This window comes from Panthera pardus, unplaced genomic scaffold, assembly GCF_024362965.1.
Source record: "Panthera pardus isolate Hobbes unplaced genomic scaffold, ASM2436296v1 HiC_scaffold_17, whole genome shotgun sequence".
In the NCBI taxonomy this organism is placed as follows: Eukaryota; Metazoa; Chordata; class Mammalia; order Carnivora; family Felidae; genus Panthera; species Panthera pardus.
In genome coordinates, this window is record NW_026526732.1 from 115,049,656 (window position 1) to 115,193,834 (window position 144,179).

The window sequence follows — 144,179 nt, forward strand, 5'->3', positions numbered from 1 at the left end:
ATAAAAAAATCTTAGGGGTGCCTGGGTGACTCAGTCAGTTAAGCATCAGACTCTTAGTTTCTGCTCATGTCATGATCTTGCGACTGTTGGGGCAGGAAGACTAGAAGTCGTTGGAATTGGGTGTGTCCTTTTCCCCACATCATTTAGGCTCTGACCAAATCCATGTGGGTTAATATCTGGCAAAATCGTTTTCCTCGAGGGCAGGCCTTTGTTTAGGAGAACAAAACACTGTGGGCATATTTCAAAATAGCTAGTTTCCCCCTCCCCCTGCTAGAAGCATGAAGGAAATACTCTTAGATCTTCCCTCTGAGGACCTGATGGAGGTCCTGAAGGAAAAACTGGTGTACATGTGAGGGCTCCTCCTGAGACAGGGTCCTCGGGGGATTTTATCTTCAACGTTCAGACCCCAACAGTTAGTCAATTGCTTTCTAGACATGTTGCCTTTCACACAACATGGGGCACCTGGGTGGCTCAGTCGGTTAAGCGACCGATGTCTGCTCAAGTCATGATCTCACGGTTTGTGGGTCTGAGCCCCGCATCGGGCTCTGTGCTGACAGCTCAGAGCCTGGAGCCTGCTTTGGATTCTGTGTCTCCCTGTCTCTATGCCCCTCCCCTGCTCATGCTCTGTCTCTGTCTCTCAAAAATAAATAAACATTTTTTAAAAATTTAGACTTTCATACTACTTGCTGGTTCCAGGGGCCAGTTCTCCTCCAGACACGCTCTCGTTTTCCATATATACAGTTTTCAGGGGAGGGGTTTGTCCTGGATCTCAATTCTCTGACGAATCCAAGGAGAGTTGTTGATTTTCACATTGTTCAGCTTTTTTCTTGCTGCGAGGACAGGAGAGACAACTTGAACGCTATCCATGTTGGACCAGAAACCATCCACCACTTTTTTTTTATACAACTGTGAGCTAAAAACAATGTTTGCTTTATTTATGTATTTTAAATATTATTATTATTTTTTGAAGTGAACATAACCTCAAGAGTTTAGTGTCTTCAAAGTAAAACAAAATAGGAAGCCTAGAGCCGCATCACCTGGCCCTTTCTCTTATTGCCTCCTAGTCCAAAATGCTTGCATTTCTTAATAGCCAGCATTCTCTTAGATCTGCGGTCGGGCTCAACACACAATTTTTGCATTTTTTAAATGGCTGAAAAAGAAAAAAAGAAATGGCTGAAAAAAATCAAAAGAGAATAGTATTTGTGACTAGTAAAAATTACACGAATATCAAGCTTTAGAATCAATCACTATGTTTTGTTGGAATATACACATGCTCATTTATTTACATGCTGTTTAGGGGTGTTTTCATGCTGCACAGACAAGTTGAGTAGTTTTGACAGAGACCTTAAGATCCACAAGGCCAAAAAACATGTATTACCTGGCTCTTTACAGAAAAAAATAATCCAATCCCTCCTATCTTTTAATATATATACACACACACATATATATATAGATATATATAGATACATATATATGTATCTATATATAATATAGATCTATATATATAGATTAATGTATATATATTAAAGCTCATTTTGTCTCTGTGCTACATTCTTGGTAATTGTGTCAGATTTACTTTCCAGTTTGTAATGACCTCCTTAGCTTGATCATCTCTTATTGTTTACTCATGTTTTTGATATCTTTTATTTCTTTAAGCATTTCATGTATATTCATTTTATATTCGGTACCTTTGAGGTCTAAATCTGATCATTGCTGCTTCTGCTACTGATGCTGGTTAGTCTCCTTATGTATTCAATGATCTTTGACTGTGAGCTCCTGGTGGGAGCATCAAGTCTGTGGTCCTCCGTGAAAGACCCGTCCAGAGAGATTTTGCTCTGCTGAAAGCCAGGGAGATGACTATCACCTGAAGCATTAGAGCCTTCCTCCAATTTCTCTGGCTTAATCTGGCAGTCTGAGGTTCAATACTTCATTCTTTCTCTGTTGGCCCAAGACTTCTTGCCCTCATTTGCAGCACCAATATTGGCAATTAAAGCGCTGTCTGTCTTCAGGCACACCTGTCGTCCCCTGTGCGTGTTCTTCAATCTTTCTTTTCTGCTCAGTTTTCTTTTTTATTCTTCTGGCCATTGGGAATTTCCCGTAATCTCAGCAAAACAACAACATAATTTTTTTTTTTTCTATGCAATCTTGATGTTTTCTAACAGGAGGCTTTCCTGGCTATCTAGTCTGCCATATTGCCAGGGCAAAAGTCCTATCCAGTTTTTTGTTCTGCCCTTATGACTGATTTTTGCCCCCACTTGCTGGTTTATTTCCTCCCCAGGACCAGGTAATAGAATTATCTCCACACTGTCTACTTTCTCCTTTCCTTTGGTACAGCCCTGTGCCTGCCCTTGTCTTCAGCACTCATTTTATCCCCTTAACAGATACCCAATTGCAAAGTCAACAAAGATGGTCTTCTCTTTGACCAAAGGAACACCCATTCTTTGGTTTCTTGCCAAGGACAGAATTCAGCTCTGGCTCTTTCCAAGCATCTTGGGTGTCCTGCTTCCTTCCATTTCTGAATACACACAACCTCCATTCTCAGTCCTAATCCCCTTAAACATGATCTCTTTGCTGGCATGGTTTAATTTCTATTTACTAATGTCATTATTTCAGGTCACTCCTGTGGAACAACAGTATTCTTTCTTGCTCTTTGGGGCTCCAGAGTGTGGCTTACAGCTAAACGCTTTTCTTCCTCGCTTTCCATCACTGCCCGTATACTGTTCCGACATTTTTAGCTTGATAAGTGACTTCTGGAGTTGTTGGCATCAGTTACAAATGGCTTTAGACGAACAGACAAGGCATATGAAAATGCTTTGTAAACTACAAAGCCCTGTACAGTGCTGAGGACTATGCAGGGATGGAATACGTAGCATAATTTAGGCTTCAGCTGAGGCAAATGTCCCTGACTTTGCTTATGGGGAAAAAGCCATCTGAAAGCCTTCTGAAGCTGAAAAGCGGTCTGCACAGGAAGAGATGACTGAGTCTTTCCAGGGGGAAACGGAACCTCCTATGTAGAAGCGGCCGCCTCTGAAATGTGGTGTGGAAGAGTAGAAGAGATTACGCTGCTAGTGGACAGTCTGGATGGGGAACTTCTAGAAGCTATGTTAATTCAAAATGATGAATTAACCATGACAGCTGGGCTCCAGTTCCAGGGCTAAAACTAGGAAGAGGCAGATTTCCGTTGTGCGTGTCTGAGAACTGAGAAACCTTATGGATATAGCAGAGAGAGTGTTGGATTAGGATTCTGGAGACTTTTTTTTTTTTTTTTTTGATGATGAGAAAAGAATTGATCGCTAAACCGTCACATGATGAAAGCAGCTCCTTGCTATGGGGTGGCCTTCCAGCTCAAATTCTGTGATCTTATCATCACCAGTTGACGCGGCTTTGTCTGACTTGAAAAACACGGGCTCGATTAGTGGTTTGCTTTGTGCCTCTTAACTCCCTGGGTTCTAATACCCATGTTTCTGCGTTGCCGGCTTGTATGCAGGCAATCCCTGAAGGGGGTGTAGGAAAGAGAAGACACCGCCACGGTCTCCCCGAGAACTAGTTCCAACCGTCCAGTTACGCGGTATATACCCAAGTCCTAAAACCTCCCAAAGGAAGCACTGTTGGCGTTTCTAGTGTTTGTTCCTGAGCCACACTCCTGGTAACGCGGGACTTTGATCCCCCTGTTTTCCACAGCCCTTCGCAGACACTGCCACATAAGGCACTCCAGAACTTTTCGACAGTACTCTTCACAGACACGAAAAGCATAATTGTAATTTTTAGGGTTGCAGACATTTCAGAATAGTTTCATAAATCGCTGTCTTTCAGCCATCCCATCGTGGACTTAAAGGCACAATGAAAAGCCTTCTTTGTGCATTCTCTAGATCATCCCAACTGGCAGCTACACGTGCTACTTCTTTTAACTCCTCACGGACTCCTGGCGGACGCATTCTCAATAGCCAGCGCACGAGTTCTCACTAAAGGTCTCAGTACCCGACCTACCGTTTAAACTTGGCGTTTTCCTTCATGATATCGGGGTTGCAGTCCAGGTCTATGTGGAGGCTCCCCAGTTCCCGAGATCCTAGAAAATGAATCCATTGGTTTATTCACGTTTGAGTCATGCTTACCTGGGCAATCTTCTACAACCCCTCTTGCACCTACATGCACGGGCACGGGCCCGGGACTGGGGATTGGCTCCACACTACCCAGGTCAGAATCTTGTTTGATAAAGCTAGTGGGTAGGAAGGCTGCGGCCTCCCTCCATTTCTGTTTCTGCCTCTAATCACCTGCTGTTCCCAGTCTTTCAAATATGGCTTCAGAAAGAAACGTGGCTTGGGACGCCTGGGTGGCTCAGTCAGTTGAGCGTCTGACTTTGGCTCAGGTCATGATCTCACGGTCTTTGAGTTCGAGCCCCACATGGGGCTCTGTGCTGACAGCTCGGGGCCTGGAACCTGCTTCGGATTCTGTGTCTCCCTCTCTCTCTGCCCCTCCCCCATTCACGCTCCATCTCTCTCTCAAAAATAAATAAACATTAAAAAAGTTTTGAAAAAGAAGAAAGAAAAATTGCTTATTTAATATCTGGCCCCCACTGTTTACTTCCGGCTAAAACATGTTTCTTCCCCAACCAGACTCTAAGCTTCCTCTTGCGGATAGGAACTATGCCTTTTTCTATTTGGACTCCAGAAACTACAACAGCACCTGGCATCCTTTGTGACTAAATGAATCAATGAATGATTTCATGGACACACTGTATGAGGGAATGCAATGAGCTTTTCTGTTATTTTTTTATCTCTTAATATTGCCGAGACTGGCTTCTAAATTCTCTTGAGGACACTCCATTTCTAAAACAATATTCAGACAAGGTTGTGAATTATATTTACACATCCCAGCCCTATACTCACCATTTTATTTTATTCTATTCTATTCTTTTATTATTTTATTTCAGAGAGAGAGAGAGAGAGAGAGAGAGAGAGAGCACAAGTGGGGGAGAGGGGCAGAAAGAGGGAGAGAGAGAATCTTTTTTTTTTTTTAATTTTTTTTTTTAACGTTTATTTATTTTTGAGACAGAGAGACAGAACATGAACGGGGGAGGGTCAGAGAGAGGGAGACACAGAATCCGAAACAGGCTCCAGGCTCTGAGCCGTCAGCACAGAGCCCGACGTGGGGCTCGAACTCACGGACCGCGAGATCATGACCTGAGCCGAAGTCGGCTGCTTAACCGACTGAGCCACCCAGGTGCCCCGGGAGAGAGAGAATCTTAAGCAGTCTCCACATTCAGCACAGAGCCTGACATGGGGCTGGATCGCCCCACCCCACGATCATGACCTGAGCTGAAATCAAGGGTTGGACGCTCAACCAACTAACTGAGCCACCCAGGTGCCCCTATATTCACCTTTTAAAATGACATAGCCCTGGGCGCCTGGGTGGCTCAGTTGGTTGAGTGTCCAACTTCAGCTCAGGTCATGATCTCGTGGTCTGGGAGTTCGAGCCCCGCATCGGGTTCTATGCTGACAGCTCTGAGCCTGGAGCCTGTTTTGGATTCTGGGTCTCCCTGTCTCTCTGCCCTTCCCCTGTTCATGCTCTGTCTCTCTCTCTCTCTGTCAAAAATAAATAAACATTAAAGTAAAATAATTAAAAAAAAAAAAAAGGATGTAGCCCTACGCAATTGATTTAGTTGTATCTTGTCTACATTTTTTCAACTGCTTTTATGTACAGGCAATTCTTCTTTTATTCCCTAGATCCTCTACCCCTGCCTTCAACAGTTCACCCGGAGGAAGGACTATATCTCTGTATCATTTTGTTCAGCTTCTACCACTGGCTCGAGTACAGAGTAGCTGCTGAGCAAATGTGGAGGCGCTTGGGTAGGGTAGCAGCTATGGTGGATGACAGGTCAGACAACCAAACTGGGAAAATGGGACTCAAGAACTAAAGAAGATGAAATGCAAAAATGTGGGGGGAAAAAAGGAGTCCAGTACAAGGTACAAAATGAGGAAAAAGAGGACAGACAGCACAGATGAAAAGCTCACCACAACACTGCCTTGTCTTTGGGCTCTTCGTGTTTGTTTTGTTTGTATCATTTTTATTTCTTTAGATTAAAAAAAATTTAATGTTTTATTTATTTTTGACAGAGAGAGAGAGAGAGAGAGAGAGCATGAGCGGAGGAGGGGCAGAGAGAGAGAGGAAGACAGAATCCGAAGCAGGCTCCAGGCTCTGAGCCGTCAGCACAGAGCCGGACGCAGGGCTCGAACTCACAGACCTCGAGATCATGACCTGAGCCGAAGTCGGTCGCCCAACTGACTGAGCCACCCAGGCGCCCCTATTTCTTTAGATATTTTAAATGTTTATTTATTTTTGAGGGAGAGAGAGAAAGAGCACGAGAGCAGGGAAAGGGCAGAGAGCAGGGGTGGGGGTGCGGTGGGGGTGAGGGGTGGGTCAGAGGACCCTGGGTGGGGTCTGAACCAAGAGCAGCGAGCCTGATGCGGGGGCTCGAACTCACAAACCGTGAGATCATGACCTGAGCTGAAGTTGGATGCTCAACTGACTTGAGCCCCCAGGCGCCCCTGTGACATTTTTAAACCCCAGACTCATCTGCAAAATAGGAATAACTCACTCATATATGGTTTAGGTGCTTACTATATGTCAGTCGCTCTTCTAGGAACTGGGGGCACAGCAGAGAACAACATGAAGTTCCTCTCCTCACTGAGCTTACATTCTAGAAGTGGAGAAATAACAGATACATACTTTAGCTAGTGATGTATGCTTTGAGAAAACATAGAGCACTCATAGAAAGCACTTAAAATAGTATCTGGCATTCCAATAGCCAAAAGGTAGAAACAACCCAAATGTCCATTAACTGATGAATGGATAAACAAAATGTGGCATATCCACACGACGGAACATTACTCAAGCATAAAAGGAAAGTAACGACAAGGGCTTGAACACGGAGGAACCTTGAGGACATTGTGCTAAGTGAAAAAAGGCAGACCCGAAAGGTCATTTATTGTAGGATTCCATTTATAGGAAATATCCAGAACAGGCCAATGCGTGCAGACAGAAAGCAGATGAGAGGTTGCCGGGGGTTGGGAGTAGGGCTATGGGGTTTGGTAACGGGTATGGGGTTTCCTTTTGGGATGTTGAAAATGTTCTGGAACTCACTGCACAAGACTGTAAATGTACAAATGTCACCAATGTTAAATTTTGTGTTATGTGTATTTTACCACATTAAAAAAAATTGTACCTGGCATAATGTAAGTACTCAATAAAACTTACATGTTATTCTTTATAGCAAAATGAACACAAATCTCCCAAATAGAAAATTACCTAGGTGATTATGCTAAGTGAAATTAGTCAGAGAAAGACAAATCATATGACTTCACTCATATGTGGAATTTAAGATACAAAACAGATGAACATCGGGGAAAGAAAGCAAAAATAATACAAAACCAGGGAGGGGGACAAAACATAAGAGCCTCTTAAACACAGAGAATGCGCTGAGGGTTGCTAGAGGGGTGGGGGGATGGGCTAAATGGGTAAGGTGCATTAAGGACGCTTGTTGGGATGAGCCCTGGGTGTTCTATGTAGGGGATGAATCACCGGAATCTACCCCTGAAATCATTGTTGCAGTCATCATATGCACACTTGTGACTTTTAGCTTTTTCATGTGTGAGCATTAACAGCAGCAACTCCGTGGTACCAGAAAACCTGCAGACTTAACTTGGATGTCGATTTAAAAATAAATACACAAACAAACAAACAAACAAATGAAAATTTAAAAAATTACCTAGGTAAACAAAATTATTAAATACACTCTTAACCACTGGAATGCTATGCAGGCTTTGAAGAGAGCGAACGTGGTCTGTAAGTACAAACTTGGAAAGGTGGCTGAATTTACAGCAAGGACACGGCAGGAGCTGCAGATGAGGGTACGTGGCAGGATTTATGTTAAAATACACATGCACGTGCACACCCACGTATATCTGCCTGGGAAGCAACCGGAGGGATATGCATCAGAAAACTGAGAATTGTGGTTTCCTCTAGGGTGAATAGGTTGGGGGAAGGGGCAGGAATGGTTTTGTTTTTGAACTTTATACCCTTGTGTATTGATGGACTGATTGCATGTGTATATGTACCATACACAACAGTTTGGGAGTTTAGATGATAAGCTGAGCATGAAGAGTATGAGATGGGGCGCCTGGGTGTTTCAGTCAGTTAAGCGTCCGACATCGGCTCGGGTCTTGATCTCGCCGTTTGTGGGTCCAAGCCCCACGTCGGGCTCTGTGCTGACAGCTCAGAGCCCGGAGCCTGCTTCGGATTCTGGGTCTCCTTCTCTCTCTCAAAAATAAGTATTAAAAAAAAATAATAAGATGGCCATCCAAAATTCCTAACCTGCTCCTAGGCAGTATTACAAGAGATACAGAATCTTGGACAAGGGAGGTAATTATCCATCTTGAGAATTAAAATCTTTTGGCTTCATACTTGTTATGATGAATAAAACTGGACTTGTCCCATAGTGTAAAAATCCTTCAATATCTGGAAGTGGTTTTTGCAGGTGGCCAGAGGGACAGCATGTTCTAAGTGCTAAGCACACCACAGGTGCTCGAAAAGGATGTCCCGTGTTCCCCAAGTCCCAAATAAAGGGTAAGGCATGTGACGTTCTTCAGCTTCTGGGCAACCTTTCCCCTTGTTAAAGTGCATCCCCAAAAATGAAGTTAATATAGGAACATGAGATGGTATGAAGAAAAGCCATTTACAAGTCTGAACTCTTAAAAAAAAAATCATTTTATTGATCCTTTACCATACAAAATTTATTCAAATTACACCCATTTGAAGTGGTAAGATCACAGCTAGAGAACAGGTTTACCCTGTAACAAATCTATTTACAAAATCCGTCATAAAAGCTTTTTTTTTTTTTTACATTATATTACATATTTTCTTTTTTAAACTAGCATACAACACGAAGCTAAACTGATTAGTAGTTTGCCTACTCCCAATTGTGGGAGAGATACTTCCTTTCGACAAAATCACGTACCCCGTAGGAAAAGAAATTCCCACAATCGGACTTGCCATACCACTGCAAAGCCATCTTCCTTCAGACCCTTCCTCTCACACACAGACTGTCATGCACTCCTCGAGTTCTTACTCTCTTTTTCCTGAAAGATAAAGCTTTAAATACTGCAGTTTTATTTACAGATCTACACTGAAAACAACGAAAACGGAAACAGAAACCACGACGAAAAACGAAAACGCAATATGACACTCTTAAAAAATTACAAACCAGCTAGAAAATACTCTGGCAGTGTTTACAAATTAATTGCTATTTTTTTTTTGTACAAAATTGCTAGATAATGAAAATGTGAGTAGACTACATATCAACTTAAATAAAACGACCGCTATGCACAGATCTGTACATATGAACACACACCTAACACTGTTTGACAGCTCATGTGTTGCCCTTTATACACTTTATTTTGTAAGGCTCACGCAGTCATAATTTGCACACTTGTAACTTTCAGCCATTTCATGTGTGAGCGTTAATAGCAGCAACTCAATGGTACCAGAAAACCTGCAGACTTAGTACTTAAAGTAACACAAATACCGTAGTACTAACCCGCTGGGTACGCCAGATACTACCTCAGAAAGAAAAGGACTAATGCAAATGGAACACAGCACGGACATCTAATTAAGGTACACCAGTTAAGCCCACTAACTGGGGGAAAAAAAAAAATCTTACGCGTGAAGGAACTCTTTAAGACTTATTAGTATTCCTTTCTCTTTTAAAAACAATAAATACGGCATTATTACATCACGCAAAGGCTTCGCGAGAAAGTCAACAGAACACACAGCAACCTAGCCAGGTGAGCTCAGTCTTTAGACTTTGGAAAAAAATCAGCTTTGTGCAGCTGGCAAAGAGAATGAGACAAAGCTGGGAGCAGAGGCAGCTAACCAGATGAGATAAATATGGGAAATGGGGGAAAGCTTGGCATAAACGGTTTCCCATACAGGAAAACACCCCACAGTGCATTTCCAGTAGGCACTTGACACAAAGCTCCCCCTCCCTCCCCCACCCCAAGGCTTCATCACGGACCACACCGCTATTTGTACCAAATCCAGTGTGTGTGAGGGAGGAGGCTGGGGACGGAGGCCGAGGAAGAAAAAACGAGGATAATCTGCACCTTTGTTTGCCTTCCCAAACATACACCCACGCATACCCACACAAAGAGTTTAAAGTGCTGGTGTCATTTGTTTTGACCCCACCACCACTTTGCATATTGTGGAAATCTACCTAGAGTAAACTGGCTGGGGGCTTTCGTGGTTTTTTGTTTTGTTTTGTCTTGTTTTGTGTTTTTCCCAAGGGATGTTCTCGATTCGGTTCAACACAGGAATCGAGTGCTGCTGCGTCAGGCACAGAGCATTTCAATTTAACCGTTTGTTTCATCTTGAGGTTTTTGTTTTCTGTTTGTTTCTTATGTGACTCCCTCATTCCTGCAGTCTTCAGTATCCAAGGAATGGATCTGAGGTACCAGGCCACCTGCCCCGGGGGGGGGGGGGTGGGGTGGGGGGGGAGAAGGCTCGCTCCCGGGGCCCACGGGGAAAGCCATTCTTGGACGTACCTGGGAGGATGTGCGGCTGACACGAAGCCTCCAGCAACTGGGGGACACCATCCCCGAAGAGTAAAGTGGGAGGCGCCCCGGCATTCTATCGCTTCTTTTCCCACCTCCCGGCTTCCCTTGGTTCAACTTTACTCCTTCGTGGAGGAAGGGGACCGGGCTCTGGCCAGGACGACTGCAGCCCCCCTGGGCAGTGGGGGGGGGGGGGGGGTGCCCCGGTCTCGCCAGCGTTAAGTGAATGCCCACAGAATGCCACTCACACGGCGGGGATGTCTTTGTCCCCGGAGGCCTCTCCATCTGACCCCATCCTGAGAAGTGGTCTCCCTGAGTGCAGTGTAAGAGAGCCCTTGCCCCACTCTCGGGGCCCGGGGAGGTGGGGGGAAGGAGGGAAGCCCGAGGACGGAGGGATCCACACCTGCGGCTCCCTGGGACTTGCTCTGTCATCTGACCTGGTTCTCCTCTCGCATGGGCCACCGGTGTCCGCGAGCCCCAGGACCCCCTCGCTCCCAGGAAGGGAAGCAAGAAGGGGTTGGTGCTTCTTGCCAAAGCTGTTACACCTGCAGTCCCACGCGTCTAGATGCTCTGATCAGTAGAGGTTCTCTACCTCTGCTTAAATCATTCCAATGAGCAAAAAACCGTTTCAAAGTAAACAATTAAATTGAAATGGTGATGGGTGCCACAGGAATGCTTCAATGGCGGCTAAAAAAAAAATTTTTTTTTAAAAGCCTAAAACAATCCACAAAGGACTTCTAAGTGAGCATTTGCTACAAATCAACTTTAAACTGACAAATACGTTGGGGGCGGGGGACTGGGAGTGGTTAACGGAGTCAGGAAAATCCACAACAGCTTCGAGTGGCAGAACGCTATGGTTCTTCTGTATCTGCAACAGATAGTAGAAAACAGAGTTCTTCATCCGAAAGGCTGTGCGGGTTCTCTCGACCTCCTGGCGGGACACGCGGTCCATAGCTTACACTGAATTATGACAGTAATTTAAATATTCCTAAGAAGAGCTGAAGAAATCCATTTCATACTTTTTGCATGACTTCAAGTTTACAGTTCCTGCCGTTCCGTTCCATATTAGCAGACCCCAAAGACATGCATTCTGCGGAGAAGGCACGGCTTGAAATGCTATTAAGGAAGATTGCTGTTTTCGAGTGGGCCAGGTGGCCAGACCCCATTCGACAGCCCATCCATCAGGGACAGCAAGCCAATCCGGGAAGGGGGTGGGGGAAGAAAAATACGGGTGAGAGACACCTGATTGCACATTTTCTCACTTGCTGACTCATCCAGGAGATTTTGGAGCCTGGGGCAAAGCAGGGCTTTCCCAAGGGCGCCTGCGACTGTGCGTTTAGACAAATAAACGAAAAAAAAAAAAATTTTTTTTTTAAATTCATTAAAATGTCAGCTTTGTTCTGAAGTTTGTAGTTTACTTCATGATACTATCTCGGAGGAAGAAGGCAGGAAGGGACAACACTGCATGACAGATGTTCTGGTTCCATAATAAAAAAATATTGGTTTATAAGGGGAGTTCACACAATGCATAATCAACTACACATAAAATCTTCCACCAGTGGGAGCTTTTCCAAATCGTAAGCATCGAAGAGATCGCTGATGCCTTCTTCCTCCCCAAGGCTTAGGAGATAGTCTTCTTGGAGCAGGGGGGGCAGTAAGTTCACAAATGGTCCTTCCAGGTTGGAAGGAATTTGGTCCTCAGTCTGCTGTAAGAGGTTGGCTGGGGAGGCCAAAGGAGAAAGGTTCGCCATAGAAATTGAACAATCGCTATGTCCTGAGTTGGTTGAAGCCAAGTCTGAAAGGGGAAAAAAGAAATGGGGGAAACAGAAAAATAAATTAGGAGCAAATCGAATCGACTTTTTAGAAGAATATGCACGTCACTGTTATAAGAGCATGCGCCCTCTGCTAAGGTTGATCAGAACGACACTGCGGTCCAGACCATCTCGTGCTAACTGTTCACAGGGACGGGCTGCCTTTCTCTGTTCTGGTCTAACTCATTCATCTTTTGAAACGTCCACTGTTAGCAAACAAGACTACAAACCATTTCAAAGATTACAGGCTAACAAGTTCCAACACTTTGTTCTGCTATCAGTTAGTCACTATTTATTTATTGAGAGGGAGAGATCTTGAGTGGGTGAGAGGGGCAGAGGGAGAGAGACAGAATCTTAAGCAGACTCCACACGCATCATAGCATGAAGCCCGATGCAGGGCTTGATCCCACGACCCTGGGACCATGACCTGAACCAAAATCAAGAGTCATCGGATGCTCAACGGACTCAGCCACCCAGGTGCCCCCAGTTAGTCACTATTTAAAGGAAAAACAAAACAAAATATCAATAGTGAAACACTGGCTTCCTAGTAGGGCTCACTGATTTTAACTTAGCCTTTTTTCAACTACCTTTTAAAGATACCTCTAAAAACACATGTAATAAGACATATCCTCTTTGAAGGGGGGGGGGGTCTTTCGTTTTACCATCTGAGGGGCTGTGTTTTTTGTTTTTTGCTCAGTATTAGATCAGAACCTATTCACGTAAATCACTCCTATTCTTGCTGCTATACTGGGAAACGGTAGGAAGAAAAATTAAATACACGTCCCCCAGTCTGAAACTGAAAAGAGGGGAGCACTTAGACTCCCCCCGGGGTTATTCCTCCCATGTCTTGTCCCCATCACACTGGGGTCGGGGAGGGAGGGTGGAAATTCAGTTACAACTTCTGTCGACAAAAGGCTTTTCTCTCCAAACTTGTTGCCTTTCAGTGTCGCTGATGATTCACCCCAACAGCTCACAGCTTCACTCCGCACTTGAGTTGGTTTTCTAAAACACTAAGCAAATGGTTTCCGCTGATTGCAAAAGCCTGAGGGACTCCATCCGAGGGTGGAGGAGTCATTTGCTCAAGATCATTATTTTATTCTGTAACCAGTCCCAATGCCTTAAAAAAAAATTACCTTAATAACGTTTAATAACAAAAGTTTTCATTTCTTGCCTAGACGTGTGGTTCTGACACAGGATCCTTCCAACGACCTTCATTTTTAACATAGTTTCCAAATGAAAAAGCTGGATTTTTACCTTTGGAAGGGGGTTTCGGGATATTCCCATTGTGGTCTTGGTTGTTTGTTTTCATTGGACTGTGTGTTTCTGTCTCTTCTGGACACAAATATACCTCAATGGGCCCTTGGGTACTTGCCAAATGTATTTGTAGGCTCTATAAACAGAAGAAGTGAGAAAAGTCCAAACTGAAAAATGAAAGCTACAGTAATTATCATCTAAAAATGGAAAGTAAGGGTAATTTTCATTCTTTATTTTGCTTCTTCACTGGTAGCCCACTCCGATCAAAAGCAGGGGCCAGCAAACTGCAGCCCGAAGGCCAAATCCAGCCCATCAACTGGCTTTGTAAATAAAGTTTTATTGGCATAGAATCATGCCCATTCCCACGGTTTATGGATTGCCTCTGGCTTTTTTTTTTTTTTTTTCCCTCATACTATCATAATGGCAGAGTTGTGCAGTTGAGTTGTCCCAACAGAGACTTATGGCTCACAAGTCCAAAAATATTTACTGCCTGGTCCTTTAACCTTTTTTTTTTTTTTTAACGTTTACTCACTTTTGAGAAACAGAGACAGAGCATGAGTGCGGAAGGGGCGGGGGGGCGGGGGGGGCGGGGGTACACAGGCTCCAGGCTCTGAGCTGTCAGCACAAAGCCCAACGTGGGGCTCGAACTCACGAACTGTGAGATCATGACCTGAGCTGAAGTCGGACGCCCTACTGCCTGATCCTTTATAAAGAAAAAGTTTGCTGACCCCTGCCCTAGAGGAGGTGAACTGTGTTCTTTAAATATATTGCTTCTATGCAAACTATTAAAAGGTCTTTTAAATATTCCATAGACAGTATTTCCATGTTGTTTTTCCTATATGGCAGGGCTTTTTCTTTTTTTTAACGTTTATTTATTTTTGAGACAGAGAGAGACAGAGCATGAACGGGGCAGGGTCAGAGAGAGGGAGACACAGAATCTGAAACAGGCTCCAGGCTCTGAGTGGTCAGCACAGAGCCCGACGCGGGGCTCGAACTCACGGACCGCGAGATCATGACCTGAGCTGAAGTCGGACTCTTAACCGACTGAGCCACCCAGGCGCCCCTGGCAGGGCTTTTTCATGTGAACTTTAATAACCACTGGATGAATAGCATTCTTACGTGATAGGAGCAGAGTTTAATAAGAGAATACGGCACACTAATATCTAAAATTCTTCTTCATCTGGGTCACAGAGCTATTAATATCATTTAAGGTGAGAACTGTACCCTAGATGGGAGCTTGCAAATTTCATTCTCTTATTTTCTATGCATTTCCTTTTTGCTACATTTCTTTATCTTATAGTTACAGTCCAGGCCTATATTAGTGAAGATTATCTGAAACCAATCAGAAAAACATGCTCCCTACTTTCTTCTAATATTCTAGTCTATCAATTCAGCCACAGCCTTATGTGATTTCTTAAAAGTAAACATGTTATAAAAGATAAATTCTGAAAATGTGCTAAGATATGTTGGGGGGTTACTTTTTTTTTTTTAATTGGGGAGATACATTAAAGCATTTATGCCTCTACTCCTGGGGGTCCAGGGCAATCAACATAAAATTCCCCAATGGTTCAAATCAGTCAGAACCACCAGATGATAGAGAAACAAAAAGTACAAGAGGGACAGGGAGCCATACACCAAGTTCAGTGCTGCTATGTTAAATTTGATTTCTGGGGGACTCCATGCATAATGAACTGTTGAAATGTTTTTTATTTTTTTTTTATTTACATTTATTTATTTTTGAGAGACAGAATGAGACAGAGCATGAGTGGAGGAGGGGCAGACAGACAAGACACAGAATCCAAAGCAGTCTCCGGGCTCTGAGCTGTCAGCACAGAGCCCGACGCGGGGCTTGAACCCACGAGCTGTGAGATCGTGGCCTGAGCCGAAGTCAGACACTTAACCGACTAGCCACCCAAGTGCCCCTGAAATGTTTTTTAAAGTTCGGGCTAAGTAAAATAGATGGGAAAGAAGTATCCAGTTTTTCAGAGGATACACCCTTTGTCCATGACTCCACGATTCCTTAACTTCAAGCATTCCAGAAAGATCTCTGCAGATGAACAAAGATGTTATCTCCTTACCTCTATTGGGTCAGGCACTTCAAGTCTTGTTTCTGGAGGGGCTTTGACAACTATAACAGTTTGGTCTTTAAGGCCACTAATTTTTCGAATATCTTGATATGTAACGTAAGCTAACGTAGGGAGTGTTAAGGAAATCTTCCAGTGAATTGCCTCAGATGTAACCATTTAGAAGACAAAAGAACAGATGCAAGGAAAAATTTTATAAAGTATTTTTATGACTTGGAAGAATATATCAGCATCTCCGTCTAGATCTTTAAATATATGGGATCTCCTGTGAATCTTCTGGTTGATATTCTACACAAGACAAATACACAGCTTTTTCCTGCCCATTTCTAAAAAGCCCATGGCTACTTAAAATATCAAACACAGAAACGGAATAGTTAAACTATCCAAAGAAAACCAAAACCCAATTTGTTCAGGGATTTCCTAGCCAGGTTCCTCTGGAGCACAGACATTCTATACACTTCAGTGAAAAGTGTTCTGTCACTCAAACTGAGTGATGGCAGTTCCCAATTTACAGGGGGGAAAAAAAAAGTAAGTTCTAATACCCATATATTTTCTGAAACTCCAGTAACTTCTATCTGCTGCTTGACTATTAGCAAATGTCAGCAGCCACCCAAATGAATGAGTGAGTAGCAAACAGATCTTTTGGTGGAAGAATTCAGAAGACTGCTCAGGCAGACAGCCTGTATTCTTAAGGGCACCCGGGCTGTGGGTGATTATACACTGCCCATTGATAAGACTGTCATTATTTCTCTGTTACAAAAATCATCCTTTGTAGGATATTATTAACTGTCAATATTTCAGTGTTCACAAGGAGGAGAAAAGCAGCTTCCCAAGGCTCTGCCACTGAACAAACTTGAGAAACACTGCCGTTAGAAGACAGAGCAAACAGTATTTCAGTACCCTTGCTAATGACTTCTACTCACTGAACAATTCTTTTGAGTGCCCTGGCAGGCAAACCTGAGAAGATACCATGAAAGAATATGGTACTTACTACATGATAAAAGTATTCACGCAAGCTTGCCTAGAGAGACACGTTCTTACTCGGCAGTAAAAGAACTCACGTAGCTCTCTTCTACGAGGCACACGGAGTGACATAATTAATGTACAATGTCTTCTAGCCTGTTGCATTTTTTATGTTAGCCCACAAAAAATGCCTAGGATAAAACAGCAAATCACAACTCAATGAAGGCCTTTCTGCAGGTAATGTAATACAGCACATAGAGTCAATGATCTGACATGTTTAATACAGAAATAGGGTTGAGAGAGCCAGGAGGAAATGTCTCTTAGAACAGTGGACTTTTATTAGAAATTGAAGGAAGCTAAGGAACGTGCTGTGCAGAGTAAAGCACATTCACTTCATATCTGTATATACTTTCAGGGGCATCTTCATAGACTATCTTCTTTAAGTCTGAACGGTTCAGACAACGGCTAATTCGGTGCTGAGCTTGATGGGACAAGCTCACGTGGGAGTCCAGGTCTTAGGTCCCCATTTATTTCATCAAGGAAGCAAACTGACTGTTGTGAATTTTTACCGAGAACGCTGGGGGAACTGACAGCCAGGTACCTATTCCACAGCCCACTGTCAAAAAAAGCTGTGCGACAAGAACTTATTAAAAACTCATCTACAATTACTCAACATGCTGCAGGAAGGAAAGTTTCAACACATTTGTGAACAAGCTGTACCACATTCGGAACTGAGTGGCGAATTGAAATAAATTGTGCAAACACATTTTCTAATCTTACAAATTTAAAAGTACTTCCGCTGTGGCTCCCTCCTGAATTTGCTTTTTTGGGTTAGCAGCTCCCCGCAAGGAAGCTTTCAGTTTCCGGAACAATGGCCCCAGAGAAAGCTAATGTAGGGGACCATGCCGTAAGCTACACATTGCAGAGGGCTGTCAATCACGGACAACCACCCCGTCTCTTCCTCCACGGGGGTCCCGACTAAACAATGAAGGAAGCAGCCCCACTAGAGTTATTCTGCGTTCTTTCCTGATAAACCCACTCTGGCCACCACCGGGGGTTCAAATCATCACACCTCTTCTCCATGTCACTAATCATCAGCTGACAAGATGAATCTTTCGGTCAACAGAAAGCGAACGATCACAGTAGCAAAATACTGCCCGAATTGGAAAATGTATGTCCCCACACCCTCCAAGGGGAAGCTTATCAGCCATAAAGGGTAATGTGGAATGATCACAAGTGGGGAACGCAGATTAGGGATGGGGTGTCTTAAAACATTGGCTTTGTCTTCTTCTAGAAACTGAGAATATTGCAAGATCTTCTTGTCAACATAATGAAGTAAACTTGCTCCCTTCTTGCTGGAAGGGGGGATGATGAACAGTAAGTTTTCCCATGATGGCCAACAGATTGTCAGCCAGTTGACAAGAACTGGCTTTAAAAAATTTTACTTCCAGAGACTAATGTCTGTAGATGAATGGATAAATTGAGATGTCGCAGGCCTTGGGGCCGGGGGTGGGGGTGGGGGTGGGGGCGGTGTGGGGCGGGGGGAGGGGGGGTGCTTCTGAAATCTTGGTGCTATGAATCAGCATTAACGCATGGGAGAAGTTATAGTGTGCTTTTTCTCTACTCTCTTTATTCCTTCGGCTGTAGCCCAGATTCAACAAATTCCGATCGCTCCAATATCTGATGAAAAGAAAATAGAATGTGAGAACCCCAACAGTGACAGCTAACGCCCACCAGAAATCTGGGGAGCCAAAGATGAATCTGCTGGGTGTTGTCATTAATATTAACACCGACACCTTACGTGTCTTATAATAGTGCTGCCTTACGCTATGAGTGTGTCCATATGTCCCAACCACACATAAATAACATGCTTAAAAAAACAAAAAAAAAAACCCCCAAACCAGTCACCACCCAGCTATCAAAATAGATAGGAGAAGATACTGTCCAGTGACTATCTTTCCATAAATACTGAGTTCTAAAACCAAGATAAGTGGATTTACACACACACACACACACACACACACACACACACATATACACGGACTTGGGTGAAACCAGAGTAAAATTCTACCTGTGCCTAACAGTCAGCCTGTCAACTCTCGATGTAATCTAGAAGGCGCTAACCCCCAAGGAACAGGTGACACAAAGGATATCTTTGATTCTCTGAATCCTCGGTTAGCAGTTTGAGGTCCAGGGTGCAGGTTTGGATCAGCTCATCTAATTTCTTCTCCTCCTGGCTGAGCTCGGTCACTTCCTTCGACAGGCCTTGACACTGGGCCAGCATGCCCCCGTCCTCAGACAGACTGCAGCCCCTGGAAACCGAAACACAGACTCATCATGGCTGCTGGGGGGGACCAGAGGTGGGGGTGGAAGGGAGGGAAGGGAGAAGTGGTCTTTTGAGTAAATGTCTCCTCTTTTTTTTTAATTTTTTAAAATGTTTATTTAGTTTGGAGAGAAAGAGAGAGTGAGAGAGAGAGAGAGAGAGAGGAGCAGAGGCAGGGAGACACAGAATCCGAACCAGTCTCCAGCTCTGAGCTGTCAGTGCAGAGCCCAACGCAGGGTTCAAACTCATGATCCGTGAGATCATGACCTGAGCTGAAGTTGGACGCTTAACTGACTGAGCCACCCAGGCGGCCCTAAATGTCTCCTCTTGACACAGGTCACGCTGCTTGTTAGCCAATTGTTAAAATCAGAGCATTTATACACCTATTTTTTTTTTCTCCACACCGTCCTTCACCTCTCACACCATAGAAACTAAGTGGGGAAAAAAAAAAAAAACAACAAAACACAACAACCCAAAATCCAACACTGCTATTTTCAGGTTTCTTTTCTCCAGAGGAGGCCTGTTTCTTCAGAAGCCTCCAATTCAAAGGGCGAAAGGAGGGCCTCCTCCCTGCCACATGCCTCCTGGGGGGAAAGAGAAAGAGAGGGGGAAGAAGGATGGAGAGACATAGCGAGAAAAATTTGAAAGAAAAGATGAGGAGTGGTTCAAAATTCAACAAAATATCATCCGAAAAGTACAAAAGACCTAGGTAGTTTCTGAGGGCCTTATACCAACCACCGACAAGGAAAAGGAGGTTAAGGGAACGGATCTGTGTGCTGTATGGGAGAACAAAGGCCACTACCCAACAGGCCAAAATGGGTCACCGAGTCGTCACAAAATCCCAAAAAAGTACAAAAAGTTACCCGCTCATCTTAGCGTGTCTGAGGTAGTATTTTTCCAAAGCTACCCTCTAAGAGGTTGGTTCCTTCCCACAACGCTTTCAAAGTTTCTTCTAAAATAGAGGCTCTTCAGGCGCCCCGTCTAATAATTCACGAGCGGCATGATCATACGTGTAATCACACGTGTGGGTGGTAAGTGTTAACATCCCTGCTTTCCAGAAGGAACCGAGGCAACTAAGTCTTGCCTCAGTTTACTCAGAAAATGAGGTGGCCTGCTGGTCGAGCCACGGCTAAGGATAATGTGGCAATGGTGTATACACACGGATGTGTTAACACACAGCGGTCGTTCACTTCCAAATGCCTGTTAGAGACGAGCCAACGACACGCGTGAGCAGCCTTTAGATTTGCCACGGGAGCACACACGTGGGCATCGCCACAGCAGATGAACGGCATCTTCCTTGACATCTGCAGGCCCCCCCCACCCCCCGCCCCCCCCCACTGAATCCCAGGATCCCCTGGCTTGAGGCTAACCAGGCTTTTCGTCTCTGAAAGTATCTAAAGAGAAGGGCTCTGTGCAAAGAGGCTCTGAACTTCTGACAAAGGACCTGCTTGAGGGGCAGGGAGAAGGGGACCGCGGAGACGGAGTGTGGGCGTGGACGTGAGACCTGGGACCGGGGCCCGTGGCTCGTACTCACATCCACTGCACGTTGTTTTTCGACTTCTTCTTAATGAGGTGGATGCCTTCCAGCACGTTGGTGATGTCATAGATCCTTCTCTTCTGCACCTTCAGTACCTCCGCTGCCTTGTTCAAATCCAAGACCCCGTCAGGGGACTGGCTCAGTAGCTGAATGAACTTCTTGGTGAGCAGACCAAGGGAGGTGTCATACCGTGTTTTTTCTGAGGGAGATTTTGGAGCTTAAAGAAAAACAAAAGCCGAGCGGGTGGGGGTGGGGGGACAGGGAAGGGGGAGAGGTAAAGAAATGAAGGGTTTCTTTGCAGGTAGGCAGGCCCTCTTTCCCGCTGCAGCCCAAGTATTAGTGTTGAAGCAAAGCTGTTGCTGTTGTGTTTTGGTAAGTTACAGAAAGCTATGAAATTGCTTTATTAGAAAAGGAAGGGGGCGCCCGGGTGGCTCAGTCGGTTGAGCATCCGACTGGGGCTCAGGTCATGATCTCGTGGTTCACAAGTTTGAGCCCCGCATCGGGCTCCAGGCTGACAGCTCAGAGCCTGGAGCCTGCTTCGGATTCTGTGTCTCCCTCTCTCTCTGCCCTTCTCTGTTTTACACTCTGACTCTGTCTCTCTCTCTCAAAAATAAATAAACATAAAAAAAAAAAAAAGAAAAAGAAAAGGAAGGGACAGGACAAGCTCCTGTTTGATTATAAAGCGTTTTAGTGTGAATTTCTCAGGAGTTTCTACTTTGGCTTCCCCTCCTCTCTGGGTCTAGTGAAGAATCCCACACATAGTAGGTGTTCAACGATATCTGTTGAATTAATGAAAAAGCGCGATAGCCTCAGGGGAGCAGCACATGGGGAGCCTAACCTGATGGGGCCAGGCTGCAAAGTCTCCCTAGCGTTTCATGACGGGCTCAGACAGACTCAATTTAACTGGCTTTGCAGTCTCCTCTGTGTGTGTGTGTGTGTGTGTGTGTGACATGATGGGCTCAGACAGACTCAATTTAACTGGCTTTGCAGACTCCTCTGTGTGTGTGTGTGTGTGTGTGTGTGTGTGTGTGACTTATTCACCACTTTTTCAAATAATGCTTCAAGTGGATGAAGAATACTGAAACTGCCTTTCAGTGGAATCGCCCCATCCCTCTTGAATGCAATGTCCTTATTCAATATCGTGTTTACTCTCTCACAGGTGCACAGGTCAAGGCTTTCGCTGAGCATTACACACCGTTTGTGGACTGCCTCATTCATAAACTCCATGAGAGGAGCGAACAAAGTCTAATTTAGCATCTATGTTAAATGCCAAAGACATAAAGGACTGTTTAGCTGTTTTCAACCTACTTTTTTCTCTCTCCCAGAAAAAGCAATCGATGGAAAGGAAAACTAGCTGCAGTGTATTAGTGTCGGTCAATTCTTACACTGCCTTCCGCTGAGTTAGAGAGATTCAGGCTGGCGCAGACATCCCCGACCCTGGCGCGGTTTGTCTACCCCCAGTTAAGCCTGCTCTCCAAAGTCATGTCTGTTAAGGAAAGTTAAAACTAAATTTGATTATAGAATGGTGTAGAATTTAAATTTGTATAGAATACAAAGAACTTGTATTCCGAGTGGAAAAGTGAAACCACACACATTCAAAGACCCCCCCCCCCCCCCCGCCCGCCCCGAATCAGTATTCAGGTCCCGAAGTGACTCGAAACCCTTTGCGGGGCATCTGCAGACACTGTATTTAATTTTCTGGATAGGAACAGAGAGACGAAAAAGGACACAACATGCCAGCATTATTCACACCTTGGCATCCTCTCAGCCACAAGCTTTGAAAGGTGGGAAGCCCACACCAAGGAGAATATGAGATGAGAGCATCCTTACTTTTTGGACTATCTGGACTTCGAAGTGCAGCTCTTCCTTTGCCCTTAGGGGTTTTTAAGCCATCGGAGAGGTACTGATGACCGCTTTCTCCCAGCTCCAGCCTTCGCTTGGCCTGCAATGTGAAAGCACAAGCGTTGGTCACTGGGCACGTGGGCAATCACAAGGAGCGGGGCTGTCTGTGACCTGTCCCTGCCAAGGGCTGCGGGCACCTGCCAGCTCTCAGGCCTCTGTTCTGCCGCACTCGGGGCCCTGGCCCGCCCCACAGCCAGGTTCTGGCTCCGGGGGCCGGGCTGTCACGTCAACTCTCTTCACCTGCAACGGATTACCCGTCAGATGCAGGACACAGCCAGTGGTCCTGTAGGATTAGGATCAGGAGCCACCTTGTTCGTTCGTTCGTTCGTTCGTTCGTTCGCTCATTCATCCATTCATTCATCCAACATACGTGCCACGCGTGGGGCAAGACACTAAGACAGCAGGCATCGCGGAACATAAACTCACTTTTGCCCTGCAAAACTTTGCCGCCGACCTCATCTCTAATCTGGGCAGGACCCCCTTCCTTGTGCTCCCACAAACACTCTGTTTATTTGTATCCTCCACTTATTACATATAAGGGTTATTTTACTTCTCTGTGTCTCATTTCCTTTAAGGCAGGGACCACTTATCTTTGTATACCTAGTGCTTGGCACAGAGCCTGGGTTTCTGTAGGTGTTCAATCACTCTGTCTCTCTCTCTCTCTCTATTTATATTCAATGCGAGAGTGATTGAACAGTAACACAACTAGTCACAGACTACAAATGGTCATTCACCAGAATAACAAATACTGCAAATGTCCCTGGTATTACTATCTCCAATTCTGTCATCACACCTGACGCGTGGAGGTCTTCGAGTTTTTAATTTGATCTAATTTCACTACAAAAATATCCACCTAGTGTCTACGGACTGGGCACTGGGCTTAGGGCACACAGGTGAAAGCAAGATAGGTTAAGAGTCCCTGCCTCCCTAGCGCGTAGAGTCTGAGAGGAGACAGATCACCGAAGTAAGTAATTACTGTGTGCCAACGTCTGGGTGTGACAGGTGTTCAGACAGGAAGGGTACCGACTGGACACCCCACAGGGCCATGTGTCTCTAGGCTCATTTCTGGGGCAGATCCTCCTAATGAGGAGATACACAAGTTCATAGAACTCCTCAGGACATAGAAACAGAAGTAAGAGCTTCGCCGGCTTCTCTGTAGGAAGTGATCAGTTCATCTCGTTCTGGTCACTACAGTGGCCACAGCCGCGTGTGGCTCATCTGAATCAACATGTGCTCTAGGTGTCAAATGCACACCGGATTCTGAAAACGTGCCACCCCCCCAAAAGGGCAAAATCCATCACCAACTGTTTTTATATAGATTACACGCTAAAATGATATTTTGGCTTTCTAAAATATTATTAAATCAGACAGTATTAAAATGATTATTTCACCTGTTTCGTTTCATATGTATTTTTACTATGTGGCTTGCATTTGTGGCACATATTAGCTTTCCTTTTTTAAATTAAATGTTTGTTTTTAACTAATTAAGTAATAAAATAAAAATAATTTTAAAATGCTATTTTTTAAAATTTAATGTTTATTTATTTTTGAGAGAGAGACAGAGCGCAAGTAGGGGAGGGGCAGAGAGAGAGGGAGACACAGAATCCAAAGCAGTTTCTAGGCTCCAAGCTGTCAGCTCAGAGCCTGACGCGGGGCTCGAACCCACGAGCCTTGGGATCATGACCTGAGCGGAAGTCGGGCGCTTAACCGACTGAGCCACCTGGGCGCCCCACGCGTTATCTTTCTGTTGGGCAATGCTGGGCTGAAGTTCACTCTCAAGGCCTAGGAACGACGTTCAGCAAATTTCTTAACTTCATCTTCCCCTCCCAAATATTCTGTCAAATCCTCGTGTGAGCCTGTTGTTTTGGTTGGCCTGGCAAACACTCTCTTCATTAGGTAAAAGCCTCTGATTGTCTTTGGGGAGCACCCCCCTCCCTGTGCCAGCACAGGCACATCTGTGCACACAGGTGACCTGGGCCTGCCTGATCTTTGTGTTCCATCCTCCCCTCCCCCACAGTGACTGGGCCGGATGGCACATGACCAAACCTGGGTGAACAAAGGCCAACCCAGGAATTTTTCTGGAACCACTGGCAAGAAGGGGTTGTGCCTTCCCAGTAAGGTTGACAGTGGCCAGAAACTACCCGACAACAGAGGCTCTAGAGGGGAAGGTGGAGTGAAGACACGGAGAGAATGGGGTCTAAGGCCATCACTCAAAACTCTGAATCAAGTCATATGCTGGGGACAACAGCTGGTCTTTCCCCAGACTTCTCAGTGGCATTAGCCAATCAAAGCCTCAGTGAAGAGCGGCAGGGTGGGTGGGTCACTTCTTGCGGCCTGCAGGACGTTACCACTGATAGAGGCAAGCTTCATTTGAGGCTCACCTAGAAGTAGAGAGGGGAACAGCTTTGCTATGGAGGCTTTTTCTCTCCACAGAAAGCCATCCAAGAGGTACACCGCTGTATTCTTTCCATGTTAAGGTCCCCAGCAGGGAGTCAAATGGGAGACCCAGAACTCTTGGGCTCCTAAGTCTGTAAACTCTTCCTGAACACTCGCAATAAAGAATTGCTCACTGGCCAGGGGCCTGGGGGCATATTAGTTTTCCCTCCCCCATCCAGGCTACTGTTCCAAATTGCTTTGAGGCTAAGACCCATGGAAAGCAGTAAGCTTGTAGGCTGGGGAAATTCCCAGAGATCTGTTGCTAAGAAACGGAGATCTAACTTCAAGGACCAGGACTAGGCTGGTTGTGTGACTTTGGAGAGTTGAACCAATCTAAATACTTGATGGAAAATCTACTAAATCTTAAGGCACTTCTACTGCCAGAGAATCCTTAAGTCCTGGAATCCTCACGATCTATGAGATCTCAGCTTCTAAGGGGATAGATCACCAAGCCTATACATCTACGCCAAAAAGAAATGAGCTGCGGAAGAAGGGCAGCCCCAGCAAATCCTCCTGGAAGGTAGAAATTGGGGGCGGTCATATCGGCTACACGAGCTATTCCTGCGGAGTAGGCGTGACAGGCTTTGAGAGGTGATCACTGCGTCATTTTCCTTTTCCAGATGGACGTTTCTGCCAGGCTATCCTGTTAGCATTCCTCCGCACTGTAGTGGAAGGGGCTGAACTGGATCTGAGATGAACACACAGTAGTCCTTAGGACTTATAGGTCGCAGACCTGAGGACGGGCACACTAACTGGAATCTCTCTGGGGAAAGAGCTGGCTGAACATTTGATACATCATGGAGCAGCATTACCTTAACAAATTTAGGTGCACGTGCTTGGTAAAAACAAACACACACACAAACAAACAACTACATGGGAGGTTTTAAACAGCACGGGCGGTCTCTGCTCACACCAGGACAGATGGAACTCTCTCTCCCATCAGCTCAATTTTTGTTTCTTATGAGTGTGCCCATCTCCCTGAACTGTTGAGTTCTTCTGTTTATAAAGAGATCTTCATATCACATGGCCCCTATCAGTAAAGCAACTCATCTATCTGGTGCTCAGCGGAAGGCCCAGCCATCTGGTCCCAAGTAGGAATAAAGGCTGGATGGGCGAGAGGTTACGTAGATCGCCCACGTGGCATCTTTCTGAGGTATTACCCAGTGTGGCTTTTATTATAAATGAAATAGGTGCTGATTTTAGAACGTCAACCCAAACTAAGATGTTGTAATGTTAAATTTCTGAAAAAAAAATTTTTTTAAAAATTATATATATATTAGTAATAACTGTCAGGCAGCCAAGCAGTGGGCTGGGGCGGGGGGGAACATCCATAGTTTCTGCCCATCTGGCATCTGTGGACCCTATTTTTGCCTTCGGGGAAGAAACTTCTCCATAATTCTTAGTTCAGGTGGTTTCTTTGTCTCTAAGCCTGATCAGCAAAAACCCTGACACTGCTCAACATCTTAGGCTGGCCCTTCCCATCGAGGGTTCAAAGGTGAGTGTTGTAACCTGGGCCCACCAATCAGCGTATTCCAGTATCCCTTGGCTAATGGGCCTACGATCCAAGCAGGACAATCGGCCAGTGTGGGACTTTTGTTAGAAACGACGGGGAAAGTACTGGGTTCTTTTCACTGGGAGTTATTAGTAGGAAGTCAGCCTGGGGCTACCTGGGAACTGAGCCAACATGGAAGTAAAGAGCTGGAGAGACTGAGTCCCAATGCCTTCAAGTGAGGTGCTAGAAATAGCCATGACCAAAGGCAGGTCTACCCAAGACTTCCATTTTGTATGAACTAACCGATTCCCTTTTTTCGTAGAAGAAAACTGACTTCGGTGACCATTATTTGCAGCCTGGAGTCCCGATAGATCGAGCATGCTAGCATTAGCTAGAACTCAAGGGATATTTGAGTGCTCATAATGTATCATGCACCATGGTAATTACTTTTCACTTGATTATGTTATCTCCTTTTCACAACATCCCTACAAGGTAGTTGTTATTATTATTTCTCATTCTACGGGAGAAAACGGAGGTTTAGAATGCTCAAATAACTTTTCCAAGATCCCGCAGTCAGTAAATATGCCTACTCCAAACCCATGCTTATAACCACTTTAAGGATTGTGAAAAACTGCCACATGAAAATATTTGAAAAGTTATATTAAACTGATGCCATTTTACTTTATGATAAATTTAGATCTTTATTTATTTATTTATTTGAGAGAGAGACAGCACGCAACATCATGAGTGGGGTCTGGACAGATCTATCTATCTATCTTCTATCTATCAATCAAGAGAGAGAGAGAGAAACCCAAGTCAAGAGTTGGACAGTTGGGGTGCCTGAGTGGCTCAGTTGGTTGGGTGACCGACTTCAGCTCAGGTCATGATCTCACTGTTTGTGGGTTCGAGCCCTGCGTCAGGCTCTGTGCTGACAGCTCAGAGCCTGGAGTCTGCTTCGGGTTCTGTGTCTCCCTCTCTCTCTCTGCCCCTCCCCTGCTCGCACTTTGTCTCTCAAAAATAAATAGTTAAAAAAAATTAAAAAAAAAACAACAAGAGTTGGACAATTGATTGTGCCACCCAGGCACCCCAAGTTATTTTATTCATGACTTTAAAAAAACTTTCCTTTACACAATAAAAGGAATATGGAAATTCAAACAGCACAAATGTGTCTATGAGGAAAGCAACTCTTTCTCCCACTCCTGATCCCATCCCCTTCCTCAAAGGCAAGACTACTAAGTTCCTTTGATCTCCTTTTAGACAATCTATGTGAATATATGTATACAGAGACCATTGCACTTTACAAAAAACTGTACACCAATGATGCATTTATTAACACAGGATGACCTTATTTTTCATAGCTACATAATGCCAGATTCATTAATATGCCACAACTTGTTTACTTAACCAAATACCTGCTAATGGATAGTCAGCACTCTTCTACTGTAAGCATTCATGATGGCACTGTGGGGTAGGTATCACTATGCCCACCTTGCACTGAGGCAGAGAAGGTAAGGGTTTACCTTAGTGAGTCATAGATACCAGGATTTGAGCCCACGACTTCCCTGGACTGATGGAAATGGCCCTCCTGTTGCCATAGCAACTTCTGGGCTACCGCGGCCAGACTGCCATCACAAGGCACGTGCATGCTCCAGGCTTCCTCCCTGGACCATGAGCTCAGCTCTCAAGTAGCCTTGCACACGGCATGCACTCAGACAAATTCACTTATTTATTTTGAATGAACCAAGGAATAAATTCCCAAAGTCTCTTGGCAGGTAAGGCACAAAGCTCTGACATCACAAACCTGTAAGGTTTGTATGTATGTATGTGGAATGTACATATATATATACACACACATATGTGTGCATGCATACGCATACTTATGCTGGAAACTAATCGCTACATATTTGGGAAGATTTTCAAGAAACATATGGGGGAAAAATTAAAGTTGCAGAAGGACACATCTGAAGATTTTATAAGGGTAAAAAAACAATAAAATATAGACTTCACTCTAAAATTTTCCATGTATCCATAGAGGAAGACCCACATCAAATGTTAATGGAGGTTATCTCTGAGAAGTAAAATTAAATATGGGGTAATGACTTCATGTTTATAGTTTGTAAGATTTATTTGACAAAGCAATGTGTCTTTTTTTTTTTTTAATTTTTTAATGTTTGAGAGAGAGAGAGAGTGTGTGTGTGAGCAGGGGAGGGGCAGACTGAGAGGGAGACACAGAATGCAAAGCAGCCTCCAGGCTCCGAACTATCAGCACAGAGCCCGACGTGGGGCTCGAACTCACAAACCTTGAGACCATGACTTGAGCTGAAGTTGGACGCTCAACCGAGCCACCCAGGCGCCCCGAAGGCAATGTGTCTTTATACATACTAAAGTTATACCTAGCAATTCTACTCTTTGGAGTATATTCTGAGAACATTGATGTGGTTTCTAGGATTTGTCTATTGAAAACAGCACAGCTGTTTTCTTGAATATTTATATTTTTCCACCTATGTCCAACATAAATGCCCAATTAGAAGAAAAGTTCAGTAGGTTATTGTACATTTATATAATGGAAGGTTGTGCAATTAATGATATGCATCTATATATGTAAGTTTAAAAGAAAAGTAGGTGTGAATGTAAAATGTTATTTTTGTAGGGAAATTATACGCATAGGAAGAAACGATATCTAAGGCTATACACTAAATCGTTTAAGAGTATTAATCTTTGGGTGGTAGGATTACAGTGATTTTATTTTCTTCTTTCTAAATCATTTAAAAGTGATCATGGGTTCCTTGCATAACAAGACAAAAATTTCCATTGGAGGTTAAACAAAAGAAGGCTGCTGGCTTGGTTTTTAGACTGTTGAAAATCTTCTGTACCATTCAGTAGGTATGGGTATGAGTTCAAAGCAGAAATGGACTATACTACCAGAAGGGCATCCCCCCCTCACGGCGGGGAGGGAAGTGGTGTTCTTATCTACCATTTGGCTGAGCCACAGGAAAAGAATTAAATCAAGAAAAAGGCACGGCCTGCTGTCGTTCACAAACTGAACCCTAAAATAAACTCCTTTTACCCCCGTTAATAAGAGACCTGGGCAAAGGAAAGAACCAGATCCATGATACGTTTTGTTTCATGGCCAAAGACGAGGCAGGACGTTTTGAGCAGAGGACGAAGAGAAGTAAATATGGAGGCTAAAAAGATACGAGGGCCAGGTTAAGCTCCTTAGCGGAATGATCCAATGGAGAGAATCTCTAGTTTGAGACCAGACCACAGATGAATCTCACTTGGGTTCTGGCCATCCTTAGGTCAGTAGGTTAGGGCAGGAGGATTTCAAGAAAGGAATTCCCAGTTTCCAGCTGTGACTACATACTAACACAATCTGGCTAACCATTTTAAAATCCATTAAATATTTATTAAGTGCCTGCTGTGTACCCAGCCCTGCACAGGCAGGTGATTATAAAGGCAACATGGTGGTCCCTGCTATAAGAGAGGCTCCAGGCAAAAATGGGAAATGCATGAAGAATGCCACAATGAGCCCATGGCTGGGGGCAGGAAGGCAGGAAGGGGGGCTGGATGGAGAAGATGGTGGAGGTCTGGAGAGGGTGGAAAGAGTTGGCGGTGTTTGAGCCACATCCTGGAAGGCAAGGGGCTCTGTCCTGCAGAGAAAGGTCTGGGTGTCAGGATCTCCAGAAGGCTGTCCAGGCATAAGCATAAGCACAGGGACTTGGGAGGGGCTGAACCAGAACTCTGGTTCAGAGGTGCTGGTGAGTAGGGAGGGGCTTGGGTGCAGAGGGTGAAGAAGGGGCCACATCACAGTCCCTTCCGTGCCATGCGGTTATAAACCACACTCAGTGTCCCCTTTTCCTTGAGATGAAGTTGCCCAGGATGAAGAGCTCTAAGGTCCTCCCCGGCTTTCCTCAGCCAGGTCAAGTTCAGAATTGACAGGAGCAGCGTCTCTATGAGCTATTAGGTGAGAAAGCCTAATCAGAAAGCGAATTGTCTCCCAGGAACTGGGGAACTGAACAGAAATGCAGACGGAGGCGTGTGGAAACAAGAAGAGTGCATTTTATCTTGGTGAAGATTTCCCCTTAAATCCCGCATCTCAGCCACCACCACTGGAGAGTAGTCTCTCTTCTCTCAGACATGCTCCTTCCCATGCCTCCCTGCCCCGGCTAAATTTCCCCATCACTGGGTACTTAGAACGCCCCCAAACTTGGCCATTTTTTTTATTTTTTATTTTTAAAATACAGATCTAGGGTATCTTCACTATAATTTGTGTTTGCAGACTGGTCTGGGAATCTAAGCACATACATACGAATGTTTCTAAAGGGTAGAACTTCTGGAATCGAAGCCATTTACTGATGAACTGGTGATTGCTTCCCTTTCTACAGACATTTGTTTTGTTTTTAAGAATAATTTGAGGGACGCCTGGATGGTTCAGTCAGTTAAGCGTCTGACTCTTGATCTCCAATCAGGTCATGATCTCATGGTTTCATGAGTTCGAGCCCCACACCAGGGTCTGTGCTGACAGTGTGGGGCCTGCTAGGGATTCTCTCTCTCCCTCTCTCTGCCCTTCTCCCAGTCACACTGTCACTCTCTCAAAATAAATAAACATTAAAAGAAAAAAAAAAAAGAAGAATTTGAGACAGGGCACCTGGCTGGCTCAGTTGGCAGAGCACGTGACTTTTGATCTCAGGGTCATGAGTGCAAGCCCCAAGTTGGGCATGGAGCCTACTTAGAAAACAAAACAAAACAAAACAAAACAAAACAAAATACTTTAAGGCAATTTAAAAAGAAATTAATGGACATGATTTTTAAAAACCCACTAGTTCAGGCAGCTAATAATGGCTACCTCCCCAGGGGAATCAATTTTATTCTTTCTCCTGGTGGTCACCTCTGCATCTCTAAGGAATAAGCTTGCACAGCTATTTCTGGATGAAAATGTCCAGCCCCCCCAGTGATGACTATCATCCAACCGAAGATTACCTCACCTTTTCATATCCGTCACATCTTTTTCTCCATTGTATTATGCATTCTATCAAGTCCCCACTATTTCTCCTGCCTGAAACTCTTGGACCTCCTGCTGTCTAGACCCTAGACGGACAGTTCGGTGCGCCTGTTGCAAAGCTGTCATTCTGTGATTTTCCACTCACTGTAGAGTGTGGAAGCCTGAAGGGGACATCTGTCCCTTTGTTTGACTGCCCAGCCTCTGAACCTTCCCACCCAGGCTTAGGAAACTCCCCACTTGATCAGTCTATGTGGGAGGCATAGCTGCCCTTCTATCACGGAAGTAGAGGACTCCCTGTGCTCTTTCCCAGCTTCCCCAGAGCTTGGACCAGTCCTGCTACCTCAGCGGGAGGACAGGCACACGCAGCCACTCCAGACCCAGAACCCGGAGGGGCTCTGGCAAAGCAGCGGGCCGGCTGGCGATGGCTGCTGGAGCCCGGGAGAAATCACTAGATTTGTGATTCCACTGGATTCGTTCTGTGGATTGACATTTTGGCTGTGGCTCTGTCTGCTGGTCCTTGCTGGTTCCTGCCTGTCCTCCGAACCTGGTTCTCTAATCCTCAATATCCTTCCATAAATTCCTTCGCTGCTTAAGTCAGCTGGGGTTGCCTTCTGTTGCCTGCGACAGAGTCAGTTTCCCGAGCCCAATGCTAGTTGACTGCTTTCCTGGGACACATCCGAAGAGTAGTATGGAAGGGAACGTTTGAGTCCCTGTATATCTGAAATGTGTATTCCATCCTCACACTCGATAGTCTGGGTAAGCAAAGAATTTCAGGCTGAACATGGGTTGCCCTCAGCACTCAGAAGCCACTGTTCCAGTGCTTTCTTTTTATATCCAGTGTTGATGGTGAGAGACCTGTGGCCATTGATCCTCATTCCCTTGGAACTACTGGGTTTCTAACCTCTCTGAGAGATGCCTGGCCTGTCTTCCATTTATTGTAAAATTTCGTAACATGCGTTCAGGTGCGCAACTTTTCTCACTCACGGTGTGAGGGACTCCTGGGCTCCTAGAAGCTACCGGCTTGGCCTTGAGCTAGACGAAATATTTATGTTGTAAATCATCCCCTCTCGTTTTCTCTCATTTTCTGGGAATTCCTATTCCTCTTAGAGGGATCCTCTAAAGCTCCTATTTTCTGTCATCCTTACATCAAATCTAACTTCCATTCACTACGTTTTGTTTTTTGTTTTTTTTGTTTTGTTTTGTTTTAGTTTGGGCAACTAGATTTTTCATTTCCAAGAGTATTTGTTTTGCTTTTGCTCTCTGATCAATCCCTTTTTATAGCATCTTGTTCTTTATGACCAGGAGCGCCTCTCCTTCACCACTAATTACTTCTTTTGAAGTTTTCTTTTGTTTCCTGTTTATTTTCTCCATTGTCCTCTTTTCCTACTTAAAGGAAGTCCTTCATGAGAACATCCTTTTTGCCTCTGCTTTTGTGACTCCTGAGGCTCTCCAAGGCAGACCCACGCTCTCTCCGCCATAGCTTCCTGTCCTACTTTACTGACCGCTACTCCTCAATCCTTTCCCTGCTTTCCAGGAATCTGCCCAATGATCTGGTCTGCTAAAAGCCCCACTCTCATTGTGAATAATTAAAAACAACAATGACAAACTGTTTACTATTATTTTCGTAGGGTTTCAAGGGAAAGGAGAAAACTATGTTTGACGACCTGCCTTTCTTTCTTTATATACATATATATATATATATATATATATATATATATATATATATATAAAAGTGTGTGTGTATATATATGTATATATATACACACACACTTTTTTTTTTAATGTTTATTTATTTTTGAGAGACAGAGACGGAGTTTGAGCAGGGGAGGGGCAGAGAGCGAGGGAGACACAGAATCCGAAGCAGGCTCCAGGCTCCCAGCTATCAGCACAGTGCCCGATGTGGGACTCAAGCCCACGAACCGTGAGATCATGACCTGAGCCACAGTCGGTCCTTAACCAACTGAGTCACTCAGGCGCCCCGACAATCTGCCTTTCTGAACCAGATGTGTCTGTGTAGTTAATTCTCATTCATCAGCACATGATACCGACTACTCACTATATGTAAGGCATGGTGCCAGGCACTTTCATCACAAAGGCACTGGTTTCTTTTGCATAGAGGAGCAGGAGCCCTAATACCCTTCGTACCCAAGTCTCTACCCCAATAATTGAATACTGATCTTAAAAAGCAAAAAACCCTGAAAACCTTTTACAGATTAATTCTGTATCTATACCAAATTAAGAGTAAATGAATAAGAAGCCCAAGAGAAGGGCCTGGTTAATAAATGACACAGATTTAATGTCATGCAAATGAAATAAGAGGAAATAAGCAAGATTTTTAATAATAAAAAATGTTGGGATGCCCTTTTCTAAAATAACCATTGTGGTCTCTCAAATGGAGAGGGCAAAAGGTTTTGAATCCCCCACACAATGCTCAAGCTTAATTATTCCCTTTCAGGTCTACACTCTACATGGAGTACTATTCAGTTTATCTTAATGTTCCTTTTCAACTCCTCGTTTTTGGTCTTAGGATTTTACCTCACTTCAGTACCAAAGGAATACACCAGGAGTTGACGTTTTCTGCAAAAGGCCAGGTAGTAAATATTTTAGACCTCGTCGGACACGGCCCTGTTTGAGTTCTTTAACACTTCTGTGGCAGGAAAGCAGCCATCATGCGTAAATAAATGGGTTTTGCTGTATTCCAATAAAACTTATTTACAGAATAAGCCGGGGGCCAGATCTGGCCCATGGGTCACAGTGTGTGGACTCATGCAATAAACCATTATCCTCCTACAATTTATGTTTTTATTAAAGGATACTTACATTGCTCACACCAAATACTGAGATTTTATGAAATAAGGCAATCATGTTTTTGGATGATGGAATTATGTCTCTGTCCTGCTTGGTGTTATACATAAGGACTAAAAAGAGGTACTAAAAATACAAGCAAATTTGAGCTGTCCATTTGAATAGCTGAACCTCATCCCATCCATAGAAAACAATGACAATTAAACACACAAAGATACTCCTTTTTACGTCCTCAACGATTTATAGCTAAAGAGATAACTTATAGGTTTAATGAAGAGCTGTAAACAAATTCTTACTATGGGTTTGACACAACAGTTTTAGATAATATTAATTTAATTTCTTCATGACTTGTACCAAAAAAATCTCTCGGCAAACTTTCTCCCGTTGAGTTCTTGTAGAAACATCAGAGTAACTATTCTGAATCTCAACCGGTGAGTTCACAGAGAATGACTTCAGAATGTAGTTGGTAAAATGGCTTGCAGCACAGTGCAAGCATCTTAAATCTCAGGAAAACAGCATGTGTTTAATGACTACCATGGCTCTAAAGGACAGGACACTTGGTCCTGGGTGGACATAGTTTCACAAACTGTCCCCATACAGGAGCATGATAAATGGACTCCCAAGAAGTAAGAGCACTTTTGAAAGATTTATGAACCTAAGAACTAAATGAAGAACTTCCTCTTAACGTAGTAAAGTGTTACTTTAAGTATTGCAAAGAACAGAAAGCAGACATCTGGTAGCCTTGTGTCATGTCAGGAATATCCAATACTTGTACAACTGACTCGAAGATCAAAGGGTGCTACTTTCCCATTCATTCAACTTTCATTTAGTGGGCAAGTTAAATTCCTGTATATGAGAGTTGGGAGTTTTTGGGTCGTAACAAAGTAAGGAGGAACCTGGGTGGAGGCCAAAAATTCCTTGAGTTGAGGAGATGAAGCGGAGAGTCCACGGAGGTCGAAGTAGCTTAAACTTGGACAGAGCACTGAAAGGAGAGAACTGGTCAGAGACAGAATCTTGGAAGTCTTCAGAAGGTCCCTCTTGAGAATTTGGCAGAATACAGTGTATGGATGTGAGGAAACTACCCAAGGCCAGGAAAAACAAATGCCTGAAAGAAATAAAAAATAAAGAGTGCCTAGCGCTCCCATAGGGCCTAGAACTATAAAATTGTAAGCACACTGTTCTTTCAATTGTTTCTAGCAGACAAACTAGAAAAAAAAATAAATAAATAAAAACCAAAACAAAAAGCAGCCTTCATAATTCAGAGGCACAGGTAGAGTATTCAGAAGGCTGTTGCTGTATTGGTGAGGCAAAAGTAGCCCTAGAATAAATGCTGCTCTGGTCCCATCCTACAAAGCAAGAGCTGAAAGATCAAACTCTTCCTAAGAAACTTAACTGCCTCTCAGAACAAAACTGAAGAATATTTACAGAAATACAAAAGTGTCCAGCACCCAATAATGACTACCATCCAACCGAAGATTACCTGGCTTCCAAGAAAGCATGAACATATGACCATAATGACATTAGGAGAAAAATCAATCAATCAAAACTGACCTAAAACCAACACAAATGGTAGAACCAGCTGATAAGACATAAAAAAAGTTAATGTGACTGCATTCCACATGTTAAAAAAGCTAAGTGGAGGGAGCAGTGATTTAAACTGATAGATTCAACAAGTTCAATGAATCCCAAACACAAGAAAACCTGGAGAAAACTGTAATAAGGCACATCACAATCTAATTGCTCAAAATCACTGATAGAAAAATCTCCAAAGCTAGTGGGGGTGGGTGGAGGAATATGTGGCAGAGAAATAAAACTGAGATCCCTCATTTTTAATAATACAACCAGAAGACAGTACAGCAGCATCTTTTTAAAACTGAAAGAAAGTAAATTATCAAGCTAGAATTTCATACCCAGCAAAAATAGCTTTCAAAATCCAAAGGCAAATAGACTTTTCCCACAATATAAAAGCTAAAGGAATTTTTTTTAACCGTGGACTCACAATAGAAGAAATATTAAAGGAAGACCTTCAAACAGAAGGAAATGATGCCAGCTGGAAATATGGATCTACACAAATGAATTAAGTGTATCAAAAATGGTAACTACTTGGCAAATATGTGACTTCTTCCCCCCTTATATTTAAATCTCTGTAAAAGACAAATGACTAAACAAAAATAGTAAACTATATTGTGGAATTTATAACATAGGTATAAGTAAAATGCAGAATACTAGCATATTCTAGCATACTAGCATACTAGCGAGAAGGGAAGAAATGGAACTGTATTATCATAAGGTAAGTGGTATAATCTTAAGCATACCTAAAGAATGAGTAGGGGTAAGTGCAGAGAGCCAAGAACAGCCAAAACAACTTTGAAGAGAAGAACAAGGTCGACAGACTTGCCCTACCAGATATCCAGACTTGTATGCTAAAACTACAGTAATGAGTGAAATGTGTACTGGCAAAGGGATAGGCAAATAGACCAAGAGAACAGAACAGGAAACCCAGAAACAATTCCACATGTACCTGGAAATGTCATGTATTACAAATGGAGCACTGCAGGTTGCTGGAAAGGATGACTTTTTTGTTTGTTTTATGTTTTTGGTTTTTTATTGAAGTCCAGTTGGCACACACCACAACATTAGTTTCCGGTGTACAACACAGTGATTCAGCAACCCCATTCATTCTGCTATGCTCACCACAAGTGTAGATACCAAAGAATGACTATTTCACAAATGGTGCCAGGACAATTGTTTATCTGAGAAGAAAAATAAATAAAAGTGGATCCCTACTTCAAACCACACACAAAATTCAACTTCAGATCTAAATGAAGGGACCAAACTTTACAGTGATGAGAAGAAACAAAGGAAATATTTGGCTTTGATTTTTTCTTAAACAAGAAAGAGACACACAAATAATACATGTGAAAAACTGCATTAAAATTGACTCTGGTCATCAGAAGACCACAATAAAGTCAAGCCACAGGTTATGAGAAGATATGTGTGATGCACACAGCCTCCTAAGAATTATTATCCAAAAAAGATACAGGATTAGAAACTGGTAGGAAAAAGGAATATAACCCGAGCAAAATAGAAGATAAGAAGAGGCAATTCCCAAAAGAGGGCACTAAATGGTCAAAATAGTAAAAGATATAATCGGGGAAATGTAAATTTAAAATAAATAATCTTTTCACACTCATCAGATTGGCAAAAAATTGCAAAGTCTGAAAATACCAGGTGTTGCAAATATGCAAAACTGTTGTATCTTGCTAGTGCACAGGGGGGCTGGGGCTGTAAACCCCCTGGAAAAAAGTTTTATCCATACTTAGTGAAAACCATCAACCCCTCAGCATGCACCACAAACTCCTGCACATATGCACAAGGAAGCATAAACAAGAATTGTACCAGGCTATAGTTATTGGCATCGATGAATCACACAAATTCTGAGCAAAACAAAACAAAACAAACAAAAACAAAAAACACCACAGAATGAACATGGTGTCCTTACATAAAGTTTTAAAACAGTTAAGACCTTATTAAATAGCATTAGGGTACTACATATATAATATGAGTATACACACACAAGCCATATACAGAAAAGTATGTGAGAAACAGGAAATGCAGAGAAAAAAGAGAAGAAGCAATTGGGGAGGAAACAAAAATCTTCAACTGCATTTACTGATGTCACCACACGATGCTATTCTTTCTATCCTTTGTATCTGAAATGTTTCACATAGTTGATTTTAAAAAACAAGTAGGAGTCAGCTGGCAAGACAGAATTATGGGTATGTGACCAAGCACCTGGAGGGTAATCTGGCAATATTATTAACATTTTAAACACGTAAACACCTTTTGACCCACAACCGTACTTCAGGAAATCAGGGGCGCCTGGGTGGCTCAGTCGGTTGAGCGTCCGACTTCAGCTCAGGTCACGATCTCACGGTTCGTGAGTTCGAGCCCCGCGTCGGGCTCTGGGCTGATGGCTCAGAGCCCGGAGCCTGCTTCTGATCCTGTGTCTCCCTCTCTCTCTGCCCCTCCCCCATTCATGCTCTGTCTCTCTCTGTCTCAAAAATAAACATTTAAAAAAAAAAAAAAAAAAAGGAAATCAATTCATCCTAGAGAAATACTAAAAACATGCAGAGAGAGACACATATGAGGACGTTTGTTATAGCATTATATTTAACGGGGGGGGAGGGGGGGACTTAAAAAAACAACAACAACAACAGCAACAACCCTAAATGTCTATTGTCCATTAACAGGGGGATGGTTAGGTAAACCATTCTATATTATATACACCCACACCCACACATACACTCAGAACATTATGAGGCCACAGTATTCTACAGTGAGGTCCACATTTGGCTTTATCTAGTAAGAAAAAAAAAAAAAAAAAAAGCAAGTCAGAACTGTATTTGCAGTATGGTCTCCAAAAACAGCCACTGTTGACAGATACATAGAGAAGGTCTCGAGGGAAGTCTGTCGGTGAAGAGGAAGATAAAGGGTGGAGGAAGGCAGGGCCCTCTACTGATGGAAGCTGTGTCAGAATACAGTGTCTCTGTAATTCATTTTAAATTCGTGAAAACAGAATACAAACAAAACAAACACATGTTAAGAACACAGTAAGAGCCTAGGCACCAAAGAAATTATGAGAAATCAGAGGAACCGGAAGTTAAAGGTAGGAAGAGTGGGGCCAGCTAGGCCAGAAGTTCTTAGATGGTGGGCTCCTGGGGGCTAGGGTGCAGGGGGCCTCCATGGAGAATGGCAAAGGACAAAGGCCAATGAAAGAATGAATGGATGCCAGGAAGGAAGGAAGGAAGGCAGGAAGGAAGGAAGGAAGGGAGCCTTCAGATTTTAGAATTATTGGCTGTTTCTATAGTATCAATTCTCTACACATTCCCTGTAGTTTGGTAACTCCCAAAGTTTTAGAAAGGAAAACTAAAATTTATCCAGTGCTTACTGTGTACTTTCATATACAGTTGACCTCTGAACAAAATGGTCGGGGCACTGACCTGTTATACAGTCAAAAATTGCGTATTAACTTCTGATTCCCCAAAACTTTACCTACCAATAGCCTACTGTTGACCAGAAGCCTTAATGATGGCGTAAACAGTTGATCAGCACGTATTTTGTATATCATGTGTATTATGTACTATACTGTGACAATAAAGTAAGCTATAGAACAGAAAATGTTACTAAGAAAATCATAAAGAAGAGAAAGTACATTTAACAGTGCCATACTATATTGAAAAAAACCCACATAAGAGTTGACCTGCACAGGGTCAACTGTAGATTATTTTAATTACAGAAAAGTGGGTCCTCTAACAAACCTTTAACTTGTTAAGATGATAATGACTTTGTACTAAAAAAAAAAATCAATGTATAGGTGAAGGATATTAAAAGGTACAAACTTCCAGTTACAAAATAAATTTAAGTCCTGAGGATGAAAAGTTTTAATGAAAAAAAAATTAATGTAAACATAGTGACATCAATCCTCAGATACAGACTATTCAGAAGCATATTTCACATAGCGTCTTGGTAACTGGAGGACTGAGAACAGTCTCTTCATCTACTGGTGTGAGTGATACTTGGTTTTCATAGCTGGTGTCGCTGGGGTCAGTGAGTCCCCACCAATCATCCCGGCGAGTTCACTGCTCTCACTGGGGCTCTTCCTTGTGGGGTCACTGAAGAGCAAAACAACTGTGGAAAATCTGACTTAGAACCCCAATTCATGTGACCCTCAACAAGGTAAATAAAGGATTAAGCAGCTCTGGAGGTGGGAGAATCACCCCCAAACACCCAGACTGGGGCAGATGATGGACCCTCCATTATCTCCATTGTTTTTCTCCCAATAACTTCCAGAGAAGCATCCTAGAGCCCTGTTTCCAGGAAACAGAATACTAAAAAAGCAGTAGCTACACATAGAAGCAAATTTTGCCCCTTTGTCATGGAGGGTTTTACCAACAGGCCTATGACCCTGAGGTTGAGAAATCTCCCAGAGTTTGAAGGATAGAATGGAGTCCCAGGCAGGTGAATACGGTTGCACTGATAAGATACGTGTTGGCCCTAAGATGAGACTTCAACTGTCATAAAACTGAGGAGTAGAAATTTACCTCCAAAAGGGACCACCCATGAGCTTTCTCAAGTGGAGGAAACAGAATGGGTCCAGGAGGAGGGTTCGGAGAGGAGCCAGACCAGGCCAGGTAGGTAGGCAGGGGGGCTCATGGGCTGTGTTGGCTTCAGTGAGTCCCGCTCTAGTAGGGACCGTTTCTGCTTGTTCTGGGATTTAAAGACCCCTCAACGTGGAGAACACACAGATGGACCCTCTTGATCTCTCTTTAATTTTTTTTTAAATTTTATTTTTTTGGGGCGCCTGGGTGGCTTGGTCGGTTAAGCGTCTGACTTCGGCTCAGGTCATGATCTCACGGCCCGTGAGTTCAAGCCCCGTGTCAGGGTCTGAGCTGACAGCTCAGAGCCTGGAGCCTGTTTCAGATTCTGTGCCTCCCTCTCTATCTGCCCCTCCCCTGTTCATGCTCTGTCTCTCTCTGTCTCAAAAATAAACGTTAAAAAAAAAAAAAATTTTTTTTTAAAAATAAAAAAATAAATAAATAAATTTTATTTTTTTAACATTTATTTCTTTTTGAGAGAGATAGTGCACATGAGTGGGGGAAGGGCAGAGAGAGAGAGACAGAGGATCTGAAGCGGACTCCGTGCTGAGCGCAGACCCCATGCGGGGCTCGAGCTTACAAACGAGCCGGGAGATCATAACCTGAGCCGAAATCAAGAGTCGGCTACTTAACGGACTGAGACACCCAGGTGCTGCGACATCCTCTTGACGTAAGGGCAAAACAAGACCGCCATCAAAACAGAAGCTACCACTCTTTGAAAGGAGTCAAATTCCTCCACTTACATCCTGTGAGTTTATGAGCCCCCAGGTTCTGATACAGAAATCGGGTGTTAACTCCCTGTTGGGCTAACCTGGGCAAGCATTCTGATAGAGATCATGAGTCAGGAGCCTCCGACTTACCCACGGAAGGTTCAGGACAAGGTCTTGGCTTTTCTCTTTTTTTTCATGTTTATTTTTGAAAGACAGAGCATGAGTGGAGGAGGGGCAGAGAGAGAGGGAGACACGGAATCCGAAGCAGGCTCCAGGCTCTGAGCTGTCAGCACAGAGCCCGCCGTGGGGCTCGGACCCACAAACTGTGAGATCACGACATGAGCCGAAGTCGGATGCTCAACCTACTGAACCACCCAGGCACCCCGGCTATTTTCTACTTTATAATGAGCCACTACCTTTGAGGCAAAGAAGAAAAATCAGACTAGAAAGGCCTACAGCAGAGATTGTTACTGAATGTGTATGAAACCGTGTTCATTTTCCAAATGCATGTAAGAAGATCCTAAGAATACACTAGGAGTAAACGCTATGAAAAATGTAGGACGGAGTAGTGGTGATACAATAGCTCTGAAGATATACAAACTTTGGGATATTGAATTCAATGAACAAGTAGACAAAGGAAAGTGTTCTTTAAACGAGTTTTGAAAAAAAATGCTGGTCTAGTGCGATATAGGAAAGGGATGTTGATAATGCTAACCTTTAATAATAAAACCAAGAACAAACTATAAAGTTTATCAAGGACCGGACTTCATCCAGCAGCTCCACGATTACAGGAAAAGCAACAATTTGTCTGAATAAGATCTTAAGCTCACATGGAGCTCACGAGCTCTCTCGGGGGACACGAATGAGTGGTGCATACAGACAGGTGGCCACTCCAAAGCCTGCGTCCTTTTTTCACAAGCGCGTTTTTTCCTAGCCATTTACCTTTTCCAACTCTAGCCTATCTACCTTAGAATGGTTCTAGGCATCAGATGTTACCTCAACAGATACTTGTTAATAGGGCGACTAAACAGAGACATAAGGATCTCAAAATGTACTCCACTTGAACCTGACGATTGGGAGAACAATTCCTCCCTAATCTGTACTTATTTCCAGATGCAGGCAAGGGATGGAGATTTACGAAGGAGAGACTGTCTTCATCTCTGAAGCCACTATATACATAGGATTCTCCCACTGGTTCTCAACCTGGAAAGCTCACCTGTGGGCAAAGTGAATTCATAAACCTGAAATGCATTGCTTTCTTGATGAATAACCCTGAGCAAACTCAAAGGACGCCACGTGAGGGCTCACCTGAGAATCCATCTAGAGATTCCCATGGCCAGTGTTAACTATTTTGCAGTTGATCATCACCAATGCAAAACAAGTACCTACTTAGTAAAAAAAACAAAAACAAAAAAACCCACAAATACTTATCTGTGGGATAAATAAAACTTCAAGATCTCTACAGATCATCTGAAGCTTACATATCTGAGAACATTAGCTTTGTAAACTAAAACTAAGCAATCCAAAGAAAAAGCCCCGATAGTTTTATTAAACATGATTAATGAATCCTGTAATTACGTTGGCACTTTTCTCAACTGATGGACTGACAGACTTTTACAAAACTGATTTCTATTTGTACTCATACACTGATTGTATGGCTTACTAAAATGCATGCATGTGTAGACAGTCACTTCATAAAAATCAGGGAGCATAAGAGGCAGGACTCTTAGAATCAAGTTCCAACTTAGGAGAATGTTTTTTATGATGATACTCTCAGAGCGGTTTACAAAAGTGAACAAAATAAACTCTAGGAACAGATACATTAAAATGAGTGTTATTTCCACCCTGTTAGTATATAGTTCTTTTAGTCAGTTTGCAAACTAGAACTTAAAAACACTTTTTTAAACTGGCAGGCTGTAGAGTAATGGCAAGAAACTTTGGTCAAGACACAGAGCCTCCCTGGGTCTGTTTCCTCACACGTACAAAGTGAACAGAAGACCAGAAGAATCCCTGAGAGTCTCTTGAAGCCTCACCCACCACTAAGTTCACCTCTTTTGTTCATCTGTGTGTATAGCTTTGAGCAAGATGCCCCAGTGTGTAGTGACCAGCACCTGGAAAGTGTTAAGTTCACCAGACATATTTGACTTGATTTACAGTTACCAAGACAAGGTAAGGGAAATATACTTCCAAACACCGTGGTGGGGGCGCCTGGGTGGCTCAGTCAGTTAAGCATCTGACTTGGCTCAGGTCATGATCTCGCAGTTTGTGAGTTCAAGTCCCGCGCTGGGCTGTCTGCCGTTAGCACAGAGCCCGCTTCAGATCCTCTGTCTCTCTTTCTCTGTCCCTTCCCCACTCACGTGCTCTCTCTCTCTCTCTCAAAAATAAACATTCAAAAAAAATTAAAAAAAAAAAAAAACATCGTAGGATCCTAAGCAAAAATTTAATATCCAGAGTCTCTTGATTTGTGACTTTGTAGCCAAACACAAAGCTCCCTCCCCAGCTCCTTCAACTGTTCAACTTGAGGTGCGGCTAAGGCACATGCTTCCCCACCAGATCCTTCGGATCCTTCGTGAGCTCTTCCCTTGGGCTCCTAAGGGTTTGGTTCTAGAGCTGACTGGAGTTGTAAAAGGGATGAGAGAATTTCTTTCTGTCCCCACCCTATTACCACATGGTTTATGACCAAATGGCACCCTGGTCAAAAGCGTTTGGGACACCCTTGCCCCAGGGCCACCACGAAAGAACACTTACTTTATTACGAGCTGTGCCCTGTCTTCAGGGAAAGCAGGATGTTTAGAAAGTTTTGTACTCCATCCTTATCTCCCTTTTTAGCCGACTCTGACTCCCTTCAAGGAAACTTGTGCAGCAGGGGGTCAGTTAATAAAATCATGGGGCTTCTAGGAGGCAGAGTTAACCACTGCTGTGGACAAAACACTATCTGATGGCAGAAAGGTGGGAAAAGGCCTAAAAAGGACGGTGGCTTAGATAGCAGATGCTTCTGGGGGTCAAAAGTTTCCAAAGGGGGTTCGAATCAACCTGCTAAATGCATCAAAGCAGAGCCACTGGGAAAGCCCGATGCTGACCCGGACCCCCTGTCACTGCCAACTGCTAACAAAATCAGCAAGTGTATTACAATGAAATACAGAGGATGCAGAGAGAAATGGGTTCTTTGGAAGATGAGAAAGTCACCCAAAGAGGAGGTGATTTAAGTTGCAAGCAAGCTGCAATTTCAACTACAGATTTCTCGTTCTGATTGCCTTTGTCATTTTTGGGACCACCTTCTCGCCTGCGGTATCTGCTCCTGGTTACAGTCCTTGTCACAAGTCCTGCTTTTCAAACTGGGAACGGACTGGGAAGTTTTCAGCAGTCTGATGCCTGGGTCCCCACCCTTGAGATACTGATTTAGGTGGATGGGTATGGTCTGTGTGGCAGGGTTCTTAAACGCTACCCAGCTGATTCTAAAGTCCAGCGGGTGTCAGAATCACAGCTGTAAGCTGAACCCTTCGGCCCAAAAGACGCTGCTGTTTATGGGAAGTCCGCCTTAACCTGCCAAATATGAATAAGCACAATTATGGTGTGGCCGACAGTCATCAGGGGTAAATATGTATTCTGTTCTGATATCAAATTATTTTTAAAGGCAGAGGGGCAAAGGACAAGAGGGAACAATGAGGCTTTTGTAGAGGTAAGACAAGTCTTCAATGCTCCAAGACTTCTTAGCATATTATAGAAACCAGTTTTGCTGGTTTTTTATTATAGGACAAAGGGAATCACTGACCCAATCGCAGAATTTTGGATGTCAGATGTTCGAGCCCAAAGTATTCCTGAGATATCTTTGGGACTTCTGGAAAAACCCAGGGGAGCTTTCTACTCAAAGAACACCACCGTCAAAGGACAGACGTGGTTTGGGGCGAGTCTTTACGTGTTTCTGCATCAAGAAGATAAGGCCCAAACCCTATCCACCTAGAAGGCAGAACTACAGGGTTGTAATTTTCCATTGAGAGACTAAATATAACTTGTAAGGCCATGGCTTTCAAATTTGGGCAAGCTCAGAGTCCCCTGGAGGGCTCCTTACACGCCACCACACAGGGTCTCTGATCTGAGGGTGGGGGATGGGGATTCGCCTCTCTGATGAGCTCCCAGGCGACGCAGAGGCTGCTGGCCTGGGAACCACACGGAGAACCCCCGTTTTCAAGGGCTCGTAAATGGCGTGATTCTTGAGTGGCATTAAGAAATGTTTCCGCCCTGCTTCAGGCTTTGTGACCAAGAGACAAATTACCTTGAGAAAATGAGGCCCTGTCTCAGGATCTCGAGATGCCAGGAGGCAAAATGTTATCATTCTCCTAAAGAGCAAGTTCCTCCTAGGAGGAGTTCGGTTAACTTTATTCATTCACTCATGAGTAAACGTCACCCTCGGAGGAGAAAGTGGAAGGGCTGCCTTAAAAGAGAAGGACCCAAACATTCTTTCCAGAAAATAATTCACCCATGGTTTGTTTCGCAAGGGAATACCGGCTGTTTTTCACTTAGAAAATGTTTATAATGTGGCATTTAAGGGGAGGCAAAGGTGGGCTTTATAACTAAGTGGTTGGGGCCACTGAGTTATATCTGGAAAAAGAATAATGTCGAAGCCTACTTTACAAAACACAGGCTCAATCTCAAATGGAGCAAATCTTTAAATGTAAAAAAAAATACCCATAGAAGTTCTGCAAAAAACATACACGCAAGTTGGACAACTTCTCTATGTGTGTGCAGGAGGGGAATAGTGGAGAATACTTTCTTCTTTCCTTTTATTTTTTTGAGGTTTATTTATTTATTTTGAGAGAGAGGGCGCGAGGTGGGGCAGAGAGGGAGGATCCCAAACAGGCTCTGCACCGTCAGCACGGAGCCTGACGCAGAGCCCGATGTGGGGCTTGAATCCACGAATGGGGAGTGCTTTCTAAGAGACTCAAAGTCTGAAAGCCATAAAAGAAAAAAGTGGAAAAAACCTTGCTACATGAAAATTAATGTCTGTATGGGGTACACAAAACCTCAAAGACTAAGAAAATGACAAACTGAGAACAGCCTTTGGAGATCATATCACGGACTCAGAACTAATTAACCTCCCTATTATATAAAGAGCCCTACAAACCAATAAGAAAAAGGTCAACAAACCAATAGAAGAATAAGTACAAGAACATACAGTTTGCAAAAAAAACCAAAACAAATGCGCTTTAAATAGGAGATGCCCAACCTCACACTTTAAAAAAAAAAAAAAAGGAGGCACATTCAAACCATATCGATATTTTATTTTGCATATCAGATTGGCAGAAAACCAAATGGGTGATGACCTCCTCCGTTGGTGAGGCTCTCGTCGGCGGTGGTAGGAGTGCAAAAGGACACAGCCCTAAGGAAGGCAATCAACACCACTACAAATTCACACGCACACATCCTCTGGCCAAAATTCCACTCCATCCTGCAGTTAACTACAGAACACCTGCCCCTGTACGAACTGATACGCGTGCCACTTTGTTGGTAACAGGTGAAGGCTGAAAGAATCCAAGAGTCTGTTCATGGGAGACTGATTTAATAACCATGGCACATCCATACAACAGAATATAAAAAATAACAGGCAGTTCCGTATGTTCTGGAAACTCATTAAAGTCTATCATTAGATGTAAAAACGAGGTGGAGAATAATCTACAGCTATCTTTTCTAAGAAAAGACAAAAAATAAAAAATACATAATTTTTTGAATTTGCACGAACAGTGGAAGAATTCACAACAAGCTATGGGAAATGATGACCTATAAAGGTACCGGAGGACAGTGCTGGGGGGTGGGGGGTGGGAACAGGCTTGAGAGCAAGATTTTCAAGCGTACCTTCTTATAAAAGTTCCTTTATAATAGGTATTGAAATCAACTTGTCAACTATATCATAAATGAGAAACTTTGGTGTACGTGAACTTTTTTTTTTTCTCTGCATGTTTGCAGCACAATTCAAAGCCACCGCGCGCGCACACACACACACACACACACACACAGTAGTTAGTAAATACCAGTCAAGTGATAGGGCTTGGCCAAACTTATTGACCTCCAGGAGGCCAGACACTGGATGGCAAAGTCCACTCTACATGCAAGGGCTTTTCAGAACAGCATTTACTACAGCAGGCCTCTGGAGATCAAAGAAGCCAGGCTTTTAGTCTTACTGGATCATTCAATTTCTATAAATACCCTCTTCCAATTAAGCCAATGAATTTACATTTCTTTGGAGCCCATGCTTTTAAGTGAAGCTCAGATGTTAGCCCCAGAATGCTTTTCACTTTGTGGCACTTTCCTCCCCCCACCTTTGTTTTAATAAATAAGCAATCAACATCAGCGTCTGATTGTGGACTTCAGGAATATACAATTCCCCAGATCAGACAAGAAATACAATCCACCCTTCCCCCATGTCTCAAGCCTGTGTCTTATCTAACCCAAAGATGAGGCAACACCTTTAGATACTGTACAAAGTACACCACATGGGGCACACAAATTAGTCATAGTAATAACTGAGGGTTTTCGGTACCTCTATGTGTTCCAGAAGAGATGTCAGCTTTTACATATTTCCTAAAACATCATACTTTTAAAGTCATTCCCTATGTTTAGACTGTTATAGAAAATTTGCAAAAATGTAACATAAACCTTATGTAAATGTGACAGTTTTTTTACACTTATTTTTAATTTTTTAATTATTTTTTTAATGTTTATTTCTGAGAGAGAGAGACAGAGCGTGAGCAGAGGAGGGGACAGAGAGGCGGGACGCAGAATCCAGAGCAGGCTCCAGGCTCTGAGCTGTCAGCACAGAGCTTGACTCGGGGCTTGAAGCCACGGACCGCGAGATCATGACCTGAGCCGATGTCCGATGCTCAACCGACGGAGCCACCCAGGCCCCACAAAAAATGCTTTTAAATAAAGACACACACACTTAACTTACTCTGGGCACATGCCAAGGCTCCAGAGTTATCAGTTCTATGATTGTCTGCCACAGATCAACAGAAGAAAACCGGTGCGCTGACCTCCCCTGTACCGATGCCTCTCGATGCCCAGGATTTCCAGAAGGACATCTGTCAGTGGGCCGGGAACATGCCAGTCTGCACTAGCTCCCTGGAGAGCTGATTATCATTCCTCTGGACGTGTTTCCAAGCCATGGTGTGTTTCTCGTGCACGGACAGCACTCATGACACAACCCAACCAAAAAAAGCCCACCACGCAAACTAGCTTTGCCCATCCTCTGCTCCGTTTAGCTAGAGTTACCACCTGGGATCCACCTGGAAAAAGGTAACGAGGAGGGACGAGTGAAAAACTTTTCCCATCAACCCTCAGGAATGACCCTGGAGTAAAATCCTAGCTAGCGTATCACCGGGAAGTCGAGTGGAAAAGACCCAGAGACAGAGCATCCAGAAGCACCAGTCCTCCAGTCCTCGACCTAACTCACTGTGTGACCCTGGGCAAGTCACGTCCCCTCTCCGGGCCTCCATCTGCTCAGCCCCGAGAGGCGGCGGTGGTACCCGAGGTCTCGCAAAGGTCTCTTCCGGCGGTGCAAACAGAGACCGGAGCTCGAGGGGCCTTGCTTCGGACAGCAGCCTCTGTCACTTGAAAACCCAGTGTAGTGGCAAGCATAAATTATGTCGATGACTGTGGGTTCTTCTGTGGGTGACTGCTGACAACGAATGGATGTGCTGTAACCCAACGCGTGCACAAAGTGACTTCGCAGCCTAATCCTTTAGATTTCCGGCTCCTGATTATACAGCAGTCTCGGCACAAGATGACATAATATAAAAAATAAATTCTCTATTTCCTCCTGTCCCCCCTATCCTTGGAGACCGGATCAGTGCAAATCACTCACGCTCTGGGGAAGGAAAAAAAAAAAATCCCAGAAGATGGCTGTGGGTCTCAATCCGGTGCATTGGTGAACTGCCTCCGGGCCCTGTTTGAGTTCAGAGGCCCAAACACACAGAGCGGTAGCTTGGGGTTATGATTACATTTCTGTGCTGAGGGCTGGCGGTGGGTTGTCAGATACAAAGCAAAATGGCAAGACTTATTGGCTCTGCCTGTGTGTGTGTGTGTGTGTGTGTGTGTGTGTGTGTGTGACATACACACACAATAATGCAGTACTGCTTAGCTCATTTGTCCGTTGGGCAAGAAACAAGAGAGGCGGTGCCCTTCCCCCACGTCTGTCAAAAGCTGCAGGACACCAGGCACTGCCTGGTCGTATTCCCCTTCAAAGTGACATTAAACAGGATCACGGGGAGGTTCCTCTCTCCTCTATGCTCTGTGGACCAACCTATTTTGCCCGACAAGAAGACGCAAGCTAATCCATTAATCTAACTTATTACACTGCCTCCTGATATTGCCCAAGAAAGACAATTTAAAAGACTGTCATCTTCTGGGTCCGAGGTGGCCGCATTTCTTTATAAAGGTGCAGCAGAACAGTGACATTATAGGAAACGGCTTTTTTGTTATTAATCAGATTTATCTGTTTGAAAACTTCTAACTTCTCAGTTTCCCTCTAACTGCCTGTGTTGTCTATCCAGGCAAAAATAATACAGAGGGTGGGTGACCCATCCCATTTTTCATTTCCTGGTCCAGAAACAGGGGTCAGCAAAGACCCTGTCAGAATGCTTCCGACCTTCGGTGCTGCCTGGGCTGTGACACAAGAGCCATCTATGCCTGTCAAGCAGGTGCTGCTCGAGCCCTCAGCTGTAAGCCCTTACCTTTTGGCAAAACGATTGCCGTTTGTATGTGCTGGGCCTCTGTTCAGAGTCAGATTTGCCCTGCCGGGCAGTGTTATTTCATCCCCCCCAAACTTCGAAGTCACAGATGAGAAAACTGAACGTCTGCTAGAGAGCGGCAGAGTGGAGACCTGAGCCTGTCTTTCTAATACCCGATTTGTCTCTGAGAGGGATGTGAAAATAACGTCCTTGGCTCTTGCAGAAGTTACCGACTGCAAGTTGTACCACGGTTTTATAAACCAATGCAGAGATACCAATGGTAAGATGTGTGTGGGCATAAAAGAAATGTAGGTCTCAGCAAATGGAGGAAACGCTCTCATTCCTACACAAAAGGAACACCTCCCTGTGACCTGCGGCCCCCTCCCCACCCCTACTGGGGCTCAGTGTGACTCCTGCCCTTGGGGACCTGGCCTCAGAACAAAAGCCCAGCGGTCCTAATGCCAAAGGTCCACAGCCCAGTCCCACATGCCCTCCATCCACCCCCAGGATGGAGGGGGGGACTTCCTGCAAACTTTGGACGGACTCTGCAACATTTCCCAAGACTTAACAATAAAGTCTTGGGGCGCCTGGGCTGCTCAGTTGGTTAAGTGACCGACTTCGGCTCAGGTCATGATTTCGCGTTTCGTGAGTTCAAGCCCCGCGTCAGGCTCTGTGCTGATGGTGTGGAGCCTGGAGCCTGCTTCAGATTCCGTGTCTCCCTCTCTCTCTCTGCCCCTCCCCACCGCCCCGGCACCACTCAGGCTTGCGCTCTCTCTCAAAATAAATACACATTAAAAAATTATAGTAAAGTCTTGAATGGCTAAGGAACTGTGTTTTCTGTTGTTTTGTTGTTGTTGTTCTTGTTTGTTTGACGTAACCTTTCTTCTCCCAGGACCTTGCTTCCAGGTGGGGATGTGGGGCCAGCTGCCCGCACGCTGCCCTCCTGCTCTGGGGTCTGGACACCCCTGTGGCAGGGAACTGACATACAACAGAAGCCAGAGGAACAGGTCCACAATGTGACTTCAGGTGGAGGTGGACGGCCCACTGGGGATCCCGCAAGATGCTACGTGCTCTCCTTCTGTGAAGGAACTAAGAAACGGACAAGGCTTTCGTCTGTTCGGGGCGTCAGCTGTGAAGCTCTACTGAAAAAATGGGGTGTCTCAAGGGTTCGAATGAATGTACTTCACAAAGACTGAGCTTGTTGCAAATCATGAATGCAGCTAGGTGCACCTGGGTGGCTCCGTTGGTTGAGCATCGGACTCTTGATCTCGGCTCAGGTCATGATCTCACGGTTCGTGGGATTGAGCCCCGCCATCAGGCTCTGTGCCGACAGTGTGGAGCCTGCTTGGGATTCTCTCTCCCTCCCTCTCCCCACCCCTCCCCTACTTGTGCTCTCTCTCTCTCTCTCAAAATAAATATATAAACATTAATAAAAAAATCTCCTTGCTTAAATGCACCATATCAAATCATAAGCGTGTGGGGTGGACCTAAGAGTGCAGGAGACGCCACCGAGACCCTAATACGCAATTTCTACCTCTAAAAAAGCTTACCAAATCTAGCCGGGAAGAGTGTTCTATCATTCTGAAAGCTAAGCAATGATAAAATAGTGATAGGAAATTGAAGTAAAATAAATAAAAGAATTAACCCTCAACTTGATGGGAGACACGGAATATCGGCGTATGCACTTAACTGTCACCTAATTCCCGTTGGCAGTAAAGCTACCGGAATGCCCACAGGCAGACGCAGTACCTGAAGCACTACAGTTGTCAGGGAATGTGGTCAACAGCCAAGCTGGGGATTTCACATGGACAAAGTGGACACTCTGGGAATTGCTGATGGTCTGGGGAAGCTTTGAGCTAGGGTGCCGGGCATCTGTGTACATATGCAACACGGTAAGTCTATGAAGAGAAAAAGAACGAGGTCCAGAGAAGAGCGTGTCTGTGGAGAGACATCCCGGAGAGGAGAGCAGACTTCTCTGCACGTGGGGAGCTCCCACTTCGGGCAGCTCCAATGCTGTCCCATCTACACTGCCCCTCCCACACTGCACCCCAGTGGGGCTTCTCGGGCAAGTCCGACTCGCCTTGTTGACACACGGGTTCCCTTATCTGTCAAAAGAAGGTAACGGTGTTCATGAGCCACCTGCTTCACACAAATGTTTCGGAGGTTAAGTAAAGAGTAGATTTGTAATTTCTATAAAAATGATGAATCGAGAAACCTAAATGTTAACTAAAACTTTATCTACAGCGGTCAATGAAAGGAATCGTGTCTGGGTATAAATACACATGTACACAAACACATACACAATTGAAGGTGCTGCAGCATTTCAAATAATTCTAAACTCCGCTTCATTGATTGTTACTACGTGATGATAAGAAGGCATAAAAAGCTGAATGTTACAGAAACTCAAATAACTCGAAACTTTAAGAAATAAAACAGGACAGAAGTTTCCAAGATAATTGGTAAAATAATATCTGACATGTGAGGAGCCTTTCCTCTGGTAAGCAGCACAAGATAAATTTTTCATTTAGATGAACCGGCAGCTATTAAGAAGCCGGTTACCAGAATAATGAAAAGACTCCCAGGCAGACTGTTTCTGGAGGAGGCGGGGTGAACGCACTTCAGAATGCTGGCTCCCTTTACAGGCACGAACAAACAGCACCACTCGGACCCCACAGCCACAGGAAGCCTTCCTGCACCTCATAAACAGGCTGACATATTCAACCAGTAAAGGGCAAAGCAAAAATGCCCCTCTCCCCGACCAAAGCCAACCCGCCAGAGAGCAAAAACAGTCATTCATGGGAGAGAATGAGGCCTGGTGAGCAAATCAGGGTTGGGGGACCTTCAGAGGGTCTCAATCTCCCTCTTGCATACTGCCGGTGCGAACGTAAAATGGCACAGCCACTGTGGAAAAGTTGGGTGGTCCCTCAAAAAGTGAGACACAGACATACCATACGATCCAACAATCTCACTCCTGTGTCTATGCTCAAAGGAATTGAAAGCAGGGACTCAAACAGATACTTCTATGCCAATGTGCAGAGCCGCTTTCTTCACTGTAACCCAATGGTGGAAACAACCCATGGAGAGATGGATGGAATATTATTCAGCTGATAAAAGCGAATGAAATTCTGGGGTGCGTGGGTGGCTCAGTAGGTTAAGCGCCCAACTCTCGGTTTTGGCTTGGGTCATGATCTCACGGTTTGTGGGTTTGAGCCTTGTTTTGGGCTCTGCACTGGCAGTGTGGAGCCTGCTTGGGATTCTCTCTCTCTCTGCCCCTCCCCTGCACACATAAGTGCTCTCTCTCTCTCTCTCTCTCTTTCTCTCTCAGTAAATAAACTTAAACAAGCAAACAAAGGAATGAAATTCTGACACCTGCTATAACAGGGATTAACCTTGAAGATACTCTAAGTGAAATAAGACAGACACGAAAAGGACAGATACTCTGACTCCCTTTACGGGAAGCACATAGAATAATCACATTCATAGAGACAGTGAGTAGAACAGGGCTTGCCAGGGGCTGGGAAGAGAGGGGAGTGCAGAGTTATTGTTTAATGAGTGTAGAGTGTCTGTTAGGGACGGGGAATAAAATCTAGAAATGGATACTGGCAATGGTTGCACCACATTATAAATGTACTTAATGTCACCAAAGTGTACATCTAAAAGTGATTAGTTTTATATGTATTTTACCACAATAAAACAAAGCAAGGATTCTCAAAGGGTGCCCTCACCCCTGCAGGTCCCCTTCCTTGCCTGTCTACATTGGATTGCAGGGTCTTCCCACGCCTGCCTCTCTGATCACCCTTCCTTCTCCTTGGCCACGGAAATTACTCCTGGCAGAAGGAGGCTCCAATAAATCTGGAAACCAGACTTAAAGCAGGAGGTTTATGATCCTTGGTCCTGTATTCATTCCACTGGTAGCTCCAGATGTGACCTCCCCTTCCAAAGGAAAAGAAATCATGCTTATGAGTTTTCACATAGACTATAACTACCAACACTTAAGACCATTTTGAATTTTTTTTTTAATTTTAATTTTACAGAGAGAGAACATGCAAGGGGGGAGAGGAGCTGAGAGACAGAGAGGAGAGAGAGAGAGAGAGAGAGAGAGAGAGAAACAATCTTAAGTTGGCTCCACACTCAGTGCAGAACCTGATGTGGGGCTCGATCCCATGACCCTGGGATCAATACCTGAGCCTAAATCAAGAGTTGGATGCTCAACTGACTGAGCCACCAGGCACCCCAAGATCACTGTGGAAAGAAAACTCCAGTTTCTCTAGTAGGTTCCAGAAAGCAGAGCAAATCCTAAGTAGGAAAAGTGGGCTTTTTCTACTGGTCTCATTGACTCCCTACCAATGAGCCAGGGAGACTGAAAAGGGGCCAAGACTCCCAAGCGCCTGTGAGTGAATCATTCACTCTCCCCAACTCGGGTGCCACATTTTCTCCTCTCCTCTTTGGACTGATGGATATGCTTTGCTAGTTATAAATGCCTTGATCAGAAGTAGGCAGGGGCCAAGGTAAAAATTTACAGCGGCCATTTGTTTCCATTGAGTAATTCTGGAAAAAAGTTCAATGTCAGATAATGTTGACACTATTAACCTAAGTCATTGTGACTTTTCTAGAAAACCGATTTAAATAATTATGATTTCCTTGGCAGTAATATGCCTGTCACAACATATGCATTGGGTTAAGTACTCACGGAATCAAGACTACAGTAAAAACAATTCCCTCAAACAAAAGAGGAGTTCAAACTACGATGAAGTCCATAGGGTATTAACATGGGGTAAATCCGTGGTATGTAGTAATGGGGGTTCAAGGAAGTTCGGGGAAGGGACCGGGAGATGCGGAGATAATGGGGTATGCACAGCACCTCGGCTAGGCTGAGGGGCCAGTGCCTTTTCCACTGGAATGTAGAATCCAAGCCCACACATCCAGAAAGAAAAGCATCAGTGCTGGTCATAAGCTCAAGCATTCCCATTATGTATGCTTAAGTAAGACAACGGTTTGCGAGGTCAACGAAATGCGGATTCTCTTGTTTCTTTTTCCTCCTTTTCCTTTCTTAAAAGGTTGTAGAAGGACACGTCACTGCGTTTGTAATCAGTTATGAGTATATGGAAGGAACTGCAGTTATTAAAATCAGATCCAACAGAGAAATGAGCAAATACACTAAGACGTGAAATAAAGACACAAACAAAAAGGAACATGTGAGTAATAAGCTTGTTCCTCCTCCCCAAAGGACAGCTTGCTTTGTCAACCCATGCTAAAGGGTGGTCTCTACATTCTAGAACTCAGATCAAAATCTGAGCAATTTTGCATTCTGTTCCACACTGACAGAGCAGTTCTTTGCTGCTACTTATTTATAATTTAATTCCCCCGATGGTTCTAAAAACGAGGGAAGAAATATTTCCAAACAAAAATCATTATTTATACAGCTGGAGTTTCCATTTAGTTAGGAAAATTAGTAGAAGAAAAATGTTTGGTCAGAATTTGAGATAAGTTTTGAATGTTTCACAGAACCCCATACCACCAACTTCCAAATCTCTTTTGTTATAGCTAAGTCTTTCCCCAAGTCAACAAGGGAGCTCCCCCCCCTCCAAATCAACTAAATTAACGGGTCCTGATCTGGGCAGCTCCAGATGGGGTGGAGTATTTTTGAATCAGCAGCAAAAATAGCTCAATTAAAATACCATCCTAATATGTCGTTCGTTTTTGTTTGAAAATGGAAACCAGCAACTTGCTCGCATGACTAAGTAGAAGACAATTATTCAGGCCGGGGTCTACAGAGCAGAGGGCAGAGGAGACAGCTGGCAATTATCTGGCTAACTTAACCAGATAATCCATGCCTAAAAATTCACTCTGGGGCCCAAATTGCCCAGACTGGCTATATTCGCAGAAGAACTAAAGAGCGTAATTACCAAATCTCCTTCCAATCTGTGCTGCTAAGGCTGTGCCCAGGTGAGGAGAATCATGAACTGTACCCAACCCTCCATTTTCCCCCAGTGAAGAGCACGCTTGGGTTTTCACAATGTTAAATGTGAACACATCCCGAAGTGTCTTATGTTCTTGTAGGACGCAGTTATCAAAAGTATCGAAAATTTCCAATAGGCCCAAACTGACAAAGGATACTGGGGGTAATGCCTTAAATTCATACACCTTGAGACAAGGCTCGCATGCAGAGAGACGCTTCGTGTGAAGAAATTCTAAAGGGAAAAAAGCACTCAGAGTAAAAATAGGGGAAGAATCTGCAAGATTATGCAGATTCGAGTTAGCCAAAATTTGAAAGTGTGCCTTTTAGCTTATCACCAAAGTGTGAGACTAACACTCTCACGCTTACATAGCACTTCGTGCTTTTTTACCAGGCCCTCCGCCACTACTCCTCACAACTGTGTAAGGTTAGTCGGGTGAATGGTGTCATTCCCATTGTATGGATTAAGAAAACAGGGCCCTCGGATTTGCTGAAGCAGAGCTAATGTCAAAACTGAAACTTAAACCCAAGCCTTCTGGGTCCAAGTTGAGTGCCCTTTGCATCACGCCGTGCTAAAGGCTCAGGTTAACTTAACGCAAATAAAAAAGATCCGATTACCCAGTCAAATCTGTGGTATTCAACATCACGGACAGACTTAGAGTCAACACATGCCATTAAATAAATCTTATACCCAGGCACAGCTTGAGGATATGGATTGTGCAGGAAAGTAGTGTGACAAAGGCTGCTTTCCACGAGTTCCATCTGACCCTGGGCGAGAGGGATTGCTTCTAGACTCAGTTTCCTGATCGGTAAAGACTGAGCAGAGAACCCCTAAATCCCTTCAACATCAGCCTGATTAGAAAACTGAGTGGCCTCAGTTTTTTCTGTTCACACCTACTCAGAGTTTGGTGTTAACTCTTTCCTCCTCCTGGATATTAGAAACTTTTCCAAGTCAATGGCTCTCCACCCTCCCTAACTACAGGAACAGGGTAGGCTAAAATGCACTTTACCAACTTTTGCCCGATAGAAGAGGTAAGCAATAGACAACAGTTTTGGAATTATTCAATGTTGTCTGGAGGTGACTGTGTCAGTTGCGTTTCCAAACTTGATTCGCATCAATTTTTAGACTCCTCACACAGATCAAGGGTAGTGGAAGCTGGAATAAGAATGATCTTCCCTAGGGACAAACACTACTCCTTTGAAATGGATGCCATTTCAAATGCTGATAAATCCTATTCAAAATCACCAATCACCTGTAATTGGCAATGACACGTTTTACTTTCCACACAAGCTAGGTCCAACCAAGAGACTTCTATTTCTCAGTAGTACACCCCATGCGGGAATACTGACCTCTGATGTTTTAAATGGTATGAAAGGCTTTCCCACTCCCTAAATGGACTTAACTGTCACACTTTCATACATATCTGTGTTTGAACTTTACTTGAATTCAAGGGCTTAAATTATGGGCCACGTGTTTCCTTCACTTTCCTGCTTTCTTACTTCTGGTACTTTCTCATTTAAGAGAGGCGGGGAAAAGGGGCTACCACCGCGGGAAAGCATCTCATGTACAGAGAAAGAGGAAGATCTACAATCTTCATTTTACCATAATAGGAAAAACCCAAACACTCCTTATTTATGAAGACAATCCTCTGATATACAATCTGAGTTTGACAAAGTTATCTTTGGGGAGGCGGAGAGGAAAAGGAGACTAAGGAAAGACCTCTAATAGTAATAGCCATTATTATTATTATTATTATTGCTCTCAAAAACCAAAAGGAGCCCATTTTTCTTACTTCTTATATCCCTTTATAATTCTGGTCTTCAGCAATTCAACGAATTTTAGTAATGTTCATTGCTCCCTCTCTCCCTTTTTTTTTTTTTTTTTTAACAAACTGGCTTGGTAAACTTCTACTTTTATGACACTCCAGTGGGCTGGTCTCACTATCAAATCAAAGGCCAAGCAACACTCAACTTACTACATACTTGGGGCTCACTGTTAATTTTACACACAACTTATAACCAACTCAGCTCTCAAGTTCTTCCTCTGTAAAATGGATACACCACTGACCGACTTCAAAGTGGGAAGAACAAATAAAAACGACCATGAAATACTCTGAAATGGTCCATCACCACCTCGCTCATCCAAGGCCACACCCCTCTGCACACTCGTGCTGTGCAGGGCATCCACGGCAGGCGGCCAACTGTTGTGGCTCGGGCGCCTTATTCTTGGGCACCATTTCTTGTACCCACCCCTCCACTGCCTGTGCCTGGAACTGGTCACTGTCTAGACTTCCCCTCTTCATCTGCCCGGCTCTGATTCTATGCCTGTACCTTTGCTGATCTGGAAGGGCAGAAAGAAGCCACTGGCTCTGCTCAGTGCTGCCCGTGGTGTAATCACCAGTGTTCACATCAAGCGTTGGAGAGCTTGCGGCAGTAAATGGGGCAGGTGGGCAGGAAAGGGATATTCAGCTCCCAGACCCCCTTCTGGTCTTAAACGAAACAAAGAAGGGAAGCTCCAAGGTACAAGAGCTAAACTTAATAAAGGCATTCTGGAAGAAACCAGTGTTTCTCTACAGACTTTGTAGACAAAGAGCAAGCAATGTGCTTGGGGTGATGCTGACAAATCCACTGAGGCATTTAGATGCTTTCAGTGGGTTAACGATGTAAGCGGCACAGGAGAAGTGAGACAGATGCATTACTTGTAAATTTTCTTCCGACACCTTGATGTCACAGTACAAACTGCATCTGATTATGCCACAAATCACAGTGTCCTCAAGTTCAGAGATTCTTAGATCCTAGTGACCATTCCATGCCCTAGTTAGATGAATCACAAACAGAGGGAACCAGTCGGAGGTTTCCTGGCTCCTTTGTGCCAAGCTCACCAGAAGTCAAGCCTCCTGATCGCCCCCACGAGAGTGCTCCTTTCTTTTAAAAAAATTTTTTTTAATGTTTATTCACTTTTGAGAGAGAGAGAGAGAGAGAGAGAGAGACAGAGCATGAACACGGGAGGGGCAGAGAGAGGGAGACACAGAATCCGAAGCAGGCTGCAGGCTCCAGGCTCCAAGCTGTCAGCACAGAGCCTGATGCAGGGCTCGAACTCACAAACTGTGAGATCATGACCTGGGCCGAAGTCCGGACGCTCAACTGACTGAGCCACCCAGGTGTCCCAAGAGCACTCCTTTCTTTATACCACAACAGGGACGTGCTCCCGGGTATTTTCCTTTCATAAATTCTTGCAGTGAATTTAGGCTGTTTTTAATTAAGATCCTAACCAAAAGATCATTTGGAAACCTCTGTCCCTCCCACAAGGCAGGGCGGGCTTGTTTTGACCAGCTGTCCTGAGATCTTGTGCTCAATCTTCAAGGCTTGTAACAGCCTCTTACAGTCCTGACCAGGCGAGTGCCTCTAGCAACCAGAAAGAATCTTTCACAGAAAGTCCATCCCAAAATTTACAAAAGACAGGGGGTGGTGGGGGGGAGCGGGTGGAGAAAAGAAGAAGAAAGAGATTCAAAAGCAATCAATAGGCCCAGAGAAGGGATGGGATCATCGTTGATAGGAATCTTCACTAATATAATATAAGTCAAGGTGATAGGACCTCCATTTTTACACAATTCCACCAGGGCTCTTAACATTTTTTTGTGTCTGTGCCACGGACTAGGCCTTCTGGTGAAACTACAGATAGATACCTTCTCAGACTCATGTTTTTATGCACCTAAAACAAAACACATAGGATTACAAAGGAAACACTTTGTACTGAAACATGGCTATTCAAAACATTAAACAGAAATTTATAATACAGTCATCTTTGTACTTTTTTTTTAATGCATTAAATAAAAAGATTCAGTGGCAGGTATAAAAAACCACTGTAATTAAAAAAAATTGTTTTTAATGTTTATTTAATTTTGAGAGAGAGAGAGAGAGAGAGACAGAGGGACAGAGAGTGAGTGGGGGAGGGCAGAGAGAGAGGAAGACACAGAATCCGAAGCAGGCTCCAGGCAATGTGGATTCATAGTGGAAGGAAATGCTAACTTCCAGTTAGAAGGGAGTAATAATAAATAAGTATGATCTAGAATCCAATCAGGACCCAGGTTAAGAGCCACACACTGGACAGGGGCGCCTGGGTAGCTCAGTCAGTTAAGTGTCCGACTTCGGCTCAGGTCATGATCTCATGAGTTTGAACCCCGCGCCGGACCCTGTGCTGACAGCTCAGAGCCTGAAGCCTGCTTTGGATTCTGTGTCTCCCCCTCTTGTGCCATCTCTCTCTCAAAAATAAATAAACATTAAAAAAAAATTGACTGAAAAAAGAACCATGCACTGGACAAAGATCCCCGTAAGGTCCTACTCATCCATGACCCCCGAGATCTGATGAGCTCGAGGCACAGCACAAAACAGGCACTCAGTAAATGTTTGAGCCGGTTCAACAGAGAAGTCTGACTTATCTACTGGGTGACCTTCCAAACTCCAAATCTCAGCCGGTCCACCGATGGCCGGCCTACTTCAACCTCTTCATTCCTTTAGCAAATATTCACAGAGTGCCTAGTGAGCTCTGCACCATTGGAGCTCTGCACAGGCAGCACCATTCTAGGCACTGGGCGGACACAAGATGCTAACTTCAGATGGTGATAAGTGTTAGGAAAACAAAACATGAAAACAGGATGAAGGGGACTGGATGGTGGCAAGGGCCCTTCGGAAGTGTCAGCGGGGTCTGTGAGGACAAGGAAGGAGCCAGGGTCGCAGGGGAAGACACGGGGCCATTCCAGGAGGAAGAACCTTCTCGGCACAGGCCTTTCCTACCTCCTGACTCATTTTACTCCGAAGTGCTCGTCTCCTCCCGGGTCCCCGTGTCCCCTCCTACACAATGCCGCCCAGTCCATCCTCCTTAAGCACTTCTGTGTGATGGGCCCCTGGCTCAAACATACAAAAAGTTCCCTATTTCTCATCACACCTGACCATACCACACCCGGTTCACTACTCCCTCCCCCTCCCACACACAAACCCTCTGGCCTCTTTCAAGACCCTGGAAGAGGCTGTGTTCCTTTCTTACGGACCCTTCCCTTCTTCCTTCCATCTCTCGCATTTTCTCGTACCCCAGGCCAGAGCGTTCTCTCCATCACAGGGTTTCAGGGTGGATGTTCCATAAATCACCGAATTCAACCATACCTCTAATAATCTGACCATTTTAGTGACAGGACACTGAACTCCCTTTGAACTTCCAAGTTCACGGTCTGCATCCTACAGCTGGTCTTAAAACAGACTTTTGGCCTCTGCTGATGTATGTCTAACAGTCTTGTCTTCCTATTCAGCCTGCAAGCTCCTTTAGGCTAGCGACACCCTTGCCTCGCCGTCGCCTTCTCCAGAAATGTGTGGAGCGGAAGTGGAGACACAGGCTGCTAGGTAAATTTAAAGACAGCCGACTAACGTCATTATCCCTCTCCAAGTTCACAGATCCACCTCTCCAAAGCCCTCCGGGAGACAAGACACACAGGTTTTGTGAAAACAGCTACAAACTGGAGACCTATGACGGGGTAGCCTGTATCCTAGATTGAGTTTTTCTTCTTCCACGGGTGTTAGGGGCTGAATTTGTTCCCACCTCAAAATGCGGATGGGGAAGCCCTTAAGCCCAATACCTCGCAATGTGACTCTTCAGAGACAGGCTCTTTGGAGAGGAGACCGTGTTGAAATGAGGCTGTTCGTGTGGGCTCTAGTCCATAGAAACTGGTGTCCTTGCAAGAGGAGATCTGGACACACAGGGAGACACCAGGGGCGCACACGCACAGGGGACCGTGTGAAGAGGCAGCAAGAGGGCGGCCATCTGCAAGCCAAGGACAGCGGCCTTGGAAGAAACCAACCCTTGTTGGCCTTGGTTAAACCCAACCTTGATCGTGGACTTCCTGGCCTCCAAAACTATGAAAAATAAATGTGCTGTTTAAGCCACCCATTCAGCGGCATTCTGTTATGGCTGCCCCAGCAAACTAATAGGACAGGTGTCTCAAGTTAGATACTTCCCAAAAGCAGAGACCCAGACACGGACTTGGGTGCAGGTAGTTTATTTGGAAGTGATCCCGGGAAGCAGGAATTAGGGAGCAGAGAGCAGGAGGCAGGTGCATGATTTAAGGGTGTGTGAACCAGGTCATGGCTATGGATCACAGGGGCTCGATTCTGCTGCGGCCTGCAGAATGCCCCCCCCCCCCCGGAATTGTTCTAGAAGGCAGGGACATTTATCCACTGGCTTCCTTCCATTCCCAAAGGGCACAGGGTCGCCTCCAGGGATGGTAACTCCCTCGACTTGTAGGCTAGCGTGTGTGCACGGTGGTATGAGAGAGGCTCCTTGGGAGGAAGCAAAAAGTGATACTACACTCACCTGAAGCAAGATATCAGAGTGGGGAGGAGAATCTGACACTGGCCAATGCCATCACAGGGGACTGCGAAGAGAGGCAGGCCACAGCGATGTCATGTGGGACCAGAGGGGATGTACAGCTACTTGACCTCAGCTGACATGGGCTGGTTCTTCCTCCAGAAGGCAAGAACATGGATAAGGCAGCTGGAGGCAGCAAGTCTGTGATGGAGCCACTCTGAGGCCACATGTGTGAAGACGGGCATCCGTGACAGCCACTTTCCTCCCAGAAGGTAAACATGGACGTCACCAGAGAATGGTGAGGGACACTCACTTGGGCATGCTCACTGTCAGCAGACTCTTGCAAAAATTTTTAAAAAGTTTATTTATTTTGAGAGAGAGAGAGAGAGAGAGAGAGAGAGAGAGACAGGAAGGAGCAGAGAGAAAGGGAGAGAGAGAATCCCAAGGAGGCTCCACAGTGTCAGTGCAAAGCCTGATGTGGGGCTCGATCCCACAAACCCCAAGATCATGACCTGAGTCGATACCAAGAGTTGGATGCTTAACCGACTGAGCCACCCAGGCGCCCCAAATTCTGTATTTTTAATGAGAACTTGGGTTGGGCTTTTTTTGTTCGTTTGTTTTGCTATTTTCCAAAGCTAATCTAATTCTTTTACAATCAGCCTGTTCCCATTATTGTAACTGGCCTCTGGGCTCTAAGATGAACCTACCAACGATGCAAACAGAGTGAGTTTAGATACTCTGCACTCTCACTTAAGTTTCAGGTAAGGCCTGGAAGCCAAACCATAAAAAGGATTCTCCCTCCCGTCCAGTTTTCGCCTCCGGAATCGAGTTTTTAGGTCAAATACAGGGCACTTCTGTACATCAGGTAAGAGATTTCTAACTCGTATTCGAGCCACCTTCAGAGACCAAGGAATGTGACTGCAGAACAAAGTTTCTAAATTACCCTCAGAAATTTCTCTCTTTCCTTTTGGCAAACAGTCGCCCGAGATTTATTATTGAACACTTTTGTAAAGTCCAACATCCAAGATAAAGTTATGCAGGGAGATGCCAGACATGAGTGGTATTTCCTGGTATTTTCCAGTCCTCTGAGCCCTATCTTTAGGGTTGCCAGATTTAGCAAATAAAAATGCAGAACACTCAGCTGAACTGTAGTTTCAGACAAACAACAAATAATTTTCATCATAAGTATATCTCAAATGATGCACGGGACATACTTACGCTAAAAGCCTCTGTCGTTTATCTGAATTTGAAATTGAACTCGGCATCCTATGTTTTGTGTGGCAGTCCTGCCCCTCTTAATGTTCCAGAATGGAAAATTAGCAAAATCAGAATTTAAAAGTAGAATTTCTATTTAAAATATGAACTTCCTGTTTTAACTCTGATAAACTATGGCAGACCATTCAAAGCATGACTAGTCAGAACAAGCCGCTATTCTAACAGACAGGATTCTTTTAGAAGTGATGGCTCATGCTAACAACTAGGGTAGCTCAATATGGAAGAAATAAAAGTTCAAAAACAAATGATTCAAGTTCCCCTAGAAATCAGGGGCTTAAGAACAAAAACTCATGTATTATTTGTATGAAAAAGAGCAATTAAAAAAAGTAAGAACATTTTTATTTGTATAGCCTGCCACTGTTTACTTAGTGCTCACAAAAATTAAATGTATCAACGGCACTGGGGATGGGGAGGGGGGTCACACGCGCAAAAAGCCATTGAGAAGGTTTCCGACTGGATCTGGAAGCTTCCTATACCTCAAGCTTTTTGGAAGAACTAAACAATTTCCTCTCCAGTTTCCTCCTCCCCTTACGGTTTGAGAAAATGGTCCTGGAATTTTTAGGACTTTGCAATAATGGGAGGACAGGATCACCTGAGAGCATGGCTTCTGAACTTCAGCACGATGGACATTTTGGGCCCAGTAACTCTTGGTTGTGGGGGGGTGGGGAAGGGGGCGCTTTCCTGTTTGTTTAATTGCGTTCCCCGGCCTCTACCTGCTAGAGGCCAGGAGCATTTCCCTCCTTCCCTCTCTTCAGTTATAACAACCAAAAATGGGAGCAGAATTGTCCCCCATTGAGATCCCCTGGCCAAAGAGAACCTTTAGTGTCTCGGCTTTTTCTTTTCCTTGGCAATTGTACAGTCCTGAGTTCCAGCAATTTTTTAAAATACCAGTGCTGGGCTTAGAATAATGAAAGAAAGAGGGAGGGCGAGACAGGAAGAGAGAGAGAGAGAGAACTCCCAACAAAATCTGCACTGAAGCCATGCTGATCAAAATGGTCCTGAATATATGTAAAGTATAATTAAAAATAAATAGGTCTATCTATCATCTCTGTATACAGATAGTTGTTGTAGGCTAATACGAAGGAGATTTAGACCCGAGACCGGTCTTTAACCTGTCTCCCCAACTTGCTCCCCATACAGAGTAAGAGCTAACCCTTCTGATCACTTTCTGTGATCCACACATGCATTCCCATTCAGTCCCTCCATCTCAAGCCCGGGAGGTAGGTTGTTCATTGCCCCACGTTGGGGATGAGAGAACGGAGAGGTCCTGAAAAGTGAAATAACTTGCCCACGTTCCCAAAGCTCATGAGATTTTCAACCTAAGTAACTCCAAAGTCCAACCCCTTAACCACCTCTCTCAGCTTGGAGGGAAAAAGAAAGTCACTAAATGCCTCTGACCTTCATTCTGTTTCCTCACCTGGAAATGACATTTCTTAGTATTTCTCAGAACTGTTGCAAGAACTTGAAGGTGGTTTACTGGGCTGTGGGAGGGAAAGGACCAAAGTCCTGGCCACCGGTGAGCCATGATATTCAGCGACTTCTGGGTGAGTGTAACATTCACCTAAGGCTCACTGCGTTGGAGCGGGGGCCCCACTCAAAGGCCAGGAGAACCACACCCTGAGTCTGAGATCTACTCACACTTGAAAATGAACTGGTGCCACTCACTTTGAAACAGCACTATCAAGAACGTCAGTGTAAATAGTAAACATCATAATTAACCCTTAGGACTTTGAAAAGTGGAGAAGTCAGAGACATCAAGTCTGGCAGGGGAGGGGTGTGGCGAGTGGTGGGAGGGAGGTGACTGGCACTCTGGGGCTCCCTCCTTGCACAAGCTCTGAGTCACCTCCAGGGGTGCTCCAAATGCACGGTGGCAGATGCGTCCCCACCTGGAGCAGCGAAGCCTCCCCGAGGCCCCCAAAGACGTAGGGGCCACGGTGCTGGGTGCCTGTGGCTTAGTGGACAAAATCGCCGAAGGTCTGAGTACAAGGAGGCTATGAGGATCACTTGCATTTTGACAGATAGGGATCTGGAGCCTAGAGGTCAAAGAACTGACCTTGTCTAGCCAGGCTGTGACCTCTGCCAGATGTCAGGCGCCCTGAGTCTGACCACACAGCAAACCTACCGCGGCCCAGGCCCTGGCTAAACCCTCCCTCCTGCACAGCCCCCCCCTGTTCCGGGTTAAGTATTCACCGCGCACTCTGGCCCTCACCTCCAGCACAGAGTCACGTTTGTCACCTGCCTGTTTTGCCGTACTTTCTGGACCAAATTATGCTTTGGAAACTTCTAAGAGAAAAAGGAGCAAACACAAAGTGTTTCGGTAACTCAGTCCATGAAGCCGAAATGAAACGTTTAATCTTTGGGTAACAAAGTCTCATCAGGGTAAGAAGTAGCTGTCGGAGCAAACCTAGGGAGGTTCTGGATTCCTTTTCTGTAAGAAATGAAATTAGTTTGCAGTGGGTCACTACGGCCTGGGGAGGGTGAACATCTCTCTAATTTATCACTGATGCAGAAACAGCCAATGCTGCACCTTATATAGAACTTTTAATTCTAAATCACTTCCAGACATCTGTTACCCCATTCTCCCCCAACATCACAGCAGAGAAGGCACAGTCGGGTGGTCTGGGGGCCAGAAGACCACAGACTATTGAGAAAAGAGAAAAATGTCCCACCCACCGTTTCATGAAGCCACATTTAGATTCTGGGTCTAATTTCAACAGATATCAGCACAGCGGAGGTACAGTTACAGTGGACATATCATTTGTCAAGAATGGAAAAACCCAGGATGCCGGGGTCACGTTGTATTGAGGGGGGTGGGTGGGAAGGAAGAAGTGAAAATACGTTTTAAAGGAAATGTGGACAGAAACTGTTACCTGAGTGGGCAGAGTTGAAGCTTTGGCCCTGGGAGGGACAGAGAAACCAGGTCAGCCGAGGTGAAGCCACGGACAGGACACCACAGTTCCCAGCATGGCGGTCACCACCAGCACCGCCCGGGCAGGCCCACCTGTGGCCACAGTCCCAGGGTGACACTGAGTGGTGATCAGAGAGAGACACTGGCACAGGGAGGTCTGGGAAGGAGCACCAGCCATAACTGCAGATATAAGAAACAAGGCCGGGCGGCCTGTGCTATATAAATAATAAAGTGATTATACATTTACCTCTCAATCTGGAAGGAAACCTTGCCAGCTTTCACAAAATTAAGACTGTAGTTTATGCAGTGCAAGAGGAGACTTCTCTGATGAGGTGCCTTCTGTTTTTTAACATGAGGTCAGGCACTGCGGGCTGATTAAACAAATAAATGAACGATGAGGCACAATGACACATTTTTAGAAAGGCCCGTAAGATTTAGTGGCGATTTTTCCACCCTTACCACCCGTGATTGCTGAAGGAAAGGTAAATGAAGTGATTTGGGATATGAAAACAAACTTGACCTACCAATTGCCAATTTAATTACGTGTACATGAGGAATTCACTAAGCATCTCATCATTTATATTCTGGAGTAGTATTTCAGTGCAGCTAGTCTGTTAGATGTCTTAAATTATAATTTCAAATGGACTCATTGTCACAGGCCTCTGGGTCCATTTTACACACGGAATCAATAGACTCCTACTAATAAATAGGATTACTTTTCTGAGGCTCCCGGTGGGCGCTCAGCTGGACGGGTGTTTGGGAGGCCGTTTCGAAGTTCTCCAAAGAAAATTACCTTCCTGATGTTCGCCCTCAAGAACAGGAGGCATCCGAGAGAAATCGAATCAAGGGGCAACTTCCCTGCAAAGGGAAGGCTTAGCCTGGCAGGTAGACGGATTCAGACACGGTTTTAAATGCTCCTCTCCAACCACGGGCTTCCAGACCCACCAGGACCTTTGTTCCTCGGCCAGAGAGCTAACACGTGTGCTGTGTTCACACGTGTTCTACACAGCTAGAAGCTCCCAGTGTTGTAACTATGGCCTTTCCCGCCAGAACGCCCCAGAAGGTCCAGGGCTGCACTCCACACCGGTCCTGCTGCTGCCCCCAGAGCTGAGGGACGGCTAAACTTCTGGCCTAAGAAGCATCTGCTGAACCATTTCTTTCCCTTCTCCTTTGTATTCTACTCTGTGGTCCCACCTTGACCCACATCCTAAATGGGAACAGATACCCTTAGCAAGGCTGAAATGTTCACCCCTTGCTGCCCCAAGATGTGAGTCCTCAGGAGAGCTCTTGTCAGTCCTTCCGTTTCACACAGTGCCCGCTCTATAAATGCCGCTGACCACCCGTCGGACATGGAGACACCTGATAACCCATCCCAGACAAAGGCCCTGGAAACACCTTGCGGCGGGGGGGGGGGGGGGCGGACATCCTGCCTGGCTACCATCGTGGTTAAAAAGGAGGCTGGGAATCACTTGGTCTGGACTCCTGCATCTCTCACTGACCGTCTGGGAGTGTAGCCTGGGACAAACTGCGTGAACACTGAACCTCACTTTTCTCATCTACAGATGGAGGGCTGCTGTGTCCAATGAAACAATATATGTGAGATGCTCACTGCCACTTCTGGTGTGCAAAACCATCCAATAAGGCGGACGGTACGTTTATTGCCCTAAATTCACAGTGGATGGGGAGACAGAGCCCCAGGCTGCAAAACTGCAAGAAAGTACAATGTTGAAAATGAATTTTAATGGAAGGAAAAAAAACACACCACAAGTATAAGAGGAGAGGGGGCAGGATCTTCCCTACATACAGCAAAACATACTATAAAGCTACCGTATTTAAAGCAGTGTGCTATTTTCTTAGGAGGAAACAAAGGTATCAGTGGAGCAGAGTAGAAGGTCCAAAATGAAACCAACACAGATCCACGTGCATGTACACACACACATACACACACACACTGCCATATGACAAAAGTGGCATTTCTCTTTTTCTCTTTTTTTTTTTAATAAGTAATCTCTACTACCAGTGTAGGGCTTGAGCTCACGACTAGATCAAGAGTCTCATGCTATACCGACTGAGCCAGCCAGGTGCCCCAAGAGTGGCATTTCAAAATCATGAGAGTCTTGAGAATGGCTGAGCCATTCAACAAAGTGCCCTAGTATAACTGGCTATGCATCTAGGGAAAATATAAAGTTAGATCTGTAACACACACACACACACACACACACACCTTTCCAAGGAGACTAAAAAAGATCAAAATAATAAAATTATTAAATCAGGAGAAGAAAATACAGAATATTGTTATTTTTTTTAATGTTTATTTATTGTTAAGAGAGAGAGACAGACCACGAGCAGGGAGGCGCAGAGAGAGAGGGAGACACAGGATCCGAAGCAGGCTCCAGGCCCCAAGCTGTCAGCACAGAGCCCAACGTGGGGCTTGAACTCTCGAGCCATGAGATCATGACCTGAGCTGAAGTCAGATGCTTAGGCTCCCCAAAATACAGAGTATTGTTATAATTTAGGGATTAGGAAAGACCCTCCCCAAACAAGCCACCAACTTCATAAACTATTAAGATTGTAGTTTTATATATTAAAAAATGGGGGCGCTTGGGTGGCTCAGTCGGTTAAGTGTCTGCATCTTGGTTTTGGCTCAGGTCATGATCTCCTGGTCCTGAGACAGAGCCCCAAGTGGGGCTCTTTGCTGACTGGGTGGAGCCTGCTTGGGATCCTCTCTCCCTCTTTGCCCCTCCCCCACTCACAGTGTCTCAGTCTCTCTCAAAATAAACTTAAAAAAAAGGAGCAAAACTTTGGTAGAGAGAAATATTTCATAGATAAAATTAATAGAAAAATGACAGAGGGGGAAAAAGTATTTACTATGCACACACATGCATGCACACACCAGAGAAAGTCCACTATCTGAAACTCATTAAAAGTACCAATAATTCAATAGGAAAGTTATAAATAGCCTTGTAAACAAAAACGGTAGAGGATTCAAAGAGGCAATTCACAGAGAGACAAATCGGGTCAGAGATGTTTACATTTATGTGTGTAAAATGAGGACAGTAATCATACCAAATTCAGAGGGATGTTGAAGTTTAAAATCAGTAAATTCCATGCGAAGTGCTTGAAACAATCCTGGCACATAAATACACTGAATAAATATTAGTCAGTAGCGGTAACAGTAGCAGCAGTGATGGCAGGAACAAGGATCAAGAAAAACACAAACTAAAAATCAGAGATCATCATCTAGCATCACTAGCAAAGCCATAAAAGGACGTATGTTATCCAATACTGGAAAGAGTACAGGAAACCAGGCATCTGCTCCGCCCTGGCAGTGGGGACATGGGGACAGGACTGGCTCGGCCTGTCTGGAGGGCGATCTGGCCTCATCTACCTGCATTTTCCTCCCTGTGCCCTGTGACAGGCATTCAATGTATAGAAATGTCACCTATGGAAAGACGCAGGTGTACAAAAACATGTATAAGGACAGTTAAAATTAGAAATAACCGAAACCACAACGGCATGGGGAGAGCTAACTATAGGAGAGCTAACTATATTCTGACAAATCCATATAATGGGCAGAGTGCAGCCATGACAGAATGAAGACCAGGGTGGAAATGCGTCCAATGCCTTGCTAAGCACAAACTGCAAGCCGCAATTTGCACCTTCATATAAAACATGTATTTGCAAATTAACAAAAAAGGGAAAGGCCAAGCTGTTATTGTGGTTACGTCTAGGAAGGGAAGCAGGACTAGGTGGGAGGACCGGGTATTTTAAACTTTACTCCACTGACGGTCTTTGATTTCTTTAAATAAGCATGCATGTACTAAAAACAAGTATTTTCTTAACAACAACAAAAACGGTAGGGGCGCCTGGGTGGCTCAGGTGGTTAAGCATCTGATTCTTGATTTTGGCTCAGCTCATGATCTCACGGTTCATGGGTTCAAGCCCCGAGTCAGGCTCTGTGCTGACAGCTCGGAGTCTGGTGTTTGCTTCGGATTCTGTGTCTCCCTCTCTCTCGGCCTCTCCCCTGCTCACACTCTTTCTCAAAAATAAACAAACATCAACAAGAAAAATTTTTTTGAATAATAATTAAAAAAAAAGGCAACGAAGTCACTGTTTCTTAACAGTCCTCAGTGGGCACCTGAGTAGATGACAGCGTCCACGGTGCCCCTTCAACAGCCAGCAGAAGCCCCACCTCTGCAGGTATGCTCCAGAGAGGAGCTATTACAGCTGGATACTAACAGAATCGTTCAACTTGAACCTGGCTCCACTCATAACCCGCCGATCTGATTGGGAATGGAAGGCAACAGCAGTATCTGTAACTGTCAGTTACACTTCTTGGGGTGTATTAAGAAGTTCGCATGCTGGTTTGGCAGTCTTCAGAACCCTTACACAACACAAAAAAGTCCCCCAGAGCAATAGATCCGGGTTCCTAATCACACCAAGTTGGGGCCAACATGTATTCCTACGGAGATCTCTTCTCTTAGGTGCACAAATAGGAGACCTACCTTACCTAAAAAGGGCAGCCAACGGGCTGACCATTTCAACACCATTAGTCCTGTATTAACAGCAAAAGGTGAAGCAAGACCCAAAAGAGCTCTTCACGTGGCCACTTGTTATGGTCAAATGTGACAATGTGTGTCTAGATCCATTTAAAAATATATTTATAAAATTCAACTACGGTACACAGACGGCATGGCTCTTTTCTAACTTCTTTTACTCCATAAGGCAAGACGGGAGGACCACACCCAGAGCTAGTTTGGGGAAGGATGGCAGTAGCTGAGTCATGCTAGACCTTCAGAGGTGGCGGACGTTCTAAGGGCCACACCTTGGCCACACTTGTGACACAGAGCAGCAAATGTCAGACGGAAGTCATGGGCTTAGAAAGGCTGACCCTCACACTCTTCAGCAAAGCAGGAAGCAAGAAATGAGTACCGCCTGCCTCATTTTCTCGACCTCTGTAATATCATCAACCGCAAATGGCAAACTTAACTGTCACGGTCACCAGAAGTTGTTTTGGCTGAAGGTGGACGGAAACGGGGTGGAGTTGCCCACCAGATAGCTAGAGAGACGCTTTTAGAAGAACCACCAAGACGAACCTGGGCCATAATAAAGCCACAGAATCTTCCACATGCGTTTCAGGACACAGCCCTTCTATCACAAGAAACTATCGTTCCGTCCCAAACACTCCTTTTAACATGGTAGTAGTTAATTAGGTTGCTTAGGAGCAGACCAGGGTTTGGGCTGGTGCAGAAGTGAAAAATTTCTGCCATTCTGATTAGGGTCTTTTTTTTTTTTTTTTCATTCCTCTTCACGGAAAAAAAGAATCAGGTTAACACCTTTTTTCCCTCCTAGTTTCTAAGTTTAATTACACTTGTAAATAAAAGTCATAACTAATCAGAATTTCTGATTCCATGATTTTGATTATAATTTACACGATGGTTCTTCATACTCATTCAAACTGTGGGTAGTCACGAGCTTTTCGCACAAAGAAGTGTGGTATCTGTTTAATGCCTTTATTGGGGCTAGGGGACAGGAACCGCATGGACAGTGACCGAGTGGCTGGCCACTCTGTGCCCAGCTCCAGGCTGGACGCTTTCCCGTGGTCTCTCATTTCATCTGCTACTCACAATATCTTTAAATACCCAAATTACCAGACATGTGAGGAGAGTGACCATTTCACTTCCAGATAAGTCTTGTACATCTGGCTGGCAATTTGGTTATAAAGATTTTTAATGGTGCTAGATAAGAGGACCATAAGAGAGAAGGAATTAAAAGGAGGAAAATATTTGTCAGGCAAACATGTCAACAGTCTCTGGAGAAAAGGGAGGGAAGCAGTTTCCCTGTTTGCTGGATGATGAAAAGCCCAAAGAAGGCTAAGAATTTCTGTTACCGAGTTCTGGGCTTTGGCGTGCAGGATCCTCCCGGAGTCCTCTGGTTTCAGGGAGGGATGCCAGGCCCAGGAAGGGATCAAGGGGTTCTGCCAGCTGTGAACTGTCTTGATACACCCAAGACTATCGCTTATAAGCTCTGTTACTAGAACTGCACTTCTAGAAGCAACATTGCAGCACAGCTAAGGCCTTAGCTTCCCCCCAGCCCTTTTACGCTGAGAGGGATCTTTTCTCAAACAGTGCCTCTCAAACTTGGTGCACCAGAATGACCTGGGGGTAGGGGCTGTTTAACCTACTACTGCTGCTCCCCTCCCCTCCCCACCCCCCCCCCCCGCCACCCCGAGTTTCTGACTCTTGAGGTCTTGGGTGTGACTGGAAATTCTGCATTTCTAACATGCTCCCGAGTGCTGCTGCTGGTCTGGGACCACATACTGAAGAACCACTATTCTAAGAGACCAGACCAGAACCCATCAAAGATAAGACAAGGCTGCATTTTTTTTATGTGGCAAAATCTTTATCAATTGCGACCTGAGCCACACAAAGGCAGGGAATTTTGTCTGTTGCTGGGTGCCCGGCGTCTGGCACGGGGGCTGGCACGTACCTGGTGTGCTGTACGTATCTACTAGGTACGTCAACTGAATCCGTAGGCTCCGTGGTGGAAACTGGCCCACGTGGGTGGGAGCGGGCAAGAGAGAGTGGTTGCATTCGCACCAGGCTGCTAACAGTTTTTTTTTTCTTTTTCATGGTCACAACAGAATACATTTTTAAGTATTTCACAACCAGATCTTTGGGAGGGGGGGAAAAAAGCCTTAATTTGTTGCATGCGCCATTTTCCTTGGTGTAAATTCTTCCACCAAGGTCGATTACAAGCTATCATCCTGGCGTCACTGATTGCAGACTTAGGGAGAGAGGAGCACAGGTGGTTCTTGTGAGCAGGTGGAAGGTCTCCACACACCCCCGGGTGCAGCTAAGTGTTGGGAGTCCACACCAGGGCTGCCCAGCTGCCCTCCTCATGGCATATTCAGGTCTTTCTGGTCCTGCAGCCTAACACTTCTTTATTTTAAAAATGACTTTTTTTAAACGTTTATTTTTGAGAGACAGCGTGAGCAAGAGAGGGCCAGAGAGAGAGGGAGACACAGAATCTGAAGCAGGCTCCAGGCTCTGAGCTGTCAGTACAGTGCCCGACGCGGGGCTCGAACTCACAGACCGTGAGATCACGACCTGAGCTGGTCGGATACTTAACCGTCTGAGTCACCCAGGCACCCTGTCAACACTTCTTTAGAATCCAAGGTAAATGACACACATATTCCTTCCAAAGCATCTAATTCTGAACATTCAAAACTCAGATTTTCCATGTTTTAGTACGCGGGTGTGAATGGAAGTCTGAACTACAGTATTAATTCTGCATCCGTTTTCTTTAGGTTAGTAGAAAGGAACAAATTGTGGCACTTCAAAAGGAGGCAGAACTGATTTATTTCTGTTATCTGCTTCTGTGTGTACCACAGTTAATATCGTCACTTGCAAACGATAATAAACATAGTGCAAAAAAATTTTTTTCCCCTAATTTATAAATTCAATCTAGTCTTCAACAATATATAAATTTCCCAGTTGACTGGTGTATTTCAAAATGTTTGGAATGCACAATTACTACATATGATGAATAATGTTTATTACGCATTTCTTCTCTTACCGAGTATTTCGTACCAAGTAATGCTTCTCAGTTGAATTTGATTCATTTCTGCTAGTTTCTTAATAATACACTAACAGATGTTTCTTCAATCTCCACAGACGATTGCCATTATTTTTCTAAAAATTTTCACCTTTTTAATTTGTTTTTTTGATATATACATTTACAATTATTTTCTCCTGCACATTTGTTGTTATTTTTCTTTTTAACGGAAGTGTCGTTGACACGTACGATGTTAGTTTCAGGTGTACAACATAGTGATTCAACAATTATACACCTTATGAAATGCTCACCACAGTAAGTGAGGTGACCATCTGTCACCATATGAAGTGACTACAATATTATTGACTACATTCCCGGTGACTGACTTGTCTTATAACTGGAAACTTGTACCTCTTAACCCACTTCACCTTATTTGCTAAGAGCTGATGTGCGCTGGAAGGCAAGCTCTACTTAACAATGAAGGTACCACTCGCGACAGTCAGATAGGCAACGACAGCAAACACTTCAGGGTTTAGCGCGTTTAGCACTTCACACACATTATGGCATTCAACCAACCTTCCCAGGGACTGAGGTAGGAACCCCAATTCCGGTGAGGGAAACGGGGGTCGGGGGGGGAGGGCAGTGGTGTGCCCAAATCATCAAAGTACGACGTGGTCCCGCTGGGATCAACAACCATGCCGAGAAGTAGGTCCTGAGCGGGTCTGTCTTAATCACCCAGGTAAGTAAATGATAAATGCCAACACTTCCTAGGCCTTCCCTGAACTGCAGACTTTGATCCTTTCTTCTCCAAGTGACAGGGAAGCTTCGAGTGGCCGATTCACAGCATGCCCGACCATAAACCAGACAGAGCTTCACCAGGCTGTGCACAGCACGTTTTCTCTGTATCATCGACCAAGAGGGTGAGCACAGCTCTGGGGTTCCACCGGGGGTTAGGCATGCCAAAATTAAAGTCCAGCTACGAGAAACCATGTGCTTTGAAAGTCTCTACTGCTATTTCAAAATGTTAATGTACACTTTATATAGAAGACGCATCTCCGTGATTCCCCGTTTCTGCTCTTTCTTCAAGGTCTGGTACACTAGTCCACAACGGGGGTGGGGGTCAATTCTGCCCCCAGGAGACATGTGGCAATGTCCAGAGGCAACCTTGATAGTCTTTTTTTTTTTTTTTTCTTAATCTCTATTTATTTTTGAGAGAGAGACAGAGTATGAGCCAGGGAGGAACAGAATAAGAGAGGGAGTCTTTCCTCCAGAGGAGTACTCAAAGACTGATTTTTAAAGGCTAATGTGCGAGAGCCTAAGAGAATTCAAGTTTTGTTGTTGTTGTTGTTGCTTTGGTTTTTGTAACCAGCAAAATCAGAGAGCCTAGGAAATCACGGTCCAAAGAGCCATCTTAGTTCAAGACGGAATTATGTGACCTTTCTTTATGCACAGTACTCTCACTCTCTAGCTGGCTCTGGGCTCTGACAGGTTGCAAACCGTTGGCTTTCTCGAAGCAGCCAGAAGCCAGGCCCGGACCTGGTAAAGCATGTAATAAATAACATCTGATGGCTCGTCTCTGCGAGCCCTGGCAGTATCGATCCCCCAAATCAACCTGATGGATCTGTCTCGTTTTCATATTGCACAGCGAGAAGTGAAAACAACACAAAGGTTTTTGTGGCACCACATTAATTTTTTTTTTTTGAAGTTAGGGAGACCAGTTCTTGGTTCGCCATCGTTCACCAAGCCTTGCACTACGACCTCTCTGCCAAAGCCACGTTTCCAGTGCGCGGCCCTAGCCTCTTGGAAGGCTGCACGGCCTCCGGCGTCACTGACAACCAACTCCTACCAAATAACCGTCTCACCGAGGCCGCGCTCCGCCGCAGCCGTCCCGGCAGCCCCAGGACTGAAACCCCCGGACAGTCTGAAGTCTTCCTTCTTTTCGCAGCCCGTCCCTCACTTCCGTGCTGCCTTTCCACACGCTCACCGCTGCTGTCCCGCTTCCCGGCTCGTTCAACCTACGGCGCCCAGAGCCTAGAGGGTGTGAGCCGGTTCCCTTCCCGGGGAGATTCCTTGGCTTTCTGTCCTCTCGGTAACCTGCCCCCGGCAGGCCTCGGCCCCACAGAGCGAAAAGCCTTCCTCGCCGGGCAGAGAAACTCCCTGGAGGGCGGGGCGCCCCGCGTATCAAATCGCGCCCTTCCCAGCCTGTGCGGGGGCCTGGCGTTTGGCATTCGCCCCCACTCGGCGCTCCCGACCGAGGTCCTCCGGCCTCCGGAGCCCCCTCACGCTTCGCCCGCTTTGCGCCGCCGTGGGTGGCCCATCTTCAGGGACATAGGGACGCCGGAAGGGGGCGGGCGTCGGGTACCAGTGCACCTGCCCCACTTCCCCGGGGCCGCCGGGCTAGTCCCTCCGACCGAGGCACGAGTGGAGGCCAGCCTCACGCCAGCGCGCGGATTCTGCGGCCGGCTCCAGCTCGGAGGACCGTGCTTCCCGACCTACAGCGGTGTTTGCCCAACGTCCCGGGAGATCAGATCTCGGTTATTTCTCTCACTGAAGAGGGTAGAGGTAGCGCGTGGGATAAGTGCCACGGGCCATTCTTATTATCAGGGAAGCTCGGGGAAACACTGGGTTTTCTTTCTTTCTGCCGGGTGTCTTGAGTCCCTACTGTAGAATGGATACAGCGTCAGAGACCACGGAGGAGAACATCCAGGAATGAGCGGAGACTTTGTAGCCAGGTTTAGGTGGCCCCACTCATCAGGGGGGCCCTGAGCCAGCCCCCTAACCCCTGGCTGTCGAGTCCTTCCCACGGCAACAAGCATGATGATAATGCCCACTTCATAGGTTGTTATGCGGATAGTGGGCTAATGTGCGTGAAGCACTCAATTTGGTGCCCTCCATACACGCGGGCACTCGATAAACATTAGCTATTATTATCCCATAGACCAGAGACTGCTGAGTGGTAGCCCTTAAGCCAAATCTGTCCTAGAGACCTATTTTGTTTGGCTTGCACATTTTCCTTTTTAATCGAGCCAACATTTTAAAACTGGTAGATTTCTGGCATTTTAAGGTTGAAGGACGGGCAGCAGGCAGGGCCTGCCTTACCCTCTGGCAGACCTCGCCTAGGGCTGGGTCCCACGGCCCCCTCTTGATAGGGCATTTCTTCTTTGTCCAAGCAAAGCCCGCACATCACGATCCCCACCCCACTACCCCGCAGGGAACTCCCTGCCTGACCCTCGTACCAAGGCCAATCTCTATTCTCGACCAATTCTACCAACATATCCAATGTTAGGTTCTATTCTCCGTCAGTCCAAATGGTCTGTCTGTGACCTGTCTTCTACTCCTTGGGATGCTTCCCTAGCCCTGAACAATCTCCTCAATCTTCTGTCAGCACCTAGCACCGGGGCTCTGCCTGAGAATGCACAGGAGAACGATCTGGGACACATACCCATGTGGGGATCCCACCCCCACAGGTTCTAATTAATCTGGGCGGAGCCCGAGTTTGGGTTTTTCTGGGGAAATGCCCAGATGATTCAGGTGTGCACCCTCGTGTGCCCCGAGCCTGCTGACCACGGGAGCCAGGCCTCCCCGCTCTCACGGCCGGCGGGCTCGTCCTCTTCCACACCGCACAACCGAGGACTAGAAGAGTCTTGTTTCGCTCCTGACTCCTGTTTAGTCTTGCTTGCGAATCACCTTGTGTTTAAAGCCTGTCTCCCCACACAGGTTGTAAACTCGCGAGTGGGCGGGTCACACCTCACACTTCCTTTGCATCCCCAACCGGACCCGGGGGGCCGGCACACCGCGGGTGTCTAACGAACGCGCGCCTCGCAAGTATCTGAGTCTCCGGGGTCGAAGGCACTGCGGGGACGTACATGATGAAAACACCACTGACCGACCGAGACCGACTTCTTGGAGCTCGCAGGTTTGGAGGAGGGAGTCAAGGGCACCGACGATGGGGCTACAGGGAGGTGCACTTGATGGGCCGGTGAGGAGGGCGGCAAGAGAGGCCAGGCGGAGTGGGAGGAGAAAGAGCCCACGAGCAAGTGAATGCACCAGAGGGACACCTGCAGCTTCTCACGTGCCAGGTCAGACCCGAGCTGGGAGGAAGGGAAGGCAGAACGGGAAAGGCGAGGTTTCACCGTACCTCGAACGAGGTGGTAATTAATTTAGTACGTCACGGGATCAGCCAGCGAAGGCTGCAATTCTGGCATCCTTCTAGAAGCCAGGCAGAGGGAGAGGTGAGGGACGAGGGGGAAGAAGAGACCTAACACAAAAATCGAGGGTCGAGAGGAAACTGAGAAGGGGAAACGGAGGCCCAGAGGCCCGTTCCCTGACTCTGGAGAGCAACACAGCCCTCCCCTCCTACCCCCTACACTGGGGCCTCGTGCCGCCCAGGCACCCCAATTTCTGCGGTTCAATCTTAAGCCGTGGTTTACTGTGCAAAAGTGAAATCATGTTCACAGTACAACTTTATTAACACATTTAATCACAGAAATAAAGATTTTAGTCACGATGCTGTTACTACTGCTAGTTCTATTGTAATAAGGAGCTTATTTTTCTGTTCCTTCTCCCAAGTCAGTGCACAGCTTATAAAGAGCCACAGATCCGAACAGCTACGTCAGGAGAAAGCAGCCCCGTGCCTCACCCCTCCTGCCCATCGCCGCCAACTGTGGAGGTGGAATTGGGTTTAAACGAACACAGGCTGGTGCTCCACCTTCCAACCCCAGGAGGTAGGTGCTACGATCTTCCCATTTTACAGGTGAGGACATTAAGACACAGAGCAGGTGGTAAGCTCCAGGCCACACAGCCGGCAGGCGGAACCACAGTTAGAACCCAGGCACTCTGGCTCCAGACTCCATCGTCCGACCCTTCACTTTTCATCTTTTAGGTGAGGGTGAGGTCTTGTACGCATGGGCCCCCCTCTCTCCCAAGGCCTGCCAGACCCAGAAGGGCTCAAAAGGGACGGTGTTTGGGGCCATGGAGCTACAGCTCTGGTTTTCTATCTCTAGAGCCTTGGAGTAGAAATGGCAGAGGGCAAAGGAGGGGTGAGCCCAAAAGGCTAGGAGTTCCCTCCGGTGTCGGGAGCCACAGCATTTGGGGTCATGAAAACCAGAGCGTGGAGAAGCCCTTCTCAGCAAGTTCGGGCAGGAGCATGCCGGAGGAGCCAAAAGGATCTCCAAGGGAGCCAGGCAGGAGGAGCTGGCCCGGAGGACCAAGGGCATTCAGCTTCTTGCTCCCTGAAAGACGGGCTCCATTTACCAAAACATTCTTCTGGGAAAAGGAGTCTCACTGATGACAACTGCCAGCATCGTGCTGCCTCCTGCTCGCTGGCTGGGAGACCATCTCTATCCACGGCCCCTCTCTGTTTTGGGGATTACAGATGGGCCACAGATCCGAGCCCCTAATGAGTGGAGGAACCACAGCCACCTCAGATTATGTTTCACTTTTAGGCTTCAGGGCTTGAAGGGATTCTATTTTTAAGCTTTCTCGGTTCCACGCGTAAAAGAAGACATTTTAATGAAATTAGTTCTGGGTTTTAGGGGACGGTGGCTTCCTCTGCCAAGAATTAACAGGCCAGTCACTTTGTTAAACCAGAAGTCTTGCTGCAGGAAGAGCATCTAATCCAGCGTCACCGGCCAAGTACCTGGGGACCTGTGAAAGCCACTCCAAGCCACTGAGGGTGTGGATGGCCCAGGATAAAACTTCTAGTACCAGAGCTCCACGTTGTGCCCCTGTCCTGAACAAAGTTTCAGAAATCCTTTTAGGTTCTATTCTCTGTAAAGTCCATCTTTCACCTTTTAAGTGCCAGAAAATGTCACGTACACAGAGAACAAACTTGTAAATAACAAAACGTTAAAAATATTATGTTTTATGTGAGCCAGTCATCCCTTCCATTAAAAAAAAAAAAAAACTCCCTTTAACATCTAAAATAGCTTTGCTTATCCTGAATCTTTGAGAATGGGTTGTTACTCCAAGACCCACTGTTCAAGACACTTCCATGGGTGCCCATTAAAAAAAAAATGTCACCACTCCTAAAAGGGAGTTTTCTACACATCCCAATTTCCCCATCTAGAGCACATGAGACGTGGTTAACTTTCTCTTGGTGAATGAGGCTTCCTCTAAGAATTCAAAGTCTCCAGTTTCAGTCCTGGCTTTGCCATTAGCTAGCTTGTGACCTTGGGACAGTAACTGAACTCCGCTGGGGCTTAATTTCTTCACCTGCAAAATGAAGCAGATTGGGTCAGACAGCTCTCAGTGTTATGACTCACACCAAGACCTCAGGAGTTGTCAGTTGTTGCCTATGCTAACCTAAAGCATTATTCTTAGAGACTGTCAAGTTATAAGAATATTGCCTAGACCCTACAGATAGCCCCAGACAGCTGGGCCACAGCAACAGAAAGCAGACTGAAGTAGAGTATAGTTGACCCTTGAACGCAGGTTTGAACTACACGGGTCCACTTGTATGAGGGATTTTTTTTTTTGTTTTTCTTTTCTTTTTTTTTTTTTTTTTTTTACAGTACTCTTAAGTGTATTTTCTCTTCCTTGTGATTTTCTTAATAACAACATTTTCTGTTCTCTGGCTTACTTTATTGTAACACTGTGAACAATATGTATGCAAAAGATGTGTTAACTGTGTTATTTCTGGTCAACAGTAGGCCACTGGTAGTTAAGTTTTTGGGGAGTCAAGAGCTCTACTCAGATTTTTTACTCTGTGTGTGTGTGTGTGTGTGTGTGTGTGTGTGTGTGTAAGCTGTTCAAGGGTCAACTTTTCTTTTCTTTTTATCCTCTCCTTGTTCCATCAGCTGTCAATTCTCCCATCACCCTCCAGCTGACATAAACCCCTGCCTTAGTTTACAAATCTAAGTAGTAGCTTCTTGCTTTGCTCAGGTTCCCCAGCCAAGAACAGCGCACGGGCCTCATGATAAAATCTGGCAACCAATGGGCGTTATCTCTTGTTGTTCAAAGCGGTCTTGTAGATGACTGTGGCCGCCATGGCCCCAAGACTGCCCCCCGTTAGGGCTCGGGGAAGACTGAGAATGCAATCTTGTAACCTGTACATTCTTCTAGTTCTAAAAACACACTGCTTTGTGGGGGGAGGGGGGAGGAAGGGAAGTGTTTGAAGCAAAAGTGACAACAGAAAATAAACCAATTTCCTTCTTATTGGAGCAAAGCTTTGTGCAGTATCCCTCGATATTCCCCCCCCCCCCCCACACACACACGAGCTTCCCGTCCCCATCTCTGCTGTTGCTTTTCCAAGCCCTTCTGTTGTGTAACTTTTCTTGGTGTTAAGATACATTTTCCAAGTCACTCTTTGAAGCCAACGAGAGGATCAGAGTAGGAGGAAGGAGATACCGTTAGTGGTTTCCTATATTTACTGCTTTCCCAGTTATTGTCCCTTCCTGGTCCCATGAAAAATGATTAGTAGAAAAAAAGGCTTCTTAGCAGTTGTAACTATGGTCCCTACAACACAATTTTTAAGCTGAGAACAAGCATGAAAATATGCATTAAACCGCATACTTCCTACCTCAAAGAATTCAGGAAAAGTTCCTTTTTAAAAACTGAATGGAAACAGAGAATCTGATTAAGAACCGAAATCTACTTCTGTGCTGTGCACACACTTTGGGGGTGATTTCGTGGGCACCGACATGGGACTGGATATCATGAGCACGAGCCAGTGTTGGTTTTCACTCATCCTGGTTTCAAAACGTTGGTGGGAAAATAGGTGGTTCAAAAAGGAATGGGAGCTGGTTGGCCCGGCCAAGTGGAAGACAAGGAAATCCCATGAAATCAGAAAACCAGCCAGAAAATGAACGCAGACTATCTGAAGCTTTGCCAAATGGATCCCAGTCCTGCGGAAAGGGGTTAAAGGGGTGGGTGGTAGATCTCTAGGGAGGCAATAAAGACAGAAGAGTTAAAAGGAAACTACTGCATTAGACCTCTGAAAAACAAGAATAAAAGCAACTTTCCCCTCACAGCCTCTAAATCTGCAGGTGCTGCTTTTTATTCAGGTCTAAGCTTTGAGTATTATTTTCTGTTTTCAAGGCAGCTTTACACAGAGCAGCATTAATCTCCGAATCTACTCTTCCAAGGTGACGACTTATAGAAAAACAACAACAACGACAAAAAATCCTTCCCTGTTTGCAAGCTTGGGTTCCTTAGCTCACAGGGCCACAGTTGAGGGTGCTTTGTCTCAGAGGATGATTAGAGTGGTGCCCTTGGTACTGATTATAGTGGAGCTATTTGCACTGCCCGCGTCTGGGCACCGCATTATATTAAAACTTCCATTTTGGGGTATGTAGCGACTAAAAATTCTCTCCTAGTTTAAACTTGGCATCAATCATGTATCTCAGCAGAAGCAAGATTATTGAGTATAGAACCACAGGAACCCAGCATTTTTCTTTTATACTTGCACAGGAAAAAAACCAGTCCCAGCTATATACATGGTCTATGGTTCCTCCATTCTTACACAGAAATTTCAAGCATGTGGGTTCTTTCCCAAAGTGTAATCAGCAGGCTGCTGTGACTGGATTAAATTAAATCAGATGTGAAAGGCCACTGTCTCTTGCATTAATATATCCCAAATTTTCTAGTTCTTGGATGAAATCATTTCATCCACGAGGGAGAAAATGATGAAGTCTTTTCTGCTCCAGAAAATAGCTCCTGTATGGTTCTCTACAGTTCTTCCATTTCCAACAGTTCACCATCTGAACATGAATTTACCTAGAGCGTGCCTCTGACCTGGTGACAACGGACAGCTCAGTTCTACAAACACCACCAAACACAGACTGCACCCAAAAGTTAGCAGGTCCGTGGCGTCATGGGAGGCGCGGAGCCCAGGCAAAAAAAAGTGGGGATGAGTTGATCTAAATTTATCACAACCCAAGGCACAAGATCATGCTCAGGCAGTTCAACACCATCTCTATATATTCCTGTCCTACTGACATGCCCCCGTTTTACCCATTGCTGGGACAGCCATGTTTTGTGGATTTAAAAACCCAGACTAATTGGGTATAAGGAATGACATATCCCTTTAGAAAACTCGTAACATTTTACTCCTACATGTAAACAAAGGAGGGCTGTCCACGGGGTCCCATACAATTGCTCTAAGTTATAAAAGAAGTAACATTTCTGGATCCTAGTTTTATTGGGCATCTATACTATTCGCCAGGCACTGTGCTAAGTGTTTCACACGGATTCTCATATTTAACCCTTCAAAAAAACCTTAACGGCAATATTGCTGTTGTTCCTATTTTACAAAAGAGGAAAACTGTTTCGAGAAATTAAGTTATTTGCCTAAGAGCACGAAACCTGTAAATGATAAGAGGCGACTTGGCCAGTAAGGTAGTACTCCTATTTTCTTCCCCAAAAGGTGAGGATCTGCTCCCGTTAAGTTCTTAGATGTTCTTGAGACCTGGAACCAGCTGGGTCTGCAACTCTGGCCTCCGGAACAGAATTCTCAACCTCTTCTTGGACACAAAGTGTTTAAATGATCTCTTTGCTCAGCCAATCACTTAGCCATCCCCATGCTGTCATTCCCGGTTAGGGAAAGAAGATCAACAAAATTTCAAGACTTGAATCAAAGTCTAATACAATTTTGATAAGAAGAAAATCACACTTCACATTCAATGCTCATGACTTTGGAATAATAATCTCATGGCAAAAAAGATAAAGTTTTTAAAGAACTTGGAAGCCAGTGAGGATAATTTTTACACTTTAAATACAATGAAGTCCAGGGAAGTTTGGCTAGACAAGTTTTGGAGGCTCCACCAGCAGGCTAACAGTCAAAACAAACAAACAAACAAAAAAACACCAGCAATCTGGTGGTGGTCTCATAACTTCCCATCGTCAAAAGTACTCTCCCATAAGTCTGAATCCAATGCAAGAATTACGTCTATAGCTGGCTGCTTCGGGTTAAGTTTATGATATAGTAACACAACTGTGTAAGGGGCCAAAATGCTTAAAATATATCCAAACATGTTTAGGTCAGGTCAAGTAACAGTATTTAACGCCAAAAGCATGGAATATTCTTGTGACTGAGATCCAGCATACTGGAGACAGTGTGTCTAAGTAGGTACTGTACTCTATCTCCCCCCTGCTGGCAGACCCTTGTCACTAAAAACCAGGAGCTTCTTTGAGACTATCACACATCCTCAGCAAGTATCTCTGGGGCTGGAAAGCAGTTAAGACCCAGCCATGGGAGAACTGGAAAGAGTATGGGAATAAGAAATTTTCGTTATTCCAAGACCCGTCTCATTTCCCCAAGTGCTGCCTATGTGCTGACTTTCTTAAAGACCCCTGCAAAATCTTGATTCTCCAAAAAACAAACCTATTTGCAACTGACACAAGGTGAGGTCAACGACTGGTATTTATCAACCATTTATCTGACTCTCGTTGGTTGCCAGCCTCGTGGGGGCCAAGCCTCACCACGAGGGTGAAGACAGGAGCCATGGAGGAAGGGAATGAAGGAGAAAAAGGAGAAAGGGGAGAGACCTCCGGGCCACACTTCTTTCGAGTATCAACAAAAAGAGAAGCCGCATACTGACCTAAATCATCTCTCAAAGGCGCTTTATAAATTACAGGGACAAAGGGAGGGGGTGGCGGGTGGCCTGGGAATCCTACAGACACCCTACCCTCTGACCCGCCCCCCTCCCCCTCCAGCACAAGGGAAGAAGACAGAAAACAGAGCTCAACTCGGCCATTGGCGAGAAGCCCCCCCCCCCCCCTCCGGTTTTCAATCGCCCATCCATCGGCCCCCTAGAAAAAGATACATGTAAACACCATACCCACCCCCCGGGGCGGACACTCCCGGCCCGAGGTTCCTAGAACCGGAGGCCGGGGCATTTACTTACTTAGATTTTTCTTGCTTACTCATTTCCCTCAAGCACCCAACCCCCCGTTCCCACTCCAAAACCCCGCTCAACCGCCTACCCCCACGGCTCCAGCCCCTAACAGAATCCGGTGCCCCCCTTGGCGGCGGCAGCCCCCGAGCCGTCCCGGTCACTAACCTGCTGCTGTAAGGGCATTTCCGAAACCAGCCTGGCTCCGGGGGAGGTGGGGGGGCCGGCTGGAGAGGGGGCCCGGAGGGCCGAGCAGACCGGCGGCGCCGGGCGAGGGCGGGCGCCCGTGGTGGGGGGGGGGGGGGGTTAGGGAGAGCAGAGGGAGGGTGGCCGCGCCGGGGGCGGGTGCGAGGGCGCCGGGACCGTCCCAGGCCAGGGAGCCGGCGAGCAGGAGGAAGTGGGTGCCCCCCTCTCCCCCTCCAGCGCCCCCTCCCGCCGCCGCCTCCTCCCCAGTCACAGGCGCGTCCTCCGCGCACGTGTGCGAAACGTCACCGGCGGGTCCCGGGGAGAGGGACAGACCCAGCCGGCGGGACGGGAACACGGCTGCCCCCCGCCCTCCGTCGCCGGCGGGCGGGGAGGGGGACAGGGCGGGGAAGGAAGGGGCAAGGGGAGAGGCGGGTCAAGGGCAGGCCCGGGGCCCGGCGAGGAAGGCCCGGGCGCTCGGGCCACGCGGGCGCCGCCGCTGCCACCGCCAGGATGCGCCCAGGCCGGGTCGCCTGCCCGCGGGTCCCTCGCCCCCAGACAGCCCACGCCCCAGCTCGCACCCGGCTTCCAGCCCCACCTCCCCCGCCGCCCCTCTCCGCCTCCCCCACCCCTTTGTTGCCGGGAGTTCCAGATCCCAAAATGTGTCAAGCGCAGCCTGGCAGAGCCCCTGCGCCCGGAGCACGCCTCAGGGACCCCCGGCCGCCAGCGGGCCTCTGAGGCCGGCGGAGGGGGTGGGGCGATCACCCCAACTGTCCCCCCGGTTTCCAGCCCCCAGAGTCCCCCACTCCCCAGTTCACTACTCCCTCCCCCCCCCACCCCCTTCTCCATCCGGGGCGTGACCCCTTCCTACGCCCGAGAAAGAGGAAGCTTCGAGTTGGAGGGGAGGGGAGGGTGGGGGTAGGGAAAAGTGCAGGAAAAGAAGGGGGGACCGCGAAAAGTTTCGGAGTGTTTGACGTGGTCCGCGCCAAGGCGATCCCCGCTGCCCCGCGCGCCTGGCGGAGCCCCCCGACCTCCGGGCGCAGGGGGGCAGTGCACGAGGCTAACAATAAAGCCCCGTTGGAGGGGCGGCCGCCGAGGCCCGCGACGCTCGGCCCTGCGCCGTCCCGGGGCGGCCCGCAGCGCGCCCACCACCCCGCGCGGTGCGAGCCCACCTCCCGCCCGGGCTGGGGACGGTGGGAACCGGAGGGCATTACCGGAGGGCCGCCGCCGCCGCCGCCGCCGCGTCCCAGCGCTGGTGGCTGCTGCAGCAGCCCGGCTCTGCTGGAGGGTCCGTGCGGCGTGGTGTAGAGGAGGCTGCCGGCCGTCTGCTCCGCGCCGGGGGCACTGGGGAGGAGGGGGCCGGCGGCGACGGCGCCGCTTTGGAGGGAAGAGGAACAGGAGGTGGTGGAAGTGTTCGTGGTGAGGATCTGGATGTACGCGCCCGGGGCGGCAGCGGCGGCGGCGGCGGCGGCGGCGGGGAAGCCGGGGCTGGCTAGCAGTGCCCTTTTGTCCATGGAGGCTGCTGCGGCGGCGGCGACGACAGCCGCCCCCTCCCCACCCCCGGCGGTCACCAGGTACTGCTCCAGGGCGGGCTGGATCCCCTTTCTCATCTCTCGCTCCTGCTCTTTTTATTGCTATGGTATATTAATGTATTGTTTTCAATTTCTTTTATTATTTGCAGTCGGAGTTTCCAAGTCTCTCCTCCTTCTCTCCTCCCCGCCCGGCGCTTCCGAGCCCCTTCTGTCTCGTTTCTTTTTATTTTTCCGCACCGCACGGGCACCGGGGGCCAAAAATAATCGGGGCTCTGGAGAGAGGAGGGTCCCGGCCGCACGGATATCGGGCCCCGAGGGGGGATGGAGGCGTCGGGGGCGGCCGATGCAACGGATTGCGAGGCGGCGGCGGCAGCCCGGGTGCTGCGGCCGGCAGCTGAAAAATGGCTCCAGGAAGCTGCTGCTGACAATGAATGAAGGGATACGGTTTACGCGCCAAGGTCCTCCCGCGAAACTCAGATTTCCCGCCGGCTTTTCAAACCATATTTGCATATCCCCGCCCTTCAACCCGCCGAGGACCGTTCCCACAGCCCATTGGGCCTCTAGCTCCTTACTTAAGTCCCAATCGTGGCGCAGGGCCGCGGCTGGCTGGTTTCCATTGGCTGTCTTGCATCACGGTTACCGGGGCGACAGGGGCTTCATTTGCATAGACCTCCTTGATTGGCTAAGGGAGAGCAGGGTCTTTAGGAGGTGGGGCAAAAGCCCTTCCTTCTCTCCCACGGAAAGCCACGCCTTGTCCAAGCTCCGCCTGGTCCCCGCCCGCACGCCGGGCGGGGGCTGCTGACCTGGGCAGGCGCTCAGCGCCCCGCAGACTCAGTGTCAATCCGGCCTGGAGCGCAAGTTTCGCTTTTAGAAATTGTCAAGGTGACCAAGGGGACACTTGCGGGAATTCTCTTTCCTTTGGCCAGTCAGTGTAATAGATGAACAAAAGCTGGAGATTCTCCCAAATAATGTTCCAAAGGCAAGTTGGACCATGCGGACGATGCCTGGCAGGTGGGAACTGAGCCCTTTAAATCGTGGGTTTCTCTTTTCCTGAAATCCAACCAATGCCGCGGCGAGAGCTGATCCCGAGGCCCAGGCTGATAGACAGAAGCATGTGGGCAGACAGGGATCGTGGGGGCAGAAGGTTCGACTGACGTGACTGCGGGCACCAGTTTAGTTAGCATTCCAGATGATTCCTGGTAGCTTCATTATTAGCCGGGACTGGGTTTAAGTAAAAATTAAACTCTGAAATGTTTTAAGCGAAAGCTTACCACGAGTATGGGTTTTGAGCAGACACCCCCCTTCCCTTCCCCGCCCCCCACTGGCCCAGAAGCACCCAGGGCAGTTAATCAAGGCTAACCTGGGACTGATCTGCGGGTTTCTAATCCGCCAAGCAGTAATCCGAAGAAGTACACGCTTCCCACGATGACGTCTTGCTCCCAGCAAACGCTGCACGCCCAGGCACCACCAAGCGCTTTACAATCTCGGTTTCCTACCAAGTTCTCTGACTAAAAGCAAACGCAACGACACAGACCTATTCGGAAACATTTTAAACGATTTTTCTTTTTCTTCTCTTTCTCTTTCTTTTTTTTCTTTTTCTTTTCTTTTCTTTCTTTTCTTTTTTTTCTTTTTTTTTAGTAAACTAGAATTTGTCACCAGAAGTCTATTAAGTTACTGTCAAACGGACTTTTGTACTGATGCCAATTATTCGTGGGTCTTAAAATTGAAGACTGCTTCTGTGAGACAGGACAGGAAAAGGAACGCCTGCAGGGTTGTGGGGAAAGGTGTACCCGTCAGTTAGTCATCGTTTACGATTCCAGTCGCTGAGAATTGTACAAAATAGCTGCTAAGCTGGCGTTCAGGGGGTGATGAGGGCCGAGATTCTTAAAGCCCATATGCAAAACTTTATTATTGTTATTAATAATAAGAATTTACAGAAACTCACATACTCAGTCTTAGGAAAGGCCTGACTAGATCTGTCAGTCCAGGCTAGGACTTTCTCAAAACTTTCAGTCCTGTTACCTAGGTTGAAACAGAATGAGCTAAAAGTACTGTTAAAGCTTGCCCCCCGGCTCAGGTGCGCAAGGAGGCAAGCTAGTGGAGGACACGGCCTAGTACTCAAACATTCATGGATGCTCTTTCAATAAAACTTCATAAAACCTTTAGGGCAGATTAGGTGGTACTCGAAGGGCATCAGTTCCTGGTTGGACGAGAGGCGTAGTGTTATCAGCAGCTTCCTCGACCTTGTTCCATCATTGTAGCTTTTCACTGTGGGTCCCTGCTGAGGAACCCAGTGCTGTAACTACTCAGATAATACCACCTGTAAAACGTCATTGGTGGCACGCATTCAGTGGTGGGAAAGAGGGGACCCGCAGTTCTAAGATTAGAGACAAGCCCCGGGTTTGGAACTGAGTGCCAAAATCCCTGCCAGAGCTCCCCACGGGTGGTCACGTCAAGAGGAATACGGCACGATCACAAAGGAGCAAGCGTTCCCAATCCAGAGCCACACCTGTGATTCTCATTTAGAAAGCTTTGAAATACATATTCTACTTTAGCCAAGTTATATTTTTTAATGCAGGGCATTTGGTAGAAAACAAACATTTTGACATGGTAACATGTGGTGAACCCCAGGATGAAGTGGTAGAGAGAAGGGTCCGAAGAGAGAAGAGAAGGTGTTGGAAAACGAGATGCGAAAATTTGAGGTAGGTCTATTGATTGGTGGAGAGGCAGCATGTTTTCATAGAAAGATAATGGGCTTTGGAGCCAGAGTGATGTGGGGTTAAATTATAGCTCTGCCACTTACTGGTTCTATAACTTTAATCTTTAAAAGCCTGTTTTCTCCTATGGTGAGTGGGGACCCCTATTGCAGGGCCCATATTACAAGTCGCGATGAAAAGAGGCGATAATAAATGTGAAGTGCCAGGCATATACTAGGTGCTCAGTAAGTGGTAGCTATTTATGCTTCTACTTAATGGTGCGGTTTGCAGTTCTGTGTCGTCCAGTCTGACTCCCGGCCTCCAATCTTCCTGTTGTCCCTGGACGTCCACATGCTGCGGCAGCGTGGCTTTGTCCCAGAGTGGCAGCACAGTCGTGTCCTGATTAGTAGGGATTACAGCATCCTGACTCAGAAGTTCCGGGTAATAAAATAAAGTGAGCTCCGCCGCTCATCCCACTACCCACTTCATCTGTTAGTGGCTAACTTCTGGCTGGTTCTGAAGTCTGAGCCTTCCTGACCTTCCCTTGAAGGTTAGGCTCATCCAGCACGAGAGCCAGACAGCTCTCGCCTTCCTCTTGCTCTGACGGTCGCCCCAAACAGCTGGTTGTTGCAGAGTTGGCCTGGGTAGCTGGTTGAATGGTGACCCCTCAAAACAAAACCAAAACCAAAAACACGTCTTTATCCTAAGCTCTGGAACCTGTATTGTGAGCTTATTTGGAAAAAGGGATCTTTACAGATGTAATTGAGTCAAGAATCTCAAGGTAAGAGCATTCCGAGTGATGTGGGTGAGCCCTAAATCCAATGACCTGTATCCTTACAAGAGACGCCCAGAGGAAAGGTGCGGAGAGGAGGAGAGGCTTTGTGAAGATGGAAGCAGGGGTTGGAATGAAAGTCAAGAAATGCCGCCCGCCACCAGCAGCTGGAAGAAGCAAGGGGTAGCATCTCCCACAGAGCCCCTGGAGGGAGCAGCCCCCCACGCCCAACATGTAGATTGTGGACTGCTGGCCTCTAGACCTGGGATAGAATACGTTTCTATTGTTTCGAGCTACCCAGCTTGGGAATTTATTATGGCAGCCCTGGGGGACTAATGCAGTCTGTTAGCCTGCCTACCTGAGTCTCAAACCTCTTAGCTGCTACTCACCTTGTTTCGTGGCGCCACTGAGATACCGTTCCTTGCTGGACACCAGTGACACTAAGTGTCAGCCTGGGCTGTAACCCCCGTTGAAGATCTTTCAAAGTATGACTTGTTCCAGACTTAACCTAAGGAGTTTATAAAAATGCAGATTCCTGAGCTCTACCCAAACCTAAGGAGTCAGAGTCCTTTGAGGCAGAGCCCAAGAATCTTATTTAACAAGACCCTCCAGGTAATTTCTTCAAGCCCTAGACATGGAGAACCAGAGTCAGCTGTATGACTTTGGATTTCTTTCCATTATTTCCTTTTCTAGCTACAGCTGGAGTTGCCATTCTTGTGTCTAAACGCCTTGTTGGGTGTTTGTTATTTTGGTGGCCCTTCTCATCCTGCCAGTTAACATAACGAGCGCTGAATTCCTATTCATTCACGCGTACGTGCGCGAGCACACACACACACACACACACACACACATGCTCGTACTTTATATATAAAGTTTGATGTTACAATCTTTTCTAAAAGTCTTCGTTTTCTTTTTTATTTAAACATTTTTGGGGGCGCCTGGGTGGCTCAGTCGGTTAAGCATCCGACTTCAGCTCAGGTCATGATCTCACAGTCCGTGAGTTCGACGCCCATGTCGGGCTCTGTGCTGACAGCTCTGAGCCTGGAGCCTGTTTCAGATTCTGTGTCTCCCTCTCTCTGACCCTCCCCCGTTCATGCTCTGTCTCTGTCTCAAAAGTAAATAAACATTGAAAAAAAATTTGAAAAAATTTTAATGTTTATTTTTGAGAGAGAGAGAAAGCACGAGTGGGGGAGGGGCAGAGAGAGAGGGAGACAGAGAATCTGAAGCAGGCTCCAGCCTCCACACTGATAGCAGAGAGCCCAATGCGGGGCTCGAACTCATGAACCATGAGATCATGACCTGAGCCGGTTAGACGCTTAACTGACTGAGCCCCCCGGGTGTCCCAAAAGTCTTCATTTTCAATTTCAAAATACAATTTTGCCAACATCCCTAAGATCGATATATATAATATCCAGGAAACAGTACTATTAAACAGTTTTGTGGCAATTCACTATTAAGTCTTCAGATAAAAAATTGTAGGTTCAGGAAATTAAAGAAACTGATCGTAAGCCCAGAAAATCTTTGGAACATCTAACATTTAAAATTGTGCCTCCTTGGGGTGCCTGGGTGGCTCATTTGGTTAAGCGTCCAACTTCAGCTCAGGTCATGATCTTGTGGCTGGTGGGTTTGAGCCCCACGCTGGGCTCTATGCTGATGGCTCAGAGCCTGCAGCCTGTTTTGGATTCTGTCTCCCTCTCTCTCTCTGCTCCTCTCCCCCTCACACACTCTCTCAGAAATAAACATTAAAAAAATTAAAAAGAAAAAAATAAATGAAATTGTGCCTCTAATTCCAGTTCAAACAAGTCTGGTTACCACATTGGATTTAGAGTGTATGGCTTTAAATTTTAGGGTCTGGAGAAGATTAGTTTAAGAATTTAAGGTTCTCGTAGTGCAATTCAGGTAGTTTCCCATAGAGAAATAAGCTTCTCTGTTTTTATCTTCCTGGTTAGGAAGAGGAACATGTCCTTAAGCCATTACCACATCAAACACTAATAACAAAATTTCTAGGTGCTTATCCTAGAAAATTGACCATTATAGTTATTATAGATTGTGGCTTAGATACCTGTGTAGTTTCTTGTCTTCAGCTCTTTGTGCAGGAAGGTACTGTTTGGATAGAATTTTTGCATTTTTAAATAAATCTAGGATGAACTTCAGGCACAGACCATGGTTGTCAATCCCGTCTACTGAATCTGTATCTCTGATTGGAGTCCAGGGATGTGCCTTATAAACAGGACCATTGTGATGCAGGTGGTCCACTGAACACACTTGGAGAAAGCCACACGGGCATCCATCCATGACCTAGCAATCTCTGCCCTATAAACTGGCTTCTAGGCAACTGTGGCATAGAAAATTCCCTTGTAGGTAGTATCTTTTGAGTAGCTAATGTTACCATTGTTAGCATAAGCATTTATTTAGACTGTACTGTGATTGCAAGTTGCCTCTTACAAAAGCTCTTCCTGGTCACTTAACAAGTAATGCTATGGAGACAAATTAGATGAGTGGAAAAGAAAGGTATGATCTCAAAGGTGTGTGTTTTCTTGCCTTTTCAATACAGATTTTTATTGAAACAAAAAGTACAGACACAGAAACCAGACAACACAAATGTGTGGATTAATGAATTACTATCAGGTGAACACCCTTGTAACCACCACCCAGGTCACGAACTGGAACTTGATCTGAAGTCCCATTCATATCACAGCCCCTTGCCTCCCACCAAAAGCAACCATTAGCTTGATGTTTTTAGTCTTCACTTCCCTGTTGTTTTTTTTTTTCAAAGTTTTGTCACCCAAATATGCATCTTTAGGAACTGTAGTTTCATCTTGTCCATTTAAAAAAATGTTGATATGTTTTTAAAGTCTCTTTTGTTATTATTGTTTAAAGGTTATTTATTTATTTTTGAGAGAGACAGTGCGAGTGGGGGAGGGGCAGAGAGAGAGAGAGAGAGAGAGAGAGAGAGAAGCCCAAGCAGGCCCCACACTGTCAGCACAGAGCCTGACACGGGGCTTGCACTCACGAAACTGTGAGATCATGACCTGAGCTGAAACCAAGAGTCAGACGCTTAGCTACCTGAGCCATCCAGGCACCCTAAGTTTCTTTTAATCTATGGTTCGTCTTCTATCCTTTTATTTTCCTTACAGTTTATCTTGAAGCATGTAGTGAGTTGAATGGGAGCCCCTCCCTATGTCCACTGGAACCTTCGAGTTAGACCTCTGACCTTGTTTAGAAAAACGGCCTTCACAGAATAATTACGGTAAAGATCTCAAGATGAGATGACCTTGGGTTAGGATGAGCCCTAAATCCAATGTCCGTTATTTTACAAGAGGAGAGGAGAAATGGAAGCAGGAGGCAGAGAATGAAGTGACGGGCCCACAAACAAGGCACACCAAGGGTTGCCTGCAGTCACCAGAAGCTAGGAGAGGGACATGAAGCAGATTCTGCCTCAGGAACTTTTAGAAGGAAACAGCCCTGCTGGCATCTTGATTTTAGCTTTCTGGGCTCCAGAACTAGCAGAGAATAGATTCCTGTTGTTTTAAGCCACCTAGCGTGTGGTCATTTGTTGTACAGCAGCTTCAGGAACTCTTTCAAAGAGTTTGGGCCGTTAGACGTCAGGACCTGAATTTGGCAGAATGCACACTCCTGGTGCCGTTAACCGTGTTCCTCTGTCTCCTGCATTTCCTGCAGATTTGCGGCTGGATCCGCAGTACGGGCCAGACTCAGGTTTGATTCCTCTGGCAAACCCGAGGCACACGATGTCATTTTGTCCCTTGCTCTGTGATCTTGGCGATCATCCGTGCTCCTTATTTTCTTTCACTCCCGCGATATTTGTCCTCAATGCTTTTCTGTATGTGAAAATCGCTTTCTCTGTCTTGAAGAATGAGAAGGGCTCAGATACGCTTGTCCCTCTTCACAGTGCTCGTCTTCGATGGTTGTCGTGAGGATGGCAGCTCACTTCCCGAGATTTCCTCCATCCCTAGCCTAGAGCTTCCCTTTCCTTCTTCTGCCTTGTCCCTGTCCTGGTCGGTTTTGATCTGATCCCAGCACCCCCGGCTCGGGGTCTCCTATCTTCAGAGGGGAGCCCTGAGGGTCAGCCCTGAGACGGGGAGGCCAGCCGGCTCCGGTCCCTCCGGACCTTCCTACCAGCGTTCTTGCTCTCAGCTGCTCCTGGGGGGGGGGGGGGGGTAGCTGCCATTCCCATGTCACCCCGCCCGCAGCCCCGTGAAGGTCTCCTGGCTCTTTGGGGGCTTCTCCTGGTTTGGGGCCTCAGGCACTACTCTGTTCTCTCCTTCTCGCTCAGATGCAGGTGCTGGTACCACGCAGCTCCTAACGGCTGTTGGGGGTTTGTTCCCACTCGTTTGTATTTTGAGACTCATGGGGTTGCTCTGTCACCAAATTTTGTCATCGGCATCGCTCGTGGGTTTCTCGTTTTCCCATCTAGGTGTCCTTTCTGTTTTCATACGAGGGTAAAGAGAGATTGAAGAGTAATGCTGCTGCATCACCAACTTCAGGTTTACCTTTCCTTTTTTTCTAGGGTTTAATTTTAATTTTGCTGGGTTAACACGTAGCGTCATAGGAGTTTCAGGCGTACAATACGGTAACGCAACCATCCCCATCACCTACCTCGCCCATCCCCCCCCCATCCCCTCCCTTTTGGTAACCAGTCAGTTTGTTCTGTATCGTTAACAGTCTGTTTCTTGTTTGTCTCTCGCTTTCACTTTTTTGCACTTTGGCTCCTTTGTTTCTTCAAGTCCACGTATGAGTGAAATCACGTGGTATTTGTCTTTCTTTCACTTATTTATTTTGCTTAGCATAATACTGTCTAGTTCCATCCGTGTTGTTGCAAAAGGCAAGATTTCATTTTTTATGGCTGACTAATATTCCATTGTGTGTAATAACACCCCTTCTTTATCCGTTCATTTACTGATGGACACTTGGACTGCTTCTATAGTTTGGCTGTTGTAAATAATACTGCGATAAACATAAAAGTGTATGTGTCCCTTTTTTTTAAAATTTTTTTTAATGTTTATTTATTTTTGAGACAGAGAGAGACACAGCATGAGCAGGGAAGGGGCAGAGAGAGAGGGAGACACAGAATTGGAAGCAGGCTCCAGGCTCTGAGCTGTCAGCACAGAGCCCGACGTGGGGCTCGAACTCACGAACTGTGAGATCATGACCTGAGCCGAAGTCGGACGCTTAACCGACTGAGCCACCCAGGTGCCCCGTATGTGTCCCTTTGAATTAGGTGTTTTTTTTTTTTGTATTCTTTGGGTAAACACCCTTACTCCCCCCCCCCTTTTTTTTTATTATTGTTACTTGAGGAAAAAGAGAGAGAGAGAGCAAGCAGGGGAGGGGGCAGAGGGAGAGAGAGAATCTTACGCTCCATGCTCAGCGTAGAGCCCGACACAGGGATTGATCCCACGACCCTGGGATCATGACCTGAGCCAAAAACAAGAGTTGGACGTTCAACCGACTGAGCCACCCAGGTGCCCCGTGCCCCCCTCTTACCTTTCCTTTTAATCAAATTTATTTTCAGTCCACCACATTGGATTGTCACGAAAACAATGCCATGCAAGCACACATTTCCGTAAGCGTTAAGGGTAAGGAAAGTTATGAGCTGTTTTCTTTCCAGGTTATCAGCTAGAACTTGAAAACGTGAGCTGAGAGGGAGAAGTGGAGTCAAGATACTTAATTTTACTTAGGCATTGACTCCCGTGAGATCTAGAACAGGAGGAAGCAGAGGAACACAAGCTGCCTCTCCATACGTGGTAGTCTGGTTGTACCTCTTTCTTGTGGGGGTTTAGATAGGGAATGTTGTTTGTAGCACATCACAAATGGGTACGTGGGTAGAAAATTGCTTTTTCTTTTCCGCCTTGGTTTCCTGGACAGCATTCCCTCTGGTTTCCCATTCAACCCTCCTGACTTTGTGGGACTCTTTGATGGTTTCATTTTCTTATTTATTCTCTTAAAAATCTCTTTTCAGCTTTCTCCTCCTCCTGTTCTATACATTCTCCCTGGATGATACTTTTAAAATAATTATTATAGTAAAATAGATATAACACAGTATTTATTATTTTAACCACTTGTAAGTGGACAATTCAGTGGCATCAAATACATACGATGTTGTGTCACCATTGTGACTATATATACCCGAAAGTTTTTAATTATCCCCAACAGAAACTCTGTACCCATTAAATAATCATCCCCATCCCCCACCCTTCCCTCAGTCCCTGGTAATCACCATGCTACTTTCGGTCTTTGCGAATTTGACTAATCTAGGTACCACGTACAAGTAATATATACAATGTTTGTCCTGTGTCTTGTTTATTTCCCTTCACATGTTTCGAAGTCCATCTGTGTTGTAAGAGATATCAAAGTTTTGTTCCTTTTCATGGATGAATGATATTCCATTGAATGTATATACCACATTTTGTTCATCCATTCATCTATTGATGGACTCCGGGGTCACTTCTACCTCTTAGATATGGTAAATAATGTTGCTTTGATGTTAGCCTACACATATCTGTTCAAGTCCATGCTTTCAGTTCTTTGGGGTACATAACCAGTAGTGGAATTTCTAGGTACTAGGGTTGTTCTATGGTTAACTTTTTGTGGAACTTCCTGGACAGTCTTGACTTTAACTGTAATTTCAACACAGTCTAGATGGTGTTGTTCAATAGAACCTTCTGCAATAAAGGGAATGTTCTATAATTCTGTACTGTCAGATACAGTAGCCATTAGCTACATGTGGCTAATGATTGTAGGAAATGTAGCTTAGTATGATTAATAAATTGAATTTTTAACCAAAGAGGTGAAAAGTCTGTATACTGAAAACTATAGAAAGCTTATGAAAGGAATTGAAGAAGACACACAAAAAAAGGAAAAATATTCCATGCTCCTGGATAGGAAGAACAAATATTGTTAAAATGTGAATACTACCCAAAGCAATATACATATTCAATTCAATCCCTATCAAAATAACACCAGCATTCCTCACAGAGCTAGAGCAAACAATCCTAAAATTTGTATGGAACCATAAAAGACGCCGAATAGCCAAGCAATCTTGAAAAAGAAAACCAAAGCAGGAGGCATCACAATCCTAGACTTCAAGCTGTATTACAAAGCTGTAATCATCAAGACAGTATGGTACTGGCATAAAAACAGACACTCAGATCAATGGAACAGAATAGAGATCCCAGAAATGGACCCACAAACATTTGACCAACTAATCTTTGACAAAGCAGGAAAGAATATCCAATGGAATAAAGACAGTCTCTTCAGCAAGTGGTGCTGGGAAAACTGGACAGCAATATGCAGAAGAATGAACCTGGACCACTTTCTTACACCAGACACAAAAATAAACTCAAAATGGATGAAAGACCTAAATGTAAGACAGGAAGCCATCAAAATACTGGAGGAGAAAGCAGGCAAAAATCTCTTTGACCTTGGCTGCAGCAACTTCTTACTCAACACGTCTCCAGAGGCAAGGGAAACAAAAGCAAAAATGAACTACTGGGACCTCATCAAAATAAAAAGCTTCTGCACAGTGAAGGAAACGGTCAGCAAAACTAAAAGGCAACCAATGTAATGGGAGAAGATATTTGCAAATGACATATCAGATAAAGGGTTAGTATCCAAAATCTACAAAGAGCTTATCAAACTCAACACCCAAAAAACAAATAATCCAGTGAAGAAATGGGCAAAAGACATGAATAGACACTTCTCCAAGGAAGACATCCAGATAGCCAACCGGCACATGAAAAAATGCTCAGCATTACTCAGCATCACATAAATCCAAATCAAAACCACAATGAGATACCACCTGACACCTGTCAGAATGACTAACATTAACAACTCAGGCAACAGCAGATGTTGAGGATTCAGAGAAAGAGGATCTCTTTTGCATTGTTGGTGGGAATGCAAACTGGTGCAGCCACTCTGGAAAATAGTATGGAGGTTCCTCAAAAAATTAAAAATAGAACTACCCTACGACCCCAAAATTGCACTACTAGGAATTTATCCAAGGGATATAGGTGTGTTGTTTCGAAGGGACACATGCATCCCCATGTTTGTAGCAGCACTATCAACAATAGCCAAAGTATGGAAAGAGCCCAAATGTCCATTGATGGATGAATGGATAAAGAAGATGTGGTGTATATATACAATGGAGTATCACTCGGCAATCAAAAAGAATGAAATCTTGCCATTTGCAACTACATGGATGGAACTGGAGGGTATTATGCTAAGTGAAATTAGCCAGAGAAAGACAAACATCATATGACTTCACTCATATGAGGACTTTAAGACACAGAACAGATGAACATAAGGGAAGGGAAGCAAAAATAATATAAAAACGGAGGAGGACAAAACATAAGAGACTCTTAAGTATGGAGAACAAACAGAGGGTTACTGGAGGGAGTGGGGGGGGGGATGGGCTAAACAGGAAAGGGGCATTAAGGAATCTACTCCTGAAATCATTGTTGCACTATATGGTAACTAGCATGTAAATTTAGAAAATATATTAATTAAGTTGAATTTTTAAGATTGATCTATTTTTTGCAACACAATGCTATTAACCATAGCCACCATGCCGTAGATTACATCCCCATGGCTTATTTATTTTATACCTGGAAATGTTTACCTTCTGACCCCCTTCATCCATTTAGTAAATTTAAATTCAAATTTAAATAGGCACATGTGGGGATGCCAGGGTGGCTCAGTCAGTTAAGTGTCCGACTTGGGCTCTAGTCATGATCTCATGGTTCGTGAGTTCAAGCCCCGTGTCAGGCTCTGGGCTGACAGCTTGCTCAGAGCCTGGAGCCTGCTTCAGATTCTGGGTCTCCCTGTCTCTCTGCCCGCCCCTGCTTGCACTCTGTCTCTCTCTGTTTCTTAAAAATAAATAAATGGTAAAAAATTTAAAAAAAAAAAAGGCACATGTGGGCTAGTGAACCAGATGACATATACTTAGAGGCTGTGACTTTTTCTAATTCTGTATTTCCGACTTGGCCATTTTTCCTGAGTTTCAAGTATGAAACTTCCCCTGTGTTTTCATGAACATATCCTTGATTTGCGTGTCTTTATTTCTTTGTGAACTGTTGCTGCAGAATCTGAATTTATTTCGTAATGTGAAATTGGCATCAAACTCCAGCCAGGTCTGCTGCCAAAATGATCTTGTCTACTTTCTCTCAGACACTTTAATTGGATCTAGACTATCTACTGGGCAATGAGATCTAAGTGAAGTTGCTAAAATGTCAATCTGACAAACTTTGTCTTTTTGAGACCCCCCATGACCTGAGGAATTAAGACTGAATTCCTGATCTTAGCCTACAGTTTCTCAGGTTCTCTGTCCCGTCTCACTTCCCATCATTTTCCAACAGGCGACAAGGCTCCAGCCATACCAAACTGCCTGAAGTTCCTCAGATGGACTCTCCCACTTCCGTTACTGCTACAGCTGTTACTCTGCTTGAAAATGCCCATCACTGTCTGTCAAAATTCTACACTGCTACTCATCTTTTAAGGCTCAGCTCAGGGAACACCTCCTCCGTGTAGATTCCTCAGATCACATCCCCCGCCCCCTGCAATATTTTTCATTCATCTGGAGAGTGTTTACTGAGCATGTACTTTGTGTCAGACTCCAATTTAGAAACTGTGGCTGTAAGTGAGAAGCAGATAAACTTAGAGGTTGTCTTCATCAAGCTTAAGACAGAGACTCACAAGTAGGGAATAATAATAATGACATAGTGATAGCTATATTTAATAATCATACATAATAAGTGCCGTGACGTGAGGCAATGCCTGAGGCTCTTAAAGCACTGCAGAAGGACACCTCACCTGGGCTTAGCGAGAATTTAGGGAAGGCTTCCTGGAGGAGGAAATAGAGGAATGAATAGGAATTGCTCAGGTAATATAGCATGGGAGCAGGGAACATGAATGCATGGCCTCTTGAAAAAAATCAAAGTGGTTCAGCAGGGGATTGTGGAGTATCTTATAAACCAGTATGGAGACATTTGGAATTTATCCTAAAGGCAACGAGAAGTCATTGAGGCAATGTATGACGTGATAAGATCTGGTCTAAGAAGGACTCCTCTGGCCACAGAATGAGGAATGTGTTGGAGGGGCCGGGACTATGGCAATAATCTAGGTCAGCGCACCATGTTCCAGGTCAAATCTGGCGCATGGTCTGTTTTTATACACCCTGTGATCTAAGAATGATCTTTATCCTTGTTACACTTTTGAATGGTTGAAGAAACATCCAAAGAAGAGTGTATCCCACGACACATGAAAAAGTAAATCAAATTCAAAGCTTGGTTTTTGTTAATAAAGTTTTATTAGAGCATAGTCAAGCCCATTGGTTTACATATCGTCTATGGCTGCTTTCGGGCTACAAGGGCAGAGTTGAGTCATTGCAACACAGTTGAACCCATGAAGCTGAACATATGTATCTGGCCCTTCACAGGATAAGTTGGCCAACCTCTGATCTGAGTAAGATATCATAGTGAATTAGACCAGGCTACCCAGGCAGATGTAGATGTCTCCTCTTTTCCACAGCATGTGAATTATGATGGTAATCTATTGCTTTCTTATTGTTTTTTTTTTTTCTCTTCCATGAAACTGTGGACGTCTTCAGAGCAGATATTTTTTCTTTAGTTAACCTTGTCTCTTGGTACTTAGCACGCTGTACTTGCTCAGTAAATGTCTGCTGGATAAATGATGTATGTGGGTGACACTCACGTATAGATATACAGAAAGCATCTGCTGTTTGCCTGCTGCCAGGAACCTTGTGATTTAGTTGCAGCTGAGCCCCTTTACCCCCACTCGAGGGGTGGCACTGTGACTCAGGCCTGTCCAGCAAGCCTTTTTTAATTAAGTCTTTGCTTTTAATACTTGGAAACTCATAGGGTCATCTTTCCCTTCATTTAGTATTGCCTAAAGTTGACCTTGCTTTCATCCTGCCCCAAACTGGAGGGATATCCATGATGAAAAGTTAAAGTTTATCCCCCTAGGTGCTCACTAGTCCTGTTATTGTACGGTACATGTTCTTGTATGTGGGCAGGTGGATTAGAGCATCCTGGTGCTTTTGGGAATGCCCCTGGGTGGAGAAGAAGCCCTCAGAGAAACAAACAGGAGAAGTAAAAGAACAGCAAATGTAAAAGGTGGAAGGCAAGAGGAAGAAAAGAAAGAGGTAGAATGTGGAACCACAGCAGTGTGATGGACAGTTGCCTGAAATGCCACTAATTTGCACAAACGGAATCTAAGATGAGTGGTAGGCACTTCGGATGGAATATTAAAGATTTTAAGACATTGGATATGATTTATCAAATGTAAAAACATCTGAATTTGTGAGTACTTCATAGATTATAAAGCCTTATGCTTTTACATTAAAATATTTTAATTTTACAAGTAATATATGGGTACATACTTTGTTTAAGAAATTTTAAAATATATGTATTTACAATACACAGCTAGACTAGGTGCTTCTGCCCTCTGTAATACATTGGCGTCTTTAATCTTCTGAAAAACCTAGGTATTTTTACCCTCTCTAACACAGAGGATTACAGAGACATAATTTCAAGCATAGTCTCATACGTGCTAGATGGCAAAGCTGAGTTTCTGACTCAGATATTCACACTCTTGATTCAAGGATCCTTCTGCAACCCATGCCACTCTAAAGGGGAGCCCAGTGGCCTATCCACACAGCTCTGAAAGTGGACCACTTTCAAAGTAGCCAGTTTCCCCAGAAAACAATACCGGGTTTCCAGGTCATTCTCAAACAAAATTACAGATTCCAAGTGTTGTGGGTTAAATTGTGTCCCCCTAAAAAAGAAACATCAACATTCTAACCCCTACCACATCAGAATGTGACTCCATTTGAAAATAGGGTCATTGCAGATATAATTAATTAAGTTAAATGAGGTCATACAGGAGTAGAGTGGGCCCTTAATTCAATATGACTGGTGGTCATGTAAGAAGATGGTCATATGAAAACACAGAGACACAGGGCAAATGTCATCTGACGATGAAAGCAGAGATTGGACTATGTAGCTACAAGCCAAGAAATGCCAAAGATTGCCAAGAAACTACCAGAAGCTAGAAGAGATAAGGAAGGATTTCCCTACTGTTTTAAGAAACACCACGGTCCCAACAATACCTTGATCCCAGACCTTTAGCATCTGTGAGACAATAAATTTCTGTTGTTTTTAAGCCATGAAGATACAGCAGTCCCAGGACACCAATATACCAGGTAAATTCTACATACCAGAGGTATATGCCTTTGCTAACAACTTCTTCATAAAAAAATGATCATAGGCTTTTGGTCAGGATGACATTTTCTGTTTATATCTTAAGTTGCTCAAAACAAAACAGAAGCTTTTCTGAAATGCCAGAAATACTACGATTTTTATCTTTTGGTTACTCAATGAGGATTTAAGAGGTCAAAGAAAAACAATATGTCCTTGGTTTAAGAGCAAATAGTCAATATTTAATCCCTGAAGTTATATCCCTCAAGATTTTATTATAAATTTTTTTTAACTCTGAAGTTATTTTGTTGGAAACATACAGAGAAATAGTTACACATTATTGTTGTATGAGAACCTTTCCAACTTAAACTCTGGTAGAAAATTTATAAAACATGAATGCTGCTTGAAGCATTTTTTTTCTCTCCTTGCAGAAGAAACCTGCAAGAAGGTGGCTGAATTTTTTTCATTGAGCTAGTTTTGTGCTGGGGATGACCTATATGTAATAGTATGAGGTGAAGATCCTTCTAATTTTAATATATCTCCTATCCTTACTACCCTAACCTAAAACTCCTCCCCTTAGAGTCATTTCTTAGGGCTACAGAACAAAGGAGGGGAGATTGTCTTTAGAGACTGTAATACTTCAGACACCTGAGAAAGACAAAAGATGAGTGTTTAAATTCGGTGTGACTCTTGTCCCATTGGCTGGTTTGCATGGAATAATTTACTTGATCTGCTAAAATTTACCAGCAATGTCAAAGAATCTGGACTGGAGAGGCTAAATTTGGTGGTAAAGAAAGTACAATAATAAGAGCTTGGAATGTTGTTGGGGAAACCAGTAGACTTGTTATGTGGACAATGTCCTTATGTGGATAATGTCCTTAGATGGACAGCATTCTTACCTGGACCACATTCTTACTTGGACAGTGGTCCTCCTCTCTATAGGAAGGTCATCTTCTCCCTTGGGCTAGCCAGCTTTAGGAGTGATGCTCTGGAACAAGTAGGAATAAAGGTCCATCCACCAAGGAGTAAGTAGAACCACCCTATAGATGAGTGGAGGGGGGGGGGGGTGGGTACAAATACTACCTTCATATCCTGGTAAGGAGGGAGGATGCACAGTGGGGCCTTGAGTAACAGTGTTCTGGGAGCAGGAAGATGGGAGTCAGTGCTAATGAGAAAGCCCAGCTAAGAGGGAGCAGGAAAAACAAAGGTGAAAAGGACAGAGGACCGCCTTCCCTTTCATTGATTTTATCTAGAGCTAACCACTTTCATCCTGCCCAAAGCTGGTGAGATATCCACCAGGAACAGTGAAAAGTTTATCCCTCTAGGAACCCACTAGTTCTGTTCTTGCAACACACACACACACACACACACACACACACACACTAATGTCGAACTATTCACTATGCTGCAGTCATCATTTTGGCTTTGGGCTACAAGAGGAGATAATTTGCCCTTCACCTTTAAAATCCTTCCTTCTTTTTTCAGATGACTGCAGGGAGAGGGTAGGTCTCTGTTATAATTTCAGAGTTGCCCCTCACAGGAAGCTCGATAGGCTTCTTGGGAATGAGGACATTGTTTTATACATTCAGGAATGTCTCCGTAAATATTTGTCGATTGATTGATTACGTCCACATCGCCCATCAAATCATATCTACTTAAGGTATGTACATATAAACATCCTGCTCTGAGACATATTTCTGACCTGTCATATTGAATATAAAACAGAAGGAAATAAAGCCAGGGAACAAGCACATGTTATGCAGACGTACTTGCTTTATGCACTGCCTGGTTCAGAACCAATGGCAGAGATATGCAGGGACTAATATACTTCAGATGAGCAGACGTTAAAATCTGTGTTTGCAAATAAATAGAAATGACTTTCTGGAGGGAAGAAAGGGTGGTGGAAAGGGGGTGGAGTAAGAAAGAATGTGTAGAATTATGAGAAGAACATCTGGTTCAGCTAAAGAATAAAACCTAGAAAAACAACCTGCGGGCCTGGATATTCAGTTTATGTTGATGATAGCTTCAGAAGAACTGGGACTTTGCCCTTTTCTTTATAATGAGAAATATCTATTTGGTCTTCGTCCCCATTTCTGGTGCAGAGCTCCTATTCAGTCTCACCCCCTGACCTTGGGGTGGGGAGAAGGGTTGGAGGTTGAATCAGTCACCGATGGCCAATGATTTCATCAGTTTTGACTAAGTAGTGAAGCATTCATAGAAAACCAAAGAGCTTCTGGGTTGGTGAGCCCATGGAGATGTGATGTGGGGAAATGCTGGGTCTGGAGATGGCATGGACGCTCTGTGCCCTTTCCCCACACCTTCCCCTAAGTATCTCTTCTGTTTGGCTGTTTCTGAGTTACACCCTTTTATACTAAACCAGTATTCTAGTAAGTAAAATGTTTCCTTGAGTTTGTCAGGTACTCTAACAAATTAATGAGACCCGAGGAGGGTGTCATTGGAACTTCCAATGTATATATAAGCCGGTTGGTCAGAAGCACGGGTAACAAGCTGGGCTCGCGATGGGCATCTGAAGTAGGGACGGGGTGGGGGCTGAACTCCTTTCCCCGCACGTTGGAAATGGGTGTAGACTGTTATGAGACCCTAGGGCCACAACGGGCGTGCAATAAATATTTGTTGAATGGACGAAAGAAACTCTGGAAATAATTTCCTCCTTCTGAGGAAACACATCAGACCTATGGTTTTTTAAATCAAAGGGTTTTTTTGTTTTGTTTTGCTTTGCTTTGCTTTAGAAGTTGAATTCTCCGTTCAAGCAACATCTTGCTGAACATAAATAATGGAAGAGCCACCCTTGAATCAAGTTCAAATGGGAAGCCCAGCGATGTCTTCCAATCACCTCTACCAGTCTACCATCTCCAGAGGCTTTAATTCACTAGACTGGGGAGAGGCAGATCTGGGTGTTTTGGGGGAAGCTCCCTAGGTGATCCTGATGCAGAGGCAGGTTTGGAAAGCGCAGTTCCAGGGCTCCCTTGGGCACTAGACTGCATGCTTCACAAGAACAGGGAGTCTACACACCCCCTATCCCTCACAACTGGAGGGCCACCTTCACCTTAGGCACCAACACTATTTTCCGTGCTTCTGCTATTGCAGCCGCTTGTCTGCAGCCCTCCAGGTTCCCCTCAGAGATGATTTTGGATTGCAAAGACCGTTAGACTCACACTATTTAGTCTAGCATTCTCAGAAAATTTGGGGATAGGGCAGAAAAGAATTGCTTTTCTTCCCTTCATCTGAGACAGAGATTTCCCCCTTCGAAATGTCTCTTTCTGACATTTGTTTTCACAGCATCCCAGTGGGTGGGGACAGACGAGCATTTCCCACCCACCCCCCCCCCCCCCCGCCTTATTTTGTTGATGGGGAAACCGAGAACTAGAAAAACGTATTTGTTTACTCCTTGCCAAAAAGGCAACTCAAGGCAGAGCTGGGACTGGCTTCCATGGACATATTGACAGTGATGGTTTCTCCTTAAGCAACAAAAAGGAAGATCTTTTCTCCCGAGAGTACATCAGAACAAGCCCCAATATAAATGTCTTCTACTCCGCAGATAACTGGGAATGTATGATTATGGTACAATCTCATGATTTTGTTCAGCGACAAACACAATCTTAGATCTTATTTCAGAGATGATAAACTTTACAATCAGATAATGTTATTTTATACACTTTGGGTCCCTCAGCCCCTTTCAAAATACTACTTAGACTTTTCCTATCAGCAGTATTTGTGCACTGCATTTCCCATTTATTTTCATCAAGCCTGTTCTCTCAAAGATTCTAATAAGCTTCCTTTGTAACTGAATTCCTCTATTTCCTCTCCAGTACCTATCAAAGAACAGCCCTCCTCTGAAAGGCACAACATTTAATGCATTAGCCTCCACTCTGAGTCTCAGACTTTTCGAGATAACCTTGAAAGGGCATCAGTTCTATGGCGTTCTCTAATGAATATCATGAGGACGTGCACGTTCTGACCCAGACCACGAGAGGAGCTCCTCTGGAAGTTATCCCAGATTTGGGTCTGCAGGATCATAAGAATGAGTTTATTTATGGACAATGATTATGTGAAATCTTCTGTAAAAATACAGAAAATTCTAATCATTGCCTTACTCTCGAGTGTCTCTCCTCAATCTGAGCATAATTTCTTTCAGTTTTGATCGGGATGTGTGATGCATACCTAATGGGCTCCCCACTGCCATCTGGCACACTGTGCAAGTTCACAGCTCACACTACGGCTGCAGCAACACCACAAGCCAAATTTAAAGTAAAAGTGGGCTACGGGACAGTTGGATCTGTAAGAATGAATTCTCTTTTAGCTCCAGAAATTCCTCTTGGCGGGGCAACCGTCTTTAATAGTTTGTAAATTTCCGTAGCCTTCAGAGAGGACCTTTTTTTACCTGCACTGACGAAGGTAAATCTGAGTCTCCAAATTGTTTTGTTACCAAAGAAGAGTTTGCTTATTTGTGGAGTTTCAAAGCTTTCTTCAGTTTGAATCACTCATTCATCACTAGTTGTTACGAAACAATTTGATTCTATTAGGAGGATGGGTTCTGAGGACTTTCTAAGTTTTACCTTGAGAAGATGCTCACGTATACTAACCAATATTCAAAATTGTATCTATAAATAATAATTATAGGAAAACACCTTCATTGACTTGCTTGAAAGTGTTGTTACTGTCAGTCATTCTTCACCTCAAGATGGGTCACTACGGTGCTTCTAAGTAACACGGGAGGAGCAAATGAGGACATCGAAGACACTGGCGATCGCAATTACTTCCAGGGTAATTTATGCTCTTTATAACGCTTGCATGAAATAAGTTTTCCCTTAAGAAATACTTACTTCCATATCCTTTTCATGTTCCCGGGTCAGAACTTATCTTTGCCTTACACTCACTTAATGTAAGTCCATAATATATTAGTTGTGATTGTAACTCAAGCAAGCCAACTTGAATTTGCTTAGACTCCAAGGAAGAGTTGAATAACTATTTCATTGATTCTAAAATTTGCATTACAACTTTTAAAAATATCTCTGAAATAAGATGAGTCTAACACTTGATAGCACATTATGGTTTGATTGCAAGTGTATTTACATAAAATACATGCGAACAAGGTGGTGCATCTCTTAACCGATGGTGTCTTAAACTTGGTCAGATATGGGAAGTCACAAGAAGGCCGTAATGCAGTTGAGTCTCAGGAAGCACTTGAACCAGAAGCTCAAACCCTCCTGGAACTCTCTGTCTGACCATCTTTCCTCATTTGGGTTGGCTTCATTTCTTTCAGTGCAGACTGGCTTCCTCCTCTACATGCAAGAGACAGGTCTGCCAACGGCACTTCAGTTACATATCTTCTGGGTTCCACAAATTGAGTCACAAATTCAAAGCTACCAGTCAAGGCACTCATTGTCTTAGTTTGGGTCAGGTGCCCATCCCTAGATCAGTCCCATTTGGTGGGGGAAATGTAGTTGTGAAAGACTCCTACGGAGAATGCATGAATCAGAAAGGTCCTGTGGTAGCCGTGCAGACAGGAGGGATGGTGGAGAGTGCACAGAAGTCAGTTCTGGGGGAGGGGGGGATGAATGCCACTAACAGCCACCATTGTTACATCTATATTAATAGGTGATCGATGATCTTCCTTTGAGGATGTTAAGTCTTCACTGGTCCATTTCCGCTCTTTGTTCTCTTCCCATCTGGAGCCACTAGTTCTCACTCATGGCCTTGCCCTCATGTTCAGGACAAATTGCAAGAAGGAAAATACAGGAAAAATAAAGATATTTATAGATCACCTCCCCCAGCCCTTATCCACAGAGGGCAAAACTTCATTGAATGCTCAGGGAGAAAAAGTACGTGTGCTCATAGCAGGATCTGCCATTTGTGTAGGACTCCAAACCCTTCTGGATTATACCTCAGAAGCTAGCAAGCTAACAATCCATTCCCAGGCTCCTCTGCAAGTAGCTTCCACGAGAGACTCGGAAGGTGGGGTGAACAAGATGAGCCGGCAGCCCACGGGGAGCTAGGGTCCCACGGTGGAGATTGATTTTTCAGGACTTGCCAACACACCTGTGTCCTGCCCCTTGCTCCAGGCAGCAGAAAAGAGGCTTCCTGGCATCAGACAGGCGCCTAGTGTGGTTGGGTATCTCTCGCAGTGGCGTTGTTCCTGGCCGTGTGGCCACCAAACTTGCCAGAAGGTTCTGGCCTTCTTGGAAATTCTGTAAGCCCAGATAGCAAATGATAAACCCATTTCTGTAGAAATAAGCTAGCGTGGATTCTGCTGTCTGCTGCTCAGATCCCTCTCTGATACTCTCACGCTGTCAGCAAGGACATTAGAACTTTTTGTTTAGCCACAAAAATAGTAAAAATTGGGTCTACTACTACATGGAATCAACTCTCTAATCTTTTATCCTTTACATCCACGTTTGAGCTCATCCCGTATGTTCACCCACATTATCTCATAAGAGATGGACAGAGTGCATAATCCCCTATTATCACTGAGGATGTGGGAAAACAGATACCCTTCCCGAGAGAGGCACATGGTTAAGGACATATGCTCTGGAGTCCAGTCCACTAATCCATGGCTTCGGTCAAGTTGCTTGGCTTCTCTATGCTTCCATTTCTAACTAAAATGTGAAATGATGACAAAAAATACCTATCTTAAAGGGCTGTTTTAAAGAATAACCTAAGCAACCCATGCAGAATATTTGGGAAGTTGCCTTGGGTAATGTAAACTCTCAGTCAACATTTGCTATCATATCTTTTAACTTTGCTGAGTATAAATTGGTATATCCTTACTGGAGGACAGTTTGGCAATATCTATCAAAAAATCTATGTACTTGGCTCAGCAGTTGTACTTTGTGTCTAACCTACAGAAATACTTTCCAGAATGTTTTTCAGTGGGGAAATAGTTAAATAGATTGCCTCATATCGTAGAGTACTGTGCAGCCATTTAAAAAGCGTAATGGAAGTCTGTACCTTCTACATGGAAAGATCACTCCTAGATTGCCCATTTATTCAACAAATATTTATTGGGGACTTACTTTGCCCAAACTGGTCCAGGTGCTGAAAGTTAAAACTATTAAGTCATGGAATAGTCTACATAGTATGACCAATGGGTGTTGAACAATAATCTGCACCTGTGTACAAATGTCAACTGGGCTGTGGTCACCTCTGCCAGGCGGTAAAGAGGTCTCGAGCTGGCTGTCTTCAGGCCACCCAGTGTGGATGTAGAGGATTGCTTTACCACATCAACACTTCTTACGTATCCTGGCTCCATCTTGGGGGTCTATAAATGACCTGAACCTTTGGAAAGAGCAAGGCTCTAAGGCATGAACAGCCCCCGTATCTGCTGGACAGTTGATGGCTGTCCAACTGGCTGCTGTTTATAGACAGTCCCTGCCGGAGGACAACCCGAAGAGCAACTAAAGTGTTCCTTGGCTCTGCTTACTCAAATGGCCCTCTGCAGACTTTGCCTTGGTCCCCGGTGGCTCTGCTGCTCACTAGGGAGGAGGGTGGACTCTCCTCTTGTATGAGGCGTTGCTTCTTGTCCTGCCCTCATGTTGACTCACACAGACCCTCTGTCATGTCACGTCCCTTCCGTTACTCCACTTCCTAGCTATCTCTGGTGGTGAAGAAGTTGGCTTCCTCATGCGTTCGATTTCCAGGCTGCTGTTTATGCTGCAAATATGCCAGGGCTTTGATTTTGATACATAGCATCAAGAATTGGGATTCCCAAACATACTTTTAGTACAGGTCTTTGGAATTCACACCTTGGGCCATGTGACGTCTTGATTCCTGTAATGCCCCTGCCTCATGGTCTTGCTTTAATGGTGTGTGTATGTCGGGAGTGTGACTAAAAGAGTGAAAACAAAATCGAAAAAAAAAACATCAGAAATATCAACAACGAGTACTGAGGACAGAACCACACTGATTAATATACCAAAATGTTATTCTACACGCTAGTGGGATTTACCTCTGAAGAACAGGGGGGTTGATAGCAAGACAAAAGCAGACTATTTTCACTCTGGAAGCTTCTTTTGGTTTCTTTGGATTATTTATAAAGTGTTTTAATGCTATCTTTTGTAATGAAAACTATGGTGAAACACAACAGTTTCCAAAGAGGCCGTAGTGTTTGAATCTCGGGCTTGGTGTCGGTGTGTGTGTCCTGAGCTTCTCACCCCTTTGACATTGTCATCTGCTGACTGTAATTACACCCTAATCTAGGCTGCCCTTCTTCACCTGGCTGTCTTTCAGGACGCCTCTCAGAGCTCACCTCCTCAGGAAGTCTTTCTGGATTTCTTTCACATTGTCTCCTCCAGACTGGGTTGGGTAACCCTTCCTGTGTCTGTCTGCATTCTCCACAGACTATAATGCTTCCCAGGTGGCCTTAAAGACCTGGTTGTGTGTTCATCTTCCTCTCTCTGCAAGGATAGACATCGTGTCTCAATCATTCCTAGGACTCCAGATCCTACCACAATGCCTGACAGGTGGGAAGTCTCAGTACAATGCTTATTTGAATTCCATTCGTGCATCCAAGTCAGAGAATTATTGCCCTGACATAAATATGTGAAGATGCAAAAAAAAAAAAAAACAAACACCCAAAAAACAAACAAAAAAAACCCTAACATCAACTCCACTTTCCTTGTTAATTGACAGTTTTTTCTTTTTAAAAGTTTATTTATTTATTTTGAGAGACAGAGAGCGAGAGCATGAACAGGGAAGGGGCAGAGAGAGAGGGGGAGAGAGAGAGAATCCCAAGCAGGCTCCGTGCTGTCTGCACAGAGCCCGCAGGGCTCAATCTCACGGCCTCTTGAGATCATGACCTGAGCAGAGATCAAGAGTCTGATGGTTAACTGACGGAGCCACCCAGGCGCCCCCCTGACAATTCTTTTTGTATCTTCCATATCTTATCTTTCACATCAATTGTTTCTTCTTCACATTCCAAAGGCAAACTTCCGTTCTAGATTCACCAGGAAGATTCAGACCCTATTCTCTTTTCTCTAGTCCTAATCAATTATGTCTGAGTCAGTCTGATGAGACTCTTCCCTACCTGTGCTTTTGGAAGCACCTCCTTCTCTCTCCCCGTGAGCCTAGGTTCAGCTAATTACCACCACATTCTGTTATCTCAGACGTAGCTGGGCCTGACCTGGCACACTGCCAAGATGACACATTCATGCATTTAACCATTATTGGGCACCTTCTGTATGCCAAGCGCTGTGCTGGATGTGAGGCTCCAGAGACACGTAAGAATCTGTCCTCGTAGCAGTTAGGACCCCAGCAGAAGATAGACGGAGCTTCAAATTGAGTCATTTGAGGAGAACGTAGTCAGAGTTTAGGGAAACCACATGGGATAGCGTAGACCCCTGAGGCTGGTGATAGTGGGAATGACTATCCTTAGCCCTGACATGGGTGAGGCTGGGAGGTATGGCTGCTGGAACATGGGAGAACAAGAAGGACTAGCAAGCTATGTAGAGATGCTTCCTGACGTTGTGGTCTTCAGTCAAGGGCTGAAGTCAGTCCTGAAGCCATTAGTCAGCTGATGGCAATCTAGCAAGGAGGGAGCTGGGGAATCAATACCTTGACCTCACTCTCCTTACCCTACGGCGCCCTTTTCCAATCACTCGGAAGCCAGTCGGGGAGGAAGCCACTTGGTGAAGTGTATATGCCAGCCTCCTGGAGCCGAGCGGGAAGGAGAAAGGTAGAGTGGACCCAGATGGGCAAATAAAAGGTATCCTGTGAGTCTTCAAGGAGATCAGTAGCTAACAGAAATAAAAACAGGTGCTTCTGATACAGTATGGGATGTGATGGGGTAGCTGCATAGCATACGCTGGTGTGATTACTATATGCCAGGCCCTATTCTGAGCATTTTACCTGCGTGCTTTAAAAATCCCTACAGTGTACAAGGTACTGGGGTGGGGGGAAACTAGTCTGGAAGGATCAGATAAGTTTTTGGGGGGGGAAAGCAAGGTGGAGATGAGTCCTAAAGTTTGGGTTTGAGATAGTTGGGCGAGGCTGGGCTTAGGGACGGGGCAAGAGCAGAGATACAGAGAAATAAAATAGTGTGATCGGAACCTCATGAAGTTCATTGTTGAGTTTGGGGAAGTCGGCGCTAAGGCCGTATTGAAGAGGAAGGCAGAGGTTGGATGATGGAGGGCCCATATAAATTGTATCTAATGGATGATGGGCAGCAAATAGGCCATTTTTTTCACCGAGATGTAATTGACCTATAACATATTAGTTTCAGGTGTAAAACAGAAGTGATTGCCACGTAAGCCTCGTTAACATCGGTCACCGTACATAGTTACACTTTTTTTCTTGTGATGTAACTTTTATGATCTACACTCTCAGCACCTTTCAAAAGTGCAATGCGGTAACTATGGTCACCACACTGTACTACATCCTCATGACTTATTTACGTTATAATTGGAAGTTTCTACCTTTTCACCTGTTTCACCATTTTGCCTCCACCCCCCACCCCCGCCCCTGCTTTCTGTTCTCTGTATCACCGTGCTTGTGTTTTGGTTTTGTTCTTGTTTTTTTGGATTCCACATGTAAGTGAGATCAATGGTCTTTATCTGTCTCTGACACTGCACTTAACATAACGCCCTCTAGATCCATCCATGTTGTCACAAATGGCAAGATTTCCTTCTCTTTCATGGCTAAGTAATACTCCATCGTGTGTACGTATCACATCTTCTTTACCCATTTCTCCATCGCTGGGCACTTAGGGTCCCATAGTGTCCCTGGATGATGGGCAGCAGTTGTACAGTTTTAAACAAGATAGTGAAATGGTGAGTTTGGCAATCGGGTGTACCTCCATCTTCTGTCCCCTAAACACATGCACACCTAACGTGTTTATAGACCCATCATGTTTCTAAATAGTAGTAGTTCTTACTGACTTGCTCTAAATTAAATCTAAACACTCAAGACTGCCTCAGGGATGGCCCCAGAGGCTCCCAGGACGGGAGATCGTTTCTTGCACCAAGCCTACATGCTTTGGGGAGGGAGTTCTACCTGTACCCATATAGCTTGCAGCCACTACCTTCCCTATGAGGGCACTTGGACTCCCCACCTTTTTATCTTCATACTGAACACCTTTACATGAACCAGCAGGTGGGTGTGCCATGGATAAGGCAATAATGTTAATAATACATAATAATAATCAATACATATTTATACGTCGTAAGTCATTGGTGGTAGGACCATAATCAACTTCTACCCTTCCTCTTCTTACAAGTTTTCTGTACATGCTTCCATTAAAAATTTAGAAAAGGATCAAGAAGCAAATAAGATAGAGGGCCTAAATAGGAAGAAGAATGTCACATTTCGGCCAAATGCTTTTGCTGCCCTGCATGCTGTAGATGGTTCATGTTTCCTTCCAGTTCCTGAGCTGAACGTCCTGTCTTTGCCTTTCTTTCCGGAGTTGGATACAACTTAGGCACTTTCTTGGAACTATCAAAAAAAAAAAAAAAATCCATCATCCTTCACATGTGTGAATTATTTAAGGGTAGCCAGCTCTAGAACACAAGACACTGAGTCCAGATAGAAAGCTTCTAAATCACTGGTTTGTAGACCAGGTGGCTCTCTGGAAGCAATATTTGGGCTTATTTTTGAGCTTATTGTTAATTGGTGGAATATTACACTCCCCACAGTAAACTAGTGATTACAAGACGGATCCCCCCTTCAGGAATTCATTACAATAAATGGCCTATTCTGCCTTCTGTTAATTGAATCTCCAGTCCATGATGCATCATGTTACTGTGCTCTAATAGAATGACATCTAATGACATCCATGCTTATGTAACTTCTGGTTGAGTGCTTTATGCTCCAGCCATGCTTATTTGTGAGTCATAATTGTATCTGTGTTAAAACACTGCTGCAAGCTGTGTGTGCCCGTGTGGGTGTTTTATGTATGGGTGTAGTCTACAGCCTAGGAAGCCAAACCTGTTGGTGAAGGGATTTTCACTTACCTAAGAGACGGATCTGAACATTTAATAGAAATCAGGTTAATTTCAACTGGTTATTTACATGTCAAGTAAGGTTAGCGCAAAAAAAAAAAAAAAAAAAAAAATGTAACCACACGGCAGGCCCCTTGCTCCTTCCCAGCTACTCTGGGAGTGGAGAGGAAAATCAAAGAATTCTTCTTCCAGGCAGGGCAGCCTGTGGTTAGTTCTCCGGTCTACCTGGTAAACAAAATGGGCTTCTCCAGCTCTAGAGGAAGAGTAAAACTTTTTTTTTTCTTTCTTTGAGTAAACGATGGTGAGTAGTACGATAGATAAGAGGACAGAATCTGGATCCCGACCATCTTGCTAGCTGTGTGCCTTTGGGCGAAGTTTCCCTATCTGTAAAATGGGGTGATAATAGTGTCTATCTCATAGGGTTGCTCTAAGAATTAAACGGTTTAATACATTAAAAGAACCTGGCACCTATTTACAGTGGCACTCAAATAGCTGCCTTCTCTCGGAAGGGTTCAGCCAGGTTCCTAAGGCTGGAGCTCGAACCACACAAAGGAATGTGGTCCCAGCCTTCCTGAGCTGAGCCTTAAGAGGATGTCTCACATGGGTATCCTATCACTTGCTCTTTTCTTTCTATCCCTGTTGTCTGTGGTCTTCTCTTGTGGATCGCTGGGCAGTTCTGTCTTGTCCTTGAGACTTTGGTAAGGGAGATTCTTTCTTTTCCTGGAGTTAAGTGTTCATGCAGGCTGTGGTGTGTGTCTTTTATCAGATTCTGTTGTTTTCCACCCCCAGCCCCGCAGGCACCGGTGCCTCCTTGCCAGGGCTGATTCTTTTCATCTTGCTCAAGTTCGGGCAGCTCCGTCAAACCCCCTATTTGCTCTGACGGAGTGTGGGTGACTTCGTGACTGCCTTCCCACCTTATCTGAGACCAGTTTGTTTTCCCCAAAGTGCTATAATTGGCAGGCTGGGTGTTTCCTGTTTTTCTGCGCCCTGTGGGCATGGTAGGGGGGCTCAGCTGCGGCTTTGGGCCCTCTTCATCAGAAACCCCGAGCTCTGTGCGTGTTGCTATTTCAGAGTTCATTCCACCTGCTGGACTCCATTTCCACAGGCCTGGGATCCCTTCTGCAATTCAGAAGGCGGTCCTTGGAGCTTTCCCATCCGTGGCTTTCCAGTGGAATGTCTCACCCAATTTCTCCCCAGCAGCGAGTTTCTTTCCCTGCAATCAGAAAAGATAAAGATAACCACACAGACCGGCTCTTTGCAGATTTGAGTGTTGATGCCAGTGCTTAGCATTTCGTGACCCCTGCGAGAAGGAGCTGGGGGGGGTGCGGTCAGCAAGCCTCCCAAGATGCCGGCCTGCTTGGCTCCCATGTCTTGTGTCCTTCCTGGACCACCTTTTTGAGGCTTATAGTATCGGAACGTGCTTCTTTCCTCACTTGACTGCTGCTCGTGAATTTCTGTTATTTTTTTTCGATGATTTCCTGAGGAATGATCTCTGAGGCAGCTTCACGCTCAGGGCAATCCAGAAGTTGTATTTTTCCCTTTTAATATGAACAAGACCTGCTCCATATGCAGTAGGAACCTTGACCTTGTTAGGCTATGCCACATTTGTCTCTTCTTTGGCCTGGCTTTTTCTTTCTGGGGCTCTACACGTAAACCAGCAACCCGTCTGGTCTGAGCCATCTGGTCAAATGGCAGCACGTATTATCTCCAGCTTTCAAATCTCTCCCCGGTAACCAGGGTAATGGTGGAGCAGAGAATCATTTTTATGCCATACGACCTGACTGCCTCTAATCAGTCACAGAAGTTAGTCTCTCTCAAGAGCAGTGACGCCGTAGAGTGATGAGAGCCTGCTTTGGAGAAGCGCTGCCCGGGTTCCACTTCTGTCTCTCCCCCTTTGTAGCTAGCTGTGCAGACTGGAGCAAGTCATTGAATTTCCTGTGCCTCTGTTTCCTCATCTGTAAGATAGGATGATGATAATTCCTCTTACCTGTTAGAGTTTCTGTGAAGCTTAAATGAGTGATTATAGGTGGTGGGTTTTAAAACAGTGCCCAACTCTGGCGCCTGGCTGGCTCAGTGGGTAGAGCATGTGGCTCTTGATCTCAGGGTCGTTGAGTTTGAGCCCCGTGTTCGGCATGGAGATTATTTAAAGAAATAAATAAACTTAAAAAAAAGGGAATTCAACGAAATGGTGCCTCGCTCATGGTAACTCTTCGGTATATGCAGTAGCTCTGATCTTTTCTACTCTGTCGTTGATTGTCTCACCGAGCTATTTCCAGCAATGGTCTTCAGTGACCAAGGGAGCAAATATACTTTAATTGAGGAAGAGTAAGTAGAAATATAACTTCTCTGCTGGTAGAGATAGGAGTGGGAAGGGTAAGAGTTGAAATAAAAGTGGGAAGCACTGAAGCTGTGTGATGGGCACATGGGCGTTTGGTTTGTATACCGTTTTCTCACCATTGTGCATATTCATTTTCCATAGCAAAAACTTAAAAACAAATAAGAGGGGCGCCTGGGTGGCTCTCTTGGTTACGTGTTGACTTTGGCTCAGGTCATGATCTCACGGTTTGTGGGTTCGAGCCCCGCGTCGGGCTCTGTGCTGACAGCTCGGGGCCCGGAGTCTGCTTCGGATTCTGTGTCTCCCTCTGTCTCTGCCTCTCACCCACTCACACTCTGTGTCTCTCTCTCTCAAAAATGAATAAGCATTTCAAAAATTAAAAGACAAAACAAGAGGTGAACGGTCAGTGTGGATAATGTGCGGTGAGCTGGGAGCTCTCGTAAGATCTGGGTGGGAGGCCACGGTGTGCCAAGAGGCCCGGAAAACAGTCTGACAGGATAGATCAAGAACCCTGAAAATGTTTGTTCTAGTTACTATTGCTGCATGAAAACTTACCCAGAAACTTGGCTTAAAACACCATTTTATTATTAAAACAAAACGGGGCTCCTGGGTGGCTCAGTCGGTTAAGCAGCCGACTTCGGCTCAGGTCATGATCTTGTCGTTCGTGAGTTCAAGCCCCGCGTCGGGCTCTGTGCTGACAGCTCAGAGCCTGGAGCCTCTTCAGATTCTGTGACTCCCTCTCTCTGCCCTCCCTGGCTCACACTCTGTCTCTCTGTCTGTCTCTCTCTCTCAAAAATAAACATTTAAAAAAAAAAAAAAGCCCACACTGTTTTATTAAGCTCACAGATTCTGTGCATCAGGAATCAAACGGTAGTGATGGGTAGTCTGTTTTGTGACTTGTGCGGCCTCAGCAGGTAATGCTTGAAAGCTGGGCAGCTGGAATCTTCTGAAGGTGTGTTCAGTCCCAAGTCTGGTGCCTGGGCTGGTCTTAGGACTGTCTCCGGGGGTGCCTTTCTGGGCCTCCATGTGGGTTGGCCTCCTCTCAGCTTGGCGGCCTTGTGGTCGTCTGCTTGTCTCTGTGGTGGCTCAGGGCTCCAAATGCGAGTGCTCTGGCCATCGAAGTTCAGAGGTCACGCAGCATCAGTTCTGCTCAGTCTGTTGGTTCATGTTGTCACAAGTCTGTTCAGATCCAAGGAGAAGGGAAATAGACCCCAGCGCTCCATGGGAAGAGTGCCAGAGAGTCTGGGGATCATGAGTCAGAACTGCCTCAGTGTTTATGTCTATGACCCAGATTTTACCTCTGAGGAATTTATCTTAACGAAATCACTCGAAATGTGAACAAAGTTTTGTGTGCAAATATATATATATATATATATATATATATATATATACACACATATACATACATATATATATACATATATATACATATACATACATATATATACATATACATATATATTTCAGTATAATTTACAATAATGAAATATTAGAAATAAACTTTTTAAGAAATGTTTATTATTTTAAAAAAATTTTTAAATGTTTATTCATTTTTGAGAGAGAGAAACAGAGCATGAGTGAGAGAGGGGGAGACAGAGAGGGAGACACAGAATCCGAAGCCAGCTCCAGGCTCTGAGCTGTCAGCACAGAGCCCAACGTGGGGCTCAAACCCATGAACCCTGAGATCATGACCTGAGCTAAAGTCAGATGCTTAACCAACTGAGCCACCCAGGCGCCCCTAAATGTTTATTTTTGAGAGAGACAGAGACAGAGTGCGAGCAGGGGAGGGGCAGAGAGAGAAGGAGAGACGATCCAAAGCAGGCTCCAGGCTCCGAGCTGAGCTGTCAGCACAGAGCCCGACGCAGGGCTTGAAACCCACGAGCCATGAGATCATGACCTGAGTCGAAGTTGGATGCTTAACTGACTGAGCCACCCAGGCGCCCCTAGAAATAAACTTAATGACTCACAATAGGAAAAAGAATAAACAAATGTTGGTGAACCACAAAGATCATGTGATAGTGCCAGTTTTTTTAGTGCAGGGTAAGTGTCCATATTTAAATTTAAAGTGATAAACGTAGGATTCATTTTGTATATAACATTTAATCGAAAATGTTTAAAAAAGTCTAAGTTGCTAAAAATGGCACAGACAAAGACAAGAGGGAAACATATTAAATATTAACGGTAACTATCTCCCAGCAGTGAGATTATGAGCACTTAAAATTTTTTCTTTGTCATTTTCTGCTTTTCCAAAAATTTCTGCAATTTGCATGTATTGCTTTTGTAATTACAAAAAAAAAATCTGATTTATTGGATGCAATAAAAAAAATTGTGACTCTTAACCAATTTGCTCGTTATATTAAACTGAGAAAATACTTGCTGACTTGATGAAAACTTGCATTTATGTGACCAAACGTACACCCTCTGGGCTCCAACAGGGGGATGGACTAAACAGTAGCGGGACTGGCAGCGTTTTTCTGAATCCAGTTTAGCCCCGTCCATGCCTCTTCCCTCACCCTGTCCCCTCCATTTTTAGGACTGAGAGAACTTGTCTGTGGAAGAGAGTGTGTGTGACACAGGACATTTGCACCTTCCCTGTCTGTTCAGTGAGCAGAAGACAGCACCAGGAAGCTAAACCCCAGCCCCCAAACCCCAGCTAAGAGTTTCCTCTGCAATGAACTTCGGTTCTTCGGTAGGCCTTTCTAGCTTTTTTCCTAGAACACATCCTCCTCCGCTACTCCATGGGCAGAGATCCTTCCATGCCCAGATCCTCATACACTTTTCCCTGGGCCTCAGGGAGTCCTCTGCTCTGCCGACCACTGGCTCAGCTCACCTTTCCAAGGGCTGCCGACTGTTGCCCCTGGAGTCCTGTCATCTCTCCCTTGTCACTCCCTCCACATCTGCTGCACCTTTACCAGTGAGATGATGAGATTGGTTATAAGTGAGTGTTTGTCTCTGGCCTTATCAGAGGGCCTTCCTGGAGGCTGTCTGCCTGAAATCTGTAGCTCCCAGTAGCACCGAGTTGGCTATCTTTGCTCCCATCTCGGCCTCCACCTGAGTCAGATGACTGTACACTTGGTTCCAGCTGCCCCCAACTTGTCCTTGGCTCAGGTGAGCCTCCGATGATACCCTATGCCATCTTTCTTCCCTCCCAGGCTACAGCCCCTTGGGACCCATCAGTAAAAGTAACCGAATGATATACCTGAGTCCCACCATGCAATGTGGCTCCAGATACAGTTTCCTATAAACCTAAAATTTTTTTTTTTAATATTTATTTGTTTTTGAGAGAAAGAGAGAGAGAGAGAGAGAGAGCGGGCAAGTGTGCGCACAAGTCGGGGAGGGTCCGAGAGAGAGGGATACAGAATCCAAAGCAGGCTCCAGGCTCTGAGCTGTCAGCACAGAGCCCGATGCGGGGCTCAAACCCATGAACCGTGAGGTCATGACCTGAGCCGACGTCAGATGCCCAACCAACTGAGCCACCCAGGTGCCCCTACAGTTTCCCATAATCTATATAATCTATTACTTGTTTAAAAAGATCTCATGGGGCACCTGGGTGGCTTAGTGGGTTGAGTGTCTGATTCTTGATTTCCACTCAGGTCATGATCTCCCCGTTTGTGAGATGGGGCCCTGACTCAGGATTCTCTCTCTCTGCCCTTCCCCCGTGCTGGTTCTTTCTCTCTTTCAAGAATAAACAAATAAACATTTAAAAAAATAAAAAGATCTCAAACATTTAATCAGTTACTACATTCACTAGGCAACACTTGAAATAAACTGGCTCAAAGCTATATATTATTACCAGTATTATTTTTGTAAATAGTCTCCTGGTCTGACTCACTGATAATAGTGCTCTCATATTATTATTAAATTCCTTAGGATAGTTTTAAAAACAGTTTAAGCAATCAAAACTACTCCTATTTTGTTTTAGATTACCTAGAATTAATACCATTGGGCTTTTTAACATAGCACAAAATCGTCTTCCGTGGGAGTTACCAGCACCAGCTGTCGACGTCTTTACTTTCTGTTTTGTTTGATGTTCTATGAACAGAGGATTAGAGGGAGAGACGAAATATAGTTTAGGATAGAAAGGGAAATGGTTTATGATGCAAACTCAGACTAATATGGTTAAAGCATTTGATCCTCTTAAAGGATTTGCAAATCGGGAAAGATTTTATTCTCCATTCCAGCCCAATTTTGACTACTAGATTGTTTATAAACTCAAAGAGGCCAAGGGTCATTTTTGCTACTTGCCACTCACAAATATTCTAGCTCTTCTGGAGACATGGTAAGGGCGCATGGTAGGATCGCTGCTTTGGTGATAGCTTGGCCATGAGACTTGCATTGGCCAATGAGTTGTGAGCAGAAGTGAGAAGATGTATCGCTTCTGGGCGAAGTGTTGGGAAATGGGGTGTGCTTTGTGGTATTCTGTTCCACTGCTGGGTTGAAATGGGGCTTTTGTCACCCTGGGTCCCAAGTGCGTGGATAAGCAGAGTGTCCCCAACCTGCACCGGACATGTAGCAGGATAGAGAAATGCACTTAAGAAGCCACTGAGATTTCAGCATTGTTTGTTACTGGAGCATAACTTAATCTGTAAGTTAAATAGGTAGGTAACTAGCTAATGGATAGGTATGTATGTAGATAGACAGATACACCGATGGTGAGATAAAAAATCAGATATCCTGGTAGTAGTTGTTCATGGGTAGGACACGAAGTCTAGGAATCATGACTTCAAAATTCCTACTCTAACATTGATTAACTAGTTTACTGGTCACTATCTTTGGTTACAATTCATTTGAATCTCCTTTCTCTGAATTAAAAGTTATATTTCAATCTTGTCACTACTTATATAGAGTTTTCACCAGGTATTTTTTTTTTAATGTTTATTTACTTTTGAGAGAGAAAGAGAGAGAGAGCATGAGCAGGGGAGGAGCACGGGGAGAGAGGGAGAGAGAGAATCTGAAGCAGGCTCCAGGCTCCACACTGTCAGCGCAAAGCCCAACACGGAGCTCAAACTAATGAACTGTGAGATCATGACCTGAGCTAAAGTCAGACGCTCAATTGACTGAGCCACGCAGGTGCTCCCACAAGGTGTTTTAAGTAGGATAAAAAGGCAAATTGCAGGGTAGGGTACACAGTATGGCTTAGTTTTTGCAAGGAAAAAGTTCTATATGATTAGCTAAATGTCTGGAAGGCTATATACCAGAATATGAATTGTAATGGGAATACATTTCTACTTAAAAATTTTTCTACATAAAAAACATAAGTACATGCCATAAACATCTATTATTTTTGTACTAATCAGTGTCCATCCCTTTGGGTAACTTCCCTGCCTTCGGTCCATGTGATTTTGGATGTCCTGGGAATTAAGACCTGCTCCCTTCCTACTGGCCCTTCCCCAGCCCACCCAGGGTAAAAGTGGATATATATCATCTGAACTTGGCCAGTCAGATACTCTCCTGGCATCTGAATCTCCATACAGGTACACGGGATGGTTTGTGGAGTTGTATCATCTGTTGGCAAGGTTTAAGAAAAGAGTCTTTGGAACTTTGGTTTCTGCATTTCTTTTTTTTTTTTTTCCTTTTGATGTTTGTTTATTTTTGAGAGACAGAGTGTGAGTGGGGGAAGGCACAGAGGATCTGAAGTGGGCTCCATGCTGCCAGCAGCGAGCCGGGCGGGGGCTCCAACTCATGAACCGTAAGATCACGATCTGAGCCAAAGTCGGACGCTCAACTGACCAAGCCACCCAGTCTTCTCAGCTTCTGTCTTTCTTGAGGCTTTAGGAGTTACTTTGCTTTTACGGGTATGCAGTTTCTTCTGTTCATTTTGTCTTTGGTTTAAGTTAGCCTGAATTGATTTGGGGGTTTGCAACAAAATTATTTTTTACTAACGCAACACGTATTACTTGTTTAGTTTACAAGATTAATGAGAGAAAACATAACAAATTTGTTTTTGTCCTCTTGCCCACGAAGAGTTAAGTCATGGAAACTTTTTTGGCTTTTTACTCTCGCTTCTTTCAAGCTGGTTGTGATTATTACCAAGCTTCTTTTAAGAATGAACAGGACATGTATAATCAGCTAGTGCTGGGTGGAGGTGTGTGCATGTTTGTGTGGACACACTTGGTGTTGTGTGATAATTGGAACTTAAGCTGATATACACACGGACTCAGACACACTGGGAGTGGGTGAGTCAAGGTGATACAGGCTTGGGTGTGTGATGGTGAGAGAGGCGGGTCAATATCCTTGCATTCTGGCTAGCCGCCCACCATTGCATCCACACCTCCTAGTTATACATGAACATGTTATTTCTGGCTCCTTTCATGTCCCCAAGCAATGGGCCTCCCTCCCTAGCATTTTGGTCTGACGCTCTCCAGTACTTTTAATATAAAAGCTATTCCAGGCATAGTGTTCCCTCTCATTCCCCGTTCAATAAATATTTGTTGAGAAATTGCCACGTGTCAAGAGATGTGCCAGTTGCTGGGGATCCAAAGCAAGTAGGACAAGATTTGTCTTTAAGAAGACTACAGGTTCAGAAGGACCATGGGAAACAGACCCCTTTAGGGAGCCACCCAAGGTAACTCTGGAAGTACACTCCCCACCCCCCACTTCCATGGGAGCAGGACTCCAGAGGTCATTAGTGCCACTCCCCAATATTTCTGGTTCTCTGCCTTCAGAGCACATGGTAGGATTGTACTTCCCTCCCCCTTGCAGTCAAAAGCAGCCATGTGACTTGCTTTGGCCCATAAGATATGAGAAGTAACGTATGTCACTCCTGAGAAAGTCTTTATGAACAAGTGCATGAATTTCTACGTTAGTGACCGGCCGTGTTCCAGATTGTACACATTGTACACAGGCTACATTCTGGTAGCCCGGGTCCCATGATAAGGGTGATTTGGAACACAGTTCCCCACACTGACCCAAGATAGACAGTAATGTAAACATGAAAAAAACTTTATTGTTTTAAGCCAGTGAAATTTGGGACTGTTTATTACCTCAGCATAATCTGACAGATACAGCGAACCTCTCCCAGACCCAGCAAGAGTTTCTGTGGCCCCGAAACTCTGTGGTTATCTAGACTGAGTTAGGACTGGGGTTCCTGGGTGAGCTGTAACACCAAATGAACAAAGGTAACAGTGAACTCAGTTTAACTAGAATTCCCAGAAGGAACAATCCTTTCAAGTTGAGTAATTCCCCCCCAATTCCCCCTTAGCTTCAAAGGGGCCGCCTCCCTGCGCCATGAAAGTCTTTGAAATAATAAAACCCAAGGGCAGACCTACTTGGCAACAGTAGGTCCATACCTGGTGGAAAAAAAAAGAAAAAAAAGGACCACCCCTGAGAACCAGGATTGGAATTGTCTGCAACAAAACAGACCTGGAAGATGGGGGCAGGCTGGCGTGCCCTACTGAGAGTCTATAATCTTGAAATCTGGGCTTCCCTCTTCGCTCTGCATTTAGGATAAGTTGCTGAAGCCACTTTTGAGATGTATTTCAACAGGAAAAAATGGCACAGACATCACCAGGAATTAAGAAAATGCAAAATAAAACAGCACAACGATCATTTTCTTCAGTTATTAATTTGGTGAGGTATTTTAAAATGCCCTGTGTTGGCAAGGGTGATATAAATTGCTATGGTCTTTCTGCAGACCGATAAGGTAGCATATATCAAAACCCTTAAAAATATGTATGCTCATTAATGCCTTCTTCCATGGTAATAAAATTTTTAGCTGGGCTACTCAGAATAAAGATTATATTCCCAGCTTCCCCCACAGCTAAGAATGAGCATGTGATTAAGTTCTGGCTAGTGGGTTGAGAGCAGAGGTGATGTGGTGACCTCCAGATTGAGCTTCAAAAGGACAGATGTAAGGTCTCTTCCTTCCCCGTCCACCCCCTTTCTTTGTCCTTATGTCTGGAATACAGATCATATGGACAAGAGCACTATCTAGGGAAGACAAAGCCACAAGATAGAAAGAACTTGGGTCCTTGACATCATAGAGCAAAATCACCATACCAGCTCTGACTTTATCCCAGATAAAAATACATGTATGTTAATTAAGTCACAGCATGTGACACATGTGGCCCGAAATATCCTAACTAATGCATCAGAATCCCTACTTTTAGAGACTTATCCTCAGTCAGTAATTGAGGATATATGTAAAGATTTAAGCAACAGTGAAATTTATCACAGACCTTATGTGAAAGTTGCATATAAACTACTCGTGGCTCAGTTAAAGAAATTATAGCTTATTTATACCGTGGAATACCAGGAAGCTGTTCAAAATTATTACATTTCAGAATATTGCTGATGTAGAAAAACATGCATTTTTTGGGACTGCACATGTTAGACAAGAAAATAATTACCGGTGTCTACAATCTCAGCCTTTCCCTCTCGTCACCTGCAAAGAATTCGAACTGTGTCCTCTAGGTCTCTTTCCCTTCTCCCTCATTCTCTGTGGAAAGACCTGCCTTGCCAGACAAAGTTTCTTGGGCTTCTGCGATGAGAGCTGAGAGGGAAAGAAAAGGGGGAGAAAGTCGGGAGGCATGGTGGTCGGGGCTGGGAGGATATTTTGTGCAGGGTTTTGAGAAAGGAGAGGTGAGCCATTGCCTGTGGGATGGTGGGTGGAAAGGACAATGGGATTTGGAAAAGTCTGCCTGGGGCCATATGCCTCTTCAAGGTATTTGGGCTGAAATTATGTCAGGCTGCTGTGATATGCAGGCACTGAACCATGGGGCCTCTCAGTCGTGGACACAGAAATAGGTCCTGAAGATACACAGATATATATCAGATATCCAGGTGTGTGTGTGTGTGTGTGTGTGTTTTACCAGCTTTTCCTCTGGGTGGGTAAAATTCTATTTTCTGTTTTTTGCTTTCCTGCTAAGTACTTCCCCATTTGTAATTAAAAACAAATGCTTAGATTTGTTTTTTTTTTTTTAATGGTTACTGAGCCCTGCTAACAAAAGTGGAAACATAAATTCGTCCTGGTCTTTTCTGTCAGCACAGGAGAGGTAAGGGGAGAGGAGGTAAGCTTCCGCCTTCACCGGCCCCGTCTGTCAGCAGCACCCACCTCTGCCTGCCAGAAGGGACTGTGTGCCTCCCCCAACCAGTCCCTGAGCCAGTTAGGGTCTGGCCAGGCGGTGTGTGTCCCCAGCTCCCCAACCACCCAGTGGTGGAGGATGAGGGCACTTGGGAGTAGTCTGCTGCTTTATTTCTGGGGTGACGGGGCCATGGACACCTTCACGGGCACCCATTGCAGGCCCTCTCGCTATGTCCCCAAACCCTGACTGTAACCAACAGAACCCCTGCTCCCATTCCTGGTTTTTAAGAAATTGCCTGGGTTTTGTGGTAGGCCTGCCACTCAGCTGATTGGAAACCCGGTCGCCATGACTGTATCTATAAAGGGAGTGAACTCTGCCTCCGGAATTCTTGACCTATAGATGTGGCACATACCTGATGGCTTGAAAATGACAGCTTCACAGAACATTCTGTTGTCCCTTTGGCCCCACTTCATGGAATATTTGTGAGGAGCAGTGGCTGAAGTCCCAGGTTCTGACAGACTCGGTGTAGACAGGAAAGAGAGAATGGGGTTTTGGTAATCCACAACAGTGAGAGTTGATCGAATCACTTGCTTGACTCTTTTTAGCTATCCATGACCCCAGGGAGACATCCTGAAGTGCTCTGGGCGGCTAGAGAGAGAAAATATAAAGAGTATGGCGGGAACCCCTGTGCGCTATTGGTGGGAATGCAAATTGCTACAGCCACTGTGGGAAACAGTATGGAAGTTCCTCAAAAAATTCAAAATAGGAACATCATAGGCACTACTGGGTATTTACCCAAAGAAAATAGAAGCACTAATTCAAAAGGATACCTGCACTCCTGTGTTTGCAGCAGCGTTATTTGCATTAGCTAGGGTATGAAAGCGGCCCAAGTGTCCGTCGATAGAATATCACTCAGCCATAAAAATGAATGAGACCTGGCCATTTACGACAACATGGATGGACCTAGAGGGTACTACACTACGTGAAATAGAAGTCAGGCAGAGAAAGACAAGTACCTTACAGGTGCACTTACATGTGTAATCTAAAAAACAAAACAAACGAATAAACAGACGACAGAATCAGGCCATTAAATACAGAGAACAAACTGATGGTTGCCAGAGCCATCTGGGGGCTACCTACTGGAGGTTGCCTACCTACAGGGGGTAGGTGGGGGGATGGGCAAAATGGGTGAAGGGGAGTGGGAGATACAGGCTTCCAGCTGTGGAATGAATAAGTGATGGGAATAAAAGATACAGCGTAGGGAGTATAGTCAATGACGTTGTAACAGCACTGTAAGGTGCCCAATGGGAGCTACCCTCGTGGCAGTTATGGCATGATGTCTAGAATTGTTGAATCACTGTATTATACACCTGCAATTAATATAACATTACATGTCAACTACACTCAGGTTGAAGATAGAGTGTGGCAACGAAGGTCATGCCATCTATAGAGGATCCCCTTTAACTGGCTGCAGTGTTTAGAGACTTCATACCAAGCCTTTGCTCCATGAAGTGTGTCCCCAGGATTGACCCGGAGCTTATTCCACAGGTACAGTTGTAGTTCCGGGGTAGATGGGAGAATGAACGAGAGGATTCGTAATTGCTGCAGAAGGAATACTTCAGTGGGTCATCTGGCAGGTATTAGTCCGCCGTGGGCCACTAAACCGCCCGGTCATCTGGGTGACAGGTGGTGTAGTTCTTGAGGAATTGCTTCCCAGGTCTGCTAGCACATGTAACCGTGTTGGTGCAGGTGCTGGGCGGAGGGCCCCTGGACCTGAATGGCAGGGTTTTAATAAGGATCTGTAGGAGTCTCTGAGGATTCCACGGGGCTGGAAAATTCCCCACCTGGAAAAGACCACTGACTTGATAGCCGTCTGAGGATGTGTCCATGTTGCATAAAAACAGAATATACTGCCCTTAAAGATCCATGGGTAATAAAAGTCCGAGTTGTTTCTTAGCACTGCATGTGAGTGGGTAATGGGAACAGAAAACTTTTTTTTTATTTACAAGAAAATATTTTTTAGACGTTTATTTATTATTGAGAGACAGTGAGAGATAGAGCATGAGCATGGGAGGGGCAGAGAGAGGGGGAGACACAGAATCGGGAGTAAGCTCCAGGCTCCGAGCTGTCAGCACGGAGCCCGACGCGGAGCTCGAACCCACAAACCGCGAGACCGTGACCTGAGCCGAAGTCGGACGCTCAACCGACTGAGCCACCCAGGCGCCCGGGGAACAGAAAACTTTCTTAGGCAGGATCGTCTATGTATTTGCAGGAATCAGTGCAAAATGAAAACAAGTCCCCTTGTTCAAAATGTATTAAGACTTTCAACACAGAAACTGTAGAGCATTAAGTCAAACATGGAGTCCTTCTAAGCATGAGGCCCTTGTGAATGTATCTAGGTTGCACACCCGTGAAGCCAGCTCTGTTTTAAAAATTCCCAAGAGAGTCTTTGAGATTAGCTGAAGACAGAGAGGACGAGAGCAGGGTTGAACTGTAACAATCATTGCTGACATTATTCTCTTAACTTCTTTTTAAAACAATTTTTTAATGTTTATTTTTGAGAGAGAGCGAGCGAGCGCGTGAGCGGGGGAGGGGCAGAGAGAGAGGGAGACACAGAATCCGATGCAGGCTCCAGGCTCTGAGCTGTCAGCACAGAACCTGACGTGGGGCTCGAACTCACAGGCCGTGAGATCATGACCTGAGCCGAAGTCAGACGCTTACCTGACTGAGCCACCCAGGTGACCCTGTTTCCTGCTTTTAATCTCTATGGCTTTACTAGGTATTTCCTTATGGACTATAAAATTTGCCCATAGGCTCCCCCTAGCCACCAATTCATTTCCCTCATTTCCTTCACAGCCAAACTTCTCAGAAGACCAGGCTACAATTGCTATGTCTACTTTTATTCTGATTAGACAGACATCCGCATTTTTAAAATCAAATTTTAATCCCCCACGAACCCACCAGATCTTACCAGCAGGGATCACATGTATAAGTTAGGGGTGCTTCTAACTACAAGTAACAGAGAATCTGGCATTCAGTGTCCTAGACCCACAAGAGTGTGTTAACTTTTCTCACGTTCTAGGAGGTCTGGAGATAGACAGTTGCAGGTGTTGGTTTAACAGATCAACAGCGTCACGCCCAACATCATGCCTTTATCACATGGTTGTAAGATTTCCCCTACTCCCACCCTGCTCAGCTCCTAGAATCAAGGCTGGAAGAAGGGAGAAAGAGGAATGCTAGATGGGGAAAGATTGTCCTACTCCACAATGTCTGAAGTCTCAGCTGGGAACACTTGAAGTCTCGATTCAGTCATGGACTGTCACTGAGAGATGTCCTGCCTCCTGTGTCTCGTGGTTGGTGCTGTTGGCTGGGACCTCCATGGTGCTGTCATCCAGAACATGTAGACACAGTCTCTCCGTGAGGTCTCTTGGCAGAGGCTAGCTTGGGCTTCCACACGGCATGGCTGCTGGCTTCCAGAAGCACGTATACCAAAAGAACAGGTGGAAACGCATAGCATTTTCATGATCTACCCTCATATGTCACAGTGCCATTTCCACTGCACCCGGTTGGCTAAGACTAAAAATAAACTCATTCCAGGGTCAAGGGTGGAGGACATTGATTCTATCTCTTAATGGGAGGCGTTTTACAGTCGTGTTATTAAGAAGAGCACACTGGGTGGGAGATATTGTGGCCGTCTTTGAAAAATACAATCTACCACGAACCCTTTTATTAAGAAAGCAACACTTTCGCAGAAACCACCCGGCAAAGGTGCAGTTTTATCTCTTTGAACCCATCTAGGTCACATGTGCGCTTAGTTGGTAGGGAGGGTGAGAAAGAGAGCATTTGACTTTCAAGTCTATTTAGTGGAAGCTGGTGTGGGGAGGGGAAGGCACGACTGTTAGGTAGGCAATCGGCAAGGTCTGTCACACTCCCGCCCACGCCAGATTCAACTACTCCCTCCTCTCTGCTCTTTGTTCTCTGTACAGGCTTCTATATGGCACCTATAAAATTTTTACTGCATTCATTCATTTGTTTCTTTCGGCTATGTTCCAAGCCCTTTATATGCAGGGACTGTGAATTATCTGTCTTAGCATCTCCAAGGTCTATTGCTATGCCGGGCACAGGGGAACATTTAATAAAACGCTTCTTGAAGAAATGACAGGTTAGGTTCTAGAATTTCCTGAGTAGGATAACTTACGGACTGAGATGTTTGGGGCCCAAGACCATGAGTTGTTTCAACGGAAAGACACAAAGAAGTCCACCCTCAGTATCAACAATAGCTAAATTGCCTGGTGGCTTCCAGACAGCAAAGGAAGGACCCAGAGGTCCAGAAGATACTTTTGACTAATAATCATCCTGACTGCCTTGTTTCGTGTAAAGTGGTTTTCCCAACACCATTCTATTTGTTACTCATAACCACTTTGAAGATTCAGAAGGGCAGGTCTGCCATTTTGCAAAAGTGTCTCAGATTTAGGGTAAGTGACTTGTTCAGGCTAATATGTGGAGGAAAGCATGGTAAGTTCGTTTTAAATTAACCACACATACAGTTGAAGTCTGGAAGTCTGTGTGATGCAATCAAAGCGCTTACTGCCTACTTGGATTGGATTTGGCTCTAATTGCGGGTGCAGCTTCTGAAAATAACCATGAAGTTTAAAATTACAAGTTTACATACACCCATCGAATATATATAATATTATATATATATAGGCATTAAGATATGCACACACAGATACACACGTAGAAATATATCTCAAACCAGGTGCCATTTACCTGGAAGCTATTTGACAGGATTATGTAAAACGGTATTCTAGAAACATGGCTATGATTTTCCTTAAACATAATTTTCTCTCTAAAGTGAGGGTAGATTGATGTCTGTTTGAAAAGGTGATTTCGTCCAGTTCTTGAATGCCTGGCTTATAGCCGCGGCCGTGGTGCACGTATGTAAGAACAGTAGTCTGTCTCCTGAAGAAGGAGCTGGGCAGATCTGTAAAAGGTGTTAGCTCAGCACCACACAGTCTTTGCTAAGGTGCTGGGAGAGCCACACACGGGAATGCTGAACCATAGCAGTCAGACCGGACATCAAGGAATCAGGATGTGCAACAGGGATTCTGTAAGTAAAGGAAGGAAGGCTACCCAGGGTCCTCCTAAAGACGTTCCTGCATTTCCCTAGGAGATAACCCCCGCTGGGGTGATGAATGTGTACGTTCAGACGAGGGATCCAGAAGCGGAGGAATGACGCTCTCCAGAAGGACGTGTCAGGGTTAATTATGAAGGAAGTAACTAAAGTACAGAAGACCAGGTGAGTCAGTATTCCTTATGGCCTGTTTTAAGAACAAGTGTTTGCCAATCTGTAGATAGAGTCAATACTATTTCAAACAAATAGTTTGGATCTTTACCATCTCAACCCAATAATTAATGGTAAATGTCGTGATGGCTCTCCACATTTCTTCTACAGTATTTATCTTAGTTTTCCTGTGCAAGAGTATCTGTATATAAACGCTAACTGCTCCAGGACTGTGGACGACAGGGATTCTGTCTTATTTATCTCTGTGTCTAGCAGAGACTCAGCACATGGCTTTGTACTTAGTAGCTTAGTAAATGTTGTTTGAATCGAATAGTTCTGTGTAGAGGCTGCAAAGGCAGATAATAGAGAGCAGGTCCTTGACTTAATTAGGTTCAATCAATATGTCATAAAATTCCCAGGGTAATTCAATTACAGGTCCAGGCTATGAAGGTAAGAGCAGTGTCTAAAAAACAGCCAGGATCATTATCTATCTCTTGGCATTCGGAAGAACTTGACCCCCATATCCTGATGCTGGCAGGAAGTGAAACAAAGATCTTGCTGGCAATTTAAGGGGCAGCCTTCTACAATCATACTTGAGATGCATTTTTTAAAAAAGTTTATTTATTTTTGAGAGAGAGAGAAAGAGAGCAGGGGAGGGGCATAGAGAGAGGAGGAGAGAGGATCCCAAGCATGCTCAGTGCTGTCAGCTCAGAGCCCGATGCAGGGCTTGAACTCATGAACCGTGAGATTGTGACCTGAGCCGAAATCAAGAGGTGGACATTTAACTGACTGAGCCACCCAGGTGCCCCGAAATGCATTCTGAAGCATGCTCCATGCTTTTAGCAGCTTTTTAAGAGTAGCGATATCCAACAAACAAGTATATTCCCGGTAGACCAGATCTTTGATATGGCATAAAATATAATTACCAGTACCCAGAAGTCAGACACGTCACACGCAGAATACCTTTATGTCCCTGACTGATGCCTATTATAATGCTGCGTGACAACCGTGATAAGGGTGAGTGAACCTTGAACTGAGTGGCAAATGAAAAATTACTTTTCATTTTGTGAAAGCCCTGGATGGATGGCAATGTCTCAGACTCCTGTCTTCTTCCTTATTTGATCATCATGATCTCTGACACCTGAATGTTAGGCCAAAGATTAAAGTTGTGCTTTACCAGGGGCGCCTGGCTGGCTCGGTCCGTAGAGCACGTGACTCTTGATCTTGGGGTTGTGAGTTTGAGCCCCACGCTGGGTGCAGAGATCACTTCAAGATAAAATCTTAAAAACATTGTCTTCACTGTCCTTCTCTAGCACTGCCTCCTATTATTGTGGCATCCAACCGATGGCAGATCGGACGGCCACCCGCTTCAGTTGTACTATTTCTCAAAGCTTTAACTGTCACCTCGGAAAGTGGCCTGCATCCTCCAAGCTTGTCCTCCCCAGCCTGCACCTCTTCTCTGAGTCCAATTCCATTCATTAATTCCTTTAAAATGGATTTATTTAGCATCTACTGGTGTGTGTTTGGTGCTGGAGATACAGGAAGGCATGATCTCCTCCCTTCAGGAGCTCACAGACTGTGAGGGGGGTGGAAAAGTAACACCGGAGTTGGGGAAGGGACTTTCCACAGGAGACGACCTTCCTATGGTCATTTGCACCTGCCGAAGGCCCAACGTTTTGAATAAATAATTAATAATTTTCTCTCCAAAACGTGCGTTGCTTCCTAATTTCCCCCATCCTGCTGTATAGCACTACTATTCAGTTCCCCAGCGATTCAAGTGTAAAACCTGGTGTTTCCGTTTCCTTCAACCCCCTGGAGCCACTCGCCATTGGGTCTTGTTGGCTCCCACCTCTCATTTGAGGTCCCCAGAGCCTTGGGGACAAGACAATCATGCCCAGAGACTTTGGCTGTTACCTCTTCACCGGCACCTGGCATTGTCAAAGTTAAACAAAAAACAAAACAAGCTCACGGGCTCCAGCCACCCACTCGTCCACACCCCATCACCTCACTTGCGGGTTACTGAGCTAGCCTCCCAGCTAGCCCGGGCCTGCCGAGACGGTCGCCCTGGAGATGTTCCTGGCGACTGGCTGGCTTGATCATGTGGCTTTAGGATGAAGGGGGCAGGAAGAAGAAAACAGCTCCACAGACCTGTGAAATCGTCTGCCATCAATATGCGTGGGTATAACAGCAAGGGGCGTAGGCGGACAGGGGTCCTTAGCAATTCACCAGAAATAACCAACCCGGAAGCAGTGATGGCCTGAGGGACAAGAGGCCCAGGTAAAGAGAGCAAGGCAAACGTACTAATTTCCCGTGGCTGTTGTAGCAAATTGCCATACACGTGAGAGTTTAAAGCAACTAAAGTTTATTTTGTCACAGTTCCGGAAACCCGGAAGTCGGAAATCAGCATCACCGGGTCAGGTGTCAGCTGGGCCCCTGTCTCTCCAGAGGCTGGAGGGGTGAATCTTGCCTCTTCTGGCTTCTGGAGGCTGCTGCTCCTTGGCTGGGAGCTGTATCCCTCCCGTCTCCGGCTCCACGGTCACACCGCCTTCCCCTTTTCTGTGTGTGTTTTCACCCTCTGCTTCTGTCTCATAAGGATACGTGTGGTTGCATTTAGGACCCATCCCAATTGTCCAGGATAATGTCCCCATGTCAAGATCCTTAATTTCATATGCGTGCAGAGATCTTCTTTTTTGCCACCTACAGTAACAGCCACAGGTTCTGGAGATTAGGGTGCAGGTATCTTTTTGGGGGGTGGGGTGGGGGGGGTGCAGGCTTTATTCAGCCTACTGCAGTAATCAACAAAGTAATTTTAAAATCATGACTCTGGCTTATAAATCTGACCTCGTGGTTGTTTTAGGAGTAGAGCTGGGTTTTGGCTACGCGGATGAGGCACGGGGTATTTCTTTCCAGGGAAACAGCATGAGCAAAGGCCCGGGGGCAGGTGTGAGGATGTAGGGAAGAGAATGGAGACAAGGCCAATTGGACTGGAAATGTCCCCCATATTTTGTCATAGTGGGCACTCAGACTGGCTACGTAATCAAAGAGGGATGAGATAACAAGACCTGGAGCAGCTGGGGGCTGCTTCTGATAGGGGGAGAAGCCTCCTGTCGGAGGACTGGTCTGCTCTCTCGTAAAGGCCACTCCATTCCTAACTGAGAAGCCTCACGCAGAAGCTTCACTTAATGGTCTAGGTGCCTAAATGCCACCTCAGACATTGCTCTCCACGTGTTACTAACATGTTGGGCCTCAGAAAAAACCGTGAGTAAGATCTAATCCCCACCACAGCCCACCAGGTCGTGTAGGATTTGGCCTCTGGATGCCTCTTCAAGATCACTTCTTATCATTTTTCTCACTACCCACCCACCGGCCCCCTTTCCTTGAAGATGTCAAGCTCAGTGCTGCTTCAGGATCTTTGCATGTGCTGGGGTGTTTTTGTTTTTTGTTTTTTGTTTTGTTTTTTGTTGTTTGTTGTTTGTTTTTCCAAATGGTCTTCCCAACATGGGCAGGGCTGATCCTACCTCATCCTTCTGATCCTGCCCTCAACGTCATTGTTTGCCAGAAGATCCTCTCTGGCCACCCTATTTAAAGTAGGTCCTCCATCATTGGGCCAGCTAGCTTCCTCGAAGCACTCGTTACTGTTTGCAATGACACGTATTTACTCTCGCACTTACTTAGTGGCTGTCTCGTAATCTTCTAATCTTCTTGAAGGAAAACCGTTTCTCTGATTTCACATACTCAACAAGTATTTGTTGAGCACTCGCAATGTGTCGGGGGCCGTACCGGGTGCTGGGAGACAGCGATGAATGAAAAGGTGCCATCGCTATCGTCAGAGAGCTCCCGTTCCTGGGGGAGGCATGTAATAAATGGGCAAGTGAATATACAACATACCAGGAGGTGATGAGCACTACAGAGAAAAAAGTGAGCAGGGTGAGGGTATATAACAGTCTGGTGCAGAGCACTGCTTTTTCTTTTATTTATTTATTTATTTATTTATTTATTTATTTATTTATTTATTTATTTTAAATGTTTTATTTATTTTTGAGACAAAGAGAGACAGAGCCATGAGCAGGGGAGGGGCAGAGAGACAGAGGGAGACACAGAATCCGAAGCAGGCTCCAGGCTCCGAGCTGTCGCAGGGCTCGAACTCATAAACCGCAAGGTCTTGACCTGAGCCAAAGTCGGATGCTGAACCGACTGAGCCACCCAGGCGCCCCTAATTTATCCAGTGCTCATCCCAATAGAGTGTTGCTTTTAACGAGGTGGTCAGGGAAGGCTTCCTGGAGAAGGTGACATCTGAGCGGAGACCTGAGGAGAGTAAGGGAGCGAGCCAGGCAGATGTCTGGGAGAAGAGTTTTCTGACAAGAGCAAATTCAAAGCCTCAGAAATGGGAGCCGTTTGGCCCAGGTGCTTAAGGAAAGCCGTGGCCGCACCGGAGACAGCAGGGCAGGACGTGGTTGGCCTGGCAGATGCAATAAATTCTTGGAGAGAGATGGAAGTTGTTGAAGGGCTCTGAGCACCGGAATCATCTGCTACAGCTTACATGTTTCAAGGGTTGCCCTGGCTTCTGACTTGAGAATAGACAGCCTGGAAAGGCAAGGAGAACAGAAGGGGGGGGGGGGGCCCATGAGGAAACTGGTGCAAGAATCCCGCATATATGAAGACAGTGGCTCGGCCCAAGGGGTAGGGCTGAGATGAGGAGGATGGTCAGAACGTGGGCATATTTTGAGGTACAGCTGATAGGATTCGATGCCACACTAGGAGTGGGATGTGAGAGGAAGTGGAGTCGAGGACGATTCCAATGTTCTTGTAACCTGAACAACTGGAAGGATGCATTCTCTCCCTATTCCGAGTTGGAGCAGATTTTGGAGGAGAAACCAGAATTTAGCTTTGGGTATGTGATACTGGGGATGCCCATGAGCCATCCAAGTGGAAATGTTGAAGAGAGAGACAGATATGGCAGTCTGGGGTCCAAGTGAGAGGTTAGGACCAGGCCAAGTCACGAAGAGGGGCTCTTGTCAGTGCACAGATTATATTTATAGCCATTGGAACAGAGCGAGAACGTGGGGACTTTGCGACAATTAAAAAGACAAGGCCTGCAGACTGAGGGGATGCCAATATTCAGAGATCAGGGCCGCTAGGAGCTAGTTAAGAGGATGAAGGACTGGACAGTAAAAAGGGGAAGAAATAAGATAAAGTCATGTGTAGGGGCCACGTGAAGCAAGTTTTTCCCAGAAGGAAGGAGCCAGGGGCTCATCGAATGCGGCAGACAGAGCCAGATGTCGGTTCTGTTAGCTCTTCTCTTCAGTGCTGGGCGTGTAGATGTCATACAAATATGCACTGAGTGACTACAGAGAGAGGTTCAGCTGTGTCCTTACTAAGCTAATAAGGGACGAACTTTCTACCGTCAGAGGTAGAGCCCTAACAGGTGTTTTGATCTAGAGGAGAGGATCTCAACACGGAGTTCAGAGCTCACTAAGACAGAAAAGCTCAAGAAGCTTTCACGGAGACCCCATCCCTCCATGGTGCCGGCTGGGGAAGAACACAGGGAGTTAAGAGTTTCTGGCTCTCGACACAGGGAGGAACCATAAGGTGGCGATGGGGGTGGGGAAGGACGAGGAGAGCTTCTCTACTGCCGAAGTGAGGATACGTGTCTGGGAAGAAGAGAGACGAGAGTTCCCTAACAGATCCCACGAGGGATGAAGGGAATGTTCAATTATCTTCGCCTAAGCCATCACCCTCCTTCTCAGCACAGAAGCTGACTCCTCTGTGATCAGCCAGAGGTCAGGTCCCCAGCCAGTTGACAAACCACAGTGGGGGTGGCCGGACCTTCACGAGCTGGGACTCTTTGAACAAATGGACCCATCAATTTGCTTAAAACAGCACCGTCCAATAGGAATATACTGTGAGCCACATATGGAATCAAAAATGCTTAGTAGTCATATTACGAAGTGAAAAAGATTAAATGGAATGAATTTTATTTTTATTTTTATTTTTTTAAATTTATTATTATGTTTTAAAGTCCGGCAAGGGAGAAGAAGCATTCTCTTTGAAGGACACTTTTAAAAATTTATTTAATGTTTTTATTTATTCATTTTGAGAAAGAGAGAGAGAGAGAAAGAGAGCACAAGCTGGGAGGAACAGAGAGAAAGGGAGAGAGAGAATCCCAAGCAGGCTCTGCACTACCAGCACAGAGCCCGAGGCGGGGCTCGAACTCACGACCCGTGAGGCCATGATCTGAGCTGAAATCAAGAGTCAGATGCTTAACCGACTAAGCCACCCAGGTGCCCCAGTGGGAATTACTTTTAATAATGTTTTATTTAACCCAACATATCCCAAGTCTTATCATTCTGGCATGTAACCAATGCTCAAAATGTCAAAGAGACATTTTACGTTCTTTTTCCCTTTTGTCATGAGCCCTTCAAATCAAACCAATGGCACGTCTCAGTTCAGACCAGCCACATTTTAAGGGCTCGGGAGCCCCAGTCAGCTAGGGGCCGCCATACATCCCACAGCACTGGTCAAACACTTTGCAAGCCAGTCACACACATACCTTTCCAATGTACTATCGGTGCCTAAGTTCAAAGTTCAAAGCTGCATTAGCCAGCCTTATGTCCAACGCGTGCAGTTACTAGCTTCTTCTGGGGACGTCTGGAGACCGAAGGAAGAAGGTCCCAGGGCTTTGGGCCCCAGGAAGAGGAAATTGTGCATGCAGTGTCCTTCTTCCTACCCTTCTAGACTATCTTCCCTAGATGCCTGTAGTCCCCATGCTTCCTGCTTAGAATCCTCGGTTCCACGGAAAGAACTGGACGTATAAACTAGCTCCCGTGAAACCCCGACGTCAGCAGAAAGAAGAAAACAAACACTGTGTAAGCTCCCACCTTTTCCTGGTTCATTCCCAAGGCTTCATAGTCCTAAAAATGCTCCCTCTCCTTCCCTCATGCCGGCTGTCACAGATGCCCCATGTTTGGGGAAGGCCCGTGCCCACGTGAGTCCCTGGGGGAGTTGCAGGCTCTCAGCAGGTGGAGGCCTGCATATATGAATTATGAGTGACCCAATGGGCTCCATGTCCTGCAATGCTTACAGTTTATTTTTATTTCTTTTTTATTTTTGAGAGAGAGATACAGAGAGAGAGAGAGAGAGAGACAGAATCCAAAGCAGGCTCCAGGCTCTGAGCTGTCAGCACAGAGCCCGATGTGGAGCTCGAACTCACAAACTGCAGGATCATGACCTGAGCCAAAGTCGGACGCCCAACTGACTGAGCCACACAGGCGCCCCCTGAAATGCTTACATTTTCAACAGTTATGCCTAGGGAGAAGGATATTCAATTCAAAGAAATAAACATGTAATGGTGGAATTTTAGGTACCATTGATCCTGCATTCAGGAGAGGGGATATTTTTTGGATGACAGCATCCAGGGGTTCTCAGCGTAGTGAGCTGCTTGGTTGCCTAATCCCACGTCCCTTCCTTCTTTCTGCAAGGATTGTTTGGACCCTGCTTGTAGGCTCAGTGTTTCTTGAGCTGGAAATTGAGGCCAGTAAGTCAACACCTCATAGTTGGTCCTTCTCTGAACCTGAACTCTTTTTTTTTAAAGTTTATTTATTATTTTGAGAGAGAGAGAGCACAAGAACGAGCAGGGGAGGGACAGAAAGAGAGGGAGAGAGAGCATGCCAACCAGGCTCTGCACAGTCTTTGCAGAGCCTGATGCAGGGCTCCAAGTCAAGAACTGTGAGATCATGACCTGAGCTGAAATCGAGTCGGACCCTCCCCCAACTGTCAGACATCCAGGTGCCCCTGAACTCCTGTTTTTAGAAATGGAGTCCTCACTTTTTCCACAGGACCAAGCCCATTCCTCTTTCCTGCCTTTCTCAACACCATCCAGCTCTTAAACTTGCAGGCTGAGCACCACCCATTCCCTTTGGTAATCCGGGCCAGCCTGGCAGCGTATTAAATTTCTATTTGCCTTGTTCCCTATAGGTGTGGTTTGGACTGAGTCTTAATGGTAGTAACAGTTCTGTTTATGGAGCATCTGTAATGGTGGTAGGCACCGGGAGAGCGTGGTGCTTCATACACATTACGTCATTAATCTTCACGACTGTGCTAAGTGCATGTTGTCATCCCCATCTTAACGATGAGGCAACCACAACTCAGAGATCTTAATTAACTAGCTGACGATCTCATGGCCAGCAAGTGGTGGGATCAAGATTAAAACCCCCATGCGTCTGAGTCCAGAGTATACATCAGATACCACCACCACACATTCTTGCCGTGCTGGCCGATATTTGGTAGGGCTTGGGTAGGTCCAACACGCTCAAGCTTCCCTTCTTGCCTCGCGTGCGTGTGCCTTGTCTGCTTCTGGCCTCGACCCTGACTTTTACCCCTGGGACTGAAGTTCACTGTGACCCCAGTCTACTTCACTGAGACCCTTACATCCTGCCCCGAGAGCGTGCCTACCTCCTGTCCCCCAAGGCTGCACCTGTTCCTTCCAGCTGCTAGACGCAGTCTTGTGACCCATGAAGCCTCCGGCTTGACGGCATTCGTGATCTCTACCTGGAGATGGTTGCTGCCTGAACCATCAGCTCCTTTTTAAATGGCTTCAGCACATGTATGTCAGCGCACGTTGGGACTGCTCCATGTAATGCTACCATAGGGACTTGCACGGTGGCATGAAATTGCTACGAGAGAGGTGCTGTGTGCCCAACTTTCCACTTTTCACGTCTTTTCCCCATAATTTCGTGATCTCCCATGGGGCTTGCTAGCTATTTATTTATTTATTTATTTATCGTATTTATTTTTTAAATTTACACCCAAATTAGTTAGCATAGAGTGCAGTAATGATTTCAGGAGTAGAACCCAGGGATTCATCCCCTACATATAACACCCAGGGCTCATCCCATCAAGTGTCCTCCGTAATGCCCCTTGCCCATTTAGCCCATCCCTCCACCCACAACCCCCCTAGCAACCCTCAGTTCATTCTCTATACTTAAGAGTCTCTTAGGTTTTGTCCGCCTCCCTGTTTTATATTATTTTTGCTTCCCTTTCCTTCTGTTCATGTGTTTTGTGGCTTCAATTCCACATATGAGTGAAATCACTCCCATCGGGCTCTTTAACTCGAAACCTATTCTCGGTCAAACTCCTGTTTTGTGACCCTGTTTTGGATTCACTCTCTAAGATGTCACACGATTCCCAGTCTCTGCCTTCAACTTCACCTACCGTAACCACGGCTGGGGACGACGTCCATGCCCCGGTGATCTACCATAATTTGTGGGATTTGCCCCCGTGTTTTTCCCTGGCTTCTGCCTATCAGAGGAGGTGGGGATCAGCCTCCTGCTGGCAGATTTGAACACTGTAACCAACCCATGTCAGACCCTAGTTTGTGGTTCGGACAGCCGGTTCTTCTCCTTGGGGCCATGCCCAAAACCACATGAATCCCTCTTGCTTGGTTATTGCCAGTTTTCAGCTCATTCTTCCAGTGCTCACCCACCATTGAGATTCTAGCATGCCCAGTAGCCAAATCAGCCCAGATTATAGCGCCCACTTTCCCCCAACGTTCAGAGAGTCCCTGCCTACACTGCTGTGCCCTGTTCTTGCCCCAAGACCCCCTTTCTCTAGAGCTACAGACTGCATGGGCTTGCCAGGACCCAATGCCTGGCTTTCCCTACCACGCTGCCCTCACTGCTGTCAGTCCGTCCACATATGGACCTCGCTAACACCAACTGCCTGCTTGGATTGCTGCCGAATGCCCCCCACCCCCTCAGAGCACCGCCAGCTGGCCAGACACCCAGCCAGGCCCAGCCCCTGCCTCCCTGACACTCCCTGCCTTGTCACCCCTGTGGCCCCGATCGTGTGTTCCACTCACCAGTCTGTCTGCTGTCTGGTCCTGGCCGTTCCTCACCTGGCCTTTCTCCCCGGCTCTGATATTTAAAATTCAGTTGCTATGAAGGGACCGACTGCCTGCAGCACGGGGCACAGCTCCACACACGGGCTTCTAGAGACTTCCAGAGGCTTCATATGTGTACATCATCTCCTGAATTAGGTTTGGAGTTCCTTTAGGTTAATAAGTGTGTTTTATGCCGACCTACTTTAATGTCTATTGAGTTCTTATTGTGTCCTTAGCCCTGTGCTGGGTCCTAGGGTGGGGGTGAGTGGGCGGGGTAAGCACAGAACAGAATCATGAATCAACAAGTGGCCTTATACCTGGAATAAGCCTTTGAAAAGACACTTGTCCTTGAAGTTTGTGTCTGATATCGGCTCCGGATGGTAGAGCTTGTTGCTGATCTTGACCTTGTATCCAAGTTCACTGCTTCCCTGATGTATGTTCGGTACCTTGTGCATATCTGGGATTTAAACCCTTGGTACATGTGTCTCAGTCGCTTCATGGGTGAGGCTGAGAACATGTGTATAGAAGAGAAATCCACTGGTTTGAGAATCTGCAAGACCATCAGGTTCTGATCCATGCGGGGTATTAATGTATAAGAGCTATTTCAGGATTTCTCTAGAGACTGGCCAAGAGTCCTAAACCAGTTGTCTTGCTGGTCTGACGGGGCTGGGAAGTTCCGAGCCTTAGGACCCACTTTCCTTTCTTACTCAATGTTTTCCTTCTAGAACACTGTGGGTTGTTAGTTGCCTTGAGTTGGAACACGGTTTGCATTCACAACGGCAAGTTTATTCATCCTTTTAATCGATGCATGGTTTTTTGTTTTTTTTTTTTTTGTACATAGTTCTCAATTCTTTAAGAGGTGACAACAAATTTTGGTTTTCTACTGTCATGTGAGAACATTAGGCCTCAGCAAAGCGTTGCTGGGTAAGGAACATAAAGTGCTTCTGTAAAAACAAAACAGAAAAAAGAAAGGAAGCAAGGAAGCAAGGAAGGAAGGAAGGACGGAAGGAAGGAAAGTGCCTTATATGTAAAGAGGTCATATGACTGATCATCCAAATTGGGAGACTTTGAGAGTGTGAGGGTCCTAAAAATAATTTAACTGGTCTACAGCCGGTGTAAAGCAGGAGGCTCGGGAGAACCTGGGAATTACGTCACACTTCTCAGATATGGCCTAGCTTGGCCTTTGCAGGCTCAGCGCGCTGAGCGGGCTCGTATGCAAGTTCTGGCTGGTGGCCGTGCTGGCTCCAGAACCTCCATCTCCTGACTCCCAGCCCTCATTGTTTCTCTTGTCTTTCATCTGAATCTCTGCCCTGTAGGAATTTGTAATCTAGTAACTAATGTTCAAGAGTCAGGAAAAAAAAAAAAAAAGACAATGAATGTATGTCAGTGAACTACCAAGTACGTGAGACAGACAAGCACTTTACCAGAGTCCCTCCGCTTAGATCTGGTTTCCACCTTGGCTTCTGCTGGGTTTTTGTCCTCGGTAGAGTTATGGCCACGAAAAGCACGAAATCTTTTGGTAAACAATACATAGAATGGACAGTCAGAGGAGGGAAAGATCTTCTGTTGGTTGGCTTTTAGAGGCCACAGTAATTGAGTCATGCCTTAAAAGATGGGTGTAATTTAGATCCTTCTAATGCATTTCCAACCACATCCAACTCAATACCGTGATCAAAGTTGTTGTTTAATATATACTAGTTGACTTGTTTTGCCCTCATGTACACCCAAATACATTTTGGATACATTTGTGTCCATACCCCTGTGGCTCAGCTGTCTGAGGCCACAGTGCTATCAAATGACACATAACAAGCGTCAGCGCTAGGGCACCTGGGTGGCTCAGGGGGTTAAGTGCCCAACTCAATTTCAGCTCAGGTCATGATTTCATGGGTTTGTGAGTTTGAGCCCCACATCTGGCTCCACACGGACAGTGAGGAGCCTGCTTGGGATTCTCTCTCTCTCTCTCTCTCTCTCTCTCTCTCTGCTCCTCCTCTGCTCGTTCTCTCTCAAAATAAATAAATGAACTTAAAAAAAATAAGCTTCAATGCTAGTTCAGTTTTTAGAGGGGTGTGTGTGTGTGTGTGTGTGTGTGTGTGTGTGTGTGTGTGTTTGTGTGCACGTGTGCAGTTTAACCCTGGAGCTTCAGATTAGATCACTTGCAAAAATAGTTAAGTTGAATTCCATCCCACCTACAAAGAGTTTCCATTTAAAAAAAGGTGACCAGTGCAGTTCTCTAATCTTCAAAAATACACCACCACCTTTCTGTGACCCCGGAGGGTGTAGAAGGCACTCTGTCTCCCTCCTCTTTGCGAAGATAGGAAATCAATTCTCTCATTTCTTACAGAAGCATAAAGATCTACCACATGCAGACTAGAGAACCAGACTGTCTGTACTCATTCAAATTAGAAACGGACACTTGCTACTTAGTGCCTGATATATACCAATGTACATGAACAGACCACTTTGCAGAGGTCCCATTGTCACCAATCATCAGCGACAAATCGCCTTGAATACTCACACACGGGCCATTAATAACCTTATGTATTTATTTATTTATTTATTTATTTATAAAGTTTATTTATTTATTTTGAGGTAGGGAGGAGCAGAGAAAGTGGGAGGGAAGGGGAGAGAGAGAGAGAAAGAGAGAGAGAGAGAGAGAGAGGTTCCCAAGCAGCGTCCTCATTTGTCAGCACAGAGCCCGATGCAGGCTGAAACAAAATCAAGAGACACTCAACCAACTGAGCCACCAGGTGCCCCTTTTTTTTTATTTTTAAGTATTCTTTACAGCCAACGTGGGGTTTGAACTCACAGCCCACAGATCAAGAGTTGCATGGTCTGCTGACTGAGCCAGCCAGGTGCCCCAGCCTTATTTGTTTTTAAACATACCTTCAAATAGTTGCTATTCGTTGAATATAAGCACTTGCCATACCTCATCTTGTTTCAGCTTGGATGCCAGGAAGTGGTTATCATCAGCACCGCTTCCTAGGTGAGGAGACGGGCGCAGGAAACCAAGTGACTTTCTTAAGGGAGCAGAGCTAAGCTCTGAATCCACGTGTTTAAGAAGCACCCTCTCTTTCTCCTAAGCAACATGCTGTACTTTCTTATCAAAGGTTTAATTAAATATTGATTCTTTATTCTCAGAACTTGATTTTCATGATACATTTTTGACTAGGGAGACAGCACCAAGACTCTACATCCTAGAAGGTGATTAATGCTAGAGAAATCTTCCAGGGGCACCTGGACGGCTCCGTTGGTGAAGCATCCAACTCTTGATTTTGGCTTGGGTCATGATCTCACTGTTCGTGAGTTTGTGCCCCTGCACTGACAGTGCAGGATTCTTGGGATTCTCTCTCTCCCTCTCCCTCAGCCCATCCCCTCTGCTCGCTCGCTCTGTCCCTCAAAAATAAATCCATAAACTTAAAAAAAAAAAGAGAGAGAAATGCTTCCCCTCTTGGAAGTTGTGATATGTTTAAGAACAAATGGTATGATCAAGAAAGAATTTGTGGTATTTAGTGCAAGCCGTAGGCATCATTGTGAACGTTTTACTCATTGCCTGTCAAAAGCATATCTAAAACCCCAAGATTCAACTCTTCTCTTGCCTCACCGTGACAGAGT

General features: G+C 45.4%; 1 protein-coding gene and 3 long non-coding RNA genes across 5 annotated transcripts; 2 read left to right on the plus strand and 2 right to left on the minus strand.

Annotated features, from left to right (window-relative positions):
* Positions 1–8,745: 8,745 nt before the first annotated feature.
* On the minus strand, positions 8,746–86,596 carry E2F3 (E2F transcription factor 3). 2 transcript variants are annotated; one of them, XM_019425252.2, is made up of 7 exons: positions 86,082–86,596; positions 22,407–22,518; positions 20,574–20,775; positions 18,870–19,028; positions 15,748–15,862; positions 13,670–13,805; positions 8,746–12,399 (listed from the first exon to the last, which is right to left on the minus strand). In XM_019425252.2, exons 1-7 carry the CDS (start codon positions 86,475–86,477, stop codon positions 12,137–12,139), a joined length of 1,383 nt encoding a protein of 460 aa, XP_019280797.2. In that variant the 5' UTR covers positions 86,478–86,596; the 3' UTR covers positions 8,746–12,136. The 2 variants fall into 2 exon arrangements, with proteins under 2 accessions (XP_019280797.2, XP_019280796.2); XM_019425251.2 differs by having other exon boundaries at positions 20,574–20,793.
* On the minus strand, positions 78,298–84,903 carry LOC128777706 (uncharacterized). Its single transcript, XR_008423030.1, has 2 exons — positions 84,853–84,903; positions 78,298–79,583 (listed from the first exon to the last, which is right to left on the minus strand). It is a non-coding gene; the product is annotated as an uncharacterized LOC128777706 (long non-coding RNA).
* On the plus strand, positions 86,333–100,569 carry LOC109252692 (uncharacterized). Its single transcript, XR_002074127.2, has 4 exons — positions 86,333–86,441; positions 86,549–87,410; positions 88,978–89,101; positions 99,239–100,569. It is a non-coding gene; the product is annotated as an uncharacterized LOC109252692 (long non-coding RNA).
* A 26,251-nt stretch (positions 100,570–126,820) lies between these two features.
* LOC109252679 (uncharacterized) lies at positions 126,821–132,680 on the plus strand. Its single transcript, XR_002074124.2, has 3 exons — positions 126,821–126,954; positions 130,577–130,705; positions 132,004–132,680. It is a non-coding gene; the product is annotated as an uncharacterized LOC109252679 (long non-coding RNA).
* Positions 132,681–144,179: the final 11,499 nt, after the last annotated feature.

Coding starts and splice junctions, on each gene's coding strand:
- E2F3 (XM_019425251.2), bottom strand. CDS start 86,477: ATGAGAAAGGGGATCCAGCCCGCCCTGGAGCAGTACCTGGTGACCGCC. Junction 19,029..20,573: donor AAAAACAACGTGCAGTGGAT/GTGAGTACGAGC, acceptor TTCGGTTTCCAG/GGGCTGCAGTCTGTCTGAGG. Junction 13,806..15,747: donor AAGTGCCTGACCCAATAGAG/GTAAGGAGATAA, acceptor TTCTGTTTATAG/AGCCTACAAATACATTTGGC.